The following is a 144,179-nucleotide window of genomic DNA, read 5'->3' as shown; positions in this document are numbered from 1 at the left end:
ATGAAAGTTTCGTAGCAAGGAAAGGTATTTCGGAACACTTTACTCTAGCAATAATCACAGACTATTCTTTTACAGTCTTTGACTTCTACTTCACTTCTATTTGCTCTTATATATTCTTGTAAACTATATCTGATGTCGTTTATCTTTGGTGTCTTTTACAACTGAGGTTAATGCTTTGCAACTATTCTTATTTTTTACTTTCAACTTTTGTCTAATTGATCTACAAATGAAAAGAAGGTTCAAGGAAAATTCTTGTTAATTCACGAAAGGCTACCCGGCTTTATTAACTCGGCACATAATTCCATGCAGTCTTTGTCATGTGACGAATATCATTATACGAATTCAATACAGATATTAACCACAAAGTCAAGAAATGACCAAATCTATGGTTTCTTGATGGCCAAGGGGCTGTCACATATACCCGGCAGAGACCGACGGGCTGCTGCGCCGCCAGTAACCCAGTGGAGCACGTAGAATTCTGATGATACAGCCGCCGGGCGATTTCTGTATATCGGCCGGTGGCCGGTGGCCGGTGGCCGGTGGGAGATCCTCCTGTAATAGAGTAATCGTTTGATCACTCCCCGGAGAAGATCCAAGATTTTGCCAAGTTTTGACCTAAAATCGACCGGCATAACTGTAACCGAGGGGAAATCGACAGGGCATAGCTGGAGCATTACAGCCCGTTCGACTTCTTCAAAAATCGTTGGCGTTGCCTAAATTCGAGTGGCGCCCGGGCAGGCTGCAAATTACCTGGTTGTCGCTCTGAGTTGTGACCATATAGCCTTACTTAATTAGGATTACTTAATTCAAGTCAATTCAATTTCATTCATTTCCACTTTCAAGTATAAATATGACGCGAAATAAACACACAAACTTTGCAACATAACTGGCGAAGAATAACACGCAATGATACAGTTGAGTATGATACAAAAATGGTTTAAGCGCCACTTAAAAGCATCTTGAAGTCCATCACCAAGTGGAGCACAATGAACCCTTTCTGCTGGTACCTCACTTCTTGCACAAAAAGGAATAGTTATGAAATTATGAATAAAGAATGTTGTACATACTCTCATCTTATGCTTTTTTTCCCCGCAGGTTTTATCACATTTTAATATCTCAACCTATACAGAACTTATAGACAAGAACTAAGTTAAATCGTTTTGCGATCAAACACTTCAGTTGTACTCCAGTTACAAATAAATATTACCGATTTTAAAGGAAGTTGACATACTTTCTTATCATACATACATTCTGAAGGTTTGTTTGTTTGTTTTTTTGTTTGTTCATTTCCATCTGAGAAGATGGCTGGATAGCCCATATTCAGCTACGTTAAGCTGGTCTTCCATGGGGTCCAGTTGGATGTGAGGTGGGACCACTTCACCGGGTTAAACAACCCTGCTCTTTGCGAATGAATGAATGAATGAAGCGGGATCTTTTACGTGCATGAGTTGTTACTCTCTCATACACGAGACCTCCATTTTATGTCCTATCCGAGGGTCAGAGTGTTTTGCCTCTTGATAGAGGGAACGGTATGCTTACACACAACACTGCTCAGTCCAGACTCGGGTTCGAACCCGGGCCGCGTGATCGTGAGGCAGTTGAGCCAACTCACCGCCCTACTGAGCCAACTCACCGCCCTAAAGGTATATGACGTCACGATGACATAGCAATGGGAAGTGAAACGAAAATTAAACTGCCTATAGATGCAATTAGCTGGATCTTACTAATTTGAGTGGGCGAAATTTACTAAAAAGCTTATAAACTTGTATAGAACAGGCTTCTCGGGAGAGAGAGAGAGAGAGAGAAGGTGAAAGAGAGAGAAATAGAAGCAGTCAAAGAATGGATGAATGAATGAATTATATTATGTCTTCTCATGACATGAAAGAAATAATGACACCACCTAAACAATTACGTCTTGTTGTGAACGGAATTATGAATCCATGTAATCTTTTAACGTCACGTTGCATTTAACTGCGAAATGCAGGGCAGTGATGTTTTGACGGGTTCCTTCACTTATACACTCAGCAAAAAAAGAAAGTAAACCCTTTTTCCAGTTAAGATTTTGCATAGAAGATTTAGATAAAAATCAATGTGTCATATACCACATCAAAGATTATTTAATTGGCTATCAACCTGGTAGGTTTATACAAAGGGAAATTTTACACATGAGTGAACACATTTGTTTTTGTCCTCCAAGGCAGAAAAGTAAAAATTGCAGAATTGGACATATTGAAATTCATTTGCAAATGCCCTCCAAGATAGCAATGATAACAAAAGACCAATTTAAAGCAATGAGAGACATGAAGGAAACATCAGAAATAAGTTTCCGTTCCCTTGTTTCCCTTTATATTCAAAACAAAAACATAGTGGGGAAACTGAAGGTGGAACATAAGCATTTTTCATCAATTCATACTTTAAATGACATAGGGAGTAAGCCGTAAAGGTGATAAAATCGACAGAATTTCTTCGCTTTACTTTTTAATTAAGGAATTTAGGAATGCACAAGACAAATTCAAGATCCAAATATTATTTCAAATTTTCTTAATTTGAAATAACGTTTCAAATTTAACTTTCTTTGTAACCATAATTTTCTCTTATGTCTTTTGACTGCGGATTTGACAGAAGATTCTTCAGTTTCCTCTATTATTTTTTGCCTTTCTTTATGTTTTGAGGGTTACAGAGACATTATTGAGATCATAGGTTGATTTTTGCAAATTGATTTGCATTTCTTTTGTGTTAAATTTGTCTTTTGTTCTTATTATTATATGGGAGGGCAAATACGCTTGAATAACAACTTGTCCATTTTGCAATTTTTACTTTCGTGCCTTGGAAGAGAAAAACGAATGTGTTCACTCATGCGTAAAGTTAACATTTTCATTGACCTACAAGGTTGGTATCTAATTAAATTACCTTTAACATAGTATATAAAACACCATCTTTAGCCAGATAGTCTATGAGAAAGATAAACTTGAAAAGTGTTTACTTTCTTTTTTTTGCTGAGTGTATATGCGCTCTTCAGGAATATACCTTACTGAATCCGTATATATATATATATATATATATATATATATATACACTGATGTTTGTAGTCCGCGTGTTGGTACCAGTACAGTAAAGACGACGAAGTAGGGTAGTACAGTGTTATTTATTCAGACCAAATTTTCGACGCATACATAGTACGTCTTCCTCAGGGTCGACAATGAGGAAGACGTATGTATGCGTCGAAAATTTGGTCTGAGTAAAGAGCACTGTTGGACTGAAATGCATTACTACCCTATACTTCGACATCTTTTCTATACTGTATATATGACAAAATGAGAATGAAGGATTGAGTGGTGGGGGATTGGATGTTATATCTCAACATTTCTATTGTTATGCAAATGAGATGAAACTGGAATTAATGTCAATTTATATAGGACAAATACAAGTAAGGAGTTAACACCCAATCACCATCATGCACTCCATCCTTCACTAATAAGAAATCTGCTCAAAACTAATAATTTCTGAGGGATATGAATAATTTAGTAGTTAACTGTATATATATATATATATATATATATATATATCATATACATACATACATACTTGTGTGTTTGTGTGTGTGTGTGTGTATATGTATATGTGTGTGTGTGTGTGTGTGTCTTTATGTGGTGTGTTTTGGGGTGAATTCACATGAAACCTGAGGGCTGAAGGATTTAGGGCGGGTGGGGGGGGGGGTGCATGTTAGCCTTGTGTGTGTGTGTGTGTGTGTGTGTGTGTGGTGTGTGTGGTGTGTGTGTGCATGTGCGTATGTGTTTCTCGCAAATGGCCTCGATTTCTTTTTTTTTTCCTTTGAGAAGCAATGGAATATGCCTCGTTTGTTTTGAGCAAACTATCTATCATGTCCGCGTTTTGCGGGCATTTTGCGAGAATATATGTGTGTTAAAAAAACAAAAACAGAAAGCGGATTTCGTTTTCTTTGGTTAAAAGAGTCACAATGTAAGTTTGACATTATTTTGCACAATGTTTGTGTCACTGCATTTTGTCTTTATATAGTGTAAGATTGACATTATTTTGTACAATGCTGTGTATGATGCAGTTTGTCTTTGCATAATGTTTTGTTTTTGTTTCTATGAAAGTGAATTTTGTGATATGAAATGGAACGAAATTCGAATAAAGAATTTAAAAAAGGAATTCTTCCCTTTTTTTCCCAAGAGGCCTAAACTGCCTTTGACATATCATATATCGTGTGCTTCTCTCTTCAGGACAATGGCATACCACAGCAGCTTGAGTTCCATTCCTGTCGACCGGCGATTGACGCTCACCTGGAGTGACATCACCGTGACCTTTGAACCCAAACGAGGTCCCATTGACAAATTACGAGGGCGCCCTTCACCTCCGCCAACGCGTATTCTGAAAGAAGGTAGGGCGTATGATAATGTAGACTAACACTTCTCTCAAATAGGGTGATGTTTGTTACTCTGAAGGTTCATTAATCCGAAAAAGAAATAATGTTGGGGGGAAGAGGGTGCGTACTAACGAACCTTAGGAATTACGAACCTTAGTTCATTCTATAGGATTAGCGAAACTTCGAAATAACGAACCCTACTTTTTTATCTTCGGATTAATTAACCTTTATAATCATTCTGATTACTGAACCTTCGGAATAAAAAAGAAATCTCTGAAGTAACGAACCTTCAGAATGACGAACCTTACTTCATGTTCTGATTACTAATCCTTCGGAATAAAAAATTTCTGGAGTAACAAATCATCGGAATAACGAACCGTAACCACCTCAAATGTTTGTGTCTGTAAAGATTAAGAATATGTGAAAGATGTTATAACTTGAATGTAAGGTCGAACAGGTTTTAGGACTGCTAGATTGGGTATAAATTGTACTCTAGGTTATTGTTTAACGCAATCCTGACTGTAGCTAATGCTCTGATTTTTACTTGGTGCTTACATCCTTGGGACACGAAAATTGATAACGTTTTCTTCTTTCTTGATGCAAATGCAAGCAGACTGGATAACAGACAGTGTTGGAGTGTTGGTAATGGTAGGCTCCTCTCGCATATCTATGCGTAGAAGCTATAATTGTCATCATCATTGTGCTTAGAAGAAGCAATGACTTCGTGTTGTCTGAGTGTGTGGGTGTGTTTGGTGGGGGGGGGGGGGGGGGGTCTGTTCTTAGTGACTGTATATGCGGGTATGATACCAGCAGAACTAATTAACCGAGGTTACGAGATTTAGCATAATTATTTGGTTCTTCTTGTATATAGCACCACGTGCCTGGTTGGTACTGTTCGCTGACTGTCAGTAGCTTGGGACTAAACAAGAGATTGTTCGGTGTTCATCGACCGTTTCCCTGTATGTGTATAGTGTTATCGAGGACTATTTCAGCGGGTTTGCACCCCGAAAGCATTATTTTGTTACTCCCCTGTACAGGTCCTCCATTTTCTGTTCTATCCAAGGGATAGGATTGTTTTGCCCCTTACAAAAGATGGTAAAATATACAACATTTGAAATCATCACATTCAAACTGACTTTCTTATTAAGGCATCTAGTTTATTTTATTCACTTGAGCTTTAAACACTAAATCGAATTTACAAAATTTGCATAAATATCTAATATCAAGTATGATTGTGGCGTAATCATTAGAAGCACAAAATGATAATTGTAGGCCTATTGAAAATGATCCCTTGACAAATGCTATATGATATTGTAAATACACAGTAACTTCTGATACACCAAAAATGATTGTATAATCAGCCTGAGATCAACATAGATTAATTGCAATGCATTACACAAGAAACATGGAATTCGTAATGGAAGACAAAGAAGAAAGATAGAGGAAACTATATAAACATCGGGCTAATCATCAATATGATTATGTTAAGTCAATATGATTATGTTAAAGGGGATGGCTAGTAAGTGATCACTGGGAAGGCTGGGGGATGATTGTTCCAGTTGTTGTGCTATTCATTTAAGAGTACATTATATATCTATTGTTGTGTGAAAATTATTTGCTTCAGAATCAATTTTCACACAACAATAGATATATAATGTGCTCTTAAATGAATCTCACAAGAACTGGAACAATCATCCCCCAGCATTCCCACTGATTCCCACTGATCAGTTACTAGCCATCCCCTTTAAAGTTGGTTGTCTAGTTAATTACATCGAAAACGCTCAGCTACACACACTGGAATGGAATCCTGCGTCCATTATTTTGATTGCAAGAGAGACAGGTTATCTACTGAGTCTAACATTTTAGGTCATTATGCAATAGATTTATTCAGTGCACTACTGGTCATAACGAACACGGTTATAACGAAGTTCCGCTTACAACGAAGTAAAAGTTCAGGCCGTAATATTATCCGCTCTATTTTTTTATTTGTTTATTCATTTATGACGAAATTTCGATAAAACGAAGTAAAAGTGCCGGTCCCGATGACTTCGTTATAACGGGAGCCCACTGTATCTTTCGAGATTTACAGCGAGAAAAGGGTGAGTGTGCGAGATAGCGCTGTCTCCTGAAGTCACGTGGTTGTGCGTGTACCGCTTGTCTCATAGCTCTAGTCACAGTATAAGGGCCTATGGTTCTTCTTTGTAACAACTAGAGGGTTCATACCTGTAAATAAAATGGGATGTCCCTGACCGCTTCACAAAATCGTACCAAAGATACCAAAATAAATGAAGAAAAAATCAATTAAAAATCAGAAATGCAGTATGACAACAAAAGTGAATAGCTGCAGATATTGAGTACAAAAGTATGATTATGAATTCCTCTACAAACTACATTTGGGTTGGAAGATGAGAGTTTTTTTTCTAATGGAATTTGAAGGGACTATATTTAATCGGGTGCATGTACAGCAAATAGGTGATCTTTTGAGTGAAAAGAACTCGTAGTCTGGCTTTGCGTACACACAGAGAAATTACGGTTCTAATTTGCACCCTAGAGGGTGCATATCGTTGTAACACCAGCGGCTCCATTTAGGGTTCTATTTTTTGGGGTGCTTATTTAGCACCCTATATTTAACACCATAATTATTATATGGTGCATATTTGCACCCCTCTATTGGGTTCCCTTTCTGCACCCAATAGGGTTCATATCGTTGTAACACCAGCGGCTCCATTTAGGGTTCTATTTTTGGGGGTGCTTATTTAGCACCCTATATTTAACACCATATAATGGTGCATATTTGCACCCCTCCATTGGGTTCCCTTTCTGCGCCCCATAGGGTGAACAAAAATTCAGGTGCAAATTTGCACCCTTTCTGGTTCATATCGTTGTAACACCAGCGGCTCCATTTAGGGTTCTATTTTTGGGGGTTCTTATTCAGCACCCTATATTCAACACCCTATAAGGTGCAAATATGGACCTCTATACAGGGTTCCCCTTCTGCACCTCATACCTGAGTAGTTATAGCAGTCTAAATGGTGACGCCCTATGGGAAATCGCGTGTTGTAGGTGAATCGGGGTGTTCATTTTCCATAGGCCCTGTGTTAAAGTTGGACTTTGAATTTCTCCATAGGACGCTGTAGTTAAGAAATTGGCCGAAATTTTGGTGACGGTCCTATGTTATAACGTGTGATGTGATGTTGATATTTTGTCTAAGTCCGACATATGTTGGAAACTTAGAAATTTTTTGGGTGATGTGTTGAGTGAATGGGTGAAAATGTCTTGGTGACGGTTGTATATGTTATAACGTGTGATGTGGTTTGGATTCGGTATAAGGGGCTTTTTCATATTTCTTTGTCTTCTTCTTCATTTTTTTCTTCATTTTTTTTTCTTAATGGTGGACATGCGTGGAATATACATCAAACATCGATGTACGTAAAGACGTTCGTTGGTATTTCTTTATTTTTTTCTGAATGGATGAGGAGAATGATATATATTTATATATATATACAAAAATGATTTTGAATGACGTTCTTTTATGCATTTCTTTATTTTCCTCTTTATTTTTTATCTTCTATATGTTACGTGTGGTATAATATGTTAGGTTAGAAAGCATTGTAAACACAATGAGAATATATCATCGATAATGAATCTATCGAATTATTTAGTTTTAATGATTCTATGCTTGTAATGACTAGATAGGACTATATACAGTACATATACAGCTTAGCTACAAGGCAGCGAAAAGTCGACTTTTTTTTAAATCGCTTTCCTCTGTATCGGTTATACAAGCAAGCTATGTCTATACAACAAATAGCAACCGAGTTATATGGATTTTCGTTATTTATCGTCTTTTTTATTGGTAACACAAGTGATATACGAGGAACATGGCAGAGACGTATGTACTTGGTTTAAGAATTAGTATTACAAATGTACTAAAAAATTATCCGAGATATACCAATAACATATATATGTAGGTCTATATTACAAAGGTACTTAAAATCAACCCAAGATATACCAATAACATAATAGGTCTATACACTTTACTTTAACCCGTTCCTTCCGCAATTTCCCGAGAACTGTCGATGCCCCCAATTCCTTTACGCATAAGAACGAGAATGGACAATATTGTTCATCCGCCAATGCGAATGCACTCACTCATAGTTGAGAAGTTGCTTGGTTGTTCTCTGTCGTTTTTATATACAACCCTACCTGTACATTGTATCCGAACACAGCTTCGATACACCCAGCAGCGAGAGCTGCTCTTGCGTTCGTGTCTGTACTCGCGCGTAACAATGTCATGATAGTCATGAACGTATGGTCGGCCGATTCTGCCCGGGCTCGTCCACTTACCATGCGTCGAGGCTGCGTGATATTCAGTTTTATATTTCGTATACTAGTAACACTTTCTGCCAAGACTGTATTGATAAAGCTGTATTGTAGACCTATGGCAGCGCTTACACATTGAATATATTTATTGAATATATTTCGTATCGGATCATATACAAACAATGTCATAAAGAAGGAATATGGGTGTGATGAATGCAAATAGCGTGAAATAGTAATATCATATTGTGTTAAACATTTTCTGTGAATATTTGCAAATAGCGTGAAATAGTAAGATCATGGGCAAAATATGAACGTGAAAACAAAAGCTGTCAATCGTAATTACAAAGAGGTAACGCGGCAAAACTAAACCTACATGCCGATGACGTATGCAAACTCGCCGATTTCTCACGATTAATCGATTCTATGACGCCGCAACCCATAGGGCAGTGTATCCAAATATTGCAGACTGATTGTGTACGAAACGATATTATGTTTTGTATTCCTTAGGAATTATTCTATTTGACCGTGTGATTTTTTTCTCACTATTTTATGTTTATTTTTATCTTCGTGCAGGAGGAGGCATGATCGATGAATCCATTAAAGTATCTCTATTTTGGAAGAAAGTACGAATTTTATAGATTAGGGTTGAAATGGTTGAAAGTCTGGGTGTGAATGAAATCGGGATGTATCACGATTGCCTAACTGCAGAGGGGTCTGCCGCTGTTAACAAGCACCAATGATTTGAAACATTACATAAGGCAACTTTAACGAAATCTAAAGAAAATGCACTGGATATATTTTGAGATCAAACGTTGAAATCAGAACATTGTTGAACCACCTATGCTAGACGTACCTTACCAGTGGAATCAGTTGAATCAGGCTATCCATTGCACTTCGAATGTTAACTTTTTTGAAAAGTTGCACTCATGACTCATTTGTTCGTAACCGCTTTCGAGCATACAAAATGCAGATTATAGTTGTTGTTTTTTGTCATCATTATTGTTTCATTTATTTTTATGTACATGCGTGTGTAATTACTTTTGTATTCCATAATTTACTTTTCCTACTGCGCCTTGAGTACATAATTATTTTGTCATGTGGAATTGGCGCATCAACGAGTGCCCGGTATACTGATTATTATCAGAATATAAGAGAATATTTTCCATGTAAAACAAAATAACAGTATGTTGATGTGAAAACTGCAATGATATGGTATAACATATAGAAAGAACGTACATCTTCTCGTGCGCTTGTATTGAGGAAGAGTGTGAGGTCAAGCAGCTTCGTATATGTACATTGTATTACATAACTTCTTTGCTTCCGACCGACGGCAGATTCGATGTCATTGTGCTGGTGGGCTATACACTAAAACTGAATTGAAATTGATGTGAAAACTGCAATGATATGGTATAACATATAGAAACAACGTACATCTCGTGCGCTTGTATTGAGGAAGAGAGTGAGGTCAAGCAGCTTCGTGCGTATTACATAACTTCTTTGCTTTCGACCGACGGCAGATTCGCTGTCATTGTGCTGGTGGGCTATAACACCGTGACAAGTCGATGTCGTGATTTTATGCATATCGTTTACTGATTGTTTTTACGAGTTTGGTCTCCTGATTTGGTGAATTGTAATGGAAGGATACCTGTGATACGTCTCTGTTAGTTCTGTCAAGAAAAATACCATCATTTCATTTCATTTATTTCCACATTAAAAAGACGATCATTGCATTTCAAGTCATAGTATAAATAAATTCATTGTGGGGGACCAATTAAGGTATTTCAGGCTGGTTGGGAATAGGCCCCAAAGTAAATACAAGACTTTTTCAACTTACAATAATATATAGGTACAAAATACATAGGACACAAACGGTACACAATCAAAGCAGGCTAAAGGAGGAAAAAAGAAGACAGTGAAATACTGGCAGAATATACAAAACTATGTTGCTATTAAGTACGAAAGTGCGTCTAAAATTCTTTATGAAATGCGGCAATGATTTGCAGTTTTTCAGTTCCTTTGGTAAATCATTCAACAAAATGGAACCTTGATAAAAAGAAATCGTTGACTTGGGTAGTTCAGTTCGGTAGAGGGGAGGATGAATTTTTTTGGTTCTTGTATTATTAGAATGAATGTTGCTGTTGAGATGTTAACATTGTTGTATAAGGGCGTTGGTAATGCACCGAATAAATACTGTTGCATAAAAATTCCCGTTTGAAAGCAGATTATATCTTGAATCGGTAATGTATTCATATTTTTTTTTTTGATAATGCAGATGTTTGCGACAAGTAATGTGAGTGGGTTATAATACGGAAAGCTTTTTCTTGCGACAAATGCACGCGTTTTACATTCTTTTTAGTTGAATGGCCCCAGACGGGAGTGCAATAACTCAAAATAGATGAAATGGAAATGGTCGTCTGAGTATTTCAACTATTGTGGATTATGATATGAAACGAGAATTCCATCGTGTGAGATCCCTTCTTTTTAAATTTACTGAAGTGAAGGAATCAAACAAAAACACTGCTAATCCCGCAAGCTGTACATTCGGTATATACATAAGAACCTGACTGCATGGGATTTAAATGTATAAAACTCACGTTGTTACTCTTCGGACTGTTTGATGAGCAAAAATAGTAAAACTGAATTGAATAGAACCAAAAAAAAAGCATTTCGCCTACAAACTTGCACGGTACATACAGGGGTTGTATAATAATAACCACCACTATACGAATAATTGATGACATTGTTCACGAATCACCTATACACTCACGCATAATATTCACCACACATGATACGAATTGACAACGATCAATCCATTGGGACTCACCTATATACCAAAGAAACATACTCTATATACAAATCATATACGAATGAATTAACTTAACCGAAGCAAATTAATCAGACGCTCTGCTTGTCATTACCCCTCACAAATGCAAGGCACTATGCCCCAGGGAACGGCACCTGACAGTACGATAGATTTACCGAAATCAGTGGAAATGATTATGAGCACATTCGACCGTACATGGCACTGCATGGTGAATGAAGTTAAACGATGTGGGCGAGGTTTCTCCCCCTTTCAAGTTGAAGAGAAGTTGTGGCTTACAGAAATCATTTTGGAGATAGCGATGTTGCATAAGAGCTTATCATAGTGCAGTCAGAAAAATAACACATTTTCAAAGATTGTAATTCCTTTGTTCACAATATTAGCTATGTTTATGAACGAGAAATAGACCACGTTTCAGTTTTTTTTTTCAAACTGCTTCATTTCCTCTTGTCCTTTCATTTAAGACATTTACACACTTGAATGACTGTATGTTTAAACGTTCACAACACATAGGTATATCAAGACACTCAAATCAACTATCAAATTGAATCTCCAAGTACCAAAGACATTCTGACGAGTTACAAAATATTTTAATCGTTAAGAAATGCGACTGAGCAGGACAAACAACCGTACAAGTGTAAATCAATGCAGTATGAAATATTCGTCAAACATAAAAAGGTCCTTACAAATTAAGATATTGTTATTTCTCCTGTAATTATTTCATCCTTGAATCATTTTGGCGTTTAATCATAATTATAAGAGAGATAACTTTGTCAGTGTTTGTACGCCCTACACATTTTTTTTTTCTACAATTTACTCGCATGATCAATTTTGTCATTGAAAAACTAGGCGAATTGCCAGTCCTACAGGACAAGGACAAGGATACACGAATACTAATTTCTACTAAGTTGCATGCATAAACAGTTCAAACTTTAAAAAACAATTCCACTTTGATTTACAGGAGATACGGTATCATGACATGCTTAATTTGACGGTTGGAACTTACGCTTTTTGCTATAATCATTCAGTGGCTAATGCTTTTAACCATCGTGAACGTTACGGTTATCTAACGAAACAAAAAATGGATTTCCCTACTCGTTTGATTCAAACGGAGATCTCGTGTATGATAAGGTCATAACCCATGCGCGTAGAAGATGCCGCTCCATTCATTCACGGTAAAGAGCAGGATGTATAATACGCTTTAGTAGTCGTTCCGTCGCGTCATCCATGCAGCAGAACCCAAGGGAAGACCAGCTAGTACAGCCGAAAATGGACTATCCATTATATAATCTTGCCAGATTGAAAATGAAACGAACGAACGAACAAACAAACAAACATAATATAAGACTACATTGTATTGAGTTTTGCCAAACTTTAACAAAATATATCGACATATCGTTCTTTCAAAACATATTATTATATATCATGTATTTTATATAGTATATTATATTTCTGTCATATTATATGTGACCGTGCATCACAAAACGAACAAAAAGTCGCACACTGATTTTGCGTGAGGACTGAAAATAAGTGAAATTGGGCAACCTAGCCGATCTTGACTTTTTCATATTTTCTCAAAGAGCAAGTCTTCTTTTACAATATGCTAAAATTTGGGATCATGAAACGGGCGGGAAAGTGTGTTTTTTTAGCAGTTTATCTCGACCATTGTTGGTAGAATAGTGTGATTAGGTGTGTCTTTCGAGTCCCCTTTTCATTTCTGAAAACCTGGTACACACTCTTCACTTTCAACTCGAATAACTTTTGAAAAGATAACGCTACTGCTTTGAAAGTTGGCATTACTTATGCCCCATGGACAGAATGTGTTAATGAGGCATGCTTAATTTCAGTTTAATCTGATAATCCCTTCATTGTTGTTACTCCAGTGGTTTACTTCCTGTTTTTTTGTCCCATTCATCGCACAGCCAGCATGGCTTGGTAAAGATTTAGCGCTTGAATGGACACTGCACTTCAGAGCCTCTTTTCTCAGTTCACACTTTTCCGGAGTATGTGCGTTCTTTCCACTCTTTAGATAAGTTAGGAGAGTCCATTTGATTTTATTTATACATCATTTTCAAGCTTAAAGTCTGCTCTCTCAGAATATGGTCTTAACTAAAAATTCATGTCTGGCAACTTTTTGTTCATTTGTGGTGTAGGGTCACATATATAACAGAAAATTACAAGTTTATAACAGATTGTGGTAGGTGTCAATTTCGTTACAACTGATTGTTGTCATATTTGACAACAATATACTGTTTTAAACAATCACAGATTCGATATTAACACGAAAACTTTCACCTAAGTATTTATTAAAGTGCAATTCATCCTATATATTTGCAATACGTCACATTATTTTGTAAAGAAAAAAAGGCGTTGTACCAAAAAGCGTTACAGTAGCTCTTGAACTGAAATGGGGATAGGCAGAGTTAAACTATACAGTGGCATAGAATACACGAGGGTAACGTAACAAGCATGCAGTATTTCTCTTTGTTTACATTAAAATAAGGTTGCGAAAATCGAAAAAAAAAATCACAGCGGAATCTTGTCAAAGATATGGAAGTACGTAATTATGATTAAACTAACGATATTCACAGAAAATGTTCAATACGATATACTCTTCTGCCCCTTATAAAATCCGCTTATAAGAAATCTACATTAGTCTTTCTCATCGCAATATGCAGATTAAAGTTCACCGAGAGTAATGTAATCTAAAAAAAAAAGTAGTGGAAGAAACTCGATTGATTTATTGGTTTGACAATAACCATCATATACACGGTATAGTTTTAAAATCATGCGTTATGATTCTCTTGTTGGACACGAATTTTGTGCGATCTAACGGGTCTGACAGAGACACTGTTTTTCCAAATTTCTTACCTGCGTGTTTTTGTTTTTCAGTCTAACAGGGCACTCTCTCTTCCAATGTCCCACCTTTCCACATCGAAAGCATCGTGCTTGCCTCCTCTTTTCAAGAAGCTCCATCAATGTCTTTTCCAGCTCAATAACCCAGGCAGGGAGCGGCAACTTTGGTCTTTCTTGTTGATGAATTTTGTTTTTCACTTCAGTGTGAGCATCCTGTTTTAAAGCATTCGATGATAATGCATTGTGAAGAAATCAAGCGCAAAATAATTCCACACTACCTTCAGTTATTCTTCTTTTTTTTTAGAACACTTCAAATCTACCCCCTCTCACACAATTCACTCTCCGTTTTTTTTTTTAGTCTTTATATTCTAGTTTTATAGTCAATGCTCTCGTTCCTCGTATGTCTGCTTTTTTTAATCCATTTTGTAAAATCAATCTTGTTACGACTATACATTAAAAATTAAATCTTCAAAAGTAAAGTCACACATCGGTATCTTTTTTTCTCCTGAAAAGTCAAAATAAAGCCATCGCATAAGTACAGTCATTTTCAGATACGTGTTTTACCTACTAGGCCTACATCATCACCTGTCACAATCATCTTTACTCTCCTCAACATAGTTAAACTTTCAATATCGAGTTGAACATTACTCACACCATCAAAAATATGGCAAGCGACACTCGATCATTACAATATAATGAATTATACACAACACAAATAGTACGATACCAGAGTGGGTCTTGCATCTTACATGAAAAGCATTTGCTGACACTTGACGCGCACAGTTTTCTCAAGTAGCTGGCTATACCATAGGTACAGCTGTGTATGAAAAAGTTGAAGATGGAGCATGTTTGGTATTTACCGGTGAGAAATTAAGAATGTCGAATATAGGAGCCTCTGAAGTAATTGCATGTGGTTCTCAAGAATTCTCCTCTTCATTGTTGTTTCTGTCTTTTTTCTTTCTTTCTTTCTTTTTATCGTGTGAAAAAAAAAGACAACACTTTGTTTCAGTTCTAACAACGCAAATGTTTTTGACGTAAAAGCCAGAGGCATTTTTTATGATCTGAACGGTGAAAATGAGATTTGGCACTGTATACATACTTTTGAACAAAGACCCCGTCGTAGCGTTTGAATTACGTGCTATAAATCCACGTTCGATTCATGTCCAAATAACCACTTGCAGTAATCATTGACAGCGTCATCTCCTGAAAACACTTTTTCATTTCATCACCGCGTGATATTTGATCCTCCCTCTCAAAATTACAGTCGAACGTTTGCAACATATGATATTTTTGGGCTATGCAATAATTTGGTACGTGTTCGCCAGTTCTTTGAGTACACTCGAAGTAAAGAAATAATAAACTTGATCGGACCATCTACGTTTCACAGTTTACTGGTTTTTTTTTGTGTGTATCGTTATACACTGCGATTATATTAGACTTTTTCATGTAGCATACATTTTATGATCGTGCCAGTCGCTACAAAAAAGCAAGTCAAAACCCCCAAAAACATACAAGCAAAGAAATCTCCCCGCATATGTATTTTTTTTTTTTTTTTTGGTGCGTTTCTGTTAATTCTGTTCAATCATTTCGTCAGTCCGGTGGATATTCTTGACTCTTGCATAAACGGCATGTAAATTCACATTTCAGCGATATATATTCATATAGGTATATACATTTCTGTTTTTTCCGTAACCGACCATACAAGATGCATAAAAGCAAACTTTGACCATCAAATCATTTTTTTTAAATCGAAGCAGTGTTCATCAAGTATTACGCGCTCACAATCTTCTTGCCAGCGCAGACTACATTAAAATATTGTTAAAGGTGAAAGTCAGTACGATTTCCATAATGTCATATAAAATGTAAACCTTGGATCCTTCTTTCCTCAATGCAATCCCTCAATGATGGGAAAAACGAATAAAAGCGACAACGCCCTAGTGATATGTAAAAACAGAATACCACGTTTAGTCATAAGTGACTTACCGACGGAACAATATAATAATCATCATCGTAATATGAATTCAATAATCAATATCGTATCTATCATAAAAGAAAATATATTGTAACACAGCTGGAGGATGTAATTATGCTGTTCAAGCTTTGCACGATCATAGAAAATAAGCCAACACGATGTTCAAAGAAGAAAAAAATAAGTCTATACACCCAAAATCCATCCTTGGTTCAGCACACCCGGCAATCTACACAATAATTATACATCTACATTTCTAGCAAAATACAATCGGGCATTACTGTTATCTACACTTTATGGTGACTTTATGCAACATCGCTATCTCCAAAATGATTTCTGTAAGCCACAACTTCTCTTCAACTTGAAAGGGGGAGAAACCTCGCCCACATCGTTTAACTTCATTCACCATGCAGTGCCATGTACGGTCGAATGTGCTCATAATCATTTCCACTGATTTCGGTAAATCTATCGTACTGTCAGGTGCCGTTCCCTGGGGCATAGTGCCTTGCATTTGTGAGGAGTAATGACAAGCAGAGCGTCTGATTAATTTGCTTCGGTTAAGTTAATTCATTCGTATATGATTTGTATATAGAGTATGTTTCTTTGGTATATAGGTGAGTCCCAATGGATTGATCGTTGTCAATTCGTATCATGTGTGGTGAATATTATGCGTGAGTGTATAGGTGATTCGTGAACAATGTCATCAATTATTCGTATAGTGGTGGTTATTATATACAACCCCTGTATGTACCGTGCAAGTTTGTAGGCGAAATGCTTTTTTTTTGGTTCTATTCAATTCAGTTTTACTATTTTTGCTCATCAAACAGTCCGAAGAGTAACAACGTGAGTTTTATCCATTTAAATCCCATGCAGTCAGGTTCTTATGTATATACCGAATGTACAGCTTGCGGGATTAGCAGTGTTTTTGTTTGATTCCTTCACTTCAGTAAATTTAAAAAGAAGGGATCTCACACGATGGAATTCTCGTTTCATATCATAATCCACAATAGTTGAAATACTCAGACGACCATTTCCATTTCATCTATTTTGAGTTATTGCACTCCCGTCTGGGGCCATTCAACTAAAAAGAATGTAAAACGCATGCATTTGTCGCAAGAAAAAAGCTTTCCGTATTATAACCCACTCACATTACTTGTCGCAAACATCTGCATTATCAAAAAAAAATATGAATACATTACCAATTCAAGATATAATCTGCTTTCAAACGGGAATCTTTATGCAACAGTATTTATTCGGTGCATTACCAACGCCCTTATACAACAATGTTAACATCTCAACAGCAGCATTCATTCTAATAATACAAGAACCAAAAAAATTCATCCTTCCCTCTACCGAACTGAACTACCCAAGTCAACAAAAAAGTCTTGTATTTACTTTGGGGCCTATTCCCAACCAGCCTGAAATACCTTAATTGGTCCCGCACAATGAATTTATTTATACTATGACTTGAAATGCAATGATCGTCTTTTTAATGTGGAAATAAATGAAATGAAATGATGGTGTTTTTCTTGACAGAACTAACAGAGACGTATCACAGGTATCTTTCCATTACAATTCACCAAATCAGGAGACCAAACTCATAAAAACAATCAGTAAACGATATGCATAAAATCACGACATCGACTTGTCACGGTGTTATAGCCCACCAGCACAATGACAGCGAATCTGCCGTCGGTCGAAAGCAAAGAAGTTATGTAATACGCACGAAGCTGCTTGACCTCACACTCTTCCTCAATACAAGCGCACGAGATGTACGTTGTTTCTATATGTTATACCATATCATTGCAGTTTTCACATCAATTTCAATTCAGTTTTAGTGTATAGCCCACCAGCACAATGATATCGAATCTGCCGTCGGTCGGAAGCAAAGAAGTTATGTAATACAATGTACATATACGAAGCTGCTTGACCTCACACTCTTCCTTTGTACAAGCGCACGAGAAGATGTACGTTCTTTCTATATGTTATACCATATCATTGCAGTTTTCACATCAACATACTGTTATTTTGTTTTACATAGAAAATATGCTCTTATATTCTAATAATAATCAGTATACCGGGCACTCGTTGATGCGCCAATTCCACATGACAAAATAATTATGTACTCAAGGCGCAGTAGGAAAAGTAAATTATGGAATACAAAAATAATTACACACGCATGTACATAAAAATAAATGAAACAATAATGATGACAAAAAACAACAACTATAATCTGCATTTTGTATGCTCGAAAGCGGTTACGAACAAATGAGTCATGAGTGCAACTTTTCAAAAAAGTTAACATTCGAAGTGCAATGGATAGCCTGATTCAACTGATTCCACTGGTAAGGTACGTCTAGCATAGGTGGTTCAACAATGTTCTGATTTCAACGTTTGATCTCAAAATATATCCAGTGCATTTTCTTTAGATTTCGTTAAAATTGCCTTATGTAATGTTTCAAATCATTGGTGCTTGTTAACAGCGGCAGACCCCTCTGCAGTTAGGCAATCGTGATACATCCCGATTTCATTCACACCCAGACTTTCAACCATTTCAACCCTAATCTATAAAATTCGTACTTTCTTCCAAAATAGAGATACTTTAATGGATTCATCGATCATGCCTCCTCCTGCACGAAGATAAAAATAAACATAAAATAGTGAGAAAAAAATCACACGGTCAAATATAATAATTCCTAAGGATTACAAAACATAATATCGTTTTGTACACAATCAGTCTGCAATATTTGGATACACTGCCCTATGGGTTGCGGCGTCATAGAATCGATTAATCGTGAGAAATCGGCGAGTTTGCATACGTCATCGGCATGTAGGTTTAGTTTTGCCGCGTTACCTCTTTGTAATTACGATTGACAGCTTTTGTTTTCACGTTCATATTTTGCCCATGATCTTACTATTTCACGCTATTTGCAAATATTCACAGAAAATGTTTAATACAATATGATATTACTATTTCACGCTATTTGCATTCATCACACCCATATTCCTTCTTTATGACATTGTTTGTATATGATCCGATACGAAATATCAATAAATATATTCAATGTGTAAGCGCTGCCATAGGTCTACAATACAGCTTTATCAATACAGTCGTGGCAGAAAGCGTTACTAGTAAACGAAATATAAAATTGAATATCACGCAGCCTCGACGCATGGTAAGTGGACGAGCCCGGGCAGAATCGGCCGACCATACGTTCATGACTATCATGGTTACGCGCGAGTACAGACACGAACGCAAGAGCAGCTCTCGCTGCTGGGTGTATCGAAGCTGTGTTCGGATACAATGTACAGGTATATAAAAACGACAGAGAACAACCAAGCAACTTCTCAACTATGAGTGAGTGCATTCGCATTGGCGGATGAACAATATTGTCCATTCTCGTTCTTATGCGTAAAGGAATTGGGGGCATCGACAGTTCTCGGGAAATTGCGGAAGGAACGGGTTAAAGTAAAGTATATAGACCTATTATGTTATTGGTATATCTTGGGTTGATTTTAAGTACCTTTGTAATATAGACCTACATATATATGTTATTGGTATATCTCGGATAATTTGTTAGTACAATGTAATACTAATTCTTAAACGAAGTACATACGTCTCTGCCATGTTCCTCGTATATCACTTGTGTTACCAATAAAAAAGACGATAAATAACGAAAATCCATATAACTCGGTTGCTATTTGTTGTATAGACATAGCTCGCTTGTATAACCGATACAGAGGAAAGCGATTAAAAAAAAGTCGACTTTTCGCTGCCTTGTAGCTAAGCTGTATATGTACTGTATATAGTCCTATCTAGTCATTACAAGCATAGAATCATTAAAACTAAATAATTCGATAGATTTATTATCGATAATATATTCTCATTGCGTTTACAATGCTTTCTAACCTAACATATTATACCACACGTAACATATAGAAGATAAAAAATAAAGAGGAAAATAAAGAAATGCATAAAAGAACGTCATTCAAAATCATTTTTTGTATATATATATAAATATATATCATTCTCCTCATCCATTCAGAAAAAAATAAAGAAATACCAACGAACGTCTTTACGTACATCGATGTTTGATGTATATTCCACGCATGTCCACCATTAAGAAAAAAAAATGAAGAAAAAAATGAAGAAGACAAAGAAATATGAAAAAGCCCCTTATATCTAACGATCACGCGCACACTAGCGCAACACATTCTCCGAAGAAGAAAATAAAGAGTAAAACAAAGAAATATAAAAGAACCCCTTGTATCCACGACCACGTCGCTCTACACACACAAAGAAAAAACATGCCCACATCAATCACACATCAACCACACATTACTCCACGCACACACGCACACAACGCACACAACGCAACGCCAGACCAATACTAACGCATTCATGTACAATCTTCACACGGTCCTCACCAACCGAATCCAAACCCACACACACGTTATAACATATACAAACCGTCACCAAGACATTTTTCACCCATTCACTCAACACATCACCCAAAAAAATTCTAAGTTCCAACATATGTCGGGACTTAGACAAAAATGTCAACATCACATCACACGTTTATAAACATAGGACCGTTACGCCACGCACACACGCACACAAACGCAACACCAAAACCGGTACTAACACATTCATGTACAATCTTCACACGCAAAACCACATGACACGTTTATAACATATACAACCGTCCACCAAGACATTTTTCACCCATTCACTCAACACATCACCCAGAAAAAAATTCTAAGTTCCCAACATATCTCGGACTTAGACAAAAATATCAAACATCACATCACACGTTATAAACATAGGACCGTCACCAAAAAATTTTCGGCCAATTTCTTAACTACAGCGTCTATGGAGAAATTTCTAAGTCCAACTTTAACACAGGGGCCTATGGAAAAATGAACACCCCGATTCACCTACAACACGCGATTTCCCATAGGGCGTCACCATTTAGACTGCTATAAACTACTGGGGTATCAACAATGCTATCTAAATATGGCCCTTTAATAACCCTTTTCTGTGTCAGTGAGTCGAATGTGCACAATTATATTACTATCACACACAAACCTATGGGCAGGTATTATAATGTGGCAAGCGGAGGGTTAAAGGGCACTGTTTCACAATAAAACGGTTACCCTGACGAATAAGCTCTTTTTTTTGCTGTTTTTAGTTTTTTTTTTTTTTTTTTTAATCAAGGAATGGACAATCAGAAAATTGATAGAAAATGAAGAGTAAGGAATATGTAAAAAACGTCACTGGCAAAACAGGGATTGAATGATTGACACCGTCTCGAGGCAGTATAGCTTATAAAACTCGGATGATGTAGGGATAATAGAACTTTGGGAATATTGGATTTACCAAAATCAAAAGATTAAAACAAAGAAAGAGAGAGGGGGGGGGGGGGAGAAAGAAAAAAAACATATATTCAGAGATATATAAAGAGAGGGAGGGGGGAGAGAGGTAGAGAGAGAAAATGTAGGTCATGGCCCATTGACTGGTCAGTACTTGTCAAGTACTTTGTAGGCCTACTTATCCTGGTAAAGTTTTCAAAGCACACTTCATGTCAAGTGGTGGATATTTTGCAAAGCCAATTTATTATGAGATGTTCAAGGTTAAACGACTTTCTCTTATAGTTGGTCAAACCTATCATGTTCTCTCTTCCCCCTTTTTTTTTCATTTAAACACAAAGGAGTTTTTGTAGTGATTGTATCATTTTTGACTGACGCCCTTACGAAGTAGCCAGTGGTTTTACAGGAGGGAGATCAATTTCTCTAGTGCTGCCAGGACCAATAAGTTTATATAGATCGTGTGACAAGGAGTTGACCATTAATCGTTCTGTAACAAGTTTTTAAAGTAGGAAAATGGATATACATATACGAGTTTTTACCTTCGGCCGAGCGACCCAGTTAAGATAAAAATAACAAACTGCAGAGGATCACACCTGTCACTGTTGAAGATCATTCTCTTCAAGCCTACACTACCATATGTCTCAAAAAATTACAATGGTACCCTCCGCAACGACAACTTTAAAAATAATGAATCAATCCAACTACAGTTTCAGGGTATTTCGCACATCTTACAGAAAATCCCATTCGATTTGCTTCAGTGGTTAAAGAGAAATGAGGAATCTTGTAGAGCATGTCAGGAATCTCTTCCCTCCAAGTTCCGTCCATTGTGTTCACACATTATGCAGTTCCAAGAGCAAACTTGGAAGAATCAGACTCATGACATGCTTTACAAAAAATCCTAATTTCTCTGTAACCCTAACCAAATTGAATGGGATTTTCTGCAAAATACAGCTAAGATGTTATATTTTAAGACCCCGAAGTAGCATTTAGACAGTTTGATCATATTCATAGTTATCAATGCGAAAATCTGATTGTATTTTTTTTTGTGGACATACTGTACATATTCGTAATCTTCATTTTCCAACATTCTCATTTTTTTTCTAATTTTACACCTGAGTTCTTCTTCAATTTATTATTATTTTTTTGTTTGTGTTACTAATATACAATAATTAGAAATGATTAAAAGAAATGATTAAAACATTAAAACAAGAGTTTTAATGCCTATCAATAAATACAAAAAATAAAGTTTGTATGCCAATGGTTGAAATCAATAAAACACATTAAAAAGTTCTAATTTTTATGCTTGTAATCAATAGAGTGTTTTCGTTTATCCCTCCTTTATAGGTTTTGTGCATGGCAACTCCGATATTTCTTTTGATACTAAATTTAGCAGCAGTTAACATTTTATGAATGTTCTCGAGTTCACGAAGCACCAGAGTGCAATGTATTTTGTATACCACACGTATTGGGAAATCACCAACACTGAATTGCTGTAATGTCTAGGCTCTTACCCGTGTGCTATAATTAGTTGCCTATGTAATTCTTTGCTATTATTTGATATTGAACAAGAGTTTTAATGTCTATCAATAAATCACTGTAAAGAAAAAGCCTTTCTTTGTATCTATTTTCGTTCGATTAGCGTCCAATCTGCGTGGATGCATGAGGCTCTTTCTTTTTCTTTCCTCCCCTGTTATATTTTACCCGTCCATCATTTCTTTGTCATTCTTACATTGTATCTGACTTTGATTCTGATTTCAGTTCGATGGGGCTAGTTGGCGGAGTGAAGATTTTGTTCAGAGAATTGTGGGAAAGTCATCAATGTTACCCTTTTTAAAAGAATTATTACAACTATACCAAATAGATACTCCTCCATCTAATTGAGAAGATTTTAATTTGTTTTCAGTCTTGTAGAGTTAATTGAGATAGAACGTCTACACAAAGTTGTGCTATAGTCAATCTTTATCCTTTTATCTATGTCTCTCTTTCTGTCATCATTTCTCATTCTATCTTGTCATATCCTACTTTCCCTCCCCTTGTTATGTAATACCTTGTCTTCTTTCATCTCATCTTCCATCTTTCCTCCCCTTCTATCCTCTTTACGATCCTCTTTACGGTGTTATCCTCCCTTTTAGTTATCTTTGCATATTTCGATCGGTTTTCATCCTGTGATGCGGACTCGTTTTAGATGTGTCCCGTTGAAGACACTATAAAACAACATTTTGGGGGCTAATTTCGCCCCAGCGAGCAGCGCCGCGCCACGCCCGCGCCCCGACTGTGACTATTTAGCATAAGCCAGCAAAACCCGGATAGGATCGGCGGTTTCTGCAGGCTGCTCATTGTGCGGTATATTCGTAACGGCGGAACCCTTCGGCTGAATTCGGCTAGTATATTGGATCCCCCGGATCCTGGAACCAATGTACTATGACATCGGCACCAACAAGTTATATCGATCGCGTGACAAGGAGCTTACCATTTGTATTATTCTGTAACAAGTTGTAAGTGGGGAATGGATATACGAGTATTTCAACGATCCAGTTAAGGTAGAATAACAATCTGCTGAGGATCACGCCTGTCACTGTTGAGGATCATTCTCGTCATGCCTACACTACCCGCTGAAATCTATAACTTTCGTACAAAATCGGAAAGTAGGCCTAGGTCGAACAATTAAAGACATCTGGCAAGACAGCGAAACTTCCATATGCACAACGCAACAGTAATATATCTGCCTTCAATTATTCCAATCATAAAAATCCATTAATATCTTATGATGACGTCTTCTGAAACTCTAATGATGTTGAAGCTATAATTGAATCTATGTAACTATTTTCTTTCTCTAAACTATAGAGTAAATAACATGGACTTAAAACAAACTAAAGAAGATAGTGAAAGACACTTGAGCCTTACATAAATGAGACCGACTTTCAGAGCTGGAAAATTTCTTGGATAAAACTGTTTGTTTGTTTGTTTTTTCAGTGTAGAAACACTAGTAATTGCAATCTTGGGCAGCTGGACGAAGCATACCTTTCAGATATTTCTTTCTTTTTTACTGGTTATGTATCTAAAGTAAGTCATTAAAAAGACTGCAAGCTGCCTGTACTATTTGCATTTTCACTAGTGATAGTGGATAATCTGAAAGGTGCATTTACTCTAGAATTGTGCAGGAACATAAGTGTGTGAGTGTGTGCGTTTGTGTGTGTGTGTATGTGTGTGTGTGTGTGTGTATGTGTGTTATGGTTATTTTGTTTCCTACCCCACGGGGGGGGGGGCTAGGTTGATAGGTTTAAAAAAATGAGGAACTTTGTTCGATTACTCGAGCATTTTTTCCTTTTCAGTTCACTGCAGGTTTGGGGAAATGCTGTATTCTCAAGGGAGTGTAAGGCAGTTTATTTAATGAAGCGGATATTGATTAATAGTGGGGCGGCTTAGTTCGAATTTTCAAAGGAATTGTGCATTTTGTGATACAAGCACCGAATTTATTAATCAATTATTATAATATGATCAAGTTGATCAAGACAGTTTTTTTTTTTCTCTTATACGAGTTATGCTGAATTTGATGTAATTTTTGTATATTGAGTGTGCTCTACAAAAAAAAGTATGTTAAAAAAAGGAAGGTGATTCAGCAGCACAAGTTTTGTGTGTGTGTGTGTGTGTGTGTGTGCGTGTATGTGTGTGTGTGTGTGTGTGTGTGTGTGTGTGTGTCATGAGGCAGATATGGATTGGCTTGATTAGATTGATGAAGACAGCTTTCTCTGAGAGTCATGTAAAATTTCCTGTCATTTCTCTTATATAAACATGGTATGATTTGAATTATAAAATGGGTTCAAGAATGTAGCCAATTGGAAGCGCTGAAATGAGTCACGTGTGCGTGCATTATTTTCTTCAGGTAAGAACTAAGAAGAGTCTCTCTTCCACCTCCCTGGCCTGACGTACGTCACAATGTTTTACACTAGCAGTGCGCACTCAATCAGTTGTTACAAGTGCGTCACGCGCTACTATACGCGCTGTCAATCCTGTAAACAACTTCTAGTTCGGGCCGCGGGCTGCCACAACAGCCGGCGGCCTTTCTTGTGCATAACAGTACGTGGCGTACGTATACTCTTATGCGTACGTACAGTACTTATCAGTGTGCGGGATTTCCGAGTGCGACGTGCGTAAATGTTTGGGTATGGGACGAACATCTTCGGACATCTTGACTTTTGAGCGAGTGCTACATGTAGCTGACTGGTATTGACCCACAAAGGTACGTGAATAATGCTGTTAGTTTTCGACCCATTTTATAAAACTAATGATGCACAGGATTATTTCGTGGCGTTAGTGAAGGTGCGGCTCACTCTCGAGTATTGACAACGGTTGCAAACATGCACTCGGCTGCGCCTCGTGCATGTCGCACCATTGTCAATACTCTCGAGCGCGCCGCACCTTCACTAACACACTCTATCCTGTGCATCATTAGTATACAAACAACCCCAATTATTATCTCGTAATGTATGTTGGAAAAAATGATTTAGCAGCACAAATCAAAATAAAAACGGATGATATTCGTTGTTCCGGAGTTTCGTTAAATCCGAAAATGAAATAAGATTTGTTATTCCAAAGGTTCGATATTCCTAAAACACAAATTCCCTAGATATACCTAGATATTCGTTAATCATAAAATGAAGTAGGGTTCGTTACACCAAACATGTGTGGCGTTATTCCGAAGGTTTGCTATTCGAAAACAAATGAATTCGTCGTTATTCCGAGGGGTCGTTAAAGGGATGGTACAGTATTGTTGGAGATGAGAATTGGGCTTTTAACTTTTTGCGAGATACCAAGAAAACGCTTATGATATAGTATAGGGCATACCATCTTAAGAGGAATTTAAAGTTTAATTTACGAAAATTGGGTTTGGCATGACTGAAACATCCAAAAACAAAGTAAAACAAAGCGATCGTAATGAAGTGTGGGTCCCACACTTTATTAGAATCGCTCTTTTTGGGATATCTCAGCCATTTCAAAACCAACTTTCATCAAATAAACGTTGAATTCCTCATAAAATTACATGCTCTTTCATATTTCATGAGGTTTCTCATTATCTCACCAAGAAATGTTATAAACCTGAAATTACGTCTCAGCCAAAACTGTACGATCCCTTTAATCTGTAAACATAATAAAGTTCGTTATTCCGAAAATGAAAAGTAGGTGTGTACAAGCGAACCTTCGGAGTAGCCGACACCTTTTCCCCATTCTCGGATTGAGGAACTTTCGGAATGACGGACCTTATTTCATTTTCCGATTAACGAACATTCGGAATATCGAACTGTAAAGAAAAACAACAAATTTAAAAAAAAAGAAAGAGAGAAACAAACAAACAAACAAACAAACAAAAGAAACGAACCAAACAAGGAAAAAAAGAGAAGACAAATCAAGCAAACACCCTTGGTTATATCTCACAGTTGCAACGGTGCCTTTCCAGAGGAGAAGACTGGAAACTACGTCTTTTAAGACATCCCTCCCCCTCAAGAAAAGATGCTAAGATGTTTAGAACATACAAATTTTTGTCATCGATGACCTCTTATCCTTCGAAATGTATTTTCTCAACTAACCCTTTGCAACAGCGAATATTGTCCCCCACTTTGCAGTCACTTCATTCCGAAAGATATATTACAATTGCATTGATGATATGAAGTATTACAAACTTGATATCGACAGCTCTTTGCTCATCTTTTTAAAACGTTGTATTTGTAATTGTATTTGTAGTATATGAATAAACAATAAGGCTCAATTTTTTGGATAGACTGTTTAATGTGAATGATTATAGTATCGCATTGTTTTGTTTCGTTTATATATTCACATCAAGAACACGCAATTCAGCCTCTGGGCTGCTGTGTATTTCCTTTTGATGAAATAAACCAAGATTTACATGTATCTATCTATCTATCTATCTATCTATCTATCTATCTATCTATCTATCTACTATAGTATGTATGTATGTATGTATGTATGTATGTATGTATGTATGTATGTATGTATGTATCTATCTATCTGTCTAACATTATCGGGCTTTTGTTTGTTTGGTGGTGGTTGTTATCTTCTTGTTTTTAGGTTTGTTAAATCAGAAGTTACAAAATGAAAGGATTCTCTTTTTGTTCTGTTTTCAGTGTCTGGAGTATCAGGTCCGGGGCAGCTAATGGCATTAATGGGTGCAAGGTAAATTGGAAGATATTTAAGATAACAATATAAAGGTGATGTGTACTTATTATTTTCTATGGAATTTACAATTGCCCTCTACTTACTACAAAGTTCACGCAATTATTAATGTGATGGTAATAAACCAAAATATTCACTAGCGAAGTCAAATTCATTGGGTATTTGTAAGGACTAATTAACAGTAGGGCCTACACATAATGTAAATAACTATTTCATTCATTTGTACAAAAAACTCCATTCATTTCCACAAGAATACATTATGCTCTGTCTGGCAATTAAAGGGATGGTAAAGTATTTGTGGGGATGAGGATTGAGCTTCTAACTTTTTGCAAGAAACTGAGACACCACTTATGAAATGTGACAGAGCATTATACCATACTAAGAGGAATTCAAAGTTTATTTGATAAAAATCTGTTTTGAAATGGCTGAGAAGTAAAACAAAGAGATCCTAATAAAAGGCGGGTCCACCTTTTATAAATATTGCTTGTTTTGGATATGACAGCCATTTAAAAATCAATTTTCATCAAATAAACATTGAATTCCTCTTGAAATTACATGCTCTTTCATATTTCACAAAAGGTGTCTCATTTTCTCACCAAATAAAAAGTTAAAGACCTGAAGCCAGGCGTCAACCAAAACTATACCATTCCTTTAAGTTTCATGTAAGCTTCGGGAAAGTTTTGTGGAAAAGTCTCTTTTGTAATCTGATAAGATGGACTTCGAATATGTCAGAAAACTGACCGACGTTGTACAATAGGTACCAGTACAACAGATTTGTGTGTGTGTGTGGGGGGGGGGGGGGGGGGTGGCCGTTAAATGTTAAATGAGTGCATGTTCTAATTTACGGTAGTGATTACCATTTCTCCCGTAATCGACTAGCGGGGCAGGAAAGACCACCTTGTTGAATGTGTTGACCAACCGAGGAACCTCCGGGCTGGAAGTGAAAGGGACGGTGTTGTTAAACGGACACCCTGTTACCGAACTGGGCTCGACAGCCGAGGAGTTGATTGGCTACGTTCAACAGAATGATATACTGCCACCAACGTTGACAGTCAGTGAATATCTGATGTTTTCTGTGAGTATGACAAGTGGAGAGTCTTGTCTTTTAAGGTATTGATAGTTCTGTCGAGGTGATTGCGACAGAAAGAACTTTATGCCTAATCCTGTTAGTCTGGAACGAGCAATAAAACTGGTTTCTTTCCTGTTAAGTTGTTGCTGTTATGATTTGCCAACAGAAGTAAAGATCGAAGTTGCTTCTAAATTTTGCAACAATTTTCGGCTATTGACATTCAACCATAAAAGCTAATAACACTTATTTCACAATCCTTTTTATACTCCCGGTATGATAACGGGATGAATAGAAATCACTCCGATGTCGGCTGGACGGCGGTTAGGCGGTCAGTCTGTCAGTCGGGTGGTCGGGCGGTCGGGCGGTCGGGCGGTCGATCTGTCGGTCTGTCAGTTGCGAGTCAGTTGCGAGTCTTGTGGATCAAAATACTCCGTCATTTTTTTTTTTTTTTTTTGTGCAATTGACCTGAACTTTGGCATGTGTGACCGCCATCATAAGTAGATGTGCGAGACATCTTTACGTCAGTATTGAGTAATGCGTTGCTAAGGTAACGGCCAATTTTCATGAAAATGATACTAAAATGTCGTGGATCGAACTACTACTCTGAGTTTTAAAGCAGTTCAGTTGAAATTCCGTACATGATTGTGATCAATGTTAAGTGTAGTAGACACCTTGTCTTTTGAGTGTCAAGGAATGTGTTGCCATGGCGGCAGCAGTTTTTTATACAAATTATACAAGTTTTTGTTAATCGAATTACTCTCAGTTGTTGAAACTGGAGTTGGAATATAAGACATAGGATCGCCGTAATATTTTAGTGGGGAAGACGCTTTTTTATAAGTGTCAAGATATGTGATGCCATGGCAACAGCAATTCTTAAATCATACAAAAATATGTGGATTGAAGTAACTCTCTCCGTATTTGAGCATTTGACGTAAGATTTTACACATCTGACCGCTATAGAAGCTAGATGTGTAAAAGAAAAAAGAAAATCGTCAGTGTCAACTAATGTGTTGCCATGATGGTAACTCTTTTTAAATGAAATTCCTACAAAAATATACGATGGATTAACTCCACCCTTTAAGCCCCAATAACTCTATCAGTTTTTGAGCATTTGTAATCTCGCAAATGTGATCACTGCATACATATGCAATCTTTATCTTTTATCAATGTCGAACCATGTGTTGCCATGGTACCTTTTTTTGAATGATAATCACACAAAAATGTTGTGGATTGAGGTAACTCCCACAATTTTTGAGTATTTGTCTTAAAATTTGGTGCACGTGACCACTATAGAATGTAAACCTGTAAAACATTTTTCGTCAATGCCGAATCATGCATTGCCATGGTAACAACATTCGTTCAGTAAAACGGTACAAAAAATATTGTTGAACGCGTAAATATCCTCAGTTTTTGAGCATTTGACTTGAAATCTTTTACATATGACTGCTTAAGTAAATCTTTCGTCGATGTCAGACAATGCATTGCCATGGTAACAGCATTGTTGGAATGGAATCATATGAATATATTGTGGATCGAGCTAACTCCCTCAGTTTTTGGCTGGAGTAATAATCACAGTGATATTTCTATAGTTGCAAATACTATAAACACTAAAATAATATTCAACAATCACCTTTCATTCACTTAATGTTTCTTGTAATTTTCTTATTTCCAGCAAAAATCCATATTATTACGAATCCGCAAGCCTTTGTTTATATCATGGTAATTATGCATCGTGCGTTCTCTAACGTAAATTGAATAACGCGATCACTATATGATTATGATTAATTGTCTCGCACACTGTATCTTTATTTATTTCAAAGGCTACGATGACAATGTATAAACGTCTGTCACCTCAAGACATAATCAATAAGGTCGACGAACTTCTAACCCAGGTAAAATTAACATTGAAATTCAGACAAAAACAGTTTAAATAATTTTTGTAGCATATAGTACATTCCGACTGCCTAAATGAGCGGGACACAACCATCACAGTACTGAGCGTTCGCCAACAGACCTCAATCGATTGTGAATTTGTGAATGTGTTCTGCACGCGAATCTCACTCTTTTACTCCGTGAATTGAACCTCGGAATTTGATTTGAACTAACTTTCTGAATTCAGGCCAGTGATCTGTTTAATATGCTCTAGTGACAATTCTTTAAACTCTGATTATGTAAATATGTTACGTCATACCCTATTCTCCCTCTAACTAGCAAGTGATTGTGATAATGATTTCTGATATAAAAGAAGAAACTTTATGCCAACATATATATGTCAATCCCATCATAAAGCTGTTCAAAAGAAGTGCTCAATATGAACAATAGCATTTCCAAATACATGTATGTATTAAACTGCATGTCTGTAATAATTTGTGGAGATCTCACTTCTCATGTAAAGCCTTGTGAGTTTCAATATCAAAATAGGGATTTGTATTTTAAAAGATTTTCAAATATATGTTGTTATAGTATTCCTGTTTATGCTAATGCATTGTCTCCTGAGTAACGTAGTGTATTAACACCGGTGTTAGCGATTCAACATTTTCTTATTTTTATGGATGTTAGAGTTATTCATGACTAACTTTGGAATCGGAATATTGTTGTTGCAGTGCAGTGTCGAGTGCAAATATAGATAAATTCCGTTTATCTTCAGTTTTCCTTACTGGATTGCGCTGACTCCCTCATCGATGTAGGACCCGCACGAATCTCAGGGAGTGAGCGAAAACGCGTCTCCGTAGCATGTAAGGTATGTCATCGATACATATCGATTGTCTATCGCTGCAGGAGAATGTGAACGCTGTCATCTACTAGTATCTTTTTTTTTTCTCCTGGCGATTACTACGAGTCCATTGACTAAACTCCGATCTTGTTAAAAGGTCCCCTGACACCATTCTATATTGACTCATTCTGATATGTATAGGGCTAGAAATTCTGGAATAGTGTTATTTATTTCATAACTTTTTCTATTTTGTATCGTTATTCATAACGGATTTGTGATCATTTTAATACTCAATACTTTGTTTCTACACCTTCTTATAGCCGCCCCCTATAAGTGATCTCGTCTTTTGTGATCTGCTTAACGATAATGTCTGCTGAAGATAGATATCACAATGCCTAATATCATGCACAGATACCTGATTATTGCACAAAGTATAATCAAGACAGTTAATTAGTAACACTTAAGAACCTTTCAGTTATGATCTCCACAGCTCTCTAGAAAATGTTCCATCATTGAGTTTATGGTAAGAAAGGATGAAGAATTGTATTGCTCTAAACATGTCTTGCCTTTGTTAGCTGGGGCTCCTTATTACCGCAAGGGTCATACATGATGACATCACGAATGAAACAAACGTATCACACTTTAGGGCCGTAGCTTATAGTGGGTTTAGATAAATGGAAAATTGTGTAATCAAACACATTTGAAACATAATTCTACACTTATAGTTGTCATCAAAAGTATTCCTGACTTTTCTGAAGTATAGACCCAGACACACAAGCAAAAGCAATTACAAAGTGTGATTTGACTAGACGTTATTTGACCTGTAGATTCAAATTGAGGCATGGGGTTGGTGGTACGACCTAACATGAAGCTCATTGTATTTATGACACTAGCTACTCAATGAGGCATATTTTGTTTATTATCATGTTTTTTACATGATTCTTATCGGTTACAACTGACGCCTGCTATAAAGAGGATCAAAGTACTATGTTCTCATGTTTTTCTCCATTTTTGATGATTTGTTTATTCCCGATTGATTACCAAATAATGAGATTTAACGACTTGCTTTGTTCAGTTGCGCGTAATAAAAGTTTATCGTTATGATAACATATGACGCCCCTCATGAGCTTTTCTAGATCTACAAAATGTGACAGTGTGTGGAAGCTGCTTTAGATTTTTTAATGCCATTTTTAAATTTCATCAAACGTCACTAACGTGTTCTACAAATTGTACTGCATTTACACGTACTGAATTCCATTATCTTTATAGGTAAATTCCCATAAAGCCAACTATAAATTCAACCGTGTTATTGGTATGACTTACAGAATGTGTGGCCGTTGTGCCTTTTTAGTCAATAATGAAAATTCCTTCACACGTTTCTGAAATCTGATAGGTGACTTTGTGGGATAAGGAAACACATACATCACAACATCTTCTTATTTAGCGGGGAGCTTTTAGACACAGAACTTGCTGATTTTCAGTTGGTAAAGAGATGTCATTATAGTTTTGGTTGTGACCTAACTTCAGGTTTCTAACTTTTTGTGAGATAATGAGAAACCTCTTATGAAATATTAAAGAGCATGTGAATCCTATTAAGAGGGATTCAATGTTTACTTAATGAAACTTGGCTTTAAAATTCCTGAGATATCCAAAAGAGAGCAATCGTAATAAACGGTGGGTCCTACCTTTTATTACGATCGATTTGTTTTACTTGTTTTTGGATGTCTCAGCAAATCCAAAACCATTTTTTTTTTTCATCCAATAAACTTTGAATTCCTCTTAGAATGGTATGCTCTGTATAATTTCATAAGTGGTTTCTTGGTATCTTGCAAAAAGTTGCCAAATCCTCATCTTCACCAATACTACACCATCCCTTTAAGAACGCGATGCATGATGGGTGTTCGTTTGTTTTTTGTTTTTTGTTTTGTTTTGAACGCATTGTTTGTTTTTTGTTTGTTTGTTGTTGAACGCAATATTCTCCTTACTAGCTCTTTGGCGAGCGCCGTCTACTCATTCTCGATGAACCTACCACGGGACTCGACTCCTTCGTCGCACAACGACTTGTAGAGAGTCTACGCTCTCTGGCTGAGCTGGGTTATAACATCATTTGTACCATCCACCAGCCTTCTTCACAAGTCTTCAGTATGTTCGACGAGTAAGGATATACATTAACTAACAAAAAATCAGTATTGTGACTTTGATCCTTGAATACGAAAAAAGAAAAATTGGCCCATTCAGGACCTACTTGATGAAATGTTTCAACTTGGGTCACGAAGAGTCATTTTTCAGGTGAGATTATTTCATGTTTTTAGTACAAAATTAAGAAAGTGATTCTTGCACTAAAGCCAATCAACAGTGTTACATTGACGATATGTATCAATAAGTCCATGCAAAGTCTCTTGGAAAGATTTTCTGTCTGTTCAGATGTTGTGCCACTTTATTCCAGGGCTTCGCTCCTGATGAGGCATAATCCTATTCGACTTTGGTGAATTTAATCATGTATATTTTGCTCATCGTGAAATCCATTATACAGTCAAACCTGTCTATATAGCGACCATCCTATAGGGAGACGAAAAAAGTGGCCGAAAGGAATTGTTTTTAGTGGTCGTATAGGGCAGGTGACCACTATAGACAGGTGGTTGCTAAGACAGATTCGACTGTAGTCAATCCTTGCTACATCTTCCACTGTAACCGATCTCTCCTGCCCCAGACTATTTCTCATGGCGGACGGGAATTGCGTGTACTTTGGCCCCCGCCAGGATGCAGTGGCGTATTTCTCTGAACTAGGCTACACGTGTCCGGACACCTTTTCACCAGCGGACTATCTCATCGATCTCCTGGCGATCAAGCCCGGTTTCGAGAGCGCGTGTCACGAGCGAATCTCTGTAAGTGACTCTTGGTGCACCCTAACGCGATATATCATATCATATTCGTTCAGGAAAGTGCATTACGTATGAGAACATATACTTCATCTGTAAAACCAAAATAACGTCCGCTGTAGTAACTTTAGCCGACGAAGCCTAGTTATGGTAAAAATGGGGATTTCTCGTTTTGGTTATGATTCCTATAACAATGTGTGTACTTCAATTGATAATACGAGTTGTGTCGATTGGTTTAGACATATAGTAAAATACCTTCTTCTTTTTGTCCTAACTCCTCCTTCACTATTTCTTTTGACACAGACTGTCGCACGGGCGTATGAGGGCAGCAGACGGGCATCCGTCGTGACCCAGAGGTTGACGGCTGAATACACAAGAACAAGCGATGAAGACGTGAGGCTTAAATCATTAATGGAGATACGAAATGTTACTCCTGCAAATGATGCTACATTTCCATAATTACACATTAAATACCTTTACACTAGAAATCAAAGTAAATTACTGGCAACCCTGCTACACAGTACTTTACTGTTGTTTTATTTTACAGTAAGTTACTAGTAATGCAAGTGCTATCGGCAGTAAATTACTGTACATTCCAAATACTTCGGTCAATTACTGGCAACCATGCTGCCCATTAATATACTATACAGGTGTACTTAATCTTTGACATAGTAATAATGATAATTAATAATTAGACAAATTTGTATAGCGCAGCTACTATGTAAATATACTCTACTGCGCTGTGATGTAACAGAGCTCCTGTCACTGATTAGACACACGAAAATAAATAACAAATTAATCAAAGGCTTCTGAAAAAAGATAAGTCTTCAATAAAGATTTGAAGACAACAAGTGATGATGCCTTCCTCAGTTTCTCAGGTAATTTATTCCAAAGTTTTGGAGCAGCACAGCTGAAGGCACAGTCCCCTAAAGTTACTTTCGTTTTTAAGTGAGATTGCTTTAGAAGCAACTTATCCTGTGTACTTCGTAAATTATGAGAATATGAGTGTGATTTCATTGATATCAATTCTGATAGATAACCAGGTGCTTGACCATACAATACTTTATAAACGAGTATCAAAATTTTAAATACAATTCTCTGTCTTACTGGCAACCAATGTAACTTCTTCAAAACGGGTGTAATATGTGAAAATTTTGACGAACTGAACACAAGTCTTGCACATGCATTCTGTACACGCTGAAGCTTGGTTATCTGTGAATCTGGTAAACCAAACAATAGCCCATTACAATAATCAAGCCTATTGCTAATGAATGCGTGAGCAAGAGTTTCAGCGTCTTCCTGGCTCAAATATCTACGAATGTGACGCAAGTTATGCAACATATAAAAAGCAGACTTGCATGTGGTTGATATATGCTTCTCCATGTTTAAACGAGAATCAAGCCATACACCCAGGTTTTTTACAGAGCTCGATGGTTTAACTTCCAAATCTCCAACTGATATCTTACTAATATCCAGCTTTGCTACTTGTCTTGGTGTCCCAACAACAAGAAACTCAGTCTTTCCATCATTAAGCATTAACTTATGTTTGGACATCCAAGAACGGACATAACATATACAGGATTCTAAGTTTGAAATACTATCAATGTGTTGTTCACTATCAGGACTGAAGGAAATATACAACTGTGTATCGTCAGCATAACAATGACAAGAAATATTCGGGAAACAACATTGAATACCCTTGATCAGATTACTTGTATAAAGTGTAAAAAGAAGGGGCCCAAGGCGTGACCCCTGAGGCACCCCGTATGGAACATCAAAATTCTTTGACATTACATCCTCTATCATAATCTTTTGCTGTCTGTTAAAAAGATAAGACTCAATCCATGCAAGGACAGACTCACTCATGCCAAAAGATGAATGTAATATTTTCACTAATATCCCATGATCGATAGTATCAAATGCAGCACTTAGATCGAGCAATACCAAAAATGTTACCTTTTTATCATTCATTGCCAATGAAATATCATTCTTGATCTTAATTAAGGCCGTTTCTGTGCTATGAAACTGCCTGTATGCGGACTGCATACATGGAAGCAATTCATTACCCTGTAGGTGTTCTAAAATCTGCTGAGTAGCAGCTCCTTCAACCAGTTTTGATACATATTGTAGATTGCTAACTGGTCTTAGGTTGTCATAACTCACTTCCATACCACGTTTTTTGAGAAGTGACCTAACTAGTGCAATTTTCCACTCAGATGGAAAGAGACCACTGGAGAGAGACACATTGATGAGTTTAGTAAAGACCGGGAGGAGAGATTCTGTGCAATGCAAAACAAGGTTTGTTGGCATGGGATCCAAGGAGCAGGACTTTTTGCTCAGACTAGAAACTAATTTCTCAACATCTCTTACAGATAACATTTTGAAATGATTGAAGTTTGCATTGTGTGAAATCTGAAAATCTATATCATCAAAAGGACAAATCCCATCATCTACAGAGGACTCAATCTGAGAATGAATTTTTACTATCTTATCACAGAAGAATTTTCCCAGATCATCAACAAATGTCCTCTTATCAATATGGTGAGGTATTACAACATGAAGCTTTGTCATATTCAGCAGTGATTTAGTAACATTGAAGAGACACCTTTGATCTGAACTATTTTCTTTGATCATTTGAGAGTAATATGTACGACGGGCACTATTCATAACAAATAAAGTTCTATTACGGGCAGCTTTGAAATTCTCATAATCAAGAGGAGATTTCGTTCTCAACCATTTCTTCTCAGCTTTCCTTCTTATTCTTTTTTGTGTTCTTACATCATCTGTGAACCATGGTACCCGTGGATGAGATGACACAGTCTTGGTAATCAAAGGTGCATGTTTGTCCAAAATTGAACTAAGTGTATCATTGTATAGGATAACCAACTCTGTAAGATCGTCAGGAGTGTCTGTACATAATAAACTGTTAGCCACATCATGCTTCAATGAATCTAAATCTATACAACCAATTTTGCGATAAGAAATTTTCTTAGATGGTGCATGTGGCTTGACTGAATTAAGCTCACACATAACAGAGAAATGATCAGACAGTAAAGGACCAGGCCACGGTCGACCCACAATTATGTTGTCTGACTTACGAGATATAACCAAATCTAAAGTGTGACCACGTAAATGAGTACTAAAATCAACATGCTGAATACAAGCAAATGACTCAAGCAAATCTGAAAATGACCTAGACTCATAATTATCCATATCCACATGAACATTAAAATCACCAGTGATTACAACAGGTATGTTGCATAACAAATACTCTTGTATAAACTCATTAAATTCAGATATAAAAGTAGACATTGATATAGGATGAGCATCAGAATATGGCGGCCTGTAAATATTTATGAGATCAAGTTTGAAAGATTTGAGCGATATGTGGTAACACGCAAACTCAAATGATCTCTTTTCACCAGCAAAAAATTGATGAACATCAAGAGTGTCCTTAAAAAGGAGGGCAGTTCCTCCACCACGACGACCAATACGCGGACAATGAACAAATCGGTGACCAGTAGGGACGATATCATGGATGAGCGCGGAGTCATTATCTGTCAACCAAGTTTCAGTTAAGGCGTACAAATCAGCCTTTCCTTCACAGATGAAATCAAATATAGATGCTGACTTACTACGTATTGAACGAGTATTCACAGTGCACAACCTGAGATAGCTACGAGGAGTAGAGGCAGAGGGTGTAGCACTATCAGATGTATGTCTCTTACCTCCACGCGTTCCTCTCCTGGTTTTCTTTCTGCGCTTAATGCCAAAATATTTAACATTGTCTGACATTTTAGCACGATTAATATGAAGAGCGTTGATAATTTCAAATACATGCCCAGGTAATGAAGACTTACAGTCTTTGAAGTGGCGAAGCTCTGTTGGAGTGTACTTGATTCCTCGTTCAGAAGATGACAGTCTGAGCAAAGAAGATGTAGGTGACATTTGCTGGTCTGGACCTGGGTTAGGGTGGATATCTCCATCTTGCAGTATCTCAATCTGAAAAGAAGCACTGCAGTTCTGGCTATAGGAGATCCTGCACTTCTGGCTATAGGAGATCCTGCACTTCAAGAAATGCTTTCTGACGAAAGGCTGACGAACAAAAGGAAGGAATGTTGAGCGTCCATAATGTTCAGGTCCATTCAGCCTCACATGAAGACACACAGCAAGCACCAGGCACAGCTGAAGAAGTCCCATTGTGTCCAAGTTCAGGTCCAGTGAATACACATTCTACAGTGGGTTTACAGCTGTACATGTAGCAGTACATTACATATAGGCAACTACTTACAATGTATGGGAGACCATGCCTTCATGCCTTGGCTGAAAATGGCTCAGTTGCAAAGAAAAATTGATCCTGGTAGAATAAGTGACCAAAATGATCAAACACTTCAAAAAAGGTCTAGTAATGTCTAGATCACTAGTACAACAAGATGACAATGATCACAAAATGTAAAGTGTGTGCTAAATCAGTATAAATAACAAAGTAAATAGGAGCTCTGTGGAGAGCTGCACAATGCGCGCTAATCCTTTCCTAGCGAAATGTAAGTGAATAACACTTAACAGTAAAATATCATTTCACCATAAGAATTACAGTCGTGATAGCACCTTACAATAATCTTATTAGGTACACTGTAAAAACATCGGTGTTAGATTTAACACCACGGGTGTTAAATCTAACACCGATCAAACTTCAATAAAGGACCACACCCACAGGTGTTAAAAATGCACTGTGATGGTGTTGAAAAGTGTTCACCTGACACTTCGTGGTGTTAATTTGACACTGTACCTGGTGTTATTTTGACACTGCACTGGTGTTAATTCAAAAATGACACCACATGGTGTTGATTTGATATTTGTTGGTGTTAATATCAATGGTTTAACATCCGTCCAGCTTCAATAAGAGACCACACCAGCTGGTGTTACTTTGGTGTAAATTTATTTTCACATTTTTTCAAAAATCTAGTATTTTAATGTAAAATTCTTGATCGTCTTGTTTAAATAAAAAATCAACAAGAAGTGCAGTTACTAAGAAACCCTTCAAAAAACAGTTTAAAATTTGGAAATGACACCCGGAGGTGTTAATTTAACACCATAAATGAGCACCGAAAATTTAACACCAGTTCGGTGTTCACTATCTATCACCGGACTTTTTGCAGTGTACTGATTACCTTCCGAATTGATACAAAATACGAATGTACAATAATTGTATATGTGTATCTTTGCATCAATCGGTCAGATAATAATCACCTTGAAGATTACTGTAGAATACAGTATTCGATTGATAACATTAGTATTATTACGTTGCAGCTGAGATCGCAAGAAACAAAATGTGACGAAGAAACAGCAATAAATAGACTTTATTCAAATCATTATCGTGTTGATGCTCAATAAGACGTTCCTATCAAAAACTATGGTCACAAACTGACATGATGGTGAAGGTTAAATTGATAATAAATGTGAAAGAAACTAGAATAATTATCCAGCCAAAGTTGTGTGGCTTATAGAGATACATAATGCATAAGAAATCGTTTGTGCAGGGAGTGGGTTGCAAACGGGTGGTTATTGACGAGTTGCGGTAACACAGCCCGCCGGGAGTCCACGGCTTAAAGACCGATCATAGTTTCTGATTTGGATCATTGTATCTATATGATGACAGCATAATAGTGATGGTGTACTTGATAGGAATTTTAATTACTTAGTTGTGACGTGGTGTTTTGGACCTTTATCTTATCGCGATTCCATTGCAAATTAGTAGCCATGGCAACAATAACCCAAATGGCTATAGATGCGTAATTTCTGTGAAGGACGCGAATGGAATTGACAATGATTTAGACTATCCATACGGTAAGCATGATATCACCGTAGCTCTCTCTCTCTCTCTCTCTCTCTCTGCAGAGCTTTTTACTGGATGAAAACTACACTGGAAGGTAAACGGAAGAGATAAAAGTAAACTTTCCTGATAATGTCGTCAGAGAGTCACGTGGCTGTGTTATGTTTGTAATAGTTATACTTATTAAAACCGTACCCTGTACAATGGGCTTGGGTCATCCAACATGATTTCATCGACGTGGATAGATCATGCGCGCGAGATGCTACGCAATACTACGCAAATGACACCTGGCGCCACACAAAGAAAGCACACGGGTACAAATGCCTCCGTACAAGTTTCCGTCACGCCGTGGAGGCGCCACCTGCAACATAGAACCTTGCATTATAGTAACATGTGCGCGCATCATCAGGACTGGTAACACAGAGGTTAGCTGTATTACTGATCAAAGAGATTGTACAATCAAGCCTTCTTTACTGATACATTGTTGTAACTTTAAAAGAGAGAGCTTGTCTTCCTTGAACAGTTTTGGTTCCAAATGATACAGAAAGCTCATGGTGTTGTGTACATTTTCCGAGGTCCCTGGCAAAACACGGGTTGTAAATGGTTACCACGTTAGCTTCTTCAATGTTCTTGGTACATTAAACTTATTACCATAGAGCAAGGACAACAGGAGACATTTCCTCTGAGTGATAGCTGTTTATATGAACAATACAGGGAATACTATTCTAAATTCTGTATTGGTCATAATGGTCCTCTTGTACAGGTAGGTAGGTATTTATTTCCGTTAAAACATACAAAATATACACAGTTTAAAACGTGGTAGTCCTCCATTCCTTTTAGTCATTGTTATTTCTCCTTGTTATCAATTCATTGGCCAAAATTGCAGCGCAGCACATAATCAATGTATAAAAAGTGAATGTTACCGGTAGGCCTTACCACCTGAGGAGACCATTAACTTTCACTTCACACCAGGATTTCTCAATACTCTTTACGAAAGAATTGAGATGGACTCCCGACGACAGACATAGCAGTGAGGATAAAATGCCACACCTTGCTTGGACTCGAATCTCATGGGAAACCCTGGGCACCGTTTCATGAAAGTTGTCAGTTTCTGACAGTCAACATGGTAACAGTCAGACACCAGATCTTCTCAGCCAATAAAAACCAAGGATTAAAGTTGTCAGGGCTGACCACTCTCATGAAACGGTGCCCTGGTCTTATTTGTGATGTTTTGACCGCTCAGCGCACGCCATCTCCTTATCAAATACCTGAAAATGTTATTACTATATCGTCCCGAGAATGACAACTTGTCATGGCTGACAACTCTCATGAAACGGTGCCCCGGTCTTATTTGTGATGTTTTGACCGCTCAGCGCATGCCATCTCCTTATCAAATACCTGAAAATGTTATTACTATATCGTCCCGAGGCTGACAAATTGTCATGGCTGACAACTCTCATGAAACGGTGCCCTGGTCTTACTTGTGATGTTTTGACAGCTCAGCGCACGCCATCTCCTTATCAAATACGTGAAAATGTTACTGCTATATCGTCCTTTATTAAATATGTATAACCTTTCTGGGAATGATTGAACGTATTAGTAATTAATGGCAAATTATAGTTTTCACCGGAAAAGAATGAGTTTGCGTCATTCTTTACAAAGTATGATACAAAGAACAGAAAGGTAAAGTGCAGTACACTCCCGTTATAACGAATTTCCTGTTACAACGAAACAAAAATTCAGGCTGCAACATTATCAGCTCTTTTATTTTTATTGTTTATTAGTTCGCTCGTATATGACGAAATTTCGATATAACGAAAGGTAACTGCCCGTCCCGCAGACATCGTTATAACGGGAGTGCACTGTATTCGTTGGAAGCAGTTTTTTAGTACGATATTGATACTTTGATTTGAAACCTTCTATATAATTTTTGATAACGTTTATTGTATGACCCACAGAAGTCAACCGATGCCGTGGATGAGTCAGTTTGTGTATCTATTTTGGAGATGTGCGATTGGTATCTGGAGGTATCCTACACTGATCCTCATTCGCTTCCTTCTAATCTCGGTAAGAAGCCATTTGGGTGGAAAGCAAACTTTCTGAATAAAGATTGAGAAATCATGAGTAAATTCTATTCTGGTTGGAAATGATTCCTCGTATTAAGCTTGATACTTCATCTATTCTTAATTGAACTTCAAAACTTAATTTTATCTCACCCTCGTTTAATCATTCGATTACTTGACTGCAGCTAATATTCGCATTCTACCCCTTTCAGACTACCCGTTTGCCAAAGTTATACCACCGTGAAATGATTGACGAGGGATTGTATTCTTTAAGCTATGAAATGATGACGCACATGAGTTTGCCACATGAAGGTCCCCTGCTTTTTATATATTTTTCTTTTTGTACTCTCTGTTTCCAATCAAGATAGAGTAATGCAATCACCTGTAATATGCAATTACTCGTTAGTTACGTTTCATTTTTAGTGAGAAAACTCAGTAACTTGGGAAACAGTCGCGCTCCAGCTGAAGTTCCCTGATCAAAACCAAACGACAAAACAGTAGCAAAATAATGTAAGCACAGCAATATAAAACAAATTAAAGTAATGATAATAAAAAGCTTCATTAACCAAAGAAGAGCAATCATGCTGTTGTACATCAATCACGCCAGCTTGTAGCTACATCGCAACTAAATACAAGCGGGTTCTAAAATTGATACACGTATCACAATAACAGAAATCTTTCACTCTCTGTGTGGTTCCGTCGCTGTGTTCTTCTTCTTCACCCCACCTTTTTACTGAAAAAATAATGTCGTTGCATCAAGAATAATGTAGTGCGTACACCTCACAGTATCGGACGAGGAGAAAGACCATCCTAACATTGGTTGATTTTTTTTTCTTCTCAACATCGTGTTCATCATTCAGTGCGCATGCGCCCTGCTGATGGTGATCTATTTTCATCCTGCGCCAACTTACACCAGCTCCAGGGCGAACGGAATCCAGGGTCTCCTCTTCTTCCTCTCCTCTTTCTTCATTATATTCAACTCACTGCTCATCTTATCAGTAAGTCACTGAAACAAAGTAATGGGATATCATATTCTATAGTGTTATTCAAGTACCATCTGTTAGTTGAGGGTGAATTCCCAAGGCTATCACCAAGTCAACATTATAATTCCGATATAACCGATGAATCAAAGGTGTAGTCCCGACTCTGTCCCTATATGGTATGATACTATTCCCGATAATATAAGTTGAAACGTGATTCCCAAGGTATTGCATGATCATCTCTGGCTTGATCGTCATGTTGTTAGTAGAATCTGGTGTTCATATGAGTTCACTGCCAAATCCACAACACCAACAACACATGAAGGATAAGTTATTATCATTAAATGATTTTCCGGTAAGTCCGACTTATCAATCCAGAAATAGTGGTAATCTTTATGATTTACTTTAACATGTGGCTTGAAAATTAACTTCCTAGCAAAGATGAACAAAATTTACAATTTACTTCAATAATTGAGAGCCATAAAGTTAGTGTTTTTATAATTTAGTCAATGTAACTACAATTGTATGCTGATTTTGAGGAGAGTGATAGTGAAGAAAGGTCATGATTGTGACAAAGAACTCTGGTCTTCGTTCTTGGCACCAGGTTCTTCCAGCCGAGCTGCCCCTTGTGATTCGAGAACACCGTGACGGTTTGTATCGCTTGAGTGCGTTCTACGTCACCACCTTCCTCGTTCAGGTGAAACTGGGGTCAAGACTAGCTATGAAAAGAGCTTTTTCTTAACTTCGCAAAGAGTAGGCCTATACAAATTCAATTTTCATGCATTCATTGGTAACGAAGGTTGTTGTTGCTTGCTCTAAAGCCCCTTTTTCAGAGAGCTGTTCATACCGCGACAACATCCGGTTAGTGTTCGGGTAAATTTTTTCCCCATCCCGCCTGTTGAAACGGTCCCCGCAAAATGTTACTCGGACGTTGATGCTCGGTCACTTTTGCCGAATTCTACCCTTAGTAGCCAGCTAGGGTAATTACTTCGACATTACCCCGACATTTCCCCGACATTACCTCCAACAACCCTTTTAATATCAGGTTAAGTCACTAGTATTTGAATGAAAAAGAACACGTTAAAAGGTTTGTGTGTGTGTGTGTGTGTGTGTGTGTGTGTGTGTGTGTGTGTAATATTTGTTTGTCTACAATGACTTTCAGCTTTCTCCGGGGACATTAGTTTTACTGGAAGCTATAGTGTTCAGTGGTGTAAAGTTGGGAGAAGTTTCGTAACAAAGTGTTCCCAGGACGAGTCTTTCGACACGATAAATGACGTCAGACTTAACCGATTGCCATTGGTCAAGATCCTGTCGGACTGCATTTTTTTTTTTGGGGGGGGAGGGGGTTTCTAGGCAGGATTGTAACGATATTTATTGATTTGTTAATAGCCATTCCTTTTTGAAATAATCGCTATAATTGGAATGCATGTGATGATCTACATCTACATCTACATCTTTCTATATACGTTGTTACTCAGCAAAGTCCAATTCTGGATATGATGCTGAGGATAATGTCATTAAGACTTACGATATGTTTTCGACATTGACAAATTTCACTCCATGTTTTTATCTCGGATTGAGCAGAGCATCATTGGTACTCTGTTCATGGTGCTCTCAGTTTTAGCGGTGTACTTCGTCGCGGGACTTAGACGTGATCCAGCCGCTTTCTTCATTGCTACGGGTATCCTTATCATCATATTCCTTGTTAACGTTGGATTCGGTGAGTACCAAGCGACGCAAGACGAAAAACATCCGACGTAGGCCTTACTCATAGGACACACTCCCGCACGCACCCTCAGCTACTAGTAGTTGAAATTCACCATCAATTCACCGATTTCCTTTTTTTTTTTTGGTCGTAATGCAAGTTGAATAAAAGGCAAGGCAGCCTTTGTTAGCCGCGAAAACAGGAATTGTATTCTCTTTATAATTGCATGTACAGAAAAGCTTTCAAACCTAATATTCCATAAACCACAAGTACTCTCGACAGGTAGCAGTTAAATACAACTGAATGCTTCATAAAGTTTTCATAATGTATGATGTATTTCTTTTCCTTCATTATATCCCAGCTGCACTGGTATCGTCCATATATGAGACAACAGGTAAGACAGTTTCTCAGGCTATTCCACTGGTCTTCCTCTCAAACGTCCTTGGAGGCTACTTTTGTCTACTCAAGTGAGTAACGCTGCCCTGCTGGAAAGAACACAGTGTCCCACAGTGTGAGAAACACAGTGTGAAACTGTGTGAACACAGTGTGAAATCTCTCCATACTTAAATGCGAGCATTTAACAGTGTGAACATAATGTGAGTCATCAATTCACAGTGTGAAACAGTGTGAATACAGTGTGAAATCTCTTCACACTGTTAACATCGAACGTTTTAACAGTGTGAACACAATGTGAGTCGTCAATATTCACAGTGTGAAACAAAGCATTACTATGTGAACATTGTGAAAACCACGCCACAATGTGAAATCATCTTCACACTGTTAAAATTCGAGCGTTTTCACATAGTCGACCATGTGAACACATTGTGAACACACTGTGAACACACTGTGGGACACTGTGTTCTTTCCATTAGGGTGGATCTATACATCCCAAGTTATTACGTCAGCCTTTTACCAAGACTATTCTGATTTCTTTCGGACTTTCCTTCTGATGTAATAATATTTGAGGAGAATTCAGACTCATGCTTCCTACGACAGATTTTTATTTTTCACTGGTTCGTATCGAATCAAAGAGATGTGTTTAGTGGGAACAGTGGGAATTGCAATGTAGGTAGGGCTTCATTGATGACAGATTACACTAATCGAAATATAGCCATTCTCTCGCCAAGACGTTTTCTTCATTTTTTTTTAATTCTCCTGAACACTATTTATCATATCTCTGTGATAGATGTTAATTCAACTTTCCTATATTGAAGGCATTAATTACCATTTGCAGATGAAACAAAAACCCAGCTTTAGTGCTTCAAAATAATTCTAGAATTTGAGTTTGGGATACAAACATCCAATGTTAAAACGTTAGTCGGTATAATCATGTTAAGTATTGTTGAATATGCAAAATGTGAACAATAGTTAATATATCAAAACTGTTTCTAGTCTAAATCGTCTACACCCAGTTATGTGAGAAAAATTTTGATATCTCCTTATCTTTTAGGCTTTATTGGGAAAACGTTTATATGATAGGATGTTTTGCGATACAACTGACATACACGACCCTACATGCATGAAAATATTATGTGATAACTCGAACATTTGTGAAATCACTGCTCCCAATGGTACGCAATACCTTTATTGTACGTTAAGATACCTTGCACCTAAATGTTTGGTTTCGTTTTATGCTTTATATCCTAAACTCATTACCCCTCCAAGTTGTAGCTGTAAAAAGGTGATTTATTTTAACTCTCCACTTTACCTGAAACGGTTTTGTTTGTCGATCTCATGTATTGATATCGTGATTTTGTCAATATATTGACCCAAACCACTCTGATGACGTTTAAACGTTTGAATCCATGATATCTTACATGTACCAAATGATACAATATTAACTATAACAAGTAGGATATTCTTTCAATATTGTCGCATTGAACAATATTGCTGACATTGCTTGCTATGCACAGTATTTTCACGGCAAATGTACAATGAAGGTATTTGTTGCAATGGAATTTTATTAAGAGTTCTTTTTTTTTTTGTTTCTTACTACCCCTCTTAGCTCCATACCACAATACCTGGATCCAATTTTGTACATCAATTGGTTGCCATGGGGATATGAGATGATGTCTATAAACCAGTGGCGTGGCGTGAACGACATAGGTGAGTAGAAAAAAAAAGAGAAAATAAGAGATATCCTTAGTTTTTTGCTTTGTCGTATACGAGAGTCAAAATGGAGTATGTGTCTCATATCTTAACCCTATAAAGCCCAAGGGGGGGGGCACATTGTGCCCCCCCTACCAGATTTTCGTTTGCCACTCCTTCATCCTTACTCCGATTTCAACCAAATTTGGTGACTTTTCCTAAAATCTTATTGCAAACATTTTGATATATAATTTAGCTATATTTGATGTTGCTGGTTGCCATGGCAACCATAAACTGACAACCATGTCAGTCAGATTTTGCATCTTTTTTCTGTTCCCATTTCATTTAACAGCATTACAGTGTATGAAATGGGTGTTTCTTGGCTGAAATTTGTTGAAGAAGCAAAATTTGAAGTAATCATGGTCCTGGAAAGTTTTTCTTATTATTTCCTTTGTTTTCATGTGACAAAGGCATAAAACAATAAATATAATAGAGATAATTGAAAACAATAATATTTTCTACAGATTGCCCTTATATTTTGAGTTATTTTGATTCCTTCACCCAAGTTATGCCTCTAATATTATTAGTTTATCATATTATCAATTTGCAATCTCAAAATTCCACTATTATGCAAATATGAAATGTCATAACTATACATATACCCATCCCAAACATTTCATCTCAGGTCTCATAATGTATCACTATGTTGATATGAATAGCGCCCCCATGTGGTGACCTTGAGAAATTTCAAACATAACAAATAATACAATTCCACTTACTTATCATTTGTGCCAAATATGAAAATGATTGGTCTATAATAAGACATATATCATGGGGATAAGGAAATTATACTGAAAAATCATGTTTTTAGCATATTTCCTATGTATTTCTTTATATTTTGTAAATAGCGCCCTCCATGGGTGACCTTGTGAAAATTCAAATGTACGGTCATGTAGAGTATGAGTTACTCTACCCACGTGCCAAATATGATGATGATACATCAAATAATAAAAAAGTTATATAGGGGGGGGGGGGGGCACAATGTGCCCCCCCTTGGGCCTGCGAGGGGTCAAAATAGCTTGGGCTTAATAGGGTTAAAGTAGGCCCAACTATGTAGGTCACCATTATTTGTCTTGAGTTACTCTTTGAGTGTCCTCTTTATACATTAAACCGTTATGCCGAAGCGTTCCCAGTTGAAATGAGATGTAACCAGATGAGATAAAATGTAACCTTATATTCCTCTGAAATAGAAATCAGCTTTAAGCTCAGTGTAAGATTATATTAAACATGAATGTGAATTACTTTGTTCATACGCTGTGTCGGAAATTCTCATCGAAGAAGCAAAATGAAATAGTATACGTAGGATAGCTTTGTCCCATGCTTCTTTTCATAATAACACAGCGTCCGGTTAAAAAAAAAAATCGATTGAAATAATTATCCAGACTCACTTTTATCTTACCTTACCAGTTTGCGTCGAGCAGCCGTGCTTACGGACTGGCGACGCAGTACTGTACCGATGGGGCTTGAACAAGGTTGGTGATGAAGCTCCGTGTCTTTCATAGGATTATAACATCGTCTACAATCACTCTTCAGTAGGATAGAAAACCATAAGTCTATTAGAAATGCCGTTTTTTAAAGTTCAATATTTTTTAGAAACAAATCCTGGTATATCTCACTGATCACTATTCTGAAGTTATTCAACCAGGAATAATCAGACTTCATTGACAAAAACATTAAATTTTCGGCATTCTTTTTTTTTTTTTTTTTTTTTGCACACCATCAATGGAAAATTGTGAGGTTATGACATGGTTAGCTCACTCATTTGCATATCATATCCACTGTGCAAGAACTGTTTTGCAGAAATTAGCACAACTTCAAAATGTCATAACTTCCTTATTTTTCATCCAATTTCAGTCAAATTTTTACCGCTGAACTCGTAAGACTTCACTCTTTTTTTTTAAATTAGACTAACTTATTTGGACCGGATTTTCCCCTTAAAGCCACCACATCTCTCTGAGCCATGTGATACCTGCCAACAATGGTCAATGCAGGAATAAAACATAATCCACGATAATGGTATAGGGCTCGCTGGAATACCATTGCTAACACTGAAGACACTCCCTTAGGTAAATTTTCGGGGTGGTGTTCATTATTCTGAAGGGTCGTTAATCCGAAAATTAGGTTCGTTATTTCAAGGGTTCATTTTTCCCTAAAAGCACACGAATTCCTTTTCCTAGCTCGTTAATACAATTATACAGACATGAAATATGGTTCATTATTCTGAACATTTGTGGCGTTAGTCCGAAATTGAAATAAGGTTTGTTCTTCCAAACGTTTTATATCAGAAAATGAACAAAGGCATATTTACAAACACTGACTAAACGAACTTTAGGGAACTACAAACCTTATTTTCATTTCGGATAAACGAACCTTCGGAATGATAAACCCCATTTCATTTTCGAAAAAGGGATCTTTCGAATAACGAACCCAATTTTTATCAACTTTCGAATTGACGAACATTTGGAATAATGGACTTTTTCGTCATTTTCGGAATTATGAACCTTCGGAATGACAAACTGAAACCAAATATATGGACCATCATTACTCCCAAGAAATATTGCTTTTCATATCCTTAGAAAGTGTCATTCTAAGTTGACCTTGATACCGTCCCAACCTAGTCTCTTTTCTCTACTCCTTTGTAGGATGCCTTTACGAAGGATCTTATTCTCATCATCGTCCAGCTAGCTGGCTACCACATCGTCGCCTTCATCATCCTGTCCCTGAAGATGAGATACAAATGGTCTGGATAGCAGACAGACAGACAGACAGACAGACAGACAGGTGCAGAGAAAGACGGCTAGAGCGACGGACAAATAACCGGCATTTTGCAATAATTGTATATTATACCAATACTCTTACATTGCAGAGAGCGAAATGTACACAAAAGACAAAGAAAAAAAAAAACCCAGACACAATTTAAATGGCGAAAGCACAATTTTTTAACAACACACTCCTTAAAGGGATGGTACACTTTCAAGTGAGAGAGGGCTTCAGGTTTCCACTGTTTTTATGATGATTTTTTTTTAGATAATGACAAACTTTTTAAAGAAATTAAAGAGTATGATAATTCTAAGAGGAATTCAAAGTTTTTTTATGATCGAAGTTCGGTTCTGAAATGGATGAGACATCTAAATCACAGAATCCTAATAAAAGATGGGACCCGTCCTTTATTGTTGTCGCTTTGATTTTACTTTGTTTTTGGATATCTCGGCCATTTCAAAACCAATTTTCATCCGACTTTGAATTCCTCTAAGAATTGTATGCTCTATAACATTTCATAGAGGGTTTTTTAATTATGTCGCAAAATGTCAAAAGCTGAATCCTCACTTCAACCAATACTTATATCATCCCTTTAAATATGGGTAGACGATTGGCAATGTTCATAACAATATCACCTTTTGGACGTCTCCACCATGCATGTGACACTGTCTCGTGTTGAAATCAGTATTAAAAAGGTGGTTTTATTGTACAGGCAATGCTGTGCATGTTAAAGTAGTCTGTCTGTGCCTGTGACCATTTGTATTGCCATTATAGGACTCTCCCCATTGCATACATGTGCTTGTGTATACAATGTACATACTACAATGTATAGGCATTTTGATGACTTATAAACAGAGCACAACACTCCATACCGATCACCTTTACCCCCTTTACATTTATATTCTTATAACGGTTCTACTCAAGATGAATCAGGAGAATCACGAGGATCACGGAAGTTTGCAATGACAAACAGTTTGACTCTTTCATTTCAAATCTGCCGAGTAATAGAAACTTGATAGATCCGTACATTCCTTCCACTTTAGAACGTTGCGTTAATCAATATGAGAGTAATGACACCGCTTCACGAGATTGGGAATAAATCACATTGGTTTACTACGTTGCGGTAATAATCTGGCGTATGGCTTCATGGGATTGAAGGGATTGTCAGTCAGAATTTGTTGATACAGTACTGTACGAGTTTGTATTTTCAAGACAGTGGTGGAATAAAACAAACGTCAATAGGCCTACGCTAAACCGTTTAGCTCAGTTCAATTTGATTTTATTTCTGCACTTTTCCATGAAACTCGTACATGAATAAACACCTGGGCCCGCTTTATCAAACAAGTGTCAAAAGATACAATCGAATATAAATTTCCATTATGTACACAGGCTGCCATCAACCATAGAAATCAACTATATAATGAATTGTAACTCTTCATAAAACAGGGTACTGGTTTGGATTGGGTGAACGCATCAATTTTGAAAGAATACACCAATGAAAATTTGAGGAAAAAGTGCAAATCCATTAAAAACTAATGACTCTTTAAAGTTTCTGTGCAGCCATTGATTGATAGGAAGATTACTACAGTTTGCAATGTCACGTATGCACAAACGATACAGAGAAAATCTAAAGAGAATTCCAAAAATTCCATTTTTAATGCAAAGTTCACGTTTTCTCGACTTGTTACTGACATATATGCTAAATGTAGTTGTTCATGTTGCCTCCTTAAAGAGGAAAATAAAGTGTAGCGCTGCATCGTTTATGGAAATATGTTTATTTTTTTTTTATCGCTAAAATTGCGTAGTCAGTTGCATTAACCCTGGTTTTTGCCGCAACTATATTCAGAACTTGTTGAGATTCAATAGTGTATAAAAAAGAAAAGTCAGCCGTCTATACAGCTATTACACACACACATACATATTTGTTTGAGAAATTTTAATCTGCTAGGTCATTACTAAATAAAGAAGGATCAACGTGTTAGATGTGCCTAAATTTGATAACTCTGTCAAGTTTGACATTATAATATGACTATATATATATATATATATACATACATACATAGATGTGATACTTTCTAAAATACTTGAAAAGGTGGTTTATAATCATTTACTTAAATTCTTGAATCAATGTGATACTTTAGCTGATAATCAATTCGGATTCCGGAAAAAACATGCAACCATCCATGCTATATCATTACTGGTAGAGAAAGTTGCGAAAGCTATAGACTCAAAGTCGCATACAGTCGGTCTGTTTCTTGACTACTCCAAGGCCTTTGACACAATAGACCACGAAATACTTTTGTACAAATTAAATCATTACGGCATTCGTGGAAAGGTCTTGGAGTGGTTCAGAAGTTATCTTACCGGAAGAACTCAGTTTGCTACTGTGAATAACCATGACTCAGAAATAAATTAGATTTGCTGTGGCGTTCCACAAGGCTCCCTCTTAGGTCCTCTTTTATTCATTCTTTATAACAGCTTTACTATCAATGACTTTCGCGACTCATCCTCTCTGCTGTGTTTTTCTTCTGTTTGCAAATGACACAAATCTTTTTTATTCTCACTCAGATCCTTATGTGTTGCTTGATTCCGTGAATAACGAACTGCAACTGGTATTTGAATAGATTCAGGCGAATAAACTATCGCTCAATATAAATAAGACTAATTATATGGTTTTCAGTAATACAATAAAGTTTCTTCCAGGTTCAGTATTAGTGAATGGATTGCAGTTAAATCAAATAGATTCAACAAAATTTTTAGGTATTTATATTGATAGTAATCTTTCTTGGAAGGTTCATATTGATTATTTATGTAAGTTGTGTAAAAACGTTGGAGTTATTCACAAATAAGTATTATTAAAGTACCTCTTCTCCAAGCCAATATTGCATTCCCTCCATTCAACTCTATTATTAATTATTTAAATTACGGAATATTGGCCAAGGGGAATTGCTCTAAAACTAAGATTGATTCGTTATTTTTGATTCAGAAAAAGGCCTTGCGGATTATAAATCGTGCACATTTTTTGGATCATACCAATGGATTGTTTGTTTCCAGTAAATTACTAAAAGTTTCTGATTTGTATTTGTATCACGTTGGAAGTTTTATGCATAAGTTGAGCATTGGCGATCTTCCTAGTTTATTTTCCTCAATGTTTGTTAAAAACAGTAAAATCGATAATTACCCTACAAGACAAAGTGGATCATATCACTTTTCCTCCATTCGTACAGTTTTAGCCCTTAAGACAATTACTTCTACCGGCCCTTCTTTCTGGAATGAGTTAGATTCTGTTCGGCTGCAATCAAGTTCTCTAAGTTCCTTTAAGCAAAATCTAAAAGCCAATTGTTTAAAATCCTATGATTAGTTACTTGCCGTGATCATTTGATATAATTATCTGTCCTTATTCGCAATGATGCCTCGCTCGGGTGACTACATTTGACTACATTTGTTTGACCAATATTGCAATTTTATGTAGCACTGAATCCTTGAGTTTTACCTTGAACATTATAAACTATTTTGAACATTCCGTAGATTTTATTATAATCTGAATTTCGCATGTGTTTTATCATCTTTCGTAATTAATATGTTGTACTAAACGCTCATATTATTTCTTTGGAACCTACATCCTATTATACAAGCATTGCTTTTTAGTAGGTTCCTCATATTTACACATTATATTACATGTCCTTATACATTTGTGAAATTATGTCTAAAATTGACTGTTGTGTTAAACATATTTTACTTCGAAGTCAAATGGAATATGAAATCTGAATATGAAATGTGGAATATGGAACATGAATTAAAAAAAAAATTAAGAACTTTACTAACTTTCTCCAGCCTCGTGTCAAGTGACATTATACATGTATATTCTTTTCTTCATTTTTATTTTTATTGAATGCAATCCAGAAAGAGTAATTACAGGAATCATAACACTTATATACATGATTACACAAAAGAACAGAGAAAGACTTTATCCTGACAAGCAAAGGGATACATTCATTTTTTCAGGTGTCAAAATCGATTCTTCAATTTCAGTTCAGATCAACAGCAATAAAGTGTTTTCCTTGGAATTTGCAGAACATATTTCAACAGGAGAAATGTAAACAAGGGTAAGTTCAAAACTTTTCATGTAAACGAAAAGTTTGTTTGCTTTTTTTTTTTGAGAGAGAGACAGAGATAAACGTTACTTGACACAGATTTTCCACATCGAATATATCGAAGTTACATGTGAGAGTAAAGGTCTACATAACTACAAAAAATGCGAGTAAAAGATCAAGACAATTTTTTTCAATGCTTCTCTATATCAAAGCTTCCACACATCGAGCACGGTAATGGCAACGGTCCATGTTCTTTGTTTTGTTTTTGTTTTGTTTTGTTTTTTGTTGTGGTGCGTCAAAAGGAACCATGTCTGGTTCTGATACAATATCCCTTCCCGGGTAATGATTCTGTTTTTAGAATAAATCCTCAACTGTGATTTTGCTGCTCTTGATTTTGACATAAACAGCCGATAAAAGTAAATTTTTGGTGATTTGGACCAAAATTATTGATGAAAAAAAACACAGAACCAGACATAGCAACAAAAAAAAAAAATGGGATCTTGGTAAGCTTTAATAATCTTTTCTGTATTTCCTACTTGCATTTACCCCTTCAGTCACATCCCAAATCAAATACAATTTATTCGTACCCACGAATAATCTATACTGATCTAGCAATTAAAGGGACTGTACAGTACTGGTTGAGGTGGGGATTCAGGTTTATAACATTCCTAAGTGAGATAATGAGAAACCTCTTGTGAAATATGAAAGAGCATGCAATTCTAAGAAGGATTCAACATTTATTTGATGAAAATTGGTTTTCAAATGGCTGAGATATCCAAAAAAGTGATGATAATAAAAGGCGACAGGCCACGCCTTTTATTAGGATCTCTTTGTCTCACCTTGTTTTTGGATATCTCAGCCATTTCAAAACCGATTTTCATCAAATAAACTTTTGATACCCTTTAGAATTGCATGCTCTTTGACATCTCATAGAGTGGTTTCTGAATATCTCGCAAAACGTTAAACATGTTAAAAGCTAAATCCTCACCTCAACCAGAACTGAACACACCCTTTATCTTTCTTTCTCTCACGTTTCACAAGTTTCATAATGCAAGTGTACTGTACGTGGTTTATCTTTTAATTTCCAAGACTACCAGATTTTCGTCTTCAAAAATTGTTAAAGGGGATGGCTAGTAACTGATCAGTGGGAATCAGTGGGAATGCTGGAGGATGTTTGTACCAATTCTTGTGGGATTCATTTAAGAGTACATTATATAGCTATTCTTGTGTGAAAATTATTTGCTTCAAAATGGTCTCATATTCAAGTAATGTGCAGTTTAATGTTTCCAGGTTAGCATGCCTGTACAGTGACGGGGCATTGAACTGCACATTACTTGAATATGAGACAATTCTGAAGCAAATAATTTTCACACAACAATAGATATATACTGTACTCTTAAATGAATCCCACAAGGATTGGAACAATCATCCCCCAGCATTCACACTGATTCCCACTGATCAGTTACTAGCCATCCCCTTTAATCTCAACACCATAGTTACTTTTTTTTCCGGATTGTCTAAATAATTCTCATGGTTTAAAGGGATCGTATAGTTTTGGTTGAGACCTAACTTCAGGTTTCTAGCATTCTGGAGCAAGATAATGAGAAACCTCCTATGAAATAGGAAAGAGCATGTAATTCCAAGAGGAATTCAGCATTTATTTGATGAAAATTGGTTTTGAAATGGCCGAGATACCCAAAATAGAGTAATCCTAATAAAAGGTTGGACTTTTATTACGATCACTTTATTTTACTTTGTTTTTGGATGTCACAGCCATTCCAAAACTGATTTCCGTCAAATAAACTTGGAATTTATCTTATAATGGTATGCTCTGTACTATTTCACAAGTGGTTTCTTGGTATCTCGCAAAAAGTTACAAGCCCAATCCTCGCTTCCACTAATACTGTATCATCCCTTAATTTAAGCTTTTCCTGAAGACATACCAGCTGATGATTGATACCTTCTGTAATTGTAAATCACTCTCATTCTTTCATGTCGTCATCAAGCTTTTGCTCATCTTTGCTCATCGACCACCTTCCCTACCATTGCTTGTCGGGTTGACTGTTAATGTCTGTATACGATGTGCATATTCCGATTCAATTTCAACATCCTGCGAACGACCCATGTCGGAATCCCTTTCCATGCATGTTCTTCGGTGCGCCATCGATGCCGTCCATTTCTGTGGCCTCTCTATCCTTTACGATCTCCTCCGCATCATCTTCTCCGCGTTTCCTCAAGTGCTTCACGAGTCTGTAGACGATAATGACGACGAAGGATTCCGAATAGATGAAGACAGCATAGAGAGACGGGTAGAACAGCATGTCGAGGAAGAGGGGTGAATCGGCGAAAGTCAGGACCGTCAACGTCAGGGCCAGCGACACGTTCTGGGAGCCGGTCTCGAAGGCGATGGTACGACACTTGACGTGAGACTGGCGGAAGACGAGGGCGAGCCCGTAGCCGATGGCGTAGCCGAGCATTGGGAGGATTCCGGCGCAGAGCCAGAGCTGCCAGCCGACGTTAAAGATATTCGGGTTGAGGAGGATGGAGATAACGAACGTAATGACGACACAAAGGAGGGCTGCAACCACTCCAATCTGCAGCAACGAATTTTGAAAACTATGGCAAATCAGGGTCAAGAATGGGTATTTCTACACTGCATCTGTATGTTACACCTAATTAATGGTGCAAGGCAGAACTACACAGTATGTGGATTGCAGAATTTCTCCTTTACACAAGGTCATTCCGTTAGATGTATAGAGGATACTGTTTTGCACAAGGTTTTCATACAGCTGAACATACCGGGTTTGTTTTCTACTCACACAGGCATCATTGAACAAACATGAGGAAAAAAACTAGATATTAAAAGGCAATTCATAATATCTTCATCTTGAAGTTTGTTTAACATGTTCATGATGTTTGAAAATACAATAAAAGAAAGGAAGAAGTGTAATCGAATATTGAAGGAGTTTATCAACAAAATTCAGAATTCATAAAAAAGGAAATAAAACTAGGTGGAGAGACGGAGAAGCTGTTAGGGGAAGGATCGAACGAAATAACTGCAATGACAGAAAATACCACATTCCTACCACATTTCCGGTACTGGAATTAGTTCTTTACCCCATTGTCAAATTTCCACCTTAAACGCTAGAACGACTACAGGGAGTAGTACGAACCAGAGCCAAGTAAGAATCAGAAACACAGATTGTAATAGAATTCCTCCCAAATCTTACATGAACGTGTAGCAGCATCTTTTGGATATCTTAAACTGGAAAAAGCCAAGACACATAATTATGAATGTTTTCTTCTTCTTCTCCTCTATTTTTTTTTTCAACGATGCTGTTTATGATTTTAAGGTTAAGGGCACGTTAAAACGAGTTTTTAAAACAGGTAATTTATTAAAATTATGTTAAAGACGATTATTTGCTCCTGAAGACTTTCTTGAGAAAAATAGTTGACGTATTTTAAGCTTGACCTCCGTCAATAACAAAGTATTTTTTATGTAAAATTATTCAAATAACAACAGCAGCGAAACTAAACAAACTCAAAACAATGGAAAGTCATCGCCTGTATTATGCACGTTTGGCACAGAATGATAATTGTGTATGTTTACACCGCACGCTCAGGAATGTGAAGACTTAGACCCCGTTTACAGTGCGGGGCTGGGCCGAGCCCAGCCTCAATTGCGAGGCCGGGCCCCGCAATTTTGTCCGTTTACACTGCCGGACTCGGCCGCGCTTTTGATTCAAACCTTTCAATATTTTGTCGTAGTGGCGCTCTGCTTGTAAACAAATGCAATTTGGTATTGTCTGGTTTTCAGACCCTTTGCCAAATGAATTCCGTGGTGACGAAGTCGCCGTTCGGGCAAAGGCCTTTGACGAAGGAAAAAATCCTTTGCAGGACAAAGCCATCTTAAACTATACTAGTTTTCGACATTGAGGGGGTTAATATCCTGAACAGCGAAATAGTACAGGCAGAGGGTTTGGAAGCCAAACTAAAATTGGCCGCGCATTTGGCCCAGTTTACGTTTACACTGAGAAAAGGCCGGGCTCGGGCTTGGCCGCGGCCGAGACCACCTCCAGAGCGAGGCCAAATGCGAGGCCAATTTTGGCCTCGCATTTGGCCTTCAGCGCGTTTACACTGAAGCGGGGCTGGGCCGAGCCGCGGCCGAGCCGCGGCCGAGTCTCGCACTGTAAACGGGGTCAGAGACGTGTCCAGTGCATGATTCTTCCCTTTATTTTTGATGAGTCAGTATACAAATGATGCACAGGACAGAGTGGATCGGTGAGAATTGGATGCTCGAGTTTAACTTTGGAACTGTTAAAACTCACGAGCACAGCGAGTGGGTTTCAGACTGTTCTAAAGTTAAAACAGAGCATCCAATTCTCACTGATCTACGAAATAGGCCAGTGTATCATTTGTGTTATAAAATGGGCCTGTAAAGTCATGACGTACAACCATTTTTCCCACCATGAGTCCGATACACCTACAACAACATACAAGACTTGAGCCACGGGTTCGGATTTTACCAGACGCATGGCTCATTGTGGATCAGTAAAAAACAAAAACAAAAACAAAAAACAAAAAACCCAACCAAAAACAGTTTATGACAATTGACCAATCAGACTGCAGAGATTCTAAAACCCATTTTATAATTAATTTTCTTTTAGTGAATTCACCTCCCAACCCATGCAAGGCTTCCTCAAGAGACTTACCCGCGTGACCCACTTGGCCAGCTCTTTCTTCCACCAGCGGAGCAGCACTCCAAAGGCGGCCGGTATCAGGATACTGACGAGAGTGGTGACAATGTTGACGTAGGGAATGATGGCCGTTTCGCTGGTCCACACCCTGGTATAGATGAATAGGTTGAGGGGCATCATCCCGATGGCGACTGCGGTAGAGATTGTCGTCATGGAAACGCTGCACATAAAAATAAAAAAAGACTGAATATTAGAAACGTCAGTATCAAGCGCTATATAAGTGTTACTTATCATTATTATCATTATCATTATTATCATCGTTATTGTTATTATTATTATCATTATTATTATCATTATCATGATGATGATTATTATTATAATTACGTATCATTGAAAATTCGTAATTTATTATCTACATTGATTCTGGCCGGTGATTGGTCATAATGCAATCACGTGACAATAAATGCAGCGAGGATCGAAATTGTTGTCTGGAGCGCGTGGATGAAGTAATAAATTCCTGACTGTGCCCGACTGCCGACAGGGCTAGATGAGAATGAAATGATGTGTTTTTATGGAGACCATAACATATTTGCTGTGTTTATCATTGTCACATAGTTCTTGACAGTCCTTTGGCGTTAGTTACCAAAAGCGCTCAGCACTTTGGGAAATATCACTCTTGCCGAAGATATAATTCCCGCGCGAAGTCAAGTCTTACATTAGGCCTACACTTCTAAAATGCAATATCTATGAATACATATATATATATACATATATATATATATATATATATATATATATATATATATATACATACATACATACGTATACCAATATATACGTTATACAGCTCTACTACTGTTTCTTTGCCACCTCCGCACGCATTCGTTTGCAAAAGCCAAGGTACTATACTCTGCTTCACCAGCCCGGGACAAAGACCATGCACGATAAAGCCGCAGGTTCAAAACACGATAATACAGGCATCGATCATGTACAGTACGATGTTGTCGGGACGTCATGTTGAATTCCCTGCCATCATGCTGTTTAATGATTCTATTCTGTCGCAAATAAAGAGTATTCTTTCCTTAGTGAGGCGACAGCTTGCAGGTCACAGGGCAACAGGGGAAAACAAAGTCTTGAGAAAATATCTTGGGGAAAAAAAGAGTGTCAAGAGGTGGCCGAAATGCATTGTAGAACCAGGAAGGAAGGTGGGAGGAGTTACCTCCCTGCGTAGAATGCACGCAGTGAACGATATGGATGAGAAAGCGATTGCAATACGAGGGCGCGTGTTCGGTTGTAATGTTCAAAAACTTAAAAAGGGATGGTACAGTATTGGTGGAGATGAGAATTTGGCTTTTAACTTTTTGCGAGATACCAAGAAAACACTTGTGAAATAGTACAGATCATATCATTTTAAGAGGAATTCAAAGTTTATTTGATGAAAATTGGGTTTGGAATGACTGAAACATCCAAAAACAAAATAAAACAAAGCGATCGTAATAAGATGTGGGTCCCACACTTTATTAGAATCGCTCTGTTTTGGATATCTCAGCCATTTCAAAACCAATTTTCATCAAATAAACGTTGAATTCCTCATGGAATTACATGCTCTTTCATATTTTATAAGAGGTTTCTCATTATCTCACCAAAAAATTTTAGAAACCTGAAATTAGGTCTCAACCAAAACTATACGATCCTTTTAAAATTGCACCTTCATTTTCAGTCATTAACTGCAGTACTCCGTAGAAAATAGTTGATAATGGTTTGCATCAGAATGAGGTTTTCTGTTTTATTCTTCTAGGACAAGATATTCTTGTTGGTTTGAGCAAATGCAGTGAGATGGATGCATGGCAACTCTAGCTTTATTCGTGCTAAAACGTGACAATTTTACATATCCATTGCATTTAACAAGAACACAAGAACATTTTTGAATTGAATGCTCGGGTATAACAGAGACCCAAATTCATTGCAGACAATCCTTAGAAAATGAAATAAGAACTACTTACATCCTGATATTCTTAGTTATATGAGTTAGTGGAATTTCATCAATAGAAATTAAGATGTTAAACTGTTATTTGAATGATCATGTATCTATATTTGCATGACTTCGTAAGGCAGTCTGCAAGGGGTCTCGCACAATGATTTAGACTTGGGCCGTTCTGAGATTCATGTATTCATTTGGAAACTAACGTTTAGACGAATAAGACATGTGGGGCCTACGTTAAGGTATTCATGAATTATGTTTTATGTGGGTAAGGTATACGAATTGAATGTTCCCCAGCTATCTACATGTAGATTCTTTCAAATATCTATTTACTCTTGGCTTTTCTCTAGCTTGCCAACGCAACTGACTACGAATTACAGCAATGATAATGACGATAATAGAAGTGTTTCATCATTATCAGAAACAATATCACTGACATTTATTATCATTATCGGCGTTATTGCTGGGTTGTTACTCAAAGAAGGCCCAGACTTTTATTGGGGCGGGGGGGGGGGGGGGGGGGGGAAGATACCTCAAACATACGTCCCCGTCCGCCAGGAAGGTGAACAGGTTTGAGAGGGTACCACCAGGGCAGCATGCCAGAATCAAAACCGATATGGCGGCGGCCGTTTCGAGTTGGAAGGCAAGGCCGAGGCAAAACCCAATGAGCGGCATCAAGACGAACTGGGACCCCATCCCGATGAAGAATGCCACCGGACGGCGAAACTGCACACATTGTACGTGTGTGCGTTTGTTTGTGTATGTTTTGTGAGTGTGTGTGTGTGTGTGTGTGTGTGTGTGTATATGAGGGAGAGAAAAAGAAAGAGACAAAGAAAGAAAAAACATCATTCATCAACAGAAACTATCGGAAGATAAATTACAAGCTACCATTCCAATACTGTGTAGGCACGTGATAAGCATACAATTAACATACCTGTAGAGAGAACGCTGACAATTACTGCCATATGCTCAGATCTATGATTAATACTCAGGATCTGCTTCGTATGAGCTCCATATTCTTTTATTCTACAAAAGGCAGCTTCGATTTTGGTCGGTTGGTTACTGAAATCAACCTTCCATTCTGCCATTCAAGCATTAAGCATGCACGGAAAGCACTGATCCTTGTGATCCCATAGCCACAGTATATGTTGAACATTTATCTCTACCGCATTACCCACTTCAAGAAGTCCTCCGGATAAATTTTGAGTTTTCTTATGCGACAAAATGAAATAAGGTGCCTTTCAATCATTAATTTAAAAAAAACACGAGACGTATATTGATTACTTGTTAAAGTTCGATCCCACGAGATCGGACTACGTTAGATCGGGCCAGATCGCCGCTGTATATGCATTGCACGTTTTCTCACGATGCTATTCGAGAGTGACGTCAAAGGACTACAACGTTTTCTCTCGCGGCTACCAAGTAATGCTCTAATGCTCTGAACATCTCACTGTACTCACGTGCGCATTCATATTTTTTTGTTGTTGATTAAGCAATGATTTGCGATATAATTTATCATCATGACTCGTTTCCACCACCAATGTACGTACCCTCCCTTTAACTCTCCCTGCAGCCACAAACATTGATATCAACACATTGAGACTTTGACGGTGTTTATCAGAATGTAAAATTGAAAACGAACCGTTTCTTTAAAGTCTTGAAGGTCAATTGCCACGCCCATTGAAATCATTAGGAAGACCAGGATAAGAATATTCAGGACTTGCGTCATCAGCGTCAGATTCACTCCACCGTAAGGGGGGTCCTCCATCGTACTATTCGCAGTCGTGTACTCCATCGTTGTCATGGTTGTGGACGTCATTTTCAATCTCGAGGTGTGCCCTGGATAGATAGGCGGGTTACAGCAATCCTCGTTATGTTGGCTTACTTGGTGAGAAACGTATGGGACTACATGAATGAGCTGATATTCAGTTAAAGGGACAGCAATGCATCGGTTGAGGTGATAATTCAGCTTGTAACTTTTTGCGAGATATTTAGAAACCTCTCTATGAAATGCTGAGAAGTCTACAATTTTAAAAGAAATTCAAGGTTTATTATTTGATGAAAATTGGTTTTGAAATGGCAGAGATATCCAAAAACAAAGTGAAACGTAAGAATGCTAATAAAAGTTGGTTCCATCTTTGATTACGATTGCTTTGTTTTGGATATCATAGCCATTTCATTACCAATTTTCATCAAATAAACTCTGAATTCCTGTTACAATTATATCCTTTTTTCATAATTCATGAGAGGCTTCTCATTATCTCAAAGTGTTGTCATCAAAAAACGTCGGAAACCTCAAACCCCATCTCAACCGAAACTGTACCACCCCTTTACACGCTATTTGAGAGTGCTGGGTATGTTCTGCGGGTTTCCTATGATAATGTTGGTCGTGGGTCTACGTCAGTATTTTTTTTTTCGGTATCTGAGTGTCTAATTTCGTGTATGTGTGTATGCGCGTGTGTGTGCGTGCGTGTGTGTGTGTGTGTGTGCGTGCGTAAGAACGCCTCAAAGAGCTCATCCGCTTTTCCTAAGTGCCATCAATTTGATTTTTGTCCCAGAATAAATTTGTTTCAATTGATAAGACTCTCTAAATTCAGCGACGCATTCCATTTTAGGCTTTGTAATCACGTTCCCATGCAAGCAAGGGTCCACATAATGTCTCACTCGTTGCTCAAAGCCAAAAATCGTCCTAACCAGTGCCGTATATAAAGAGAGTCTGGCCAACTCAGTTTTCGCTTACGAGTTTTGAAGCCTGTGATTGGTCAAAACTGGTCCCATTAATCTTTATGGAGCCATGTTGTTACCAAGTGCGCTCAAACGCAGTGCCCATTGTTCACTATACCCCTTATTTGGTAGGTTTTCATTATTACGTCTGAGCGTACACGCTATCCCTGTAACGCGTAATCCACGCTGGGCAACGACATGGCGTCCAATTTACGAGTTGGCCAGACTCTCTTTATATACGGCACTGGTCCTAACCTTTCTGTTGCCAAGGTTTTCACATCTTTTCCTCTTTTGAATACGAATTATCGGGGCAACGTCCAGCGGAAGGAAATGAATGGGCTCTTCAACTGACTTTTACACTGCAACACTGTGCCTACTTCTACAATATCCCTTATGCATACACATCCTCCTCGACACAGGAGTGAAAAAAAAAAACTAGTTCATGGTCAACTTATTAAAGGGGAAAATTTGTTTAGATATACCTCTGTCTGAACCCAAGTAAGTTCCGGTTGTCTATAGACATGAAAGTTGCGTGCCAGAATTATTGGTCGGTCGGTTTACCACGAGTACTTTTAATTTTACCCACTTCATTTCATTCACCTAATACAGAGTGAGCCTCCACCAGCTGAAAATGAATTGAATACAATAAACAACATAAATGTGAAATAATGAAACGTACAAAAGAAGAAAGACTGTGTATGTGTTAAATGAATACACTAAAAGTCTAAGTTTCTAAATCTTGCAAACGAAATGCCAACTCCTAGGACTCTTACATAGCAGTCAAATGAAAGAGGAAAATCATAGTTAAGTTAGGAAGTAGAAAAAGAGAGAAGAATTTCGATCTCTTTTCTTTGATAGGATTAAGTCACAGTTTGCAGTTTGCATGTATGCATTTCCTGAAACTATGTTTTGTTTTATTGTAAAAAAAAAAGAGATACATTGATGCCGCTTGAATGATGCAAAGGTCATGTTGTACTCTAAATGTTTATATATGCAAATGTCATAATATACTCTATATTTTTGTCGGAAATGAAATAAGATGAGATGAAATGAAATGAAATATGCCAAATTCCTCACTAGAGAAGAAAGAGTTTGTCTTGATATCAGACATTGATATAACGCTCGCTTGAGTGTATATATATATATATATATATATATGAAGAGTTTGTTTGCAAAAGCCGATAAGTCCATATTTGCCAAATGGAGATATTTGCGATTAAAGGTCAAGAAAAATAAAGAGAATGATAAGAAAATTTTTGCTTCTTTTGACCATAACTTCAAAAATATACCTTTATATGGAATGACCAATATATCATTTGAAAGGTATGATTTTGTATTTATGACAAAGACCATTATTCAAAATCTTCGAAAATGGACTTATCGGTTTTTGCAAACAAACTCTTCATATATATATATATATATATATATATATATATATATAAACCAAAGAAAGAGAAAGTAGCTCAAAATAAAGAAAACCAAATCGGAGGCATAGACCTACCGAATGAAACATCAACAATGATTACCCCGGTGAAATTACAAGAAAAAGATACATCACCAAACCACAGTACGTGGTTTCATAGATTTCATTGCGGATGTCTGTGACGTAGGCCCTATTATATTGTGAGCTCAGTAATAACCGTTTTCTTGAGAGTTGAAGCGACAACGAATTTGAATATACGAATACTACAAAAACACGATTGCGTCACCGAGAAGCGGTGTGCATAGATCCTATAGCTCGGACCATACGGCAGTGGAGACAGCAAGCTTTATAGTCCATGGGCCAGGCCAGATATTGGTACCATCTGAGGTGGCAAAACCTTTTTGGTGTCATTTTGTTTGTCGGGCATAGATATGCTTATCAAGCTATGATAGCATTTCCAAATGAGTAGCTTAGTCATAGTAAATGAATTTTTAACCAATTTGGTCTCGTTGTTATATCCCTATACTTCTGAATCGAAACTAACCGCCATACAAAGAAGAGCACTGTCTTCTGTATGTTCCATAGAGCTGTAAAATGCAGCTCTATGGTATGTTCACAGGTGTTCTGTTGTAAACGCGGTGCGCTTAGTCTTTATTCAAGGCAGCGAAGGGAATATCCAAAGGTTATGATGTCCACAGCGCTTAGTCTTTATTCTAGACGGCGAAGGGAATATCCAAAGCGTATGATACAGTGTATCCTTTTATCTAAAAACAACAACAACAACAAAAGCAATTCCTCGTGAATTTTACCGTATCTTTCAATTACTTATCATTTTCCGGCGAAAACGCTCCGGTGAAAACGCTGATACCACGCTAATGTCGCTTCATTTCCCTCCAACAATGTAAGATAATGCAAAAACAATGTACCGGTACACTACGATACATTATAATGAATGATATTGTAAATGAACAGAGTGATTTTTGGTTAAAACTGATGTATTTGTTGATAGGGTAGTATAAAAACAGTATAGATAATCCCTTTTATGAGGAACTTTAGATATGATAACGGTACATTGGTCTAGATAAAGAACTAAGCGCACCGCTTGACAGCTGTGGACATCATAACCCTTTGGATATTCCCTTCGCTGCCTTGAATAAAGACTAAGCGCACCGCGTTTACAACAGAACACCTGTGGACATACAGAAGGCAGTGCTCTTCTTTGTATAGCTGTTTAGTTTCGATTCAGAAGTATACGGATATAAATACCAGACCAAATTGGTTTAAAATTCATTTATTATGACTAAGCTACTCATTTGGAAATGCTATCATAGCTTGATAAGCATATCTATGCCCGACAAACAAAATGACACCAAAAAGGTTGTGCCACCTCAGATGGTACCAACAACCCATTTTTCGGGTCTTGGCCCATGGACTATTAGAATGACACCAAACGCGGCGACTATCATTCTAATATTACAGAAATATAGGCCTAAGCGATTAAACTCGAGTGTGCTCACCTTTTATATGAGCTTTAAAATGATAATGTATCATACATAACGAGTGGTATTCTAATATTGCATACAATAACCGATCAAAGCGCTGAGCTTCCTTATACACCATTTTGTGAAACCATTAACATGATACTAGACATGGCGACTGTTATTCTGATATTACGGAAATGAACTTGATCAAAGTAGAGCTTCTGTAAGAATATTGTTCAAGCTTTAAGATGATCCCAAACATGACGACTGTTCTTCTAATATTACAGAAAATAAGATCGATCAAAGTCGAGTTTCCGAACTTGTGCTGAGTAATTGGTATAGAAGAAAGGCGTATCTGCAGATACATTGTACAGCATGGGTTATACATTTTGCATACTAAATCTCTTTGGTTATAACATTTCTTCACGCGCGCCCGTCTGTATACTCTATACTAGATATAAACGCATGTGTTTACCGCGCGAAGATGCTGATTGGTGCATTGCTTTAAAGGGGAAATCCAGTCCAAAATAAATAAATGTATAAATAAGTATCTGATAAAAAAGAGTCAAATCTTACAAACTCAACGGTAAAATTTGACTGAAATCGGATGAAAAATAAGGAAGTTATGACATTTTGAAGTTTTGCTAATTTTTGCAAAACAGTTCTCGTACAGGGGATGTGAATATGCAAATGAGTGAGCTGACCATGTCATACCCTCACAATTTTTCATTGATCGTGTACAAAGAATGACGAAAATTCAATGTTTCTGTCATTGAAGTCTGAAAAATGATGTTATTCTTGGTTGAATAACTTCAGAATAGTTATTTCATTTCGTTTCATTCCATTTCGTTTATATCATTTCCATTTATCAGTCAGATATATCAGGACTTATGAGCCTCGGGCATTATTGCGTTTGAATGAAAAACTGGAAATGTCACAACTTTATGTACAAACTATATAGGGCAAGTTGTGAGGGGATGACATGCTCACTTTGGTTCAAGAACTGTTTCCTGAAAAACTAGCGAAACTTCAAAATGCCATAACTTCTTTATTTTTCACCCGGTTTCGATCAAAATTTTACCATTTAGCTCGTAATATTTTACTCTCTCTTATCAGAAAAACTTATACTTGGACTGGATTTCCCCTTTAAGGTCCTTACCTTGTGTAAGAATATCCTTATTCAAGCTTTAAGATGATTCCAAACATAACGACTATTATTACAATACCACAGAAAACGAACTTTGCTGGGTAATTGGTATAGCAGAATTAATGGCATATCTGCAGATACATTGTACACTGTATCTATGAGTTATACTTGAAGAGTTTACATTTCTTCATGCGCGCCCTTCTGTTATATACTCTACTGTATGATAAACTAGGCAATGAAATACGGTATCTTATTTACATAATTTTTGCACAGCTGCATGCAGTCACCAGCTGTCTGAAGTACCTCTTCAATCCTCTCTTCCATTTCTCTTGTTCAGCGTGTAGGCATTCTCTCTCTTTCTTTCTTTCCTTTCTTCCTTTAATTTTGGTTTTGTCCCATTCCTTTCAATCATATCCCCTCAGTTTAGTCATGTTATGTTGTTGTGTCTCTGTTGTTTGTTCCATTTTCTCTGAATTATTTTTGTATTATGTGCCTGTAATTGCAGTAAGTATTTTTGAAGAAATTCTTGAGTGGTCCACAGTGTACAAGCATTGTTTTTTAGTGGACCTCTCAGTTCTCTTTTTTTTCCTTCTAAACATAACTAAATTTGTATTTTCAGGTATATACATAATTTATCTTTATTAGTTTGTTGCTTATCGTTTATTTTTCGTACTTTGTAATGTATATAAATGTGCCATTAATGCTAACCGACCTTTCCTTGAACCGGGGAGTTTGAAAATTGTCAGCAAATACGTCTTTGTAATAATTTGTAAGTACATGCTTTTTTTAACGATATAGTTTTTGTTTATGGTGCTACTCTCTTAACTTTCCTCTTGACCTTAAGGAATTTGCTGTCCTAGTCTAACGCCCGGGACAATAAAACCATCCTGCTAGTCAGCTATAAACCTTCCATCTCATAATATATTGTGTGCTTTCACGAATCACCGCCCCCTCCCCCTACCCCCACCAAAAAGAAAAAGGAAGAGGAAGAAAAAAAACGCTTCGCGTGCAAAATGGTAATACATACTGTATTTCACAAGCCGGGATCAAGGCCGGGAGGCAAGCAATTCTATAGCCCTTTTTACACTTGTGTTTCTTAACCCCGGACTTTCTCTGACCCAGGACTATCGTTAGTCCCGTACCAATTTTTTCAGCTTTTTACACTGGCCAATTAGTCCCGTACTCTCTCTTGTCCGGGGCTAGGGAGAAAACTGACCTTTTTACACTCGTATATCTTAGCCCCGGACTTTCCAAACCATATGAATATTCATGATTACGCTGTGTACTGTACACGTACACGGACGCACCGGCAGCACTTGATTACCTCGTTTCTGATTGGTCAGTGAGGGTCGGACTTCGTCTCCGTCGCTTAGCCCAGGATCATTTTTTCGTTCTGTTTACACTCACTTGCTTGGCACCGCAATTGCGGTGCTAACCCTGCTATTTTGGAGGGCCAGATAGTACCGGACTATCGGTGGGGCTAGCCCACTTTGGCAAAAACGAGTGTAAACAGAAAGTGGGCAAAGGATAGTCCCGTACCAACGGTGGGGCTAAGGCCCCCCCCCCCCCCCCTTAGCCCCGCCGTTGGTACGGGACTAAGCAAAAATTTCCAAGTGTAAAAAGCCCTTATTGTAAATACTGGATTGAAATAGAGAGAAGAAAAAAAAATCGGAGGACATGGCTCAGCTTTTACCATCCACCATTTTCTCTTTAATGTGTGTTTTTTTTTCATTCACGAAGTAGATCTACCGAACTTTGGAGTAATAAGTCAGAAGTTGAAGCTCATATTCCCTCGCCATGTCTTTTATTAGTCACATTAATATCACAGTAATCGCAAGTTATGCTGAGTCAGGGAGGTGTGAGTTTCTCTCTCACACCTCCCTGGCTGAGTCAAGAGGAAGGTGCATTCCAATATCTTTTGTTAAACATTTCAGTACTTTAGCAATGATTGATTGATGAGGTCATCTGAGGAGTATTGGTTTGGAAGGATTTTCTTTTTTGTGGGCGTTCCCAAGTAATCTGAAGAAAAATAGAAAAAAGAATCGTTAAAAACATATGGCATGTTTCTAGGTATTCGTTTCACCGCGAAAGTGATGTTGAGGGTGTCATAAATCAACACAAATCAAAATGCATTTGGATTTCAGGGCCCCTTTAACTATTAACACAGAATATTGTGGCCGAACTGCACAGAGAGTACCTCCTAAAGTGGTCCCTAAGCTGGCCATGCACCGCTTCGTCCTTGCACTACTATTTTGTAATAGGCTTGGACCGTGAAGAGAATGGTTGCCGAGCCGCGCCCCCGGCCCGAGCTTTGGTTCAAACGGGGCCCGGGATGAGTATTTCTAGGTGTTCACTGCCCTCCATAGTATTTTCATTCTACACATTAAATTTTGATGATCTTAACTTTATAATAAAACATGTCAATAAACTACACACGCACATGTGTACAAACACTATAACAATCATTTAGGTGCGTTAACTTCCAAATTTTCTCGAACTTTGAAATGTTGCAATGTCTCTCCTCTCTCTCTCTCTCTCTCTCTCTTTCTTTGGGTGGATGCATTTTTTTTTTTTGTGATGGAGGTGAGTTGGAGAGTTTTGGTAACACCTCTATAAAATCTTATGACGTTGTGAAGGATAAATGTGCGTAACATTTAATTTTCCCGTATCGGCAACAAAACACTGTGACAAGGCATGCCTCAAAGGGAAGCGAATGGTAACAATATGTTCGCTCTCTGATTAGCGTGTGGTTATGTGTCTTTGTGTGCGTATGTGTGTGTCTCATGAATGGACAAAACTCTTTTCTGTCCTCACGGATCAAAGTAGCAGCAGTTTCTGATTTTAAACAATGGTTTTTCTCTCGAATTCAGAAATATTATGATCTGCATACGTTCAAAGGTTACTCAAAGTCGATTACACTTGTGTTGAAATCTTGCTATCTTAATCGATCAAAGTGTAAGATCTCAACTGCTTTTGAATAAGATACGGACAGGTATATACACATGGTATGTTTCCCGTAATGTTTTATGTGTCACTTCAGAGCGCATAAGCTACAAACTTTACGCTAATAGTAAATAAACGCTTAGGAATGTTAAAATATTAACACAGGATTTTTTCCACACAAAAATATAGTCTGAGTAAAATCCTTATGGTTGGCTGCTGACGCAGAATCAGCAGTAGAATGGTATAGCAGCTGTCAGGTTTGGTCGATCATTTATCACGGCCTCGACATAAAAACCACGAACTATCCGTTTGAGTCACGTGGCCACGTGTGTCCTTGTGCAAACAATTTGCTCATATTGAATTTCAGATTTTGTTCATAAGGCGCGAGAACATGCCTCAATGGTGTGTGAGTGACAACTAGTGAAGTTTTCCTGCCATTTGCAAAATAACTGTCCTCTATCTCTAGATAAAATTATGTGAGATCATCTCATATCTGAAAAGAATGTCTTGCGAGACTGAAAAGCAACAAATTCAGAGTTTATTCATTGAAAATCGTTTTTGAAATGGCAGAGATATCCCAAAACAAAGTGGTCGTAATAAAAGGCGGGGCTCACCTTTTATTAGGACCACTTTGTTTCATTTTGTTTGTGGATATCGCAGCCATTTCAAAAGCAATTTTCATCAAATATACTCTGAATTTCTTATAGAATTGTATGCTCTTTTATATCTCGTAAGTGGTGTCTAATCTCGCAAAATGCGTCCCCATGCATGTGAACCAACATTATACCATCCCTTTAACAGAATACAAACAGGGTAATGTGTTTAAACACGGAGGAGAGACAGGAAACAAAAAAAGGAAGCGAGGACACAGCTATGCAAAATAAAAAGCAAACAAACAAAATAAACGATTCACACATGCACACTATCATACCCAGATAATCTTAAATTAAGTCATCAAAATACAATGCTATTTCTATAGATGACTTAACCTTAATTAAGTAGAACCACCCCAAAACACACACACACACACACACACACACACACACACACACGCACACACACTTACAAACGCACACATACAAAGAATTTGCAAAATCATTTCACTTTGATCGGTCTGATGTAAAAAAAGCTTGTGAGATTATGAGATTTCGCAAGTTTCCAGAAACAATAATATTAGACCAATATTAGTTTTCAGCTAAGTCATGTGTATGGACAGACTATAGGTTTCGAGGTTATATTATACTCTGCTAATCTTAGTCAACGTGCAAAATGAACGTGTATAGGCCTACATGATCAGATGATGTAAAATTGCTCCTTAAAGCGTAAAAGAAAATTAAGAGGCAACCATTGGCTGGAAAAACGCAAAAACAAAAAGAAAAAAAGGATGGTGCTAACATGATCATGTAGAATAAAACATCACTGAATATATGAAAGAGTAATGTTAGGCAGACATTTGTGGTTAACCGTATTTTGATTATAAATCACTGGAGAAAATAAGAAAGATCATACGGCGTTTATTTTTGATAGAATTGCAGCGCAACTTAATTCCCTTGCAAAGTCTTGTAGCTTTATTGTAATATCGATTAATCAACAACAAAACTTTCGTGGACATCATTGTTAATACTGAAAAGCTTACCCCGGGTAAAGACGGTGATAAATGATACATTAGTTCTGAAAATATGAAACCGCAAGTACCGCGCTAGAAAGGTATGTAGAAAGCTCGTTTTATCAGAGTATAGTGTTTTTGCGTTCACGTCATTCAGATTGATAGTGAACCAGAAGATTTTTCTTATGAAAAATGTTAAGAGGAAACATTCCTAAAACTCGCGACGTGATAAGACGCACTCACAACGTCCGCGTTGACGACTACCTAGATTGATGAATAAGTGAAAGCAAGCATATACCATTGAAAGCAAATTTTGGAGAAGTCAATCTAGATTGATCCATTTAGGAGACCAAGTCTGAAACAATAGAGACAGCAAACGATTTGCGTAAAGGCATTACTCCTCGAATTATTCATGTAAATGATATGATAGAATAACCACCTAACATAAACTCTCTAGCAAGCATCGATGTATGAAAAGCTAAACACTTTACTAACAATATGTAAAAAGTTTAACACTTTCGGAAGCAATAGCACTAATAGTCATACGGATACGTACCGGTGCCTGAACCCGTCGATCAAGATGAACACTGCGGAGCGTCTGTGTGACTTCGCTTCCTGCGCTCACTATATTGGCCTCAATCCCCGTCACGGTGTGATGTCAAACAAACACACAAAAACACACACAGTGACAATGTGGCAGGGGGTGTGTTCACGCCGCTCATGTGTATTCATTGGACCAGACATAGAAAAATATACATGTATTTTATATAATATATACAAATTTGTCTATGACAGTCGAAGAAATGATGAAGCGACCTTTAGACTTTCAATATGTACATAAAAATAATAGCTCTCACTCCTGTAAATAAAATGGACTCACCCTATTTTCGTACAATGTCGAAACTGCTAAAGATGGATTAGAAGGAAAGTTCAACGAAAAATAAAGCCTGTGAGTTTAACGCAAACTTTGACATTGTGGAGACGTTCTCCACAGCTTGCACCTGATCATAATAGGGGTCAGATGTTCTGGAGCCCGTTGTATGAAACTATGGTAACTTTACAATAATCTATTATAATTCTGTAATCAATATCGTAATCACCATACAATTTCTTGGCTTTGATTAGCTATGGAATAGTGTTGGTATGGTAGTTTCAGATTGATTTCAGATTTAATTACTATCAAGACTAATTTTGTAAAGTTACCATAGTTTTATACAATAGGGTTTGAGAATTTAGCGCCGGACAGGCACACTAAATGACGTACTTAATAGATTGAGCAGAAAACCACATCTAACGACCAAACCGAAACAAGCTCATTTACCAGAAAGACCTTGAATCTTTTGTGTATTTCAACAGATCGTTACAGTAAATGAGGCGGGGCTGTATGTTCGAAGGGCTCTGATGTTACGGAGGAAATGGCGCCATCTAGTGGCAACACATGATAATGCCTCAAAATTTGAGAGTGAGTAACGCAGTTCTCAAAGAATAAGAATATCTAGGTGTGAGCTCCCTGATAAGACTTACTTAGTACGTGTAGGACTGGTATTGAGCTGAAATTTGTCACGCAGTCACTGTATCAACAGCTCCCCAATCATTGAAAGGTTTTGTACAAAGTAGGCCTACATTATTTTGGTAATGGGCAAGAAGGTGATTTTAACAATGATAATTATGGTCTTATTTACTCGAGGTATCCACTTCGCTGTTACCTTTGGTAAGTCGATATTGTATTTCATTATCTCTATGATACTCTCTCTCTCTCCATATGTGACATTTCTTTTCCTCTCACATATAACCTTTTCCTAGCATATGTAATCACTCAAAAAACGCACACACACACCACCTCCCTGCTCACACGCCTATACCCCCACACACAGACATTGACAGACGCACAAAAAAACCATTATCATTCATACGCACGCACGCACACACACTCATACACTCACACACGTACACACACACACACACACACACTCACACGCACATATTCTAATCAATCTTTATTCTAAGGTTACTGCCCCGTTAATCTAATTCTTATTTGTTGATGAGAAAGAGCTGCATTATCTAAATTAGTACAGGTAATTATAAGTTATGATTTAATATATTTCCCCCTCTTCTTTCTCGTGTATCCGTTTCTTTTGTTATTTGCTAGTATCAGCTGTAATATGCGACGCTGTTTGTTTTTTTCTCAATCTATGTACTTCATATCTTCATGTTTCAACTTATGTATTTCATAATTTTATATTGTACTGTATTTGTAATTTTCATGTTCTGGACCCCAATAATCTTTTTATTGAAAACCAGCAGTGCCATGTTGGCATTGCTGAATATATGGGCCATCCAGCCGTTGTTGTTGTTGATTTTTTAATACGGAAGATAAAATCAATCAATCAAACCCCCATCTCACTTTTATCTCCGCTTTTACTCCGAAGCAAATCAACTGAGGCACACACAACGATCTCTCTTACCAAAGAATGGAATTTATTGTCGCCAGTAACCGATCTCTTCTGGCGCTCACAGAGCAAGGCACATTTCGGTAGGAAGATGAAAGAATGCACTGAATAATGGGACAAATTACATAATAGGCACACTGTAAACTTTTGTTCGAGTTGTATCAGACTGAATTACACCGCTTACATAACGTGCCTCCGTCAGGAAGTCATGTTTAAATATAATAATATATAAATAAGAGTCACCTTAGTACTATCTGTTCATAATGGCATTGGTATTTGCTGGAATACAATACAAACCCTCTCAACACGCCAGTAGTATGGAACAAAGACAAAGTCTGAATACAACGGCACTATTAGCAGATCACGTGTCATTCACACGATAAGTTAGTTATCTCATATCACTGTTATGGCGAGTGTGTTCAACACGAACGACACGAAATGGCCTAGCAGTAACAAACAACGAACACATGAGTTGCTTAATTAGATGGCAATGCTGAAAATGTATATAAAAATGGCAAGTTAACAAAGACGTTTGTGACGAATATTACAAAATATGACAAAAACGGTATCAGGCTGAATAGAATGATAGTCACACATATTATTACAGCCCTGCTGGGCTCGATAACAATGATTTGATTTCAATGGAATTTGATGAAAACTGTTCACATATGTAGTTGGCGTTTACATTGCATATAAAAAAAATGTATCAGATTTGCATGAAATCACGAAAGACGACGGAACGTCAGTTTATAGCTTACATAATACAAAATACCTTTAGACTGAAAGACACGTCGATCTTTTCACATCGTGTATCACGAAGTACACGTCCGAGTACAAGTAAAAACATACAGGACAAGCGTCGACTGATTCGAAAGAGGATTTCTCCTTTAGAACTATGATTATATAGGAATGGTCCGTATGAGGGACTGCATGCTTGCACACAACTTTGGTTCATCTTTGTCTCCTTTCTGCGTTCAACGTGTACACAGTTTCAGACATGAAAGCATTAGGACCTCATGGAATGTTAAATATGGCTTGTTACATTTCTAGAGTACTGAAATTCTCGAATTAACCATCTCCGTGTCCACACTGACTAAAAAATCTCTTTTAACTACAGGTAAACGTTACGTTCATGAAAGACGCCCATAAGCTGAAAGCATGTATACAGTGAATACACTACAAAGAAGTAAAAAAGGTAGATACGTCCCAAATACCCGATTCTACACACACACAAACTATTTTACAACTATGATAATTTTAAAATTTGTAAATATCATCCATATCCCGACTCGGCATACATTTTTTGGCTATTTGTTAACTTGATTTCAGATTTTGTTCATAATATTCCACATCAACAGCAAATTGAAATGAATCGCTCAAAATATACAAAATATACACAAGTGATTGTTTTGATCGTATTCAGATTGCGCAAGACGTCCGATTCACGGAACACTACTGGACTTACAAAATCACCGGTGGACACCATCAATACTGGACAATGTCATCACTTCTCTCTGGTTCTGAATGGATAGAAAAGGCTCATAGGTACTAACTGAAAATGATAAAATCACCCCCTTGGACAAAATATTCAGTAGTAACTGAAAGGTGATACAAATAAGCTTATGAACTACAATGATTGTCTCTAGGTAGAATAGGTGTTAGACGTGGCTATGTCGAGTCGTTTTTGTAAAATGTTAATGTCTTATCAACTATGACAGGTACCACTGCCGCGTAGCATGACAAGAATATTTAATCATCTGAATCAATCAGAACCTCAATGGGACAGAATCACATGTAGAACATTATACGGATTTGATTGGTATGGCTGCCTCCAATAAACCCACAAGAACTGTACAGAAGGAAGAACACAGGCATCTTGCCAATGATGCTATGCCTTACTCGTGCGATTCAGGATTTTTTGGACAACGTTCTCCAGTTTGAGGGCGGGATTGGACTTCGAGAGTTTGCTTTTGGTACTTAACTCGCCTGACAAGTGAGGGCGCTTTGCACTGACACTGTGCTGCGATGAGATTTCCGTCATGCTCATTTCCTCTGTCATGGGCATGGCAATGGGACTTGCATCCCCGTAGAGGGCGCTGCTTCTCCCGCTGTCATCACAACCCTCGTTGCTTTCGGTGAAGTCGGTAATACTGTCGGCAGGAACAGGTTCAGAGAGTCCCTCAGAGTCAGCAATGATCCTCTCACTGTGGTCACCAGAAAACATGAACCGTTCGGGAGACGATCCTGGCGATCCCCCGTTCATGGTTTCCTCGTGAATCACCAACTCCCCTTCCTCTGTGTCCATGGCGTCAGCATCACCGTGCGCCCCGTAGCCACTCTCCTCCTCTGATGATGGCGCTGCTTCGCCTCTTCCGAAGTAGTCTGTGACGTCGGTGCTGGCAAGGTGGTCATGGAGGCCGCTCATCTCGGACCCGTTCGGGCTCGAAGCGTCCGAGTCAAAGTTCATGAAGAGCTCGACGTTGCCGTCAATGTGAGCCTTCTTGTGCAGGCGAAGGTGTACTTGCTGGTTGAATTTGGCCGGGCAGATCTTGCAGTTGAATGGTTTATCACCGCTGTGCAGGCGCATGTGAGTCTTGAGGTTGCTGGTGCTGCTGAATCGCTTGTCGCAGACGTCGCACTTGTGTGGCTTCTCGCCGGTGTGGACGAGGTGGTGCTTCTGCAGGTGAGCGAACTGGGTGAAGCCCTTACCGCAGAGCTCGCACTTGAACGGTTTCTCGCCCGTGTGAACGCGGAGATGGACTTTCAGGTTTGACAGTTGCCCAAACTCGCGGCGGCACACGTTGCATTCGTAGACAATCTTGCCGTTGCGGCGTGGAAGCTCGTAACCCAAGGCGCGGTGTCCATAATTGGGGTTGCTGCCGCGTCTGGTACGCCGAGGAGCGTCGTGTTTCAGGCTAGGGTCTACTGACAGGTCGGACATACCGAAGACGCTGGCGTCCAGTACGGCGGCATTGGGAAGGATTTTTGGCTGGATGGGGCGGTTCCTGGAAGCATCGAACGACGACGGGCTGTCTGCGGCATGGAGGGCGGTAGTGGACGGGAGAGTAGTGATAGGCTGTGAAGGAAGCATGGTCAAGCCAGACGCTGTGGTGATGAAGTTGGGAGACATCCCGTAGACAGGAACCGGCATGACCACGTGGTGACCAGAGAACATTCGTGCTGCTTGAACACCACCGCGTTGTCTTGAGTGCACCACGGCACTCATAGGGGCGGTGGTAGAAGTAGGACTCGGTGGCTCTTGCTTGATGTCAGTTCCAGGGGGACTGCTACCAACTCGCTGAACGTACGCGACGCCCGACGGGAGGCTCTTGTACAGGCTTGGATCTGGCGCCACAGCCAGGCGATCGGACGGCGCGCGTGCGGCGACCGCACCAGCTGTTGTCTGGTAGGAAGACTCATGATTTCTGGAAGGTGACGAAGAAGGTGGCTGGCTCGTCCTACGGCTGAAGTCAAGGACGCCCTCAGAGGGGGCTGTGACGCAAGTAGGTAATTCTGAAAGGAGAGCATGGAAAGGACCACCATGATTACAATCACTAATGGAAATGATAAGGCATTCGGAGACTAAATTCTAGACAAACAATTATGCTGCAACAATGAAATCCACTACTCAGTACTTCAAAAACGTCGTTGGGCGCACGTAGTACAATTTCAGCTCCCTCTCTATCTTACAGTATGTCACACTGACCTGGTATTACAACAGCCTTGATGAATGTGAATTACTTCAATCTAAACTAGGATCTATGAGTCAGATATGTGCTTGACAAGACAAACAGGTCTATCTACCCTTGTTATCAAGTGAGCACTCGTTTATCACACAATGACTTTACAAAGTTACAAGGCCTGAGTTCTCCAAACTTGACAATTTACATGTACACACAGGACCTCTGAATACTTTCATAGATGAGAATACTCACTCTTTTTCAAGACTGGGGAAAGCTGTGACGTCACTGGCTGCTCCAGTCGTTTGGCGAACTCGGTGCAGTACCAGACGAACATCTCTTGACCCGCCTGGACGTCTTTAATGGTGTAGAAGAAAATGTCCGTCTTATACTGGCAGGCGACGAGGTTCTGCTCGGCCGACGCGCTGGCGGGGCTCACGTATTGCATCCAGTTGCTCTTGGACTTGTCAAAGCCATCGATGTAGTGAACGAATTTCTTCTGGTTGTAGATCTGTTGGCGATAGAGGGCGACGTATGTGACAGGATGAAGGTACTTGTATTGTCTCGGAAAATCGGTTACCAGTTCAACAATGTGAGATAGACGCGAAGATTGATGGATAATAATAACTCTATTGTACTTTATGACTTCTAAATTCACCTGCCATAGTGTAACATCAGTTAAGTACATTGTGAGACATTGGGAGAACAGGTCCTTTTTCGTGACCCTTCACAGCTGCACTGAATGGCAGTTTGACTGAATACCCACTGTCTGTCATTCAATAACGTTGAATGTCAGTCTAATTGATCACTCCCGAACGTATTGCAGCACAGATCGCAAAAATTTCACACGAACATGAACAAATTCAATGATCAGAAATAATAGCGTTTTGCCAATGCCATCTGAAATGTGCAACACATATCAATAAATTGATCAGCAATCATTCATAGTCTTATTCGTTTGATTTTGACTCTCAACGAATTTCCAATGCTGAAATATGTGTTCTTCATCTATCAAATTTGCTCTGGTAAGTTTTGTTAAAAGAGAAACCAAAGTCTGTAATGCAGATGCCTGCTAGACTCGCCCTGGATCCAGTTGCATGTACTGCTTTTGTAGGTTCTAATTAACAATATCATTATTATCCCGTCTTATTTAAAAACAGGGTAGACTTTTCAGAGCCCAGGGACCTGTTTTAAGGGCCTGCTGTAAGAGCTCTACAAACCATCATAAAAATGGAAGGGCCGGGGGGGGGGGGGGAACTTACCCTCCAGTAGTACTTTTTGTTGGCGTCGTCTGGCACCTCCTCCTCGCGGTAGATCTGACCGGCCAGAGGTCCGAACCGCGTACCTTTCGGGATGTTGGAATCGGCCAGCACGCCCACGATCTGTAAACAGGGATAATAAAAGAAAATTGCAATCAATGTCTTCTAACTGTAATGATATCCTTTTGTTTCTTTATCTCTCAAATACAAATTTATGTTATGAAACGCATACGTTTTCACATTATCCGTCGTAAACATTTTGCTGCTGGCACGCTATGAGCACGCGTGCGTGACAGTTATACTAACAAAACACTAACATCTAGCGAAGCATTTAATGCGATACCAAAAGATAACAGCTAGACGGCAAAAAGACACACATACACACAAAAAAAAACCCGACAAAAACTACAACTGTCTGAGAACTGAAAACCTAAACAAGAAAAAGAACCAAAGTGTTGTTCGTCTCTCGAGTGCCACGTACCGAACGAGGAAATGCTAGAGTAACCTTCCAAAGTGGGAGATAATTAATTAACGTGCCCACATAGTTGCGGCAGGTAAGGGAAATTATGGCTATTGTCTACCATTTGTCTCAAAGTGAAATCGACAATAGACTAAGGAATTTTTTCGTCTTTCTCCAAAATGCGTTCAGTCACGCATGCGTACTTGGTAAACTGCAAATTCAGACGAGTAGGTGGACGTTCTAAGAGAAAAATTAACCACCATGAAGCCTCTATCACCTGTATATAGCCTACCATAATCGCAAGTTCTTCTGTACGAGGCAACTCCTTTCAAATCCTGTGTCACATTTCAGATATAAACGTCAAGACAATCAAAATGCCTCACCCCAAAGACCTCCACCCAGTAACTACAAGTAAAGATCACAACATTATCCAAAATCACGATTTTGTCCCGAAGCTCGTTTCACGTATAGGATAAAAAGCATCGCTTTAAACAACTTTAGACAAGCGGTGTAGATGTGAATTCCGAGACCTGTATAGCGCGATTGCTTTAAAAAAAATGTGATGAAATGATCAGAATGTGTCGCCAAACAATCTTGTCATTGTCATTGCTATTGTGCCCGAACCGCCGACACCCACGAGAAGCTGAATGCACGTTGTGGGTTCGGGAGCACAGACGCGTGATAAATCAGTCCGAGGTCGCAATGTGTACCATCACCGACAAAGGACTGAACATTCCTACGTATTTCAAAAGGCTATTAAAGGACGGCACGGTGATAATGGGGAGGTGAAAACATTTTTGAGTCATGTCTTTGCCCAAATGTGTGCGCCACATTCCTTCGAGTCCTAAGCAAAGGGTCAGCACCACCATGACCACCAGTGGACACAGGAAGGTATCAACACTGAATAACAGATGACCACTGACCTTCTCTATACTTTCCACGATTATGTCGCACTTTCGGCGGTGACTCATTTATTTATTTATCTATCTATCTATCTTTTTTGTCAGCACATAGTGAGTAAAGGTACACCTACTGCCGACTGCAGCTCACACGATTAAAAGTTCTCATATAAAAATTATTATAATATCATTTTTACACTCACAATTCGGGAGCATGTTTGCATTTACCATGAAAAGTGAGAGTACCCAATAAAGGCAAATAAACAAATATACGACAGGTGTTTGAATGACATCGTAAAAGTATTATCAGATATATAATATATATAATATTCTCATTCTATAGTTATACGTGTGTGTGTGTGTGTGTGTATCATGTGTCTGTCTGTGCATTATATAGACTGCAATGAATATTCTGAGGTTGTGGAGTTGGATTTTGTTCTGATCTGCTAACGTGAACGCAGTGATTGCGGCCTTATCAGTTTCGTACAACGACCTCGATCTGCCATCTTCTTAATTAAAGCAATGCCCAAATAGCACCTAGGAATGCTGTTGATGATAATGTCGTCCTATCCATTTGAATATTCCATGTCAAAGTTCCAATTGTCTGTGGTTGTGGCAATGTAGGTCGAACGAGGTACGGGGCACCAGACTTGCCAAGGTATCGAATGCACGGTTGGCCGATGAAAAAGAAAGTGCTTTTCAGATACCAGGATTGCATGAAGAAGAGCAGAGAAAAACATGTGTTTGTCTCGTTCTTGAGGGGGAGTCTTGCTTTTGTATCTCTCACCTACCTCGACCTTTAGACATCCGTTGTGGGATAGAGAGGGATCTTCCCTCCCCATTGTCACCCATAACATCTCCCATGAACCGGGACTTTTCTTTTCTTTTCTTTTCTTTACTTCCTCCCCCCCCCCCCCCCCCCTCGCGACAAATAAGTCTAGCAGAAAACATTGAAGCATGCGCACATAATGAGAAGTCGTTTAATTAGATTTGGGAAAAAAAATAGAGTCAGGCTGACAGAGAGAGTCGGAATGAGACAGAGGGAAGGGAAGATAGAAAATGAGATAGAAGAAAATAGGAATGAGAATGACAGAAAGGGTGAGAGAGGAAATACAACTAAGAAAGTTCGACATTAAAGAACGAGCGCGCTACTTCCACTGTCTTGTTACAACGGCTAAGGGGCTCGGGAGTCAAAGGTGAACTTACGACTTTTTTTTGCACGGACGTGTTATGTGTTAAAATGTATGGAGAAATGTTATGACAGGAAAAGGTGTTATGTACTTGCCACATTGCATGATACCCTGAATGAAGATGATATCCTGTTGCCCCGTATCGCGAGGTGGTATCGCGACTGTGTTAAATATGCTATAGAATTACGGGTATATCGAAAGCCTTTCGGACTGACACTGACACGGAGGGTCATAATGAGCTCATTACTTGATATTGGTGTGGCAAACTTTCATTCTAATTCTATTCAGCATCAGGACTGAGAAATCGAAAACATTATGATACAGTTCATATTTTTTACGGGAGAGAGTCTCACACGGCGCTACCTGTTAATGTATTCACAATTTATTGGTCGGACAAAGTTTATACCAAACAATATAAATGGGCTTCATCATCTGCGTGAAACTCACAGACCCCGGCCAGTCTTTGTTTGTGTATTTTTCCTATGATATAGCATCAATCGATATGCTCTTCTCCTATCAATAAAGTATGCTAGTTCATGAATTAAACGCTCTCTTGGAAGATCAGAACGATCTAAATATATCGGGTTTTTTTTTTCTTTTCTGGGAAGCATGCATCAAAGCAGCATGGGTCAAATTGTAAAATTCCCTTTAGGAGTCATCAATTACCCCGTAAATGCTTACACCCTGAAAATTCGTCAAAGATTGAAAGTGCATGGACAAAGGACATGAAATTTACACGACTATTACCTGTTCGTTCCTGACTTTGAACCTAAGGTTGGCCGGAAGTGACGTCACGGATCTCGGATCGGCGTCCTTTGGATCCCAGTCTCTGTCTTTGACTTCGTAGATGCATCCTTTCTGGTAGTCGACCTCCAGCATCTCCGATGTCGCGGCGTTGTCGTTGCACCCCATTACGAGTCGATGTCGGCTATCTGGAAGCTGCGTGGTAAACAGGAAGAAATTCGTAGATGAAAACAAAGGCCCAATATCAGTGATTTAATTCATCCATATCGGATTACGAGTCATCACGCTCTACAATATATAAACTTGTGTTCAATATTCAGTGAGAGAGAACATGAGAAATTATGAAAACGACTAAATATCAAGACTAATGATTACATGCTCATACTTTCACAATGCACAAATAAGCGGGGAAGGATTTCCTTTTTCCTTTTTTTCTGCTGCAGGTATATATCCATGACTTTACGAAAATCATGTATATCATGTGCGTGTGAGTATGTGTGTGTGTGTGTGTGTGTGGGTGGGTGGGGGTACCGTTAATTATATGTGATCTATTTGTCTACGTTAACAATTAATGTTGTCTAAACTGGAAAGAATGTTGAGCTACGTTCTTATGACAGCAACTGGTGATTGTGAAAATACATTATAGTGCGGGTATATTACCATCTCTGCATGCAATAAAAGCTTTCAAAACCAACTGAGTCAACCCTCGAAATCATTATTGCAAAACAACAAACAATTTCTCCTGAATTTCGCTTAATCCGTTACTGGGTATTGACTGCACAATCTGAGGCCTTATTGCAATAACGATTTAAACGTATACGCCTTGTACTTTACTGTATACTCGATTCACACGCGGAAGCGGGTGAAAGTGTCACGCATTTGGAATTGGCAGCTAGCTCGCCTACCTCCTTGGTAGCACCATCTAATTACTCCGTCACTCTCCGCAGTGAATATTCTCGGTAAATAGTTGAAGGTTAACTTTCTAAGGTCACGCTTTAAGCAGGTGATTGGATACTAATGAATTAAATATTTATCTCATGAAGCTTCTGATTCCATTGTGATCAGAGCGACCTCGGTCAGCACTTGAAAGTTTAATGCAGCATGCGATTATACAGAATATGAACAAAAGTTCCTCGTGTAGAAATTTCATGCCACACTGTGAAGACTAAGGTTTCACTGCAATGTCATTTGGGCTAATAAACATTAAATAGAACATTTCAGGCTCTCCGTTTCAGATCGGATGATAACTGCCAATAAATCGATGTCGCCATAGTAACCACACTGTGTATGGATATCATCGATACACGCAATTCTTGTGACACCGAACAAACCGGCGGAACTGGCGGCATGTCCACAGTGACAGTTCGCCGGATCACTCATCCTTCCGCAATAAACTTTGTCTATCACAACCACGACAACATCCGCGAGCAAAGTCCAGAAGGTGACTTTACACAACCCAAGTCCCGTTCCAATGTTTGATTGCATTTTACGTTCTCGATGTTCAATTGCGGAAGTGCAAGTCAGTCTATACCCATGCTAATTATCACGTTTTCCGCAGAATACGTATCACGCACAGTGAACTTTTTATTTCACGCTGAAATGGAAGAACCAACCCAGGCTTTTGGTAATGGACTGCATGGCAAAAAGGGTCTTAGCATAATGGTACAATTCATGATTGGTTTTAGAGGGGAATTCGTTTTCACTTCAATCCCTAATTACCATCTGACGTGAGAGCTCCCGTTTAGTTTCAGCACATTCATACATACAAACCTATATATGAGACGATTGCATTCTGGAGTAAATTTGTTCACCGTGTATCACAAGAAAAAGAGACGGAGAGGGATGAAAGGGTGAGAAAATAAAGAGAAAGGAGAGAGATAGAATGGAGGAGAGAGGGAAGGAGCAACAACTTCACTTTCCAGAAGTGTCGAACATGAAGTCATCAGTACAGTTAAAAAGCCATTTCATTTCTTCTTCTTCTTCTTTCAGATCCCGGTACATTTCCTTATCCAAACAAAAGCGCATTTCCAAGAATTTCAGTTTTGACATAAGATTGAGACACTCAACTATCGATGATGAGTATGGGTTCGGATAATCCCCTAGTTGGCCAAATATAGCTCATTGCGTCATTATCCGGGATGTCGTACCTAGTCGGGTCAACGCATGGCCTGCTTGGTCATCACTGTGTGTTGGGGAGAATTTTGGCCGTGGTTTGTGCATGTGTGTGTATGCGTGTGTGACGTGACACGAAGATCATTCTCACCGGTCGCGTACTTGGCCTACTCGATGGATAAGCTGTCCGTATAAGTGACAGCAGAATACTAGTAACTTCCGGTTCATGTCCAATCCATTAATTTCAAACATGGGACAGCGCGCAATCCATAGGGCCGACGGAACTAATTGTATCGAAAACTCGAAACAATACATTTTAAACCTTGAAGTGTAATATTTTTCTCGTAAATCGCATTATTTCTGAAAATGTTACGCCGTTTTATGTCATTTTTCTATTCGATTGGCGCCGACAGCACCATTACTGAAAGGAAATCCTTTTGATTATATCAAGGAGGTACGAGTTCTCTCATACCTCCTTGATTATATCAGATGCTAAAGCTTATTTCCTTTTTTTTTTTTTGGGGGGGGGGGGGGGGAGTCTATGGATGGGAAGGCCGACATTGTAGCCCACCTGAAAAAAAAAAAAAAGTGCTCGACAGAAGATTATGTCATCTCCCCGTTATACCGTTCTCTAATCTAATACGATCCTAAACATTACCAGTGGATAAATTCGTTGGTTACAGCGGGGGTAACCACTAAACGCCTCTACCAAACAGTGCACTATGGTGAGTGAGTGTGAGAAAGTTTCCTGTTTACTCTGGACGTTCACCTCGTGACGTCACAAACGACCGCGTCAATGCGGCCTCGGGCTTGCACGAGAAAAACTTCCGATTATCAGCCAGACTTCACTAAAACCGAAAGTCATTATCAGTCGAACATTTAATGGGATAATAAACTGTATGCGTTTCTCTCTGTGTGTGTGTGGGGGGGGGGGGGGTCGATTGACCACTTTTAATAGCCCGGTATTGTTCACCATCTCGTGCAACCAACGCAAATGAACAAGATTAACGACCAATTGTTTCCTTGTTTTTTCCGCCCCTTGTTTTGGTTAGTCTATATTGGTAGCGTCATCAAGGAAGGATGTAGATCAAAGTAACACATAAGGGTAGAAAAATATAAGAGGAGATAATTTATGCGTGGTGTGAAACAATAAAAAATACACAACAGGAAAAAACACACTAAACATAACCTTTTCACTGTGATACAGTGTGATCATTGTTCTTTTTCGCACTATTCTTGGATAGCATCACACTAACTTAAAGTATCAATAATATGGAGTTTGAGAAGTGAAAAATACCAGTTCCTTATCTTTGTTGGTCAAACACTTTACATTAAAGCTTTAAAAACTTCATAAAGTTGTTCTTTCTCTCTTGTGAAATGACGTCACACACATACATTATATGTATATATAAGCAGATTATTATAGCAGGAGATTTGTTAATTACATCACTCAATTGTTTTAACCTTGCCGTATACTTCATGACTCGTTAAAGTGGAAAATCAGCAATTTATTCGAGAATTCGTTCAATAAGCCCGTGTTAGTTAAAGCTGTCGCCCTAGCATTCAATGCAGTTTAGCATTTGATGAAATAAATTATTTAATCTGTTGAGATTAGAGGGACAATGTAAGTAGTCCAGGGTCGAAGCAGGTCAAACACGTAAGAGTTGTTTTGTTGTTGTCATCTTTGATAAATATGAAAATTGTTAGTGCGCATGTGTGTTCGACACGATTAACAACGATCCTGCCTGTCTGTATATCGATCACAGTGACTCACTAACCCTTCTCGAGTACTGGTCTATAATTGTTGACTAAACACTGCCCCCAACCCAAATATTCCAGCACCAACATCATCATCATCATCAGCAACAACAACAACAACAACAACAGATATTCACAGAGATAACAGACGAACGATCAATCGGCTTTTCATAATTGCAATAGCGACGAAAGAATTGAATTCCGCTCGAACCATGCATAGCCTTCGCATTGTCTGCTTTCTGTTCCTTCGCAGGTCACATCGCGCGAAGAAAAGGCCCGAGTCCGGACGGGGAGGGAGAGAGTGAATTGGAACCTTCGCTGGGGCGCAAAACAAAATCGCTTTTTGAGGCGAAAACGCACACACGCACAAAAATATTCAATAAAATTCTTTCCAATTCATGCTCGGGCAGAGACAGAGGGGCATAGAATTAATGAAAGACATAATAGCATCACGCCTCAAGGGTATAGGCTTATACACGTCATGGACAGACTTAACAAGCTTTGCCCACTTTCCATTGGCTAGCAGCGTGCATTCTGTGAACTGGAACGGTATTATGGTGCTTGCCTTTCATTTGTATTTATTCATCTTTCTTTTCTCTCTTCGTGGAAAACTAAACAGAACGTGATGCTTTGGTAACAACAAAAAAAGGGTCCTAGTAACCTCTATGAACTCTTTGACTCGTTTTAAAGTGTATAATAAACATTGAATTTGGTCACAAACATCTTCCTTCTACTATTCGACTCGGCTCACAGATGGGATGAATGTCGCAAGCTCTTCTTCTACTACGACACAATCATGCAGTACTTGGCATGGCATGGCATTTTACAAGCCGTAATCTCCAGCTTCCATTTTTGATTACATTTGCAAGGAACATTTCATGTTTTCAAAGCACCTTACGATGGCGATAGAAGAGAAAGATATATACAGAAAGTAAAAAGAATAGCTTGAACAAACTCTTGCCTCCTTCTTCAGGAAATGAAACTGTTTTAATGTGACAATCTTGATATTAGAAGAAAGTATTCAAGAACTCCGGATTGCTGTTTTAATGAAAAAGCGTACCTGGAGGAAATCAAAATATAGAATTTAGAATTTTAAACGCAATATTTTCTTCTTCTTCTTCTTCTTTTATTTTTTTTTGTTTGGTTTGAAACAGACCCCGTCTTGAAATTAAAGCTACGTAAGTGCATGCAGTCGTTGATTCCCGGGGTTGATTTTCTCAACTTTTAAAACAAACACGATGGGAAAAGTTGACGGAAGAATGACTATTTTGTTTCTAAGCTATTGTCATTTGGTAGTATTTGTCTAAATCTTAAAGCAAAATTTGATCAGGAAGCTTGACAAAAATAAAGAGTTCAACTTTTATTCCAAACTCTCAGCTTTATGCAGTTGCTACGCGTATAGGCCCTACTGTGTAGAGAGTTAAGTTTGCAGACATGAACCATTGACTGGCGGATTAAGACGCGGCCTCTCTCAAGTGCCGCGATAAAGGTCTACTGTTGACTTTGTACAATACACCCCGAACCTAATAGGGCTGACCCATCCTGTTAGTCTTTTTTATTCGTCGGATTACAAGGCCAATGCCCTACCTCTTCCATTTTCTGGCAATTATCCTAATGAACGTATGTCCTTCTGCGGCCAGGCCACTAGAGATCTGCACCTCTTTTCATGCGTATTGTATGAACGAGACTTAAAGGCACGCCGCGGTTTTTTAGGGTGTAAATCGGTCCAGAGCCCGGTATTGTTTTTGGGTAGGAATTAAGTCCGTATAAAACTTGCTAACACCCTCACGTTTTCAAACAAAAACATGGATAAGATGTCTGCCCGTATACTGGGAAGAGATGAAAGGAAAAAGATTCACCTGTAAGAACAATATGCCATCGTTTTATGGCTGTTCAAAAGTGGGAAAAGAAACGTAGCATACTGGGTTCTTTTATCTCGAAGAAAGTCAAGGTAACGATGAAAGAGTTCTGGAAAAGAATAGATCGGCCCTGAATGGGGATGAACTGGGGGAAAGTTCATTGTGTTTATGGTCTATAGATTGGAGTACGTGACTGTAAAAGGGGGAAAAAGATTATTTTCCAAACACAAATGAAAAATCTGATTACCTCCAGGGCTCAACAACAATAATTGCGATTGAAATCCTCTGCAACATGCCCTGTAAATATGACAGTTCGTTGCTGTTTGTGTGGCATATGGAGTTCATGTTACTACTTGATGAATTTGTTATGAGTAACACTTTCCCGTAATATCAGTGTCTGTCCCATGAATGGACTCAATCACTTTCGCATGATGAAAAGGTGTCTATTCAAATCAACGCAAGTGAAACCTCAGAGAGCAGGAGCGAGTATCGTTACATGCGAAACTCGGGACTGAAAGTTCAGAAGTGCTCATAATTGCTTTTCCCTCGTTTGGTAATTTCCCCACTGCGAATGAATAACATTTAATTACATGAATATTCAAACGACGTCATATCAATAAACGTCATGTCCATAGACAATGATACGGTTTGACAAAGATTCTGTCTGCGATATTAACAATTCTCAATTTTCTATTTTCCGCTTTTTACGCTCTTTGGCATCTTTAAAGACAGGTGTCTGTATTTTCGCCAGAAATTCACCCCTTCTATAGAAATAATGATAAAACACGTAAATCTGTAATTCTTAACAATGAACCATTGAGCCATACAATGAGTTATTAATGATTTAGTGATGATCAGAAAACTGCCACGTATAAAACAGTCCCCGAAAAAGAAAAAAACAGCGAGCGATTGCATCAATGGTGCTAAAGACGATAAACTGTTCAACCGTATACGATGTAATATCATGAAGATTGAAATCAATTTTGATTTCAAAATCTAAAAAAAGAGATTGAAATATAGATCTTTTCTTTAAAGGAAAGTATATGTTCCCCTTTAAGATGCAGAAAATTTACAAAACAAACAGTTTCCATACTGATGATATTCAACGTGCTAAATCAAAATAGTAATTGCATTAGACCAGTTTCAAATGGACGAAATACCGGATTTCTACATGTATCACCATTTCTATGTATGCGGTAACCGTGGGCCGTCTTTCCTTCCCTTCACGCAGGACACATGCTTCATTGGAACTGGTTATTGCTAATATGATCTGAATTTGCCGAAAATAATTGTATCATTGTTATGAATTATAACAATAGTGAAGTTCAATAAATTCAGAAACATTACACAAAATTAGGTAGGATTGATAATAAGAAAAGAGATGTGTAGCATTGTACGCTTACAATATCAATTCATGTACAAAATATGGAAACACACACGCACGAGACTACTTTCACATTACGATGAACAGTAATCTTCAGCCATACGTTACTCCAAGATTCGTCACCATTACAGACATTATAAGAATGACAACAAAATACGACGAATACAGCCAGCTAAAGAGACAGCCTTACCTTAGTCTCAAGCACGGGGTAGCTTGGGCATAACGCCCGACCCACGCCCGCTAGGTAATATAGGTCTCGCATGGACAGAGAAGGCGGTGGCTCTATGATCACCATGTTGTAAATCTGTTGAAAGTCACGTTGGCCGGGGAAGGGAAAAGTTGTCGGGGAAAGTCCGTGGGTGACCCGAGCTCTTCGATGGCAGGTCTGCCTATGAAATGCTCTCGCTGAATCTACGCCACTTTTTGTATCGGGGAAACAGTCTACTCGCACCGCGTCAGCTAAAGCGAAATCCCTTCCAATCGGAGGAACAATACCGTGCAGTAACGTCGTCTGCTTTCGGACCGCATTCGTGTGTGCAAACACTTCGCTCCTCTATTCATAAAATCACGGGGAAGTTCAAAGTCGATTGTATGGGCGCGAAACACAAAACACGACTCACTGTGTAATCGTTACCAGCGGTGTCCTCTCATTATGTCCACACACTAATCCGAGTTAACAAAGAAGGTGAAGAAAACACTGCCAGCGGTTCTCTTTTTATCTCCACCGAAACAATGGGCAGATTAACAAGTATCGAGAAGAGAAGAGAAATTTGGTTATCAAACATTGATGTTACCAAGTTGTTTACTATTAAACGTTGCAGAGAGATTTATATCCGTTTTTGAGCCGACCGACAAACCAAGACGTATGTCCGGTGTGTGTATGTGTGTGTGTGTATGTGTGGTGAGCTGTGTACACGGCTAGTTGGACGAATGGGGGGAGTTTTGTGGGCGTGACTGAACATTGATGAATGATATCAAAGGAGGAAGGCTCATTGGTCTAATACGGGTTACGTCATAACAAAGGATTGTTAGCCCATTGAGCGCTCTCTCCCGTATCAATAACTTCTTCTAATTCTAGTAACCTTAGCCAATTGTAAACTTAATGTGACCCTGAACTGCAAGTTGCGTTCATCGTTTTGTTCTTTTTCCTCTTCCTTTTTCTTTTTGGTCAACCTGAAAAGCTGGTCGCAAACATGCCTCTATAAATAAGCGTCCTTCCAGGTTAAGTTAAAATCTGCTATGAAAGAAGAAGGGTTTACATCTGGTGACAATGGATGTATGTACACAAAGGCTTACACAGAGTAAAAAAAAAATGAAACAGGACAACAACTTTCCAAGTTTTAATACTAGGTAAGAAATGGGCCAAAGTACGGTCAATCTGCAACTTCAATTTTATTGTGTTCGTATCAATGGATCCTGAGAACAAAATCATTATATCATTAAATAAGTTTTTTAAAAAGACGGCTGAATCTATCTATCAATTGATATCTATATATCAGTATATATCTGTCTATCAATCTATACATGCATCTCTCTCTATAATAATCTGCATACACCCATACACCTCTCTCTATATTAATCTGCATACATACACATATGATAAATATAAAATGTTTTCAGAGAAAAATACCCGAGAATGATAACGTTTTTTTTTTCATAAACCTTAAAGAGAGAAAAGGAAGTTTCTTGCCACAATCATTGTCGCTAAAGAGAGCTCCTTTCGCACGTAAAACCTAACCCTAGTTCTGAGACGGGAAGAGTGTGCCTGTCACGCTATATGTATTACACAATAACTATTGCTACTTTTATTTCCGACTGTACACGTTCATCAAGCCAAGTCACTTCACTCCGCGTTCCACGGAAGTGACGTCATTGAATTCCAAGATTCTGACAAAATGCTGGAACATTCTTATCTCTCTCCCTCTCTCTCGTATCAATGATGTCACACCTTTTAAACTTACTCATTCTCTCGCTTCTCTCTCTCTCCCCTCTCTCCCTTTCTCTCTCATTATACTCACAGACACACGATTGTTTTTCATCAAACCACAAAGTCTCGATCCACCGCTGACAACAGCGCCAGGGCCGACTGGCTCGCTCGCCAGTCCAAAGGTCGTACTTTCTTTCCACGAAATGGAAAGTGTGTCCGACCGCATTTTGCACTTCCGGTGATAACCCCCTAGATGAGAACGCCTCTAGCGGTTGCTATGCTTACGCTATACTTATTCCACCAGCCGCTTTCCCCGATTTCTTTTCTTTTTACCGGTGTATGTGTCCGAAGTGAGTTTTATTGGGAAATTCTCTTTTTTAAACTCTCAATTCTTACGCATCGACACAACTTTTCTACATGAAAACATTGTCCTAGTTTGGTTTTTTTTTTTCACAATTGTCAAGACAGTGTTGTATATGAATAATGGAAACTTTGCTTTTGCTCTGATTTGAACGAAATCTTAAGAGTACAGTCTTTTCAAAATGAAAAAAAGAAAGAAATACGTGCGGCGCCACATTGAAAGCTTATCCTTCGTCAATGAATTCATCTTCAATTTTCGATATTGATTGCTACTGTTTGTCTTAAAAGAAAAGAAAACATGGTTCGGCTTTGTTGTTGTTGTTTGTTATAGAAATGCATGGCTTTAACTCTTTTCTACTTTCTAGGCAAAAAAAAAAAGAAAGAAAAAAAATCAAATGTTCAGTTATTTAACCTGGATAATCTATTTCTACATTCCAAAATCACGCTGTCAAATGTTTACTGACTGCAATCATGTTTTTGAAGTCCCTTATGTTAATTGACACTACTGATGATTAATAAATTTTGACGCAATCTTGGCTGGAAAATCCCACCTTCAGAAGTGTAAATGACACCTGAATAAGTTACGCTATACATAAACAAAACAAACTTCTAAAAGGACTTATGCAAAGACTAGCGGATGGCAAACATTTCGCACTAAAATGGTCGAACCACAAACCAATGTACTTTAAATGGCCAAACAGAGTGGAAGTGAGCAGGTTAGTCCACTGAACGACTCCAGTGGTAGTGGGATGTGGTGAGAAAGTCTTATAGTGGTCACTACGACCATCAAATGCCCGGATGTTTGTCACGAAAATAATGATAATGATAATGATAATGTCGGAACCAACGCGAGTGACACTTGGGACGTGTTTTACGCGCATGCTTTTAATTTCTTTCTGACACGAGGTAGTACACAAGCCGCAACAGGCATAAGCCTTTCGATGTCATAGACTCATACAAGGATTATCAATAACTGATACTAATTGCAGGTGTATTTCGTGATGTGTGTGAGCTCCAATTCAGGTTGTATTTGTACACGAACTTTTGTAACCTCTTCAAAACGTGCATTTCTCATGATGTATTCAAATGTCATACAAATTTCATATCTTGAAATCGTGTATATTTCACGATCTGTTCCAATCGTATGCAAATTATTCGTACAATAAATTATGCAAATAAGCAAACTATATCTAACGCTCTTTGGGAAGTCTATACCACCCTCAGTAAATTATACGATACACAAATTTATATGACATTTTGGTATATGCTCTGCTATTGTTATGTGTTTAATTGTCTCACTATGAAATGATTATATTTTCGGGGGCCTAAGTAAATGTGTGTGTTTTTTTTTTATTAAGGCTTCCCACTTTGGTTCTTATGACTATACTACTTACTTACCATTTGTTGCAAATGTTTATGCTATTAGAATAATAATGATACGTTTCGACTATTTTTGTGCGTCAAAAAAGACAAAATGTTATTCACGGTAGTAATCACTGCAACTCAGTTATCAGGCATGTTTGTTTCTTTGTTTTTGTGAACACAAGTTAAAATAGATTCAAATCAAATCACATTGAAATATGCAGCAGGTGAATAAATAAACAGGCTAAGGTATGGAAGGTGAATAAATTTGCAGACTTTATGAAAGTCTTCAAGTCCAAGAGGAGTTACTCTAGTTTATTGCGAGCCATGAAACCTGATAAAACATGGGGGGGGGGGGGTTATAAAAGATCGTTTCGAAAGAAATGTATTGACTTTATAAGCAGCCATCTACATGCATGTGATAATATCTTAAATAAACACTCCATTGCGTCGGCCCTGTTGCCAGTTTCCCGGCTTTTTAAGGAAGGGGGAGGGGGTGTTTGGTGTTTCGCAATACGATTGATCATTGCCCTAGTAAACACAGAAAGTTTTACACCTAATGTTTCGCAATATAATTGATGATTGCCCTAGTAAACACAAAAAGTTTTACACCTAATGTTTCGCAATACGATTGATGATTGCCCTAGTAAACACAGAAAGTTTTACACCTAATGTTTCGCAATACGTTTGTTCATTGCCCGAGTAAACACAGAAAGTTTTACACCTGTTATGTGTGTATGTTTCGCAGCATTGGTCATTACACCTTTGCAAACACACACGATTTTACACCTGTGTACCTTTTCTACATCCTACTGTGTGTAATTCTTATCGAAAGAAAATGATGTGAATCTATCCATGTATAGCTATAAACGAAAAGGAAGTTTCTTCATGGGATTACGTTTCCTAACTATATTGTTAAGAATACCGAATAAAAAACAAACAAACAAACAATCAAGCAAGCAAATAAACAAACAATCAAACAAACAATATGTCATTATTATCTCTGGAGAATTATTGCGCAAAACTGAAGAAAACGCTCCCAAAGTAGGCGTAGACTCTTGGGCTGAATGCATAATCCGACTCGGAATACTGTGAACACGATTGACATAAAACGGAACTATAATGCTTCCCTCAAATAATGCTTGCGCCTTTCATTATAGCATAAAAAGAAGTCTGGGTTGCACGTAGTTTACCTTCGGGTTTGCATTTGAATACACTCAGGTAGCTAAAGGATGATTCCTTAGTTTAACATACGGGAAAAATTGGAGTGGACACAAATCATACAGTTTAAGATTCAATTTGTGTGCCTGCGTTATGTGTCATTATAAATTATGACAAAGATATCATTAAACGACAAACTTTATGATTGCCAAATTAATATCATCTCATTCCTAACGCTCAAGGAAAAAGGATGTTCAAAATATACATGATAGCACACTGTATGCTTTGTAGAATACATAATAATGATGTCCATAACAGATACAGTCATCTTGAATGAAGAAACTCAGATTATTCGGCTGAGTTCTATACTTACTTATCTCCTGTCATAGCCAAGTGCTCTTGTTCAAAACTTTTCCTCCTATTGATAGAATCAGTTATGACCATGCTGACTATAAGATTAAAAAAATCGCTTTGATATAATAGCAGGTGATTTTATTTTCTTTTCTATTTCCTGATACCAAACATGCCGATGTGGTTGATATAGCTAGGTGTGCTATACGCTTCACCACTCATGTGCTCATATTGTATTGCTAGGCATCCGACGACAATAGCCAGGCGGAAGGATTTCTTTTTAAGGGGAATTCCCGGAACGTATCTCGGGTGATGAAAATTGATATTGAATTCTGAACGGATGAGACATTTGCATCGATGGGCATATAGAAAAAAAAAGTATTACCCTTCTGTGATCTTGTGTAAATGGGTGGGGTAAGTGAAATTCCTTCTCTCCGCTCATTCGTTTAAAGGGGATGGCTAGTAACCGATCAGTGGGAATCAGTGGGAATGCTGAGGGTAACTGTTCCAATCCTTGTGGGATTCATTTAAGAGTACATTATGTATCTACTGTTGTGTGAAAATTATTTGCTTCAGAACAGTCTCATATTCAAGTAATGTGCAGATTAATGCCCCGTCACTGACCAGGGACGCTTACCTGGCAGCATTAAACTGCACATTACTTGAATATGAGACCATTCTGAAGCAAATAATTTTCACACAAGAATAGATATCTAATGTACTCTTAAATGAATCCCACAAGGATTGGAACAATCATCCCTCAGCATTCCCACTGATTCCCACTGATCAGTTACTAGCCGTCCCCTTTAAGTGTATTGCTGTATCCGCCTTGTATGTGTGTATGTATGTGTGTGAGGATGTGTGTGTGTGTGCGTGTGTGTGTGTGTGTGTGTGTGTGTGTGTGTGTGTGTGTGCGTGTTTGTGTGTAAGTGGAGCGATGTGAAACGTGCGTAAATAGTATCTTTCTGACATCAAAAGAGGAGGTACAATGTGTTTGTGGGCGAGGGAGGGAACCCGACATTCGGCGTTTTTAGGGTAATACTCTACTTCAAATCAGCGTTCATCTCCTGTTATGCAAAAAAAATAAAAAATTAAATGGTTCTTTTTTTCTGACGTATTTTCAGAGTCACCCCATTAGCTGCGAATTATTATCAAAACTGCAATTGAATATAGGCCCTATGTCGTGTACATGTTCACTCTATATATGAAACAATAACATTCGTGTAAGCAGTATACTGTACAATAAAAAAACACAAATCAACGTAAAAAACAAGATCAACATTTGAGATTACAGGCTACAAATCAAAATCCCTAACCCCAAACACAGAGTACGTGATGAACCCTACAAAACCCTCTTTTTTTTTCCTTCTTTCTTTCTTTCTTTCTTTCTTTCTTTCTTACTTTCTTTCTTTCTTTCTTACTTTCTTTCTTTCTGTCTTACTTTCTTTCTTTCTTTCTTTCTTTCTTTCTTTCTTTCTTTCTTTCTTTCTTTCTTTCTTTCTTTCTCTGTCTCTCTTTTTTTTCTTTCTTTCTTTTTTCTTTCTCTCCCTCCCTCTCCGTTTTGACCATGGAACGAGGGTTAGATAAAACAATCCGTTTTACCGATTACAGGTTGAAGCCCACAGTTCGTGGAAAATTCTCAACATGTCGTGATTATCACGAAGCGATACTTTCGCTTATGACACAAACTCCATATTAATATAAGGATCTCTAAAAAGTGCAGTTGCATTGAACTCGACTATAGTTTCGCTTCAGCGAGATGGGATTATCCTCTCGTCTCCGTTGCTGGTTGCGCCAAGGTTCGTTTCTCCTGGGGTGGTCTTATAGATTGTCGTCTATTTTTCTCGTTTGGTTGTAAGCATTATTTTTCAAAAGGAAGCAAGGAAACGTGTGTACTTTCCAATGACAGCTAAACAATGTGTACATTTCTGTTTAGAGCATTAGACAGCTGCTCCGAAAATATCTAATCTGTGCTGAAATAAAGCAACGACTCTCAACTTCAGTCGGTGCAAGCAAGATTTTGCTACTTCTCGGCTATATCCTACCTCCATGACCTCCGTCTACAAGGTCTAGCCGGTGCACAGTGACTGACTCGATTTCGAAATTGGAGCTCTGTCGTGCAACATCGTACCTCTTAATGACATCGTACTTTGCAGGGGGTACATCCAGAAATAGGAAAGTTACGTGATAAACGTTGCAAAGTATATTAATTTTGTAACGAGACATCTCGGAAATGCATAAGATTTAAGATACATACACTTACAAAATAGGATGAAATAAAAAGGAAATTGTGTGGATGTTTGCAGTTTCCGTCACGATGGCGTGGGAGGCAACTGGACCAAAACTTGAACGATTACATGTGGGTAGTAAGTGTCATTGAGGGTCGTTTGACAATTCCTCTGTAGCTCATTACCCTCCATTGTATTAAAATGATTTTTGGTCCTAAATCTCTCTTGTCGGTGGTCCTATATAGGCCTACAGTCTTGCGTGTGATTGCGCCACAAGAAAAAAATCCCATAAATTATATACATATTATGTCACCGCCAAATTTTGTCGGAGAAATTATGATTTCCTAAATGTATTCATTCATTTGATAAACGTGAATTTAATGACAATGTTATATTGGAGAAGGATACTTTTGAACTCTTTAAATCTACACATACTAAAAAAGGAATAGACAAAAAAAAAATCCCTTTTGAGGTAAGATAAGCTGTAAAACAAGAGAGGACTGAGAGGGAAATACAAACGGTGGAAGATGCATTCAAAAACCTCAAAATCGGTTCACTCCAGATATATTATATTTGAAAAGTTTAAATGCAAAAGCAGATGATATCCATTTCCCCACAATTTCCTACATTTGAGATAAAAGACGATCAAAAACAAAGAAAATGGGAAAAATATAATGTGTTAATTTCAATAATATCTTCAAAAGATTTCTTATCATATAATGAATGTAGTTTCAGTAGATGATATTTCATTGTTCGCTATTTGATGATTAACTTACTCTGAAAAATTCGAGCATGTCGTTCATCTGTTGCATTCAAACTTTTTCATGTTGTAGTCATAATGTCGGATGAAACGCTTCACTTAAAGTGAGCTCTGTGGCGCAGAAAATCATTAAAAAAAATATGACTACCCCTAAATCTTCGATTTGACAGAAACTGTCCCAGAAGGCTGAGCGATAAGATGAGTCATATATCCCTGGCTCAAAGTTATTATCTCCAACACCGTGTTGAAGATCTTAAGCACGTTAATGTCAAAAGATTAAAGTTGCGCGTACCTGGTAGATGAAGATTTCTTTTTTTTCTTTCTTTTTACCAAAGCACACTGCTAGCCATCTCTGCGACGTTAGTTCAAATTGCATCGAAGCGTTTGATTAGTTGATTAATCAGCGTGAACAATGATTAACCAGATTGCCTCGGTAGATATCAAAGATGTATCGATGATATATTAATCACGTCGACAATAGCGACTACAGGTAAACACACCAGATCTCGTGTAAGTTACTATCTCGCAATTCATGCTTGAAATTGAAAACAAATCGCAAAAGATGCTATCCACGATTTTATCTCTCAAATTATCTAACGTGCGTGGCATGCACACAATGTAATGTTTGCGGAACAGTTTTTACAGTCGTATGCGGAACACACATTAGGGCTTGCGTCCTTAGACCAGATCCTTTCTCCTTTAACCTTATATTATTCGTCTTAAAACGACACACGACGAACAACCTATAATCCGGAACGCTACAAAGGGGGTCGGTGACAAATTAACCATGGAGCTACTAAGCTCCATGAATTAACCACCGCACACAAGAACGTGCGTGTTTAGCGGTGAAGGGCCACAGAGGGTAGCCGCTATTGACCAGTCGAGTGGCCGCATTGTTCGCGGAGAGTTGCGGCTCCCGATAAGGGAGGCAGGCCGTTGTCTTCCGATGAAGTGGATCGCCCGCTTTCTTTCAGCCAACACAAGAGGTCGTGTTTGAGGAAAGTTTTATCGCCTCTGTTCAATCACTGAAAGGACACAGATTCCAAACTATCATAAAGAAGCTGTCGGCTTTCTGACCCCTTCCGATCGCCGTGTCATGTTTACCCGGCCTCCCCCTTGATATTCAGGCAAGGTTAGCGGTATTGGCTTTCCCAACGTTAGTCTTGGTATCGATCAAGAATAAGAATTTGTTAGAGACGGCACATTGCATCAAATTTCATTTTCTGAGGTCTGGGTTCTGTTTCATAAAAAGATGCAATCCAACATATTTGAGTTAGATATGAGCCAATCCGAAGTGAATAAATGTTTGATTTCTATACCTATCCTTGATTTCAACTTTAATGCAACAGGGCCCAGTGTTGTTCCGATTCATTTCGGTCAAAGTTTACTCTGCATGTGAGCCACAGATCTATAAAGTAACCATTTACGATAAATAATCAGATGTTTATAACAATCCTAATATTATGGATAATTGTTTAAAAAGGAATACTTGTGCGAGAGTATGTCGATTACAGCAGACAGAGTATAGAGAACATTTTAAAGCCACTATAAACTATCATTCACCTCTCATTTATGGGTCGTTCATTAGTTGGACTCTATAGGCTTACTCATTGTTATCAAAATAACCGTAGGTGGATACTCGACACAAAACGCTTAAATTTTATTGAATCATTCTTATTAGATTAAAGGTACTGTTTACCTTTGGGAACAGTGATTTTAAAAAAATCTTTGGAGTTTTCACATGTGTAGCATATGTGTTTTTTCACATGTGTAGCATATGTGTTGGTCAGTTGTATCACAAAACATCCTACCATAATGTAAACATTTTGCAATAAAGCCTAAAATACAAGGAGATATCACTATTTTTCTCACTTAACCATAACTGTATACGGTTTAGTCTAGGGACAAATTTATTTTGTTATAACTATTGTTCACATTTTGTACATCTAACAATACTTAATATTGATTATACTGATTGACTTTTTTCACGCGTTGTTTCTATCCCTTTCTCACATTTTAGAACTATTTTGAAGCACTAAAACTTGGTTTTTGTTTCATCTGCAAATAGTAAATAATGCCTTTAAGTAAGCAGAGCTATCTAGAAGAGCAGGGCCTGCAAGTCTTGAAGAGTCTATACCTGTTTAGGTAAAACCGAAACATACAAACAAACAAACAAACAAACAAACAAACAAACAAACAAATTAAACATTTCACAAGAATTATGAGATCAGCTGCTAAGTCACACGACTGAAAGAGTAAAAGAAAATTCTCAGTATCCCGTAGACCCCAGATAAATACTTCATATGGGAGGCATAAAGCTATCTGCCTTTAATTTCAGAAAAACAAAATCATAAAGGATACATTATTCGTCTGCGGTTAGCCCGCCCCCACTTCATTCACCAACTTATGTGTGTACAGATTATGTCAAAATGACATTTTGTCCGAGGTTATCACTCACCTATCCCATACTATCATATTTTCATTGACGGGTTGCTTATAAAATCAACAAAGCAACACAACATTATTTATTCTAACCCTAGATACAGAATGTCTGTTAACTCTCTGCGTGCCACATTAAATTCTTGTTAATAGGTATGTGTGAAATTTGTGCATACTAGATTCATGCACGCCAAAAGAGAATCAGAGGAAGAGGGGGGGGGGGGGGGGAGAAGGGCTACACGCTCTCGTGAGTTTTAAACTATTTTGTGGTGCCCCTCGAGGATATGTCCTTAACTGAATAGTAACGACCTCTTCAAAGACCATACCTTACAACAATACTGTTGTTCTCTACACCACTCCACTCTCTTTACCCGGTAAGATAGGTCAGTTCACCCATGTACTTCAAGTAATGCCTTGCAATTGAGCTGAATTCAATTTATCACCGATGGCCTGGCAACGAGTCACTCAATACTGCGGTATCTACCATCTTAACTATCAAAGCTATTCATTTCAACTATAAACTATCAACCTGCTTTACACAGTTGGGATTTAATGTACTTTGCATTAGCTGTTGCCACATCGGGCAAGCCTAGCGCAAGGTTTGCGGTTTCCAGAAAAAAATTCTTGCTTTAAAGGCATAATACATTTAGTTTGAATAGCCATCTGGCCTATTTGGTTCTACTATCTACCTTGCATTGAATTAAAATAGTGGGTAACATGCTTTGCCTCATTTTGGGTTTTCAGAAGTTGAGCCTCAAGCCCTGATATGAGGGACTGCAAAATTGTGTGTTCTTTCAAAAAAATCTCATTTCTCCTACGGGTTTTCCCACGAGGATGATTTCTGCTGAATCTGATTAGCATTCATTGTGAAGATTTTATTGATAGAGTTATTCGTAATTGTGTTGTTGTTGTTGTTGTTGTTGTTGTTGTTGCTTATATCTCAGTGTGCAAACGAAGCCACCTTGCACTGGGAACAATCACGAAAAACAAAACAAGACAAAAGAAACAACACAAATAACTCTCTTCTTTGGCCCTTTATCTATGATGCTATATTTCAGTGTGTACGAGTATCTTAGACCCCTTCCGGGCGTTGCTATGGTGACCACGCCCCTGACTTGACCCTCAATGGAGCCATTTCGCTCCAACTGAACCGTCCTGTTTCCCTTGCCCCCAAAGAATGATGCGTGGCAATTTCGCATGGAATGTGATCATGTTTTTAAAAAGAGAAAATTGAAACATTGATCTTAGATACTGGACCCCATGAAAACTGGCTACACCAAATTATTGCTCCATTATGTTCCCATTTTAGGCGTACCACTATCCCTATTAGTAACAACTTGCACTGTCGTTATATCTGAAAATATCAAGCTATAGAAGAATTGTTTGCACGATATCTGAAGGAAGATGAGTAAAATTTACATGCCTTACCCCCCCCCCCCATCCCTTCATACCATGTGGACAATTTTACATCCCATGCATGCATGTAAACAATGTTTGTCTAAAACCGCCCCATTTGTTAAAAAGGAATATGACCATGGAAGGGGAGACAAAAGAGGGATCAGAACGGAAGCCGAAGGACGAATATCAAACGGAAGAACTTAAGAGAACCTATTGACACGGGTGAGCTGAACATAGACATCTTACCACACGAAAATGAGACAAACATTGTATTTCTACATGGTAAGTACAAAAGATGCACTTCTCATGCACTCGTTGCATTTTTCCCTCTGTGAGAGAACGCGAGAGAATCTTCGAGAACATTCTTTTTTTTTTGTCCGGTACGATAAATTGTATCAATGTTTCGAATTTCACGGAACCGAACATTGTTCAGAAAATGTAGCAGAATAACCGTATGTAGTACTAGGTGTTTCAAAAAACATTTCCCACTTTTGATTCTTAATAATTCATAAACTATATATCAGATAACACTGTCATTGATATGAGTAATAGCTGAATAGTGTACAATTTGGTTGGAGGTAGTTTGAATATGAAAGCATAGATCAGTTTCATGAAATCCATGATTAATTTCACAGTTAGGTTCCAGATTTTGCTCTATTTTCAACCCTCTGTACAAAATTTCACTTTGCACAGGGGTCAATGGGTGTGTATAGGAGTGTGTGGTTAACACCCTGACAATGGTCCTAAACAATGGTTAGGGTTTGAATGCTTCATTATTTATTCATGAGAAATTCCACTATCACAACTAGTCTTTATTCAGCCTCTGGCAGTATCTGTGTAAAGTCAAACGCCTAGCTGCCGATACTGTCGTTAGGTCTCGACAGTGCTCTCCCTACTTCTGAAAAACGAAATAACAATGAATACCTTCTGTTCTATCGTAAACATGGTAACAGGAAGCAAAGAAAATCAATTAGAGTATACACTTGTGTAAATGGAGCCTTAGATAAATCTACAGTGAAACATATCGCCCCAATGATAAATGCTGCAGAACTCTTTACTAAAGATGATTTCTTTTTATCAAAAAGCGAAAAATTTGTCAGACTATTGAATTAGTAGACAGTTGTATTAAAATGAGGAACTTTAAATCATTTATGCTTATTTATATCCCAAATCTAGTGATATGTGAAGCAAAAATTGAAAATGATTGCCAGCTGGAATGGAATGTGGTGTTTGCAAGCACATGGAAACAAATGCTTCCTTTTTCCATGTGCATGCATTTTACCCTTTACCGTGCATGAATCCAGACTAGCAGTGCCCAGGGCAATCCACATGAATTATTGATTAAGCATTCATGTGCCTGGGAGCCCGAGACTGACGCCTAGTCAACAGGTGGTTCAGGCATGTCCATTGTTCAGGGCCATTGTCAGCACACACTCACATACACATCATTGGTTCCTGTGCAAGGTTCAATTTTTGTACAGAGGGTTAAAATTTGACCAAAATCTGAAACCTTACTTCAAAATCAATCTTAGATTTAATGAAACTGATTTATGCTTTCACATTCAAATTACCTCCAACCAAATTGTACACTATACAGCTATTATTTATATCAATGACAGTTTTATCAGATGAATAGTTTTTGAACTATTAATGCTGGAGACGAGTCACGAAGGTAGTCCACGCGAGAGCGTAGAACAACGCGGCTGCCGAGCTATCCGATACGAGACTGTTATGCTGTCTATAGAGCCACCTGTGATGAAAAGTTTGTGAAACGGTGAATGATGTGCCAAATAGGATCACTATACCTTTAAAAGGGCATTCCAGACGATTTTCATAATTTCACATCATGTAGTACATAAATCGACAGATCCATGTATACATTTGAGGATTTTATTGTGGTCCTTGAGCAGAGAAACCATACTTTGAAAAACCTAAAACAAATTACACTGAACAATATGATGATGACATAGGGCTCACATATTTCAGAAATGTAGCAGTGTAATTCCATTACAATACCGCTTGCTTAACAAGTTCACCTGTGTATAATCTATGCATGCCTTTTTTGAACTGCTTCCTTGAGCCCCGACCCATGCATTCTCATGGTGAGTCTGCCATGGCATCATCCTTGTTCATTGCAATTTGTTATAAATTTTGAAAACATTCTTATTCCCCAGCCCAATCACTACAAATTCTGAAACTCTGTACTCAGAATAACGAATTTATAGTTGTTCAAATGTAAAAGTCTGAGAATCATTCCGAGGTCTCCTTTAAAGTTGACAAAGAGGTTTGTCGGCGACCACAAACAGTGTCGGTCTTGGTCCTCCGCGCTTCGTGAAGTAGCTCCCCCTCTCTCCAATCATTGAGACAGAAACAATAGAAACCGAATGTGCTGAAAAACAAGAGTTTCCACAAAAGAGAAAAAAGAAAAAAAAAGGTGATGAAAATGCTTAGATATTTGTCTTCGTTTATTTGCCCAAATGAGGATAACAAGTCGTTTGGGACGCAACTGAAAGGAGCTACACGCCAACCTGCTCACAAACTTCACGGTTAATGGACCCTTCACATGCGTGGTATGCAAGCTGAACTTTTTCCAAACTTTGTGCTATTGTGTACCTCACCTGGATTGTAAACAATGCAACATGGTGAAAGGATTCAAACTTCGCCCTACATTTTACAGAAAGAAATTTGGGCAGAAAAAAAAAGTTATTTTTCATAATTCTGGCAGTAAGCCATGAAGAAGTGATTAACTTGTTTTTCAAAGATGTTCTCTTTGCGGAAGCATAAATACTTGATTTCATTAGCCGCGTTACATTGGCTCTTAGCACGCTTGAATACCGAGGCATATTGGGGAGACTGGTATTTCACAAGTCTTCCGTGAATCTTTGTGCAAGTAGTCCATGGGCCAAGACCCGAAAAATGGGTTGTTGGTACCATCTGAGGTGGCACAACCTTTTTGGTGTCAGTTTGTTTGTCGGGCATAGATATGCTTATCAAGCTATGGTAGCATTTCCAAATGAGTAGCTTAGTCATAATAAATGATTTTTTAACCAATTTGGTCTCGTTTTTATATCCCTATACTTCTGATTCCAAACTAACCGCTATACAAAGAAGAGCACTGTCTTCTGTATGTCCACAGGTGTTCTGTTGTAAACGCGGTGCGCTTAGTCTTTATTCAAGGCAGCGAAGGGAATATCCAAAGGGTTATGATGTCCACAGCTGTCACACGGTGCGCTTAGTCTTTATCTAGACCAATGTACCGTTATCATATCTAAAGTTCCTCATAAAAGGGATTATCTATACTGTTTTTATACTACCCTATCAACAAATACATCGGTTTTAAACAAAAATCACTCTGTTCATTTACAGTATTATTCATTATAATGTATCGTAGTGTACCGGTACATTTTTTTTTTGCATTATCTTATATTGTTGGATGGAAATAAAGCGACATTTGCGTGGTATTAGCGTTTTCACCGTAGCGTTTTCGCCGGAAAATGATAAATAATTGAAAAATACGATAACATTTACGAGGAATTGCTTTTGTTGTTGTTGTTGCTTTTAGATAAAAGGATATACACTGTATCATGCGCTTGGATATTCCCTTCGCCGTCTAGAATAAAGACTAAGCGCTGTGGACATCATAACCTTTGGATATTCCCTTCGCTGCCTTGAATGAAGACTAATCGCACCGCGTTTACAACAGAACACCTGTGAACATACCATAGAGCTGCATTTTACAGCTCTATGGTACATACAGAAGACAGTGCTCTTCTTTGTATAGCGGTTAGTTTCGATTCAGAAGCATAGGGATATAACAACGAGACCAAATTGGTTAAAAATTCATTTATTATGACTAAGCTACTCATTTGGAAATGCTATCATAGCTTGATAAGCATATCTATGCCCGACAAACAAAATGACACCAAAAAGGTTTTGCCACCTCAGATGGTACCAACATCTGGCCTGGCCCATGGACTAAAGGGAGAATGAAACTGCTGAATAATGGAAAGCAGGTATTGATGAGATGTTGATTTCATAACGCTCTTATTTGTGACAAATATGTAGCATCATGGTAGAGCGTATAAAGCCCTAGAATCATGTTAAACTGGGAAAAATCTGTCCTCAAGTTCGGCCCATTTCGGATCAGATCTTGGACAAGATGAATTCGGTCTCTATTCACCCAGGTGTATACTCAGGTACTGGCAACCATCGTTTATTAAGCCTTCGCGTGCTTTGAGTTCTTATTGGCACAAAACGTCCCATAGCTTTGAAAACACTATCCAAAGTCCCTGGCACAGACAGGGTTAATGGTATAGCTGTATTAGGGTGATTGTTTCGACAGAGAACAGGGAGAAAACGGTGGTTACGAAGAGTACATCTTTTTCTGGATAAAAGCAGAACGTGATAGCTGTTGTTTCATTAGACAAGGAATGATCGACTACTTAATAAGTATCGTAGATATACACTGCGATCATGTGATACAGATTATGGCTTTAATCCGGACAGAAACGATTTCAATTGATATCGATTGTTCACAACGCTGAGCATGTGCCAGTCAATGTAGAAAGTCGAGATTTAAATTTTTCTTCAATTTGTCTCCCTCTAACAAATGAAATCTGTAAGACGGCAACTGCTGATCTGTAATTTAACGAATATGTCAGAAAAAAGGAACAGTGGGACTTGAACCTGTCATCTATATCTGCTTTCCGGGCAGCGACATTACCACCAGACTATCCCTGATTGCCGGCAGTGACACGATGAACTTGGAACAAATATCCAAGCTCCGAAATTCCGACATTGTTATGTTAAGTTAAGTGGTCCAAGGCGGACAAGGCATTAATAAGTGCAAGAGAATATTCAAACCTCAACCTTCACCCCTCTACTTAATATTCTCTTGCAATGTAGAGAGTGTTGTTTGTGCGCAATGGAGATAATAAGTAAATATTTCTTCTATCATATTGAACTCTGTTAGAGGATTTACCATAGACGGGAGTCCAATGGAGCAACGTTCCACATCGCGATGACAAGAGTTTTTATGCTGAGCGTGTTAAAGCAAAGGGTTATAGGCTCACGTAATTTTGTTCATCGCCCAAATTTTGTCCTACTTGCTGGTACAATGTTTGGCCTTAAAGGAGACCTCCGGATGATTTTCAGACTTTTACAATTGAACAAATATAAATAAGTTATACTTAGTACAAAGTATCAGAATTTATAGTGATTGGGATGAAGAATAGGAATGTTTTCAAAATATATGACAAATTACAATGAATAAGGATGATGACGTGGCAGCCTCATCATAAGAATGCATGAGTTGGGTCTCAATGAACCCAAGGAGCTTCAAACACAAGCTCCTTGATGAACCAGAACAAAAGAAGAAGGCATGCATAGAATCAAGGAGCTTCAAACACAGGAGCTCCCTGATAGAATCTACATAGGTGAACTTGTTGAGCAAGCGGTATTGTAATGGAATTACGCTGCTACATTTCTGAAATATTGTGAGGCTCATATGTCATCAACACTGTTCAGTGTAATTTGTTTAAGATTTTCAGAGTATTGGTGTCTCTGCTCAAGGACCACAATGAATTCCACAAACCTATACATGAAGCTGTCGATTTATGTACTACATGATGTGAAATTATGATAATCATCTGGAGTACCCCTTTAAAGCAAATGCAAATGCCAAAGCAATGAAACACTTGTCGCACCAGATAGAAAAGTGATGTGGAAAATGAAGATAAAAAGTGGAGGGAGGGGAGGGGGGGGGGGGAACCCCAGTAGTCTGTGGTATGGTGTAGATTTCAGGGTGGGGCGATTATAGAAGAGAGAAATGATGACTTTAAGAGGAATGTCAAGGGTGCATACCAAAGGAAAGTTCGACCTCGTTCGAGCACCAGCGAAGTTTTGTCAATATTTGCATATTTCTTTTGCAAATATCATATGACTTGTATATGGACGTTATATGGTTAGGCTACATCGCTTTTACGACTACCTTCATTCAATATTCGTGGAAGACAAAACGAGACTCTCCACATAATATATGTTACTTTTCATTCACCCGGACACTGAACGTTTTTGATGATGACAAAAAGGCTGTGTTCGTGGTTTTACTCGTTTTGCTGTGAAGTACTTGCAGATATTTCAATGGCTAACAAGACAGTTAGATCCTCAACGAAGACTTGGTACAAATAGTCGGAGACTATGCTGTGATGTAATACTTCTGAAGATTATTTTCACCACACACCATCTCAAATTAGCTCTAAATTGTTCAAAACAACTTTGTAAAATAAAACCAGTAACGATGACTTGATGCTCAATCAGGACTCAAATTGCTGTCAGAATTTATTCAATTATCAATCTATTTTCTATCTTCTTCCCTTCAAGACGACAATGAAATGGCGCTATCAGCAAGTCTGTTCTTCTTCGAAGAAGCGCTAAACCTAAGTGTTTCTGGAATCGCATATATTGCCTAATATGCTAATTAAAACGATGGCACATCTCATAGGAATTTGCAGAGCTAGGAAGTCTCACGCATTCTGCGTGAGACTCAAGCATTTAGGGCCTGTCTCACGATCTCACGCAGGGCACCCATTTTTCTCACGCATCGGGTGAAGTCTGCAATTTGTGACAAAAAATAAGGAGCATAGCTCAAAGGATTCAAGTGATAGTTGCAATTGAAGGTATATTTCCCTTTTGTCTTTCAAAATTAGTAAAAAATTGTCACTTAAGTATGCACCAGATCGCATTTAAGAGCTAATAATTCAAAAAAGCTCCCTACCATGGGAGGGGTGACACCCTCCTCATTCGCGTGCGCATGCGCGCGAGCGCCGAGTCATGAAAATCTCACTCATAAAAGTTTTTTGAATTTGGCATCTCTAAATTTGGGGATGTTTTCTTTATTCGCTTTCTCATTCTGGTCTCCTTTCTGGCCGAACTGTATTCTGAAACAAAATGCCGCCACAGACAGCCGTTAATTTACAGGATACGAAGATTACGTGTGCAATACATATTTGCCCAAGAACCATAAAAACCACTATGATGGTTAAGTCATTTTTGTTGGCTTGAGCGGTTAAGTTATTTTTTGTTTACTTGAGCGGTGAAGAGGGAGGAGTACGAGGAAATCTTCCCCACTATCGTCACGCTGCCAACCATTTTAACTTTAGTAGAGGGCTTTTTACACTTGTAAATTTTTGCTTAGCCCCGGACCAACGGTGGGGCTAAGGGGGGGGGGGGGGCCTTAGCCCCACCGTTGGTACGGGACTATCCTTAGCCCACTTTCTGTTTACACTCGTTTTTGCCAAAGTGGGCTAGCCCCACCGATAGTACGGTACTATCTGGCCCTGCAAAATAGCAGGGGTTAGCACCGCAATTGCGGTGCCAAGCAAGTGAGTGTAAACAGAACGAAAAAATAATCCTGGGCTAAGCGACGGAGACGAAGTCCGACCCTCACTGACCAATCAGAAACGAGGTAATCAAGTGCTGCCGGTGCGTGCGTGTACGTGTACAGTACACAGCGTAATTATGAATATTCATGTGGTTTGGAAAGTCCGGGGCTAAGAAATACGAGTGTAAAAAGGTCAGTTTTCTCCTTAGCCCCGGACAAGAGATAGTACGGGACTAATTGGCGAGTGTAAAAAGCTGAAAAAATTGGTACGGGACTAACGATAGTCCTGGGTCAGAGAAAGTCCGGGGTTAAGAAACACAAGTGTAAAAAGCCCTCTAGAGAACAGAAAAATGAACAGTTTTGAGAACCAACTGGAGTTGGCGCCGTCTGTGTCCACAACCTTAATTGTTTGAACATTAATGTCTGAAAGTGTGTGTGTTGCTTTGGCGCAGATTGGATCATCAACTGCTGAAATGGAGTTAATCAGCTATACGCATTTCCGAACTAGCTCTTTTTTCTTAAGGTTCACCTTTTCTTTACGTGAGGTGCCACTTAATAATGATAATGGTGGCTACTTGTGTAGCGCACAAGTCCACCTTTCGTTGTTCATGGCGCTTCAAAAATTGAAAAGATAAATACTCAGCTACACAACCTTGACAACAGAGTGAACAACTCTTCACTCAGTCTTGTCAGTCAAGGATGTCACTGATACTGCAGTAACTATATATACAAGATATTCATGGCACTCCAAACACGTTGTGGATCAATACAGAGAAGAAAAAATTAATGGACTACCAATAGTGCGGTCCATGGTTTGAGTCCCTTGCCTGTTGCGATTGTGTCCTTGGTCAAGGCATTTTATCCTTATTCCCTTCGAAAGGAACGTATTCAGCCGTAAGCTACGAAGTTGCCTACAAGCATTCATCGCTTCCTTATCTTAATTCAATTCAGTAAAATTCAAATCAATTCAATTTCATTTCCTTTCATTTCATTTCATATTATTTTATTTCATTTCATTCAGTTCAACACAATGCAATACAATGCAAAACAATACAACACAATACAATACATATCAACACAGTGCTGTGCAAGTCAATTGAGTTCAATGACATTCGATTCATTTCAATTCACTTCAGTTCAATCCAATTCAATTCAACTCAGTTCATTTCAATTCCAATCCAATCCAATTCAAATCTAATATAATGCAGTTTAGTTCAGTTCAGTTGAATTCAATTCAATTCAATTCAATTCAGTTCAATTCAATTCAATTCAATGCAATTCAAATACCAGACTCATCCAATCTACGGATATTTGAAGAACTTTACTGGCAATTCTTCTCATATAATGAGTAGGAATGGTTGGGGTGGGGTACGAAGTTTAAGGGAGCACGTTCCCCACTGATCACGAATGTACCTGTTTTTGATTTGCGTTGTGATCTGAGAATACAGAAGCCACGACCACAGAAAGCGATACAAAATTGATTGAAAGAAAATATAAAGGCAGACGATAGTGGCTGAACAGACAGAAGAGAGAAAGGGAAAGAGAAAAAGGGGAGAGGGAGAAGGGGGGGGGGGGTGAATATAACTGAAGTGCTTTGCATACCCCCTAATAAAGGAGCCTGCAACACCGAAATCACAATCATAGCGTGCACGTTTGCTTATCGCCCCCAAAATCAGCCATAATGCATATCGGTACCAAAGTCCACGTCTTTATACGAAAGTGTAAACATTGTGCTGAAGTAATTCTGATCATATGATACACAGACCATTGGCGGGCTTTTTTTTTTCTTTCAACCACCATCACCCCTTCCACATACACACAACACACACTCACATGCACACACTGCTCGCCTATCTGCAGATCGCTCGAGAATCGAAAGTTGGAGAGAACAATGAATGTCGTCGTTCTTCATACGAAGTTGACGAGCATTTCGGCGAACAAAATGACGCCCCTCGCATTCAGATGAACAACAGTATACTGTACAGCGTTGATGAGTTTCGGTGTACACATACGACGGGGGATGACAAAACAAAGTAGTTCAATACCAGATCATAATGATCGTAATGATTCTAATAAAAAGAAAGACAGCGTACTGATGTTTAGGCACCTGCATCAATATTAGTTTCCTTCGACCCATTCTGAGATATCAGGTCCTCTCACAATACCAAGAAACCATGAGATTGTTTTACCAAGGAGGCGGTGAAATATGTTTCGTTCTTCATCTTTCTTGCCGGTATGATCCATGTTTAAATGTTTTTAAAGTGGAATGGTGCACATCATTAAGCCCGCAATTTCATCGATTTTGTTTTTCAACAAAGTTTCGGAGTAGCGTATCACGTTTCACTTATGAATTACTAATGGAGGCGGGGAGACATTGCATATCCTCTCTCTCAATCTTCTCTGACCTTGCAATAAAAGTCAATAACCACGAAGGAGGAAATCACAAAATGTTAAACAATTTACTTTCAAGTCATTTCTAAATAAAATTATCAAAGGTTAATAAGGATGGAGCCGGTCATTATAGATATGTTTAAGCCTTAAAAGATTTGGAAGTATTTTTTGTCTCAAATTATTGCTCCTGTTCCTCATGGGCGTGATGTTGCGCAGGATTATGTAGGCAATAATTCTGTGTGATTAAAAATCAATTCAACAGATTTTGTCTGACTTTAAGGAAAGTTGTACGGAGTTTGAAACCAAAACAACCCCTTTGTCCTCTTCTTGAATGCAGAGATGAAGATTATAGGTAATGGCACACACGAAGTTTTACTTCTAGTTCTTTGTCATCGTGACCACAATTTGTTTGTTTGTGTGTGTTTTTGTGTTTTGTTTGCGTTTTGAAACCTCTTGGAGCTTGAAACCGAATCTTGTACATGTTCATTTTATCTATTGTCTGTTTGATTCCAGTCCATTTAAGTTGTTTCCACAATTTCTCTTTCGAAAATCTGTATGAGTCACACACACTTGATAAAAAAGAATCACATAACTGTTTTTGGGGTGAAACTGTGATGGTGGCGTCCAATGTTGCGCCATCTATTTCACGTTAATAAGAGCACTTTGAGACTATCACCTTTAATGATATCAGGCAACTGAAAGAAAACAGAAATGCTTAGAAATTAGTAAGCGAGCGTCTGGGAAAATCTTTGTTTTTGCGCTTGTCTACAGGTGGTAGAGCTTTAATTCGCTCTATAAGATTTCATGAATATCATATTCTGCGAAATTATGCAGATTTTCTGATGGCTGTCGATGCAAATTAAAATTAGATTCAAGCAGATTGATGACTTTGGAACTTTCTCCGCTTTCGACTTTCGTCTAATTCGAACTTTATCTCTTCAAGAGGAATTGAACATAAGGGCTATAAGCTTTGCTCCATGACAGGAATAGGATGATGCTGGAAAAATACAAAAACCACACCAACATCAGTAAGTTCTTTATTTGTTAAGATTAACTCTACGTCCGGTACTGGTATCTGGAAACAACTTTTTTTCAATATCAACGATGACATCGACACATAAAACTCACATGGTTTTGTAATCTAACGTTACTTTAAAGGACAAGTCCACCTTCATATATATAAGGATTGGGAGAATGCAGCAATATTAGTAGAACACATCAGTGAAAGTTTGAGGAAAATTGGACAATCTGTTCAAAAGTTACGAATATTTTAAGTATCTGCGCAGTCACTGCTGGAAGAGAAGACTACTACAGTGTATGATGTCACATGCGTACAACTATATAAGGAAAATAAAAAGAGAATTTCACAAAACTTTACTTTTTGAATAAAGTGCACATTTCTTCAACTTGCTGCTGACGTATGTTAAGGGTAAAATTATTCCCCCTGCCTTCTGAAAGAGAGAAGTGGAGTGTTCTTTTGTTATGCGAGAAAAATTGAAATATGTTGAATTTTCTTTATTCTTTCTTTATATCGTTGTACTCATGTGACATCACAAGCTATGGTAGTCTTTTCATCCAGCCGTGACTGAGCAGAAACTTCAAAAATGCATAACTTTTTAACGGATTGTCCGATTTTCCTCAAACTCTCACTGATGTGTTCTACTAATATTGCTGCATTCACTCAACCCACATGTCTATGAACAGATGAAGGTGAACTTTTCCTTTAATTACATCAGAGGCAGCAAGACCCTCCCTGCTGGAAAGAACACAGTGTCCCACAGTGTGAGAAACACAGTGTGAACACAGTGTGAACACAGTGTGAACACAGTGTGAACACAGTGTGAAATCTCTTCGCACTGTTAAATGCGAGCGTTTTAACAGTGTGAACACAATGTGAGTCATCAATTCACGGTGTGAATCAAGGCATTACTATGTGAACACTCTGCGAAAACCACACCACAGTGTGAAATCGTCTTCACACTTAAATTCGAGCGTTTTCAAAAGTCGACTATAACTTATGTGAAGAAACTATGGGACACTGCGTCCTTTCCAATAGGGCTGTTCCTCTATCATTTGTGTTTAGCATGTAATTCAGTAACACCCCCTCAAACATGGACAATTCTGCATGAGAAATCGCGAAAATTAATATTTCTATGCCATCGACAGATACATACAAGATACGAAACTTCGCAAAACTTTCACAAGGCCTCTGCATACCGCTACCGCTGTGGTGTCTTCTTTAGTGTTTCTAATTTCATCAACATTTCTTTCTTTGACACGAAACCTTCTTAGCTTTCGTGGAGAAAGAAATACCACATCAAATTAGTGCAGGAAAGTTGCAGTCAACAATGTCACGGGAAAACGAATGAAAATTTAGTTTCGAATTCGTTTTCATTCTGTTGTGAAGAGTCAGTACGTGCTCGATGATAGCATCGGAAAAAAAAAAAACAGATGAAAGAAGCGAGGAGTCAGGGAATCAGGCAATAGCTCTTCATTAGCTTGCGCTCCCTCAAAGAAGTTTATTAATCTTCAATGAACATTATTCCCAGTCCTACCCATTATCCATTTTCGATTTTGATTTATCCTTTTTCTTTTTCTTTTTCAAATACATGCACAAAAGAGAAACAAACTTACCGGGCTCCAAAAGGCTCCTGGAAAGGGGAGGAAGGGAGGGGATCGGGTGTTTGGTATTTAAATGATTCCTGATTTTGTGATCAAATCACAAATAAAACCCAATTATATGAGAAACCTATAGGCCCTCGAAGAAACGTTTTAATATCTACAATCTTACCATGATTTAGTTGCTGTACAGAGGAGCAACTTTATATGAAAATAGGGAATATCTATTCCGAGTTCCTGGAGTAATTAAAGGACACGTTTGGAGGATTCTGTGGATTTTTTCTTCTTTTTTTGAGCTGTTTTCGTTTTTCATAGGGATGTTGGCAACGCATCCTCGCAAGTCAGAGACAAAATAATCGTATGTATATTAGATACGCAGTATACGAATTTTCTAACAATTGTTTCAAATTTTGTAATAAAACATGAATTTACATCAAAGGATTCGCCTTGCGAACGTGTTAAGTTTCTTGGTAGAGCTTTCCGATGGTACTGCAAGTAAATTCGAAAATCGATGAATTTTAAGCCCTTTCGAGTACCATATGTTTTAGCTTTAATCATGGCTGCCACCATAAAAAGAAAATGACTGCCATCATTAGATATTGCTACAGCCATTAGCCATGACTATTTTACCATTAGACCTGACTACACTACCTTTTCACATGGCTACCACAATTGAAATGGTTATCATGACCACCATTAAACATGGATGTCACCATCATTAGTAAGGAATATGGTTGTCACTAACATGGCTATCACGGTAAAAATGACTACCACCATTAGTTATTGCTGCCACCATCAAATGATATTATGTTTGCCACCATTAGACATGAAGGCTACCATAAAACCTCTCTGCAGCTCCTAAACATGACTATAGCACCATCAAACTTGACTGCACCACCATTAAACGTGGCAACCATCATTAAGTATGGCTGCCACCATCAAATAATATTATGGCTGCCATCGATAAACATGGAAACTACCAAGGATGACTGCCACCATGATCCACGCTGCCACCGGTAAACATGGTTGCCACCATTAAACATTGCTACCACCATTAAACATGGTTGGCATTTTAAATGGCTACCATTTTAACAATACCTACCGCCGGTAAATATTGTTGTCACCATCAAAGGTTGCCATAATTGAACACGGCAACTACCAGTTAAGTATGACTACCACCAATAAAGACTGCTGTCACCAGGAACTACGCTTCCAACAGTAAACATGGCTGCCGCCATCAAACATAGCTGCCACCATTAGATTTATGGCAACTACCATTAAGTATGACTACCACCAATATACATGGCTGCCACCATGAACCACGCTGCCACCAGTAAACATGTCTGCCACCATCAATCATGGCTGCCACCATTAAACACAGTTGTCATTTAACATGGCTGCCATCTTATAAATGGCTACCACCGTTAAATGTTGTTGCCACCATCATTATATCATGGTTGCCATCATTAAACACGGCAACTACCTTCATGGATGACAACCACCATTAGATATGGCTGCCACCATGAACCACGGTGCCACCGGTAAGCATGTTGCCACCATTAAACTTGGCTGTCACCATTAAACATGAATGTCATTTAAAATGGCTACCATGTTAAAAATGCTTACCACCGTTAAATGTTGTTGCCACCATCATTATGATATCATGATTGCCATCATTACAACGTGGCAACTATACCATTAAGTATGACTACCACCAAAATATATGCCGGGCACCACGAACCACGCTGCCACCAGTAAACATGTCTGCCACCATCTAACATAGCTGCCACCATCAAACATGGTTGCCACCATAAACATGGCTACCACATTGCTACTTGTAAACTGGGATGCCATGTGGGATCACCTTTGCTGCAGCCTATCGCCCGGCGTGCGAGCTATCTCCTAAAGCGACCTAGTCCTATTCATTTCATTTTCTATATCAAGCTATCTCTTCTCTCTCATTTTCTATATTCCTGCGCACTCTTTTCTTCTCTCAAAGCTATCTCAGCTATTTGTACCTCATAGTTGCAGTTGTTATTGTCATTCCACGTCCATCTGTCTGCCGATACTTCCCCGTTGAAGCAAGCACCCTCCCCCCCTTTCTTCACTTTCACAATGAGCATCCTTCACCTTACCGCCTCTCCCAACTCTGTTTTTCTTCTTTCAATTATTCTCTCTTGCTTTCTTTTCCTCCGTTCCTTTCCCCCATTATTGTCGCGGTGTCTCTCTCTTTGCCTCTGTCTGCGAGCTTTTTATGTTCTCTCTGTCCCCCCCCTCTCTCTCGTCTCTTTAAATCAGCGATTTCTTTCTATTATCTTTTTTTTCTTTCAAATTCATTGTCATGTTTTTTGCAGGTCACTTTACTCCGGATCAGTGCCCGCCTAGCTGCTTGCCATAGTTCGGCAGCAAATCCTTGTGATGTCACAATAGTTGGGGAGCGTGAACCGCACCCCTTTCTCGATCATTTTTCGTCTGGCGTTCGCGACTTTTGGCGCAGCTCTCGCCACGGACTGCCACAAACTGTAGATGAAAAACAGTCTCGTTTCGTAGAATCAAGCAGTGCTAGCTTGGCCATGGAAGACTGGAAGTCGAGGAGGAAGGGAAAAAAGTGATTTCAGCATGACTTCTTTTATTTTCGTTAAGAAAAATAAAAGATACAGGACAGCTGCGACCTTCCATTTACAGCATTCCATTCTCTCATTCTACTAAGATTTCATCCTCCACTGAAGTCAGTGGATGTAACAACGATTTGTCGACAAATCATATTCCAAGCGCTTCCCCTGTATAGTTTGCATTTACCGGAATGTGGATAATGTATGTATTGGCCTCGCGTCATGTGAGGTCTGGAGAGATATAAGGTTATTGTCTTATTCTTGTTGTCACGTGATTTTACTTTTTTTTACAATGATATGCGTGATCACTCCAGAGCTAATGGAAATGTATTAAACCCTACAGTACAGAGAAAAATAATTATTTTTTCCTCTTTTGTTTTTGTCATGGTCGATTACAGGGACTTGTTCTGTTCATCTATTGATTTAGTCACACTCCGTAGTCCCATGTATGTTCAGCCGATGCGGGGTTTCTTACATTAACGACGCATGTAATGGCATGCACAGTGTCGTACTTTATCTCCCTCGCCCACAAATGCACATTTTATCATTATCTAAAAGTAAGTTTTCTTATTTATTCCTTTGCAAGTGGGAGAATTTGCCCTTTAAATCTCATCGATGGAAATTATCGGGTCCTTGATTGGTGTACGGCGGACACCATGAAAGGAGAAGCGAAACATACAGGAATCAAGGCAAAGTGTTTTGCTTTAAAGTATAGAATCATATTCAACGTATATATTATTGATCTCATTGTGTGCTCAAGTTAGCTTTTTATCCTCTTTTTCCCCCTTTTTTGTCACTTTGGTAATTGTCTTACACGATACGTGTGTCACCGTCAAACTGAATCCACGAGTGAAGTAATAAAAGGCAGCTGTGACGGGATTTCTATTCACGCCATGACGCTTTCAAAACTCACTGATAGCATGTGCTTTTGAAAGTCGGTTTTGTTCAAGCTACAGATGTCTTGTCTGGTTGCGAACCTGAAAGCAGACACATGGAAAGTAGGATAGTCCCCCTCCCCGTCCCCCCCCCCCATCCATTCGCTGTCTTTCTGTACGTTTGCTGTTAGTCTTTCCACCTGCTCGCAGAAAAAAAAATGTCGGATTAGTTTTTTTTTTCTTTTGTTTAAGGCTGTTAATATCTTGTAACTTCTAGAGAGTCACTCCAAGTATTACTCTGTCATAAATTGATGTACATCGAATCAAATCATTCTCCATTACCTTTGCGATCATTAATTATAATAATAATCAATGCATATGACATGCACACATGCTGTCACACCACGTAATTACTGAAACTACCTTGATATGGAGAGAACAGATGTATTGGTTGGAGAGTGGATAAGGTTCTGAGCACTGCAACAACAGGTTCTCAGTTCGAGTCACTCCATGTGCGTATTACACATCCTTGGAGCAAACCATTTCACCAGTGATGGGGGACAAGCCAAAAATATACAACGTCAGAGTAGCAAACACATCGGGGAATATGCATGCAGACACCGTTCTTTATCAAGAAGGTTAAAGGTTAATGAAACTTACTTATAACTTTGAGAAAAGAGAGCTGTGATAAAGCATTAGTCTTTGTAGTCTTCGTCTGATGTGAATCGTCGTAGGAGGTCCAAAGAGAATACATCTGTTACAACAGAAATGTGGAGCCTATACAGCCAAGTGAAAGTGGCCTAATTTACTACATGTATAGTATTAAGCAGAGTCTACTGAAGTAAACAGAACGGAAGAAGTTCATCAAAGCTGGACAAAAGATGTAACTGATAAAGCTATGGAATCGTCTAAGTTTCATGTTTTTCTACTGAACAGTGATCATGTCAGGCAACATTAAATGAGGTAAAGATCTCCTCACGAGGAATCGAGCTATCCTATTGGTAGATTTAGTGGGGATTCATTTGCATGACAATAGGAGGCCAGAGAGGGAGAGGGAGAGAGAGAGAGAGAGAGAGAGAGAGAGAGAGAGAGAGAGAGACGATGACGTCATGATCTAATCTAATTTGCATACGTGGTATTACCACCAATATCACTGTTTCTTAAAAACGGGTTAATAAAACAGGTGAACAAGTCCAAGAATTTTCCCACTCTTAATCATCAAGTCTGAATATGGTGATTTTCTGTTATTCTCTCTGTTTGCAAATTTTGAATGTGTAATTACAACATCTTATTCATTTTATTTTACGTCCTATAGCTTATTGGAAATTGCAAGGAGGTAGCATCTGTAGGCCATGCCATTAGCTAGAGAGGAGTCAAACGGGTTTCCAGTGGGGGTCTTCTGTTTCGCAAAGGGGTGCAAATCTCTACCCATGACACCTTTGATGGACCTTATGAGGTTCGGTGGTCAGCAGCTCATGTATCGCCTACTTTGCTCCTGCAATGTTAAGTGCTTAGCGAACATTGGTAATCAATCACGGAGTAAAGGCAATTAAACATCGTTACGTATGCCTTGTTTCATATGAGTTTGATAATAGGATGGAAGTTTTTGCTCAGTTGGTATTTTTTCGGGGGGGGGGGGGCGGGTTGACGGGATGGTAATCAAGATATTAGGAGAAAACACTGCATCTAACGCCTGGGGACTTCGAGAAATTAATTCCCTTCTACAAGCCAGTTTTCTCATTGTATTCAAATCTTTTCTTTCCCCTATAGAGATATCAATACCCTTGGCACACCATGATCGAGAACTCTTAGTTAAAAAAGCAAATTTTGCTCGAGAACAATTATTGTCCTTGCCGAGAGGATTCGCCGGATTACACGCACACTTCTCCATTTTGGAAGACGAAAAATTTCCGATTTTTAGAAATGGAACAACTTCCAGTCGGCACAAGTTATTGAGAGAGAAAAAATCCAAACAAACAAGCAAAAACACAAACATACAAAACCCCAGAAACATCATTTCGTCTCACGTATTCCCACATCTCTAACTCACAAAACCCTCGCACGCACACACAAGAAAAACATGAATCAAAATTGGTATTACTGCTACACTGACCAAAAAAAAAAAAAAATTCGGTATTAATGCTCCACTTAGATTCCTCACCACAGTTCGGGCAAACCGTTAATAATTAACACCAAAAAAGAGATAATCACGAATCGCGAGGAAGACGTGTGGGATCATAAGATAAAAGAGTCGCAGTGTCTCGTTGAAGGAAAAGAAAAGGAAATGATGTACCTCTTCTTGGTGAAGCTTATCGCAAACCCGATGAACCAAAGTCCATCGTGGTCCTTTCCACGACCACGGAGAATATTGGCGTCGAAGGTGATTTTCACGTTACATAAGACGAAAGGAATAGAGTCAACAGAGAGGTTAATCGAAGGGAGCCCAGGCGCCGCCCGACGGATGAACTGCTGTGGGAAAGGGCCACCGGACGAGGCGAGAAAGGCTAGAAAGGCATCTATCATAAGTCGCATCACTGATAACGCTTGCTTATCGGAAAATATACAACATGAATACATGGTAATGAGAGGGAATTAACGTACTTGGCACGAAGTAACACCAACCTCGCCTAGCATCGAGGGGTCGCGCAATCACTTACATGTTCACTCTGTTAACAAGTGGCGTGATGTCTTAAGGAAACGCAGAAAAGACGTCGACAACGTGGGCGCCAAAAACTTGTTCTGAATTAGACACCATATTAGGGTTCAGAGATTGTCCTACAAAAACCGCTCTCACTCTTTAAAATTCTATACTTTTCCCCTTCGTGCGTTCATTATAAATCGCCCTCAATAATTTTATTTAAACATGTTCAAAACCGTCGTTTTCGAGATGCAGCGATTTCTAGAAAAGGTTATTTGTAATATAACACATCCGGGTCCAGCAGACAATAGTCAGGTTGAAGATAAGTTGTCATTTATTGTTGTGACTCATTCCATCTCAGAAAGCGAAGTTACGCATTTAGTATAATATGAAGATAATGTAAACACTTTCTCTATACTCCATTCTATGCACGAGGACCTGTCCTTAAAATTTTATGAGTGATTCTTCGTTTCAGAATTGCAATAGGCTGGTCTAAGAGGGAAAAGATATGGCAACAATCCTGCAAGCAGCGATTGGAATTGCAGTTTTGAGGAGATTATTTCCATTGAAATGTTGTGTGTTTTTTTTCTGGCACTCTGCATAAGGGTGAACGAACTTTCTGGAGCGACATTGCGTGTGTATATAACGAGTATGCGGGGAAACTGCTTAGACAATTCTGTAAGACAATTTCTTTCATTTGCTACGCCACGTACTCACATTTCACGCCCTCCAAAATGTTGATACACTAGTGAATTTTAAAGCAAAAGTATGGCCTCTTGTCTACAAGCTTTGATGACGTTTACCACCACACCAAATGAAAAGATTATATATAAAAAGAAATTACAAGAGCAGATGTTAAAATTACATCGTCATTTCGTTAAAGAGTTTAGTGGAAAGAATAAATTGAAAGTGTTGCTTGAATTCCCTTAGATCATTGAAGACTACTGATAGGCCGTCGTCCAGTCGGGTTGGGGTTAAATGACGCACGCCATAGAGAAGATTGTCACAGCGTAAAATATTACGTCTTTGCTACATTCATTAAGATTTGATATACGATAATCTCCGTCACAGTTGACAACCTCTAAACATTTGCCAGAATAATGACCCACCGTATCTTTTTTTATATATATATAAGCTCATCAATATACGTGGATGTGAATCTTGAATCGATCGTTACTTGTGAATGATCCCCATGTAGTCGTCGCAAACAATCTAGGTTTTAATCATGCCTGTTTCACATATACATTAAACATGTTTGTATGTTACCGGAGTGAGCATATTCTTAAGAAAGCAGTGTGAGTGTAGATGAAGGAGGTGCTGTGTACCTGTGGGGGGGGCTTCTCGTAAAAAAAAAATACCCCATCCATCTCTCCCCACCCCCCCCAAAAAAAAAGAAACTGAAACTCTCTTGGGGGTAGGAAGAGAGTGGTTGCTCAATGTGACTTGACATTCATTGTGAATGTCATCCCAGTTACACTTTTGCCTCTGCTGTTTTTAGTCTTTAGTCTTGGGTTTAGTATACACTGCAAAAAGTCCGGTGTAAAATAGTGAACACCGAGCTGGTGTTAAATTTTCGGTGCTCATTTATGGTGTTAAATTAACACCTCCGGGTGTCATTTCAGAATTCTAAACTGTTTTTTGAAGAGTTTCTTAGTAACTGCACTTCTTGTTGATTTTTAATTTAAACAAGACGATCAAGAATTTTACATTAAAATACTAGATTTTTGAAAAAATGTGAAAATAAATTTACACCAAAGTAACACCAGCTGGTGTGGTCTCTTATTGAAGCTGGACGGGTGTTAAACCATTAATATTAACACCAACAAATATCAAATCAACACCATGTGGTGTCATTTTTGAATTAACACCAGTACAGTGTCAAAATAACACCAGGTGCAGTGTCAAATTAACACCACAAAGTGTCAAGTGAACACTTTTCAACACCATCACAGTGCATTTTTAACACCTGTGGGTGTGGTCCTTTATTGAAGTTTGATCGGTGTTAAATTTAACACACGTGGTGTTAAATCTAACACGATGTTTTTACAGCGTATCAATACGATTCTACTTTCTGTCTTTGAAGAGTTTGCTCCTATCCAGCAATGTATTGCAAAGTTGTGATAGAGCAACGAATTTCCTCGGATCTTTCACACATTTCATTTCCTTGAACGTGGAGTATTCTGAAGAATATGTGGCATCAATGACATATGGAATCTCTTTGAAAAGAAAGGAGATTTGATATACTGGTGGCAGGCAACGGGAACTTCCCCACGATTTTGTATATTCCTAAAATATCTATAGCATGACAGCGTTTTTTCCTGACACCGATTGTCTCCCTGACATTGCTTTTGGATTGCTTTACAATCATTAGAAAGCAACCTCCTATTGATATGGAATTCTATTCACCATTCATCTTTCATTGTTTACCTAAATTCTTTCATAATTTATCTCATTCATTTGGGCCGCGGACTACCTCCATGTGTATAGGAGAGGTACGTTACCAGGAAATAGCCAAAGTTCAGCCCAGTTGGTTTGTTCACTTCTCTCCTGTGTGTGTCAGTGTATAATGATTGTGTGCACTTTATCAATGAAGCAGAATGACGTCATAATATTCATTAGAGGCAGCAGTCTGAATACATGCATGATATTGCAAACATTGGTATAAAGATGGATGGGGAGAATGGAGCTAAGAGACAAGTGGGTGCATAGGGGAAAGGGAGAGGGGAGTAGGCCCGAATCAACTACTCCTAGCTTGGTTTGATGAGTCCTGGAACAATATTGTTTTACAACAATGTATACTCTTCCTTGAGCTGTTTTTCTTACATAAGAAACATAGCCTCTTTTCACACCCAAACGCTGTCTGGATGAAATATTTACAATATCAATACCGAAAGTGCACACAGGCACGAAATGGTTACCTTGGACATTTTGTGGGAAGCCCCCATGCATTTCATTTCATTTCATTTCATTCCTTTATTTAAGCACGGCAAATACAGTCCGGAGACCGTTCTCCCCCACCCCCCCCCCCCTGGTTCTTCCTCACGTCCGTGCGAATAAAATACAACATAAACATATCAAAATAAAAATAAAAAACTCATACATAAAAACAAAACAAAACAAAACAAAACATCGAAAACAGACAAAAATGTTAATGAAACTACGGCCCACATTTAAGCAAAAACAAACATGATCAATCAAAGATATCTATATATAATTACTATACAAGTACATCGCCGTATATGCAGCATACATCTTTAGCTATAACCCTATTTTCACTATCAATGTCATGTCAAATCAGATTGGCAACCTCTGAAATAGTTGACGGATAGATCTTCTTGATATTGTTGTGGTATGTTTAGAGGACCAGTGAAGTTGTATTTTGTACAACCAAGCCTCTAAATACATTGATTTCTGCCTCCAGTGGAGCTCGCACTATAAAGCTCACAAAAATAATGCGCTTATTGGGATATTGCGCGCAATATGATATTGTCTGTCCAGAGAGAGATAGAGAAAGGAATAGATAGATATCATCTATTCATATCTTTCTCTATCTCTTATTTTAGAAAAGTGTATATATCTATGTATTATTAGTAACATAATAAGACAAGAAAACAACTCTCTAGAGAAAGTAATGCTTCAGGAGAAAATTGAAGGCTTAAGAAGACCAGGAAGACCAAAAGCTAGATGGATTGATAGAATCTAATCCCCTGTTGGTGAACCTCCTAGCAACTGCTTGTCAACTCGCTTGCTGACCGTAAGAAAGCCAAAACAAAACGTAGAGATCAAAAATGAGAGTCACGAACTGTCAACCATGACAGAAACGTACCTAGGAAGGCAAGCATATTTGCATCTATATATTACAATTATATTCACTGATTTATTTTCATTGTGTATACATTCGTGAATAGATAATCTATGTTAATATCTATCTATCTATCTATCTATCTATCTATCTATCTATCTATCTATCTCTATCTATCTATCTATCTATCTATCTATCTATCTATCTATCTATCTATCTATCAATCTATCTATCTATCTATCTATCTATCTATCTCTATCTCTGTCTATCTGTATAATTATATATATATATATACATATATATATATATATCTGTCTATATATATATATATATCTATATCTATCTGTCTATTCGTCTATCTATCTATATATCTCTATCTATTTGTCTATTCGTCTATCTATCTATATATCTCTATCTATCTATTTATCTCTATCTATCTATATATATATAAATATATATATATTTGTCTATCTATCTATCTGTCTATCTATCTATCTATCTATCTATCTATCTATCTATCTATCTATCTATCTATCTATCTATTTATCTATATCTCTCTATACATCGTCTCCATCACCTTCATCCTCCTCCCCTTCCTCCTCATCCGTATATACATGATACAGATAGAGAGAGAGAGAAAAAAAAAGGAAGCTCGATACATTGCTTTTTATTGCGTCATGACCATGATCATTGGAATGCGAACATGCACTCGAAAAAAACACAATTGTCGAGAAAACATTCTCATCTTGCTTGTGTGAAATGGCAATCGCGGCTTCACAATCACTTTTGCCCCATTAACGGTAATTGATTTTTTATATACATCAGTCAAATATCAGTTGGAAAGGAAAAAGTTCAGAATGTCTGAAAACAGCATACCTACTCAGCGGAGCTGTCGAGACAAGTCGAAAGTAAATACTTAGTACTATGTTCTCATCCCTCTGCACATTGATTAATCCGCACGGGTATGGTGACTTTTGTTTTCAGGAATATACAGAATATTCTGATCCCAACCTCGCGATTTTACTCACCATGTTTGAAAGATTTTAAACCCTTCAGATTAAAATTCCATATAACCATACCCCGCCCGCTATCATAACGATTAGACTGAGGATCATAACTCAAAGTCTAATTTCAGGCGTTTTATTATGCCGTGATTACACTGCGACGTTTTAGACTTCGAGTTATGATCACCCGGCTGACTTTGTGTCGCGCCTGCATCCATCTGACTCACCATCTTCACATTAACCCGTTCTGTATACGGAAACCCCGTGACCACGCATATTAAGTCTATGGGCATTTCAGAATTCAGTACGGAACGGGTTAATTCTCACCTCATCTAGTCAGTTTTCAACACCTTCGCATAAACCCACTTCCACGTTTAACCTTTCCTGTGCCTATAAGTCAACTGTGCACAAACTCCACACACACACACCCATGGGCAGAATATTAATGTGACCTAGCACGCAGAGTGCTTAGGGATGGAAAGGGGTAATACACTGGTAGATGGTAGATGGTGAAGGGTGCGACGGAGGAGGAGGGAGTGGAACTGCAAAGGCGAAGAGGAATGAGAGGGGGAGGGGAGAGGACTGAAAGGGGAGGGAAGGGAAGAGCACCTAAAAAGGAGGTCCCTCTTATGTCTAAATGTAAGAGACTTCGCGCAGCGTGAGGATATTGACCTCTCTATAGCAGAAATTCACTTTCAATTAATAAAGGTCTATGCTAATTCTCCATCAGCAGCCGGTATTGAACTCTTCAAGTAAACAATGGTAAAGGTACATCCAATTTAAGAGTGAACCTACACAGCTTAACTCACTTCGAGACGTTTTTTCATTGCCTATATACCCTTACAGCATTGTCACATTTTTTTTGGTCATTTAATGGATCGATCGACATGTGCAAATCATTCGCAAAACGTTTCCAGCTCCTCAAGTTATTTTTTTTTTAATAGTTAGACTTCAGATTAGCAAAATAATTCAATATTAGTTGAAATATTGATGAACAGAAGAATGATTTTAAACGTGGCTCCATATGCTGGATAAAAAGAAGTGTGTTTCCAAGATGTATCTTTTATTTCTCTTGTCTACTCCCTCCATTTTTTTTTTTGGACTAAGTGCTCAATGTTACTGACCGTCACTTTTTATCAGCTTGCTAAATACAACAGCAACAGCAAATCAGGCAGATCATGATATTTCGCTGGACCCTGTGCCGAGATATATCATGCGGAACTTACTGAAGAGGTACAAGAATGTTTAATATATACAACGCAAGTGCATTTCGTTATCTGTCAAAACATGATAAATTCCATACCGATCGATTTTCCACACTCTCTAAATTTGGGACAATTCTACAGTTTCACAAATGGATTGGCTATTCGACTCCCAATCATCCCAACCTTTTGACAGGTCCACAAAAATGAAATCCTACAGACGGATGTAACCTCTTCCTTTAAATGTCACCGTTTCATTATACGGAATGTTCTCTAGGTAAATTGGAGTCGACATGGTCGAGGCAAATATAATAATCACTAAAATATGAACAGGAAGTAAATGTGATTCCGCGACAGATAAATGCTGCTGTTAAGGTTCACATAACATGAATAGATCAGTCAAATAGCTTTCATGGAACATGGGGGGGGGGGGGGGAAAACGGAAGATGAAAAGTAAGAAACCAACAACAACCAGGGTAATTGACAGAGATTGAATGTGGTGAATGTGAGTACATACGGATAGAAAAATACACCACCGTGTGTGCACAGTAGAGCAGAAAAAATACCCTATATTAATGGTAGCAGATCAGAAGAACCTCAGCGATCCTCAGTCACTATACCTCGACGTACCTTAAATACGTTTGCCATTTTCTAAATCCTTTTCTTTTTACTTAATATGATGAAGTCAATGTTATATAAACAACACTTTTTTAGTCCATGCTTTGTAATGGTGAGAACTGAAGTCACACATTCTAGTAGAGCCAAACTAGTTTGCCCGTGCACCATATAGACTGATTCGTTTATTTTGTTCTGGGGAGGGTGGGGGTAGGGTAGGGTTCGGGGAGGGGCAAAACATTAGTAGATAAACTCTAACTGCCCCATTCTGTACATATTTGTCACTTTGCAGAAATCAACGTGACTGTTGAAAACATCAATGAGTTGATACAGCTCTATATAGGGCCTATGTTTAACAAAGCTTTATTTTGTCCTCATTTATAGCAGCAATAAAAATGTATAGTCCTATACAGGTACGATTTTTTTAAATGGAAAATACAAACTATGTACAAGTGCAAACTTGCAACGTGACACTGCATGTATAGTAGTGATATGTGAAGCATCGGTCACGATGTCTATACATAATTCGCAACACATACAATACAAAGACAATACAAAACAAAAGAAAAAAAATAAAATACGTCATAAAGAGTATGTTTCGACAACAAAGCATTGCGTGTAAGTTAGAAAGGAGGTTAAGGTCTACTTCTTCTGAAACTATCTTCACAATGGACCACGGAGGGATGTCTTTTGAATCACGCGATAGTGGAGGTGGAACTATTTTATTTGATGAAAAAAAAAGAGATTTATGCTATTTTACATTATGCATCTTTGTAGAATTTATCTATTTCATCACTATCTTATCCTCAACCCTATTATTCTTTAAACACTTATTTCATCTCCTCTCAAATTTACCATAGCTTATACAAAACTGTGATTATAGTCATATAGCACCTTTTGCAAATTACAAGAGTTCGGAAGGTTGGCAAAGAATTGAATAGCTCGCCGAAGTTTGCACTATTGGTCCATCTACAGGTGTTTTGATAATATTATGTCTGTATGCAGACACTCAATCTTTATACTAAAACGATGAAAATGAGAAGAAATGTGTTACTAACGCTCCGCCCCATTTTAAGATCAATTCATTTTCTGTTCCGATATCTTTTCTACGAGAGGTTTTGCTTGATGTTAATCAACAGTCGTACAAAAATGATGTACGCCCAGACCGATCGTTAAGCTAGCACAATAGGGGGGGGGGGGGGGGGGGGGGGCTTTTTGTGTCTATGTATGAAGATAAAAAGAACCATTGTCTATTCTGGTGTTCCTGAATGCCTTATCCTGCACGTCACGTCAAACAAATAATAGGGTTAAATCATACCGATATACACTTGATGATATACAAAGGCAACCTTTGACTTTTGCTATGGAAATCATCATTTTCCTTGCGAGCAAGTCTATTACAGCATACCAATAAACACATGACACTGTACCTTGCGCGAAGCAGGTCTTAAAGTCAACATTCCGTTACGATGATTTTCGTTTGCAAAATAAAGAATTAAGTGAGATGAACAAGTGTTCTGTAGGAACCAATGGAGGGCTACCCAATACTAATATAACAGAAAGGGGGCACGAATGGTGGTGAAAAATCAACCCACACATGCAGGGCTAAAGTGGCTCACACAGCACACAGACAGAGCACACCAAACAATGATCAGAGTTCACTTTCAGAATTGCCAACACAGATTACACTTGAACGCGCACCAGCACCCCGCATACACTGCCGAAAAAAACATAACGAGCACTTACCTTCGCACAAAATATGGCCTCCAACTATATTAAGAGCAATGTGAAAGTATGGGCTCTCGGCGACCGAGCGAACCTCCTGCACATCGCCTGCCAACGGCGAGAGCGTGTGTATTGCCGATGGTGTGTGTGTATGTGTGTGTGTGCGACTCCCTACAGTCAGCGGACGGACAACTTTCGCTTAACTCTTTCTTTCGAGAAGTTGGAATCTACTTGAGACGAAAACTTTCGCAACCTGTGGAATGCCCGCGCTGGTTCGCCCGCTCTCTCGTCTTCGGGAAGAAGCCGCCGTATGTAATTCGACTCTCCGCACCCAGTTGCCGATTAGATTGAGGAAGCAAATGCAGAAAAAGTAAAATGAGAGGGGAAAAAAAGTCACCCTCAACCACATCTCAGATCGCGCAACGCTTTCCCCCCATTGCAAGGCTCCGCTTCAGCACACACATAGACACACACTCACACAGAGATCGCGCAGTGCAGACAACAATCTTGTATGGAGAGTCGCGTATGTATGAATAGAAAGGGATTTATATTTGTATGAATACATTTCTATAATAAACGAAACCAAACGTACCTCCGCGTTGAATCTCGCGTGCGGATAGCTGGCGGGAGATATCTTTCTTCGAGAGTGTCAGCTCTCCCCTTTCAAAACAGCAAAAACAAGTTCATGTAACACCGAGACCCCGTACTTGGCGGCTTGGACTATTTTGCGCCTGGACAATCGACCCGTAGTCACCTGTGTCATTCCGCAAGTGAAATCACCAGTATGCCTAAGCCTGTACACCAACTGTCGTTACTTCATTAGGGGCTAACCTCTTCTCTTTCTTTCTCTCTCTCTCTCTCTACGGATTAGATATCAAAGATAACAGAAGTCGGGGAAAGAGGGTGAAGAAAAAAAAAGTAGCGTCATTAGTGGATTTTTATACATGTTCACGTGCTAATGCCTATCCTTGCCTGTGTGTGTTTGACGAGATAGTGGAAAGACTGCACGCCGCTTTGCTGCGGTGCAAGTGTTTGACAACTGGTTAAACATCAACTTCGCTTTCTGCATCGCCGAGGGTGTTTTCCACCTTCGTGGGGGTAAAGTCCGGCGGACTCTTGCCTTAATCACCTGCCCGAAGTCACGGTATCAGATTTGCCGAAGCCCCCGATAAGAAAGTTATCTTCCATGCCAATCTAGCAACCAGCCAGCCTCTTCGTGTCATATAGTGAAACAAGAAAAAAAGATAAAAATAGACATAAAAGGAAAAGCGACCAAGTTCAGTTCACTCCTCTTCCACCGTACAAGAAACGCGTGGAACACATTGCTAGACAGCAGTTAAAGAGCACCGACATTTGATAAATCATTTCTCTGCTCGCGCAACAACAACAATAACAACAACAACAACAACAACACAACAACAACAACAAAAGGATGCTCAACATTTCGCTTGTCACCTTAGCAAGTTTCGAAGTTGTAATATCCCATTATGTATTATCCTTTCAATTGCGGCTTCCTTTTTTCATCGGTCTTTTTTTTTATATCCCAAGAGAACATCATCGTAAAAAGAATCCTTTGTTTTGTAGGACAAATACCACATTCCTCGGTGAACATGTCCATTGTCAGGGAATTTCCATGGAGACATTTTTCTATACCCTTTTTTTTAAAAATACAAATCGGGAACCTGGCCCACGGCTGAATAGTGAAATTATTCACCCGTGTCTGGATGCATGAATTTCTCAAGTTGGGGTTCATTGTTACTCGTATCATAATAATACTCGCTGTGGGGGAGGGGTCTACCACACGAAAAATCTTATAGTTGAAGGCCATTTGATTTTCCCCCATGCCACACAAGTGACATCAACCATTTTTCCTTGAATATGAAAGTAGTATTGATGTTAATAACGCTGTCATTAGTGCCACTGGCGAACAAGGAAACTTCCTTCGTAGACACAGACAATGTTTTTTTTTATGAAAAATTCATTGCAGTTCATAATTTTTACTTTATATACCAACTATAGTTATGTATGTATATATACTGTTCTTTCAGTCATTCTCTCTCTCATCTCTCTCTCTCTCTCGCTCGTCTTCTGAGAGAACTTGCAAATACATGTACTGAGAAACAAACAAACACAATCTTAATTGAACAGCAAACATCATGAAAATTCTAAAGCATGTTCCTACTGGATTTCGAGAGAGTACTGTACTATTAAAAGGAAGAAGAGTAATCAGTTTATACCAGGCGACGCGTAGCAGGTGCAATTCGGAATATAGCGCCAATTCAATGACGATGGGTTTTCCCCCGGGGAAGAATGTCCTGTCACACAGGAGGATATCAACAATGCAGGATCCAATGCAACACAGTATAGAAAAAAAAAAAATGACATGAGAGTATTCTATTCAGTGCTTATCACTTAAAGGACAAGTTCACCTTCATAGACCTGTGGTTTGAGTGAATGCAGCAATATTAGTAGAACACATCCGCGAAAGTTTGGGGAATATCCGACAATCCGTTCAAAAGTTATGAATTTTTGAAGTTTCTGCTCAGTCATGGCTGGATGAAAAGACTACTGTAGCTTGTGATGTCACATGTGTACAACAATATAAAGAGAGAATAAAGGAAATTCAACATATTTCCATTTTTCTTGCATAAGAAAAGAGCACTCGACTTTTCTCTTTCAGAAGGTATAGGGGGAATAACATTACCCTTAACATACGCCAGTTTTACCAGTCGAAGGAATGTGCACTTTATTCTAAAAGTAAGTTTTGTGAAATCCTCTTTTTATTTTCCTTATATCGTTGTACGCATGTGACATCATACACTGTAGTAGTCTTCTCATCCAGCAGTGAATGGGCAGAAACTTAAAAGATCATAACTTTTGAATAGATTGTCCGATTTTCCTCAAACTCTCACTGATGTGTTCCACTAATATTGCTGCATTCTCTCAATCCTTGTGTATATGAAGGTGGACTTGCCCTTTAAGGTTGCACAGGCACGACTGGCAGAGTACGCCCTTTTAGAATACACCCCCTAAGTCCGGGAAGAGTTACGACAAATCGTATATATCGAGAGGACTGATATTTTTCGTATCATAGTACTATAGTCAGTGAATGTACGATTAACTTGAAACTTCCGACACATGAATCCCATACTTGCAGCTAAATTATGCTTTGGTCGACACAGGATATGGATCAAAATGTATGCGTATTCCTCTCATTTTTTGTTTAAATTTCAAAAGCAATATGTGTTGTCTCAAAGACCAGCGTATTTAAAAGGAAGACCAATGCAAAATGAGATGTCTCAATTATCATCAGCAGGAAGGCAATCTCCAACAATCATATTACTCTCTAGACAGGATTTTTTTTAAAGATTAAATTACCGAACTTTCTTGCGAGCAATACTGTAATACTTGCGAGCAGCCATAGACCCATGAGGGCAACGCAGACATGGCAGAGTACTTCACAGCAATATCTATTCCTTAACTCTCTATTGCTTATCATGTACGAAGACTCTCCAGCTCCGCTTGATATGAATGATATTATATGCATGTACATAATTTATGTACTGTCTTAATGTTCTTTCTTCCTTTGTGTTCCCTTTAAATTATTATTATTATGTGTGTACGTGTGAGTGTGTGTTCAACAAGCCGTATCATGCTTACATGGAGCTACAAAGTGTATAGGGATGCGTCTCTGTTAGCACCTGACAGTTTCCTATATTGACAGTGGCATTGTCTCAATGCGTTTGGTTGCGATCATGACCTTGACATAAGCCTTAATTTTTCCAGTTTTCCTGGTAATTAGTGTATTTCCTTTTAATTTGTGTGTGTGTGTGTGTGTGTGTGTGTGTGTGTGTGTGTGTGTGCAATACTTCACTACAACTGAACGCTCCCCAAAAGGAAATAATTTTACCTTTTCTTCTGTCATGCCATTGTTCATAATTATACCTTCCTGTTATGCATACCTTAAATGTCGTGCGTCATGTGCAGGGAACACATCTTCCACCTCAATAATGCTCCTTCCTATATGGATGGTTATATCTTACTGTTCTTTCTACTGATAATCCACTAATAATGAGAGTTATACGCTGTGACAAATGATGACCATTTATTACCGTCAATGACCTGAACATAGCAACTAATATCACGCAAGCCCATTCCCCGTTAAAAAAAAAAAGGAATAATTCGAACACGCATTTCCTGGTTGGGATTAAAAGAAGTTTTTATTGAATCCAAACAATAAAAACAAAGCAACAGTATAATAAAGTTATCATGTTATCAAGTCAAATGCAAATATAGTCACAACCATGTAGGAGGCTAAGGTGTCTAGGATTTGTTGATTATAAAACTGTTGGTGTTTCATCCCGCATGCAACATGGAACAGTTTTTGCTGAGACAACGGCTAGGCAACAGCCAATCAGCTGTTAGTATGTTGCCTGTTGCCATGGCAACTACAGGTATCCAGACACTTTATACTTATGAATCTCTTAACCCACTGAGCGACTTTTACAATGTTAAATCATTCATCTGTATTCATCTACGTCGTTCTTCTTTACTTGTTGTGCGAAAAAAGGTGAATATCCTGCTTTTTGTTTTCGCAAGGCAATATTGATGAATATTCCACGTGTTCGAAACATTTTGAAGAATGATTGTAGAATCACCTTTTGGTGCAACTCAATTTATATGTCAAAACAGAAGAAGCAAATTCAATATAGTTTATCTATCCGAAAAATATATACAATCACAACCATGAAATATGACATCCAAGCAAATGTGATAACAATCGCACGACACGATTGTCAAGAATATAACAGGGGTCGGCAGCACTTTTACAATATCCCTCAACATTCTTTGCATCAAGAAAACACACCAAATTAGAACATGATTACAAGTACAATTTGTGCAAATCAGTTCCTCATGCAATGAGTGGTACAAAGATTCACCTGCGTTGCATTGTGTAGGCTTTGTTGTGAAGTCATTTTTTGAGGAAAGCAGATAATATCACAAACGAAACAAAACCAACAGAGAAACTGACAAGATTTTGAGGAATAATCTTTGAAAAAAGTCTGTAGATTTAAAAGGAGGAAGAGCCATGGATTGTGAGGCCAGTTATACAAGGGCCCGTTTTTATGAAGACGGTTGTTTTGTTAAAAGTGGCAATGACTGCAATTACTACAATGTTCACTTCATTTCATTTCAGTTCAATCAAATTTCATTTCTGCATTTTGCCACGAGAATCATACCATCACTTGAGATAACAATGCATATCTATAATCATGAACAACAATATCTAACAAATGTGTAGTACAGTGGACTCCCGTTATAACGAAGTCCTCGGGACCGGCAGTTTTCTTTCGTTTCATGGAAATTTCGTTGTATCCGAACAAGTAAACAATAAAAAATACATAAAGTGGATAATGTTGCGGCCTGAATTTTTACTTTGTTGTAACCGGAATTTCATTATAACCATGTTCGTTACAACGGGAGTCCACTGTATCATAAGGCATACTAATTTTCAAACTATTTGAACTCAACTTTTTAAAATATTTGAAATCAATTCCAATTTGAGAGAGCAGAAAAAAGAACAGGAGTCTGCATCTTAAGCAGTGACTTGATGTCTGATGGAACAGCCTGAGAGAGAGAGAGAGAAAAAAAAACAAACAAACAATCCACATACAATGAAATCGACAACTTACTATCAAAATTTGTTTCTATGACAACCATGCACGTGAATGACAAGGGATGGTTGGTCGTTTCCCTGGTGCTGGCGGAGAAATTTCATCTTGCAATAATTGAAACTGTCCCAAAGAATAGACCGCTAGAATGTGTCCAGTGGATTGGACAAAATAAGAAGAAAGAATATTCAAACCAAGAGGAAAAAAGAAAACACGCAAAACTCATTTTTGGAATTCATTCATTCATTCATTCATTCATTCATTCATTCATTCATTCATTCATTCATTTATTCATTCATCCATTCATTCATTTATTCATTCATCCATTCATTCATTCATTCATTCACTCACTCATTCATTCATTTATTTATTCATTCATTCATTCATTCATTCATTCATTCATTCATTCATTCATTCATTCATTCATTCATTCATGTTTTATTTCATTTCCAATCAATATACATGGGTAATACAAAGTCGAGATGATGGTATATTCTTGTAACACATAATGTCACATAAAAATGAGTAGAAATACATTTTGTTTCATTAAGGACTTGATGGAAATGAAAATTAAGGGTTTTCCTTTTCTGAATGGATTTCCTTTTTTGAGAATTACTAGACACTCTTTTTTTTTTCTCTCTCTCTCTCTCTTTTTTGTAACATGCTTCCATGATACTTTTTTGTTCTAGTACGTCTGGTTTCACAGGTGAATGCCCATCATGGTGTACTTAACGCGCCTTGTGTGGTTTCAAACATTGTCAGTCTGTAGAATGTCAATAGAAAGTCAATAGAATGGAAAAGGCTTCTGAACCGACAGGATAATCAACAATTAGAAAAGTTGCACCATCTTGCTGTAGTGCACATTCCACTTTGCATCGATAATTGTTTCGATCGTATTTTGTATTGTTGCACTATAGGCCTATTGAAAACGAAATGAGCATGCTATATATCAAATGCTTCCTTCATACACAATCACATGAATACGTACAACTGACGTATCATGCGATATAATTATGCCATATATATACATTTTTCGTCGTTTGGACAGTTCCATTGCTAATTGGACTCTAATCATGGCATTGACGTAAAGAATGTCGACTGTGGAATCGTTTATTGCTTTCTCACAATGTATGAAGTTCTGTCCCTATAGTGGCAATTTCATATTTTGGTTTATATAACAAATAGGGAAAGGAGAGGGGACTAGATTTATTTATCCAAACTTGAACCAACCAGTTTTTGATCACCAAGGTACGACTCCGAGCTAATTATGAATAAACACACTTTCATTGCGACCAACACTCCATAACTCATTTTCACAATGTTAATCATCAAAGTAATGACTGACATCTGTCTACACATTGGCCTCCTCCGTTGGCTGCATCTAGTGAATATTTATCACGTATATAGCTCATCACGAATTATGTTTGCTTTATTCGCTACGCTTGCTAATGCATAAATCTCTCTCGCGAATGAAACCATCACGGAACCACCACCACAAAACATTCAAAAATTGTAAACGTGAAGGAATGGGCGCGTCAAGTAGGCCTATAAAAAAGGAAGTTATGTATCGTTTGTACTTCTGTACAAGAGATATACTCGTTCATTGGTGTTATTTCCTGTGCACCGAAGGGTGATCATATGCCTACTCTCAAGCTGACAGATTCTTCCTTAATGATATATATAAATAAATAAATAAATATATAAATATATATATATATATTCATATATATTCATATATTATGTAATTGATATATATATTTGATATTCATTATATTACACATCTTTTTGAGAAATGTTGAAAGGCTTCCATGTTGGTTCCACATTATACTGACGTATGAACTGTATTCCCTTAGCAATAACTCTTTATTGCCAATGTGCCGTTCTCTTTAACATTTATTTCCATAAAAAAAGAATACATGATACAAAGCCGTACATGTGTCAATTTGACTTTCATCCAGCTGGAAAGGGCAGATCATTGAGCACAATATGAAATGTATATATGCACGAATGGTATTATGGAAAAAAAAAGTAACAATGCACACTTTGCCATGGTAACAAAAAAGAATAGGTAATCATAGCGATGGAAAAGAGTGTTCCACTAAAAAGCTAAGCTTGTTGGACGTGGAACAGTAAAAAAGAAAAGAAAACAAAAGTAACACTAATATACCAATGAGATGCATCTATGTTAAATTCAGCCATTTATACCATTGTGCACTTTGTCATTGAGATGATGCAGATAATACAAGCATACTATTAACAATACTTGTTTTAGGATGCAAATATGATACATTGTAACACAGCAGTATTATTTCACAGACAATGTTCATATATACATTTTCCTTCTTCTTCTCCAATGATTGGTTGCCTAAAAGCCATATCATTTCAATCTTTCCTTGACGCTCCTTCAAATCAAACAAAGGTATATCACCCCACCTCCTTTAAGATGTCCACGAGTAAGAAATAAAAATAAGAAAACACATCCATGGAGGTAGACCATGAGAAAGGGACACCGAGAGAAGGCGGTATGGGTCGAGGCAACTTACGTCAGAGGGGCTTTAGATTCAGTTACTTATTACCTTTTCCCGACGAACTTAATTAAACCTGGAAAGGATAACGGCGGTCAACAGATAAAGATAATTGTATTGACTCTTCTTGCGCGCTTTCTGAAAACATGCCAAATGAATTTCGCTCGTTCGGTCCTAAATGTAAAGAGATAATACGAAAAGACACAGTTATACAACGGACACATGCGCGAAGTTACAACGGGTGGTTTCAGTCCCATGCGGATAACAATACTGTCGGTTTATAACCAAGGACATTCTTTGAGCAAACATGTGGCACGGTAGCTTTTCCTCTCATTAATATACTATAAGGTGTAGATATACTCTTCGAAATCATCCAAAGCATATGTGCTGCGCCCATGAACCATGGCGACAATTAGCTTAGATGGAGACGAAAACAAAACTCAGACGGGTAAATGCCCTTCAAATGTTTTTTTTTTTTTTTTTCAGTAACGTTGCCTATGTTTCCGAAGTATACTTCTACCGTAGTGAACCTACAGCAATATCCATCGCTTGAAAATCAAAAGTGTTAAGAAGAGTACAGACAGACAGAAAACTTGTTTATCCTTGTCTTCCCCATTTCCTACCGTCAAAAGCTGAAAATAGTTCTTGTAGCAGTTTTCTCGTCCTGTACAATACAACTATCATACCGTTATTTTATATGAACTTGCAATTGCCACAAAACCATAGTCTGAATATCGAGACTCAAATGCACTAATACTGGAAATGCTTGCTAATTTACACAAAGTGTGCCTGTTTTGTATAACATTATCTTTCTTTCTTTTTTTTTTTTGGGGGGGGGGGGAGGAGTTCATCGATCTTTTGCAAATTCATGGGTTATACACAATGTTATCATACATATGACAGTGTATGATATGATATAGTCTTATTTAGCCTCTTCGCAGTTAGCACTGTTTTTCCCAAAGTGCCCTGTCATTATACCCCACCGTTGCAAAGTACCCATTTTTTACACCTGTGTATCGGAAGGGACATGGACAACACAGGTGGATAAGAACATCTCGTTTAAGGACTTAGATCATAAGCTCTCGGCGGGACTCGAACGCGGGACCTTCATGTCAAAGCCAGTAGTTTTCTGTACCAAACCGTAGTGCTGCACATAAGTGAATGTGATTTCCTGATTTACTCTTTGTTGGGGGAAAAGAGAATGAAAATAATTGAATTGAATTGAATTGAATTGAATTGAATTGAATTGAATTGAATTGAATTGAATTGAACTGAATTGAATTGAATTGAATTGAATTGAATTGAACTGAATTGAATTGAATTGAATTGAATTGAATTGAATTGAATTAAATTAAATTGAATTGAATTGAATTGAATTTGTCAGTCACTGGCTCTGAGTTTTGACCATGTTTCCGTTTCGAACAGCATCGAGTATTGAGAGTCAGATATACTCATTAATCAGCTATTCTGTCTGCTTCTGTGGATCTCGACATTGCCTTGTTTATTCCACTCTTGACTTCCGTATCATGATTTTCCTCTGGTCTGAACGAGATTCATCAGCTTCAAAGGGATATTCCCTCTTTCTTTGGAAGTAACAGCAAAACTACACAAAACAAAAATACCAGGTACCATATTCTGGACTGAGTTTTCCTTAAATTCAACGCTCTAATCCCTAATCTGTTGATAATTTAGAATTTTTATGCCACGAAAAATCCAACTTCCGAATTCAGAGTCTTACTTCCTCTAGGACCCCTAAGAGATGTACCCTCTCTGTTCGATATCTTTTCATCACTCAACGTTAGGCCTACATGTTTTCAACATCCTATCCAAAGATATTAGACGACACTGTCAGTGTTCCGGGTCATTCGAAATCAATCAACTTTACTTATTTCCTTGCATTTTTCTCTGGATTCAGTAATCGTGAAATCAAATTGGACAATAATGCCCTTTATTAGGTGCCTATGAATCGCGTAGCTCTGGCTCGGTATAAACTGGTAGGAGGTGACACCTACCTCACTTGAAGAAGTCACTTTTTTGGCATTTTGCACGCACTAGTCTCACCAATTCTAGCTCACCATTAGGTCTTGAGCCACGGGGGGGGGGGGGGGGGGGGGGCGAGGGGAGGAGGAGGTGGAGCCACAGTAGTCACGTGACCCTAGCTGTACACCTGAAAAGTAACATCCAATAGTGAGTTGAGTGGGAGTGCCCTCCCCTGATGCAACAATAGATTCTTAATGGCGCGATCATGCAGAGAGGGAAAGAGAGAGAGAGAGAGAGAGAGGGGGGGGGGGGGGGGGGGGGTTGGGGTGGAGAATACGGCATGTTGATCATGTTAATTAAATACAATTATATCAAGTGAGTTTGCAAGAACTTTTATCTATCTTCTCATCTGGCGTTGGCGTGCCAATAAAAGCCCATGTTTGTAATGCTTTGAATGCTGCAAACATTAGTTGCCTTAAGGTAGTCTTGCTTGAGTTTTCAACTAAGTTGTCGTTTTTGGCTCATTGCTCACTTTCATAATTTCAGGGTATTTTTTTTTCTACAACTCATTTGTTTACACCAATTAATATTATTTTTTAATTAGTTTCGAATGATGTATCACGCTTATCGAGAACGCTGTTTTCGAAAAAAAAAAATGTAGAAAATAATTCTACAAAATCATTTGTAAATGGAATATAAAAGCAAAACTAAAAAAAACTGGAAAATTAAACACATCTTGTCTTAAATGTGACAAAAGCAAGCGCAATAAGAAAAGAAGCAAAAAAAAAAAAGCTAGTTCACACTTTGTGTACATAGACTTTATCTCATTCATTTTGCACTTTTGTTTTTTTTTTGTTCGATCTGCACCGCCTTTAAACTGACACCAGAAAGTTTAATCTATGTTTCTGTCGATCACTTCTCTAAAATAATGCACATCAAGTCTTTGTCATTTACTGAACTGACGTCACAAAAAAGTAGGCCTATATGCAAACATTCCCTTTGTTTTATACAATGTGTTAAAATAAAATGCACAATCTTGAAGATGACATTAAAATTCAAAAATTTTGAAACTGCATGTCTTGAAAATAACATTACATAGGCCTTTATACTTTATGAAAGATGAATCCCTTTAAACAAGCAGGAAAATGTGATCCAAGTTCAGCAATTGAAATGCAATATAAGATTTTCTTACACATTTTATCAATTTTCAACCCACTGCCATACTCGTCAGAGTTTTATTTTTTTTTCTAAAAACCAGCGGTGAAAGAAAGAAAATCTAAATTTCCTATTAAAATGTACAATATTGTTAAAAATTCGGGTGTACGTCACGAAACTGACACCCACGAGTCATACAGCCCACGAGTCATACAGCTCACAAGTCATACTGCCCATGAGTTATACAGCTCACGAGTCATACAGCCCATTAGTTCGACATTAAGCTAACAAGGCTCATGAAACTGACACATTAAGGCCCATGTTGTATCTGTCGAACTCGTGGGCTTTTTTTACCTAGTGTCGAACTCATGGGCTTTATATGCCTAGTGTCGAACTCATGGGCTGCATGACTCGTGAGCTGTATGACTCGTGGACTTGTTTTTAATGTCGAATTCGTGGGCTGTATGACTCGTGGGTGTCGGTCTAGTGGGATGACCCCAAAAATTCATTGTATTCATTTCCATTCAGTTGAATTCATATCAAATTTTGTTTTTAATATCCGAATTTGTTTCAAATACGGCATAACAACAAACCAGTGTTATACAAAATATATAAACATATATTATTGAAAGTGGAAAAAAATGACCAAGTGTATAATCTAAATGAATCTACTTGTGCAAAATCATTGTTATTATATGGAAAGGAGAGTCCCATGTAAAAGAAATATGCGAATAAGCATCTAAGACCTGTCTTTGATTTTTGTTTAAATACAGCACGACTAGGTGTATCTTTCAGATCGTCACTTAATTGATTCAAAAACTCTAGATTGTACTCTTTGTGAGACTAGAGCTGAGTAAAGGTAAGTGAAATTCGTTACATCGTCTTTGTAATGAATTAATGAACACACTGGTATCTTTGCAAACTACATCATCAAAATACTTTTGACCACTCTTCCTGAAATTTAACATAAACTGTCGTATTCTATACGAATATTAATCATTGAACCTAAAAATCAACTTTTAAGTTAAAAAAAAAAACAATTCATCAGTATATTTGACCACATTGTTGTTAAAGACCTTGATAATTCTAAAAAATTTTCTTTGTGTATAACGAAATACAATTTGTCAATCAGGTTGATCAGTATTTCCCCAAGCGAGAATATAACTGTAAGTTGAATATGGCAATGTAAGACTATGTTATAGAATAAATAAAGTTAGGTGGGTGGCGAAAATATAATTGTCTATCTACAAAAATACAAGGACTTAAGTAGATTAGAACATCTCAAGTGGTGTGTCATAAAACAAAGCACGGCAGCGTTTCAAGTGCATTGCTAAATGCATGAACTTTTTTATATTGTCTTTTTTCAGATTAAGAGATAATTTGTTGGCTCGAATCCACCCTCTTATACTGATGATCATGATTTAGCTCTTCATTAATAGTTTGTGGACAAATATCGAGATCTCTTAGAGAATTATAAAAGAAGTATCGGAGTCATTGGCAAATAAAATGTAAAAAAAAACCTATAGGAAGATCTATGAAAATGATTGTTACAAATAATGAACAAAAGTGGGGCACACCATAACAACTGTCACGCATTGTAGATGCATTATCATCAACAGAAACAAACTGTCGTCTGTTGGTTATGTGACTCCTGAACCAATATAATGCCTTTTGTACGAAGCCGTGTTCACAAAATAATTTGACTGTTTGCAAAAGAGTAATAGTCGTAGCTACGATTTTTTTAAAGATAATGTTGTGAAACGCCTAAAAAAAAAAAAAAAAAAATTAATCCCAAAACCAAGGTGGTGGCTTGGTTAAATCAAACACATACTACGGTGGCCCCAGATACCAAGAAGAAGGCTACCTAAAACATTCATGGAAAACAGCGAGAGCGTGTCAGAAAAGGTTAGACGTGTTAGAGGTTACTAGCGGTCATGGAACCTGAAATCAATTTGTTTCAACCGACTTTCAAGACGATAGTTCTTTGTCAAGTGCGTCCTATACAAAAACTTCCTTATCAGTCATGCGCTTTTCACTTTAATGAGAGGCAATAAATGACCGCCAAGTGCTACACAAGGATGAGAGTTATAGTGAACCCTCTATAAAACGACTCTCGCAATGAGCCGCTCGTTTAATATGGTGAAAAAAAGCTCGACAGGACGCTAAACAAAGCAACGATTTGTAATGTTGTAGTTTGGACGATTTAACGACTTAATTTCCCTCTTTAAGTCTGCCCCCTCCCCCCCCCCCTCGAAAAGATGCATCACAAGTAACGGTGTCCATCGAACGGTGTTGATGAGTCAGGCTTGATCATGCCTTTGTGTTAACGCGCTGAGTTTGGAGGCATGTTATGTAGCGTTTAGCCAATTTGTTCGACATTCTCGCACGTGTTTGAGAGAGGTAACTTATCTGTGGTGTTAATTCTGAGATGACTCAAGTCTTTTGCGGAGATGGTGCACACCCACCGAGTTTTAATGGAGTTTTTAGGGTTAATAGGACTCCAACCATCTCCCCTTCACTCAAGAAGGTGTCAAGAGACTCACCCTTAAGGACCATAATAGCCCTTACCAGCCTGAACAAGGCCGCAAGTATCCTAAGCGATACTTAGTACTTCGGGGGGGGGGGGGGGGGGGGCGTGATAACACATGCATCCGTTTCCATGGTTTCCATTTTTTCCATGAACTTTCTTTATATTTCAATTCCAATTCTAGCGTTCCTCCTTTCCTCTTCTTAATCAATTGCTATTTATCATATCCGGTTTCTTTCTCTCTTTCTTCTTTATTTCAATACTTTACAGACTTCACCAGGTGTTTACAGAACTTAACAAAAGGTCCGATTCTCCACTGTATCAACTTCTCATTCCTATTCTTCTTCTTCCGAATAAATTCATTTTGAATTTGAATTTGAAATTTGAATTCTCATTCGTCTGTTCCGGCAAAGCATATAGATTTCAAAAGTTTAAATTGTACACAAGAAGCACAAATAGATATATGAAATGGAAAATAATAATGTAACTAGAAGATGAGGGGGAGAAGAAAAAGAAAAGTTGAAAGTCTTAGGTCTGATTACAACTCAGATATTTTTGATCGAGAATCAGAAGGGTGTAATGGAAATTGTATAACGTCAAAGAGATGAAATCTTTCTTGTTTCACTCTAATGATTTTCCATAATCTCATGAATATGCATTTGTGCAAAGTGGGTGTGGCCTGTTCGGCCCACGGTGGAACAGAAGATGGATCGAGACTGGGGACGATGGAGCTTGAGGCGAGGGAAGAATAAAGTTTTTTGTTACTTTATAGTCTGATATCATGGTGATGGTGATTTGTTTTTTGTTTTTTGTCAGACTGTGAGACATGTTGTTTTGCCATCAAAGATTTCCCTCCCTTCCGTAATAATAAAGTGAGAAATCTACAACAACTTTCAGAGAAGAAGACATCATGATACATTTTTACGCCATTCTTGAAAGATTGTTTGTACGGTTTGATTCATAACAAAAACGTGAGCTATAGCAGAGTCAGATCTTTGTTTATTTGTGTGTGTGTGTGTGTGTGTGTGTGTGTGCGTGTGTGTGTGTGTGTGTGTTTACAAATTTATGATGAATTTATGACTTATTAGCCGTATGATTGTTTGTGAGTGTGTACTTGAAATATACACACACAATACACAATAATATCAAAATCATTTACTATTAAATGAGTGAAGGTATAGTAGCAATAAAAGAAGATTTAAGAGCATAGCGTGTACGGTAGGAGTTGATTTAAAAGAAGAGTCCAAGTGTATGGTAGTAGAGTAGCATGTTTCGTGTGCTTTGTTTCGCTTTGTTTAAAGGTACTGTATACCATTGAGAGCAGTGATTTCAAAAATGTTCGAGATATCACATTTGATGGATATGCGTAGGTCATTGTTATCGCAAAACATCCTAAATACCATATAAAAAATTCACAATGAAGCCTAAAATATAAGGAGATGTCACTATTTTTCTCAATAAACCATAACTGTAGACAGGTTAGTCTAGAAACATTTTATCATAGGCCTACCTAT

General features: G+C 38.2%; 3 protein-coding genes across 4 annotated transcripts; 1 reads left to right on the top strand and 2 right to left on the bottom strand.

The window, feature by feature from the left end:
• Positions 1-4,248: 4,248 nt before the first annotated feature.
• Positions 4,249-50,055, top strand: LOC139717793 (protein white-like). Its single transcript, XM_071629293.1, has 17 exons — positions 4,249-4,402; positions 27,867-27,915; positions 28,795-28,990; positions 30,805-30,876; positions 31,632-31,724; positions 33,686-33,852; positions 34,408-34,582; positions 34,880-34,969; positions 38,726-38,796; positions 42,368-42,476; positions 43,333-43,470; positions 44,057-44,149; positions 45,037-45,172; positions 45,519-45,624; positions 47,163-47,263; positions 48,713-48,777; positions 49,948-50,055. Exons 1-17 carry the CDS (start codon positions 4,249-4,251, stop codon positions 50,053-50,055), a joined length of 1,923 nt encoding a protein of 640 aa, XP_071485394.1.
• A 6,206-nt stretch (positions 50,056-56,261) lies between these two features.
• LOC139717792 (ileal sodium/bile acid cotransporter-like) lies at positions 56,262-64,530 on the bottom strand. The gene is made up of 5 exons (XM_071629292.1): positions 64,500-64,530; positions 62,480-62,676; positions 61,370-61,563; positions 58,872-59,076; positions 56,262-56,753 (listed from the first exon to the last, which is right to left on the bottom strand). Exons 1-5 carry the CDS (start codon positions 64,528-64,530, stop codon positions 56,262-56,264), a joined length of 1,119 nt encoding a protein of 372 aa, XP_071485393.1.
• A 10,122-nt stretch (positions 64,531-74,652) lies between these two features.
• On the bottom strand, positions 74,653-128,936 carry LOC139717763 (PR domain zinc finger protein 1-like). 2 transcript variants are annotated; one of them, XM_071629266.1, is made up of 5 exons: positions 128,828-128,936; positions 82,847-83,038; positions 79,554-79,673; positions 78,547-78,802; positions 74,653-78,124 (listed from the first exon to the last, which is right to left on the bottom strand). In XM_071629266.1, the coding sequence occupies exons 2-5, from the start codon at positions 83,009-83,011 to the stop codon at positions 76,500-76,502; spliced, it is 2,166 nt and encodes a 721-aa protein (XP_071485367.1). In that variant the 5' UTR covers positions 83,012-83,038; positions 128,828-128,936; the 3' UTR covers positions 74,653-76,499. The 2 variants fall into 2 exon arrangements, with proteins under 2 accessions (XP_071485367.1, XP_071485366.1); XM_071629265.1 differs by lacking the exon at positions 128,828-128,936 and adding an exon at positions 90,147-90,575.
• Positions 128,937-144,179: the final 15,243 nt, after the last annotated feature.

Source organism: Diadema antillarum, unplaced genomic scaffold (genome assembly GCF_040938485.1).
Source record: "Diadema antillarum isolate AM-2024a unplaced genomic scaffold, OU_Dant_1.0 scf00000082, whole genome shotgun sequence".
NCBI classification, from domain to species: Eukaryota; Metazoa; Echinodermata; class Echinoidea; order Diadematoida; family Diadematidae; genus Diadema; species Diadema antillarum.
Note: the sequence above shows the minus strand (reverse complement) of the source record. Positions and strands in the feature narration are given on the sequence as shown.

What these genes read in the sequence shown, in the direction of transcription:
- LOC139717793 (XM_071629293.1), top strand. Translation starts at nt 4,249, where the DNA reads ATGGCATACCACAGCAGCTTGAGTTCCATTCCTGTCGACCGGCGATTG. An exon ending in GCGTCTCCGTAGCATGTAAG is followed by an intron (nt 31,725 to 33,685) that starts GTATGTCATCGA and finishes TCTCCTTACTAG; the next exon opens with CTCTTTGGCGAGCGCCGTCT. An exon ending in ACTCACTGCTCATCTTATCA is followed by an intron (nt 43,471 to 44,056) that starts GTAAGTCACTGA and finishes TCTTGGCACCAG; the next exon opens with GTTCTTCCAGCCGAGCTGCC.
- LOC139717792 (XM_071629292.1), bottom strand. Translation starts at nt 64,530, where the DNA reads ATGACCTTTGCATCATTCAAGCGGCATCAAT. An exon ending in ATCATTCAAGCGGCATCAAT is followed by an intron (nt 62,677 to 64,499) that starts GTATCTCTTTTT and finishes CTATCTATCCAG; the next exon opens with GGCACACCTCGAGATTGAAA. An exon ending in TGGCCAAGTGGGTCACGCGG is followed by an intron (nt 56,754 to 58,871) that starts GTAAGTCTCTTG and finishes TCGTTGCTGCAG; the next exon opens with ATTGGAGTGGTTGCAGCCCT.
- LOC139717763 (XM_071629265.1), bottom strand. Translation starts at nt 90,251, where the DNA reads ATGGTGATCATAGAGCCACCGCCTTCTCTGTCCATGCGAGACCTATAT. An exon ending in ACAAAAAGTACTACTGGAGG is followed by an intron (nt 78,803 to 79,553) that starts GTAAGTTCCCCC and finishes TATCGCCAACAG; the next exon opens with ATCTACAACCAGAAGAAATT. An exon ending in TTCCCCAGTCTTGAAAAAGA is followed by an intron (nt 78,125 to 78,546) that starts GTGAGTATTCTC and finishes CTCTCCTTTCAG; the next exon opens with AATTACCTACTTGCGTCACA.